The 123841-nt window shown below is 37.1% G+C and overlaps 7 protein-coding genes and 1 long non-coding RNA gene across 14 annotated transcripts; 4 read left to right on the forward strand and 4 right to left on the reverse strand.

Moving 5' to 3' along the window:
- The first annotated feature begins 14987 nt into the window (after nt 1-14987).
- Nucleotides 14988-17727, forward strand: LOC139132420 (zinc finger protein 383-like). The gene has a single exon (XM_070698776.1). It carries the CDS (start codon nt 15128-15130, stop codon nt 15935-15937), a length of 810 nt encoding a protein of 269 aa, XP_070554877.1. The 5' UTR covers nt 14988-15127; the 3' UTR covers nt 15938-17727.
- A 12875-nt stretch (nt 17728-30602) lies between these two features.
- On the forward strand, nt 30603-32534 carry LOC139132413 (zinc finger protein 235-like). Its single transcript, XM_070698767.1, has one exon. It carries the CDS (start codon nt 31325-31327, stop codon nt 32402-32404), a length of 1080 nt encoding a protein of 359 aa, XP_070554868.1. The 5' UTR covers nt 30603-31324; the 3' UTR covers nt 32405-32534.
- Nucleotides 32535-37834: 5300 nt separating this feature from the next.
- LOC139132433 (glutamine amidotransferase-like class 1 domain-containing protein 1) lies at nt 37835-48329 on the forward strand. Its single transcript, XM_070698781.1, has 8 exons — nt 37835-37906; nt 38893-38969; nt 41021-41126; nt 41637-41744; nt 42393-42490; nt 43474-43567; nt 46457-46568; nt 47262-48329. Exons 1-8 carry the CDS (start codon nt 37855-37857, stop codon nt 47284-47286), a joined length of 672 nt encoding a protein of 223 aa, XP_070554882.1. The 5' UTR covers nt 37835-37854; the 3' UTR covers nt 47287-48329.
- A 1353-nt stretch (nt 48330-49682) lies between these two features.
- On the reverse strand, nt 49683-90023 carry LOC139132475 (uncharacterized). Of its 2 annotated transcripts, none has more exons than XM_070698807.1 (7): nt 89870-90023; nt 87856-88419; nt 86835-86944; nt 86099-86258; nt 85491-85588; nt 52235-52391; nt 49683-51142 (listed from the first exon to the last, which is right to left on the reverse strand). In XM_070698807.1, the coding sequence occupies exons 2-7, from the start codon at nt 88409-88411 to the stop codon at nt 51090-51092; spliced, it is 1134 nt and encodes a 377-aa protein (XP_070554908.1). In that variant the 5' UTR covers nt 88412-88419; nt 89870-90023; the 3' UTR covers nt 49683-51089. The 2 variants fall into 2 exon arrangements, with proteins under 2 accessions (XP_070554908.1, XP_070554914.1); XM_070698813.1 differs by having other exon boundaries at nt 87862-88419; nt 89870-89982.
- LOC139132442 (uncharacterized) lies at nt 55329-60026 on the reverse strand. The gene is made up of 4 exons (XM_070698791.1): nt 59915-60026; nt 57950-58072; nt 55752-55875; nt 55329-55587 (listed from the first exon to the last, which is right to left on the reverse strand). Exons 1-4 carry the CDS (start codon nt 59969-59971, stop codon nt 55505-55507), a joined length of 387 nt encoding a protein of 128 aa, XP_070554892.1. The 5' UTR covers nt 59972-60026; the 3' UTR covers nt 55329-55504.
- Nucleotides 65444-81138, reverse strand: LOC139132454 (uncharacterized). 4 transcript variants are annotated; one of them, XR_011552308.1, is made up of 9 exons: nt 80250-81138; nt 79905-80028; nt 79717-79788; nt 73868-74053; nt 73380-73487; nt 72658-72866; nt 72120-72197; nt 70516-70581; nt 65444-66871 (listed from the first exon to the last, which is right to left on the reverse strand). It is a non-coding gene; the product is annotated as an uncharacterized lncRNA (long non-coding RNA). The 4 variants fall into 4 exon arrangements; XR_011552315.1 differs by lacking the exon at nt 79905-80028 and having other exon boundaries at nt 73856-74053; nt 80250-80378; XR_011552303.1 differs by lacking the exon at nt 79905-80028 and having other exon boundaries at nt 80250-80377.
- A 1369-nt stretch (nt 90024-91392) lies between the features above and the next one.
- Nucleotides 91393-104706, reverse strand: LOC139132494 (uncharacterized). Of its 2 annotated transcripts, none has more exons than XM_070698821.1 (5): nt 104308-104706; nt 97169-97720; nt 96113-96225; nt 94976-95144; nt 91393-94044 (listed from the first exon to the last, which is right to left on the reverse strand). In XM_070698821.1, exons 2-5 carry the CDS (start codon nt 97704-97706, stop codon nt 93989-93991), a joined length of 876 nt encoding a protein of 291 aa, XP_070554922.1. In that variant the 5' UTR covers nt 97707-97720; nt 104308-104706; the 3' UTR covers nt 91393-93988. The 2 variants fall into 2 exon arrangements, with proteins under 2 accessions (XP_070554922.1, XP_070554927.1); XM_070698826.1 differs by having other exon boundaries at nt 97181-97720; nt 104308-104705.
- A 3662-nt stretch (nt 104707-108368) lies between these two features.
- Nucleotides 108369-115836, forward strand: LOC139132515 (uncharacterized). 2 transcript variants are annotated; one of them, XM_070698836.1, is made up of 5 exons: nt 108369-108601; nt 111674-112986; nt 113966-114034; nt 114187-114276; nt 115293-115836. In XM_070698836.1, exons 2-5 carry the CDS (start codon nt 111700-111702, stop codon nt 115344-115346), a joined length of 1500 nt encoding a protein of 499 aa, XP_070554937.1. In that variant the 5' UTR covers nt 108369-108601; nt 111674-111699; the 3' UTR covers nt 115347-115836. The 2 variants fall into 2 exon arrangements, with proteins under 2 accessions (XP_070554937.1, XP_070554934.1); XM_070698833.1 differs by having other exon boundaries at nt 111679-112986.
- Nucleotides 115837-123841: the final 8005 nt, after the last annotated feature.

Below are 123841 nucleotides of genomic sequence, written 5' to 3' on the forward strand. Positions count from 1 at the left end.
AAATTTCTACTTGTTCACCCATTCTTGCAGTCATCATTGCAATAAAATGCTGTGAAAAAAATGAAACTGATGTGGCCTGCATCTGTTAACCTTGATCTTAAAAGGCAAATACAACTTTCTGTCTTGACAACCATACCATAGTTTCAATGTTTTACCTAGTGTACCTGCTTGGTTTGTACGCAGGAAACAAGTAGAAAATAGGCTCTATAATTTCATAATTTTCAAGTGATCAGAATACAAAAGTCCTGAAAAGATAAGATAATCACAACTTCCAGTATAAGGGATACAGTCACTCTAAATGTATAAATTAAAATTAAAAATGTGCCGGGAGGATGTACTAAAAAATACAGAAAGTTGCTTTCTGTCGGTAAAATCTAAAAAAAATTCAAAATTTTAAAGACTTTTGCAGATTTTTTTTTTACGCCTTTGTCTTCTTATTTATTTTTTTTTATTTTGCAGACTAGTTTGAAGATTTTTTTTTCCTAACTTTCTGCTCTGAAAATTTTTTTTTCTGTTTTTGACCACCCCCCCCCTCCCAAGATGCTAATAAGTATCTCTGGCACAGGCAGATTAATATTCATGATGACCTCGAGGTCATTGGAACGTCAATGAACTACTTTTTTACCTGCCGCGCACTGTAGCTATGGTATTGCCACAGTAACGCGCGGCAGTTTGAATTCGTTCCAGCACGCGCACAGTTATCTACAAATTCAAATAAAAACGCCATTTTCTCTTTTCAGTGTTTATTTATTGTTCTTTCTTGAGTATTCATATATACGGCCTTGGTAAATAACTTTGAGTGCAGGAGGGGTCACAATTCAAGAAAATACATCATCAGCAGACGATACAGGGGCTTCGCCCAAAGGTCAGAACAGGTCAAAGCCTTGTTTCTTCCCGAATAATTACACTTTTTAAAAGTAGTTCCAATGGTAATTATATTTTTCCAGTTCGTGTTTTGCTATAAACTTATAGTAATTAGTTTTCAAACCGATGAACATTTTTGCATGGAGGATGGACTTTGTATTTTCAGCGAGTTCGTCACAGTGTCGGTTTTCGAGCTGACTTCCGGTTTGCGGATCAGTATGTGGTGATTTACCACGTAAACAGACACCTGTGGCAGACACACTCCAAACAGTGGCGGCGCTCTCACTTCCGTTTCACTTCTGCTCCCGCTTTCACCACTGCCACCGGTGGCAAAAATGTGGTGATTTACCACATTTTTACGAAGTTCTCTTGATTGCAAATTTCAACAATGTCATGCTCTGTATGGCTATATTTAATTTCAAAGTCAAAGAATAAAGTATAAAACGATGTCTTTATGTTGGTTTTTGTCGCATATTTGCGAAAATCGTTGGACCTACTTTTCGCGGGTGAATGTGTCTGATACAATAACGTGAGTGAAGGGTGGCACCGAAGCAGACAACACTTACGGCACTTTCATTTTTAACTTACTGCATGATAACACACTTTGGAAAGTGAACATGGTACAATGAAACATGACTACATCTTGAAAACTGCTGCCAGATAATGGCCAGCATTGAAATGAACTTTACGGGTGATAACATAAAAAATTATTCTCATATAAACTTTCAAAACTAGCAGCACTCACTGATGAGGAAAAAAACTTTTGTGTCTTTTGTGTAAATACATTTTGAATGGCTGTATTTGAATTTTATTTCATTTTATTTAAATTTCTATCATCACTTTACTAAATAGCAAAAATGAAAGTCTCTATCACATGATACTCTCACATTGCCTCTGACACTCATTTAAATTACTGGTAAATAATCCTTGATATTTTGCGGCAAAACAATACATTAGACATATGGACATAGGTTTATTGCTTAAATATCACTTTCATTTCTTTTCAGTGCATCTGAACGACACGCTTTCAAAAACTTGTGGCACGCCATCTTTTATCGCCGTACACAATATGGCCAAATGATTATTTCAATTATCTTCAAGTTGTTTTAACTGGATGAATATGTATATCATTTGATCCAAACATGTCAGTTTTTAAAGGAATATAGTCGTCGCATGGGACTCACACGACCAATGTGAACATCCAAGATACGATGGTGATTGATGAAAGTTATTCACATCTGTCATAATCTACATCGTATAATTTAATGTTACAGCTATGATTATGAGGTGCACATAGATATCGTGCATGAAATACATTGTTTGTAAACAAGAAACTCGCACAGGCACAGTTACGAATACTGGTTCCTTATGTATTCGGTATTTCGGTATTTCTGTTTTCAGTCAAATACTAGATTTATCTATTGCTAGATTGTCGCATTCGATTTGGTGGGAATTTGGCCGAGGGGCGCAGAGGGCTATAAGTGATTTGCTGACATAGTGGCAACATGTAAGAATGCAAAAAAATGTCGACAAATGTCAAAGTGTTGCAACGGGGATTCATACAATCTTATGTACCTAGAGCCTTCTTGATGGCGGCATCTTATTTCGTTCGAATTCGGTCGTCATTTGCAGTTTCTCTGTGGATGGTTTTACTTCAAGCTATTTTCAAGTGTCGACCATGTAAAACTTGTTTGGAAAAGGAAATTGTGACGACTTTGAAATTTGTGATGTAAACTTGCTCAGGATAATATTTCATTAGTCATAAAATGAGGGCTACTAATTTTGTTTGCTCGAGAAATATGCCATGCGTCGCTTGCCATTTTTCCCTTCCCTCTAACTCTGAGCCTACATTGACCATTTTGCAATCACCCTTGCTCGTAAAAGTAACACAGTCTTGAGGGAACGACAGCGTGTCGATTGAGGCAAATGACATGGTAGCAGAGATGCTACGACTTGCACAAGAGGAAATAGCAAATTTCAGTGACGGCACAGTACTTTATAGGCGTATGGCTGTCGTCATCGGAATGTGATGTGGTTGACATGTGTACGATTTGTTGAGTATAAAAGGAGGGTTTCCAATACGAAAAAAATGATGACAACATCATTAATCTTTTATCAACTTAGGAGCCTTCAGTGCCGCAGTTATCATTATTACAATAATGGGGATTGGTCCAATTTCGACGGATGCGCTATTTTGCGGGTTGCGGGCTGCGGGCTGCGGGTTGCGGGTTGCGGGCATGAAAAAATGTGATTTTTGATATCATTTTCGCTAGTAGATAGAATAAATGCTAAAATAGTATCTAGATGTATTTGTTTATGGAATAAAAGCCGTGAACTTCTTGAATAATGCCATTATTAGCTTACATCTGGTAAAGCACCACCAACGTCAGAATAGTCCATTTCCCATCCAACATTCGCCGTTGCACAGCGCACTGCCGATCGAAGCTTTCGAAATGATATGACTGAACACGGATGAGTAATAATATGAACACAGACAGATTTCACAACAACTCGCTATATTAACTTTTTATGTAATGATTAGGACGGATAGTTTAAAAGTAAGTTTCGGATCGTTGACAGCACAGATGAACTGGGAGATGAACCTCGGTTCATTGAAACTCGACACGCCTAATAATTTGTTACTTTTTCATAGAATGCCATGCCCTTCTCACACTTCAGATTAGTTCAACCGCCGATAAAAGCACAATTTTCAGAATCGTTTTCAATGCCGTTTAAAATTATTTTATTGTGGTGAACACGATAATAGTCCTAGGAAACTTTTCATAGTCACGCTGGATCAAATGCATATGGAGCGACTATCATGCTGCAGGTGCAAGTCATAGAATATGTTCATGATATTAGGAGATACACAATTATTGAGAGCTGCAGAACACAAACTCATCCAAAAAATTCCTATTAGATCGATTCCTGAAAATAAGTCAACGCACCGACGTGTTTTTCCCGCTGAAATTCTCGCGTAAAATGTTAGCGGAATGTCGTTCTCTGTGGTCGTGACCTCGGTTGAACCGAAACGGCAAAGTAAGCTAAGTCCATTGTCGTACGTCTTTTTCTTTTTAAAGATTTCATGAAAAATACACGGCATTTAAATACACAACACTTCTACGCTTTTTGAAGTCAAATCTTTCCTTACACATTGCATTTAAGTAGGCATTGTTTAATTTTCTGTATGTGTTGCCCTGGAACCGAATTGTGAATAGATGCATTACAAAGAATTTACTTCCTATGGCCTGATACTAGAAATGTAACAATTTTCATTCCGCGATAAGTGGCGACATTTCCGAGGCGCGAATTTTTTTTGTCAGTCTGGTATTATTTCTCTCTCACATCCATGGCAAGAAAGAAAGTGATTTCAGATCCCAAATTATTTGTAATGGCCAGGCAGCTCGGAACAAATAAATTGGTCCTCGGAATCGCCGCTTTTAGTTTAGCAGATTTTGATTTTTTTTCAGAAACATGACGTATTTTCACCCACTTGGTATGGTCTGTTATAGCATCTTTAGTCCAAAAAATCAATTTTACAGCATATATGTTTTCAACAGCCTTCAAATGTACAGTATTATGTTAAAATACACAATATGGAATATGTTGTGTTTCATTAATTTTACCATCTTGACCTGATGTTGAAATATGGACTTGGCAGGAAAAGGGATACTGTACGATAGACCTGATCATGATTATTGATAATAGACACCTTCTAAAGGTTTATTTCTTATATACTAAATGCCATATTACATATATTAGAAATCTAGCCATAATTCTAAAAACCCGCAGCCCGCAGCCCGCAACCCGCAGCCCGCACCCGCAGCCCGCACTTTAACAGATACCCAATTGCGATATATGAGAAACTTAAAGTTAGAATTAAATATTCTCAATGCAACATGTGATAGAAAATCACATTTCCCAGATTACTTTAAATATAAATTATTAGGTTTAATGTTCCAAAACCGAATGGCCGCCAAAATCAAGATTGTCCCACATATGTAATCGTCATGCGAGATATATCAATACATCAGTATATGCAGGGATTGACCGAAAATGCAAGTGTGAAAATCAAATAGGACATTAGCTTATTGCCGAAAAAACCATATGTCAATTTACCGATTTCAACTAGATAGGCCTATATCGATTTCCCGCAAATATCACGAATTACGAATATTCCTATTTCTCATCTTTTGTGTAGACTTCATCCATCCCTGTTGGATGTGGTCTCAAGTTACAAGACAATCAGATGAAAATGATACAGAAAAGAGAGCAACAATTACTTTTGCCGCCAGATTACGTCAGATGATAGAAAACTCAGTTCTTCCATTGTAATTTTCATGAAACTTGGCACACACTATATACCCAGTCAAAACAGATCAGATTCATTATGCCAGATATTCAGATACACCCAGGCAAAGGTTTCAAAAGTTACGTGAAAATAGGCTTACTCGGCATTGTTTTACGGTATTGACACAATTAGGGACCTTAATTATATTTTTAAAACTAGAGCGGTGACCTAATTTTTACCTTGAAAATCCGCGTTCTAATGACATAGTCACTTTACTTATTGTACATTCTCAAAACAAATATTTATACATATGTATACATATTTTCTTGCCATTTCAAAGTTGCTGTCTTCAACTTCACCAACCTTAAGTATTCCACGTTCTCTGATGTCAAATTTAAATGCTGATATACCACATGATTTTAAAATGCTGATTTGATCACGTTGAATTATAGTCAACGGACATACGACTACGGTGCCGTCCCTTTAAAAGAGTCATTTTTTCGCTTCATCATCGGTGTCAAGAGAAGGGAAATGATACTTTTCCCGCAATTTGATTAAAATCAGATGTAGAGTACGGCGACGTCTTCTTATGCGTACGCGGTATTCTCTCGCTGTCGCCTCTCCCGTAGCCTGTATCGTGATACTACAATGTCTCCTTCCCAGGGTCTCCTTGTGAGTTCCAAACACTTTGTAGCACTTCTGTCCTAATTTTTACGTTTATACTTCGGTTGCGCGCGTCCAAAACTCGTGTTACCGCGTTATGATAGTTGGTCCCATAAATCTAGGTCAATGATGTCTTGATATCATTGACCTCGCCTGACATATTACAAAAGAATGGCATTGCTAATATTCATGCGCCTTTATTATGCAAAGTCACCGGTGGCAGTGGTGAAAGCGGGAGCAGAAGTGAAACGGAAGTGAGAGCGCCGCCACTGTTTGGAGTGTGCTGTGGCAGAGTCACTTATCGCCGAATCGAACACATCAGGAATTGTGGGTAATACGCGATAAGATGACTCTGCCTGGAGATTGGGCAATGATAACATGTAGCTGTGATATCGCAGCGGTACTTGTGGCCACAGGTGTCCGGAGTTGCCGGTGTACATGCATAGAGAGAGATTGGAAGGTGTGACACGGTTTTGCCCTCCGGAATGAAAATGACAATAAAAATCCATGTATATCAACACATGCAGTCAAAAAACTACCTTCCTCCGACAGATAAATACCTTTGACGTTTAATGTCCAACCCTGAGACGTGTTAATCGTTATTTAGTATCTCTTTTGGCCCTGAATTTCTGGTTTACGTACATCCTCAGGCTGTTACGTACGGCAGCCATTTGGATAACCACATTCTTTCCCATAGTGCAGTGCGGGTTCATTTGCATTCCACATGAACCCGTGACCCCGCAACCGCTAAATTTAATGAGGCGCGTTTTGCCGGTCCCTGCCTGGCCAAGAATAAAAATATTGTGGCCCTGGTCGACAGCATTGCATATTTTGGTCTCCATCGCAAGATTTCGACACATCTGCATAGACCACGACTCCTATTCCCGCGATCACGTTTGTTTTGATCGTGCAAAGGTCACGAGTTCATCACTTTTGCGCGCTGAACCATGGGTAATTTGTCTCGTTCAAAATGGCTGACGTACGTAACAGCCTGAGGATGTACGTAAACCAGGAATTCAGGGCCAAAAGAGATACTAAATAACGATTAACACGTCTCAGGGTTGGACATTAAACGTCAAAGGTATTTATCTGTCGGAGGAAGGTAGTTTTTTGACTGCATGTGTTGATATACATGGATTTTTATTGTCATTTTCATTCCGGAGGGCAAAACCGTGTCACACCTTCCAATCTCTCTCTATGCATGTACACCGGCAACTCCGGACACCTGTGCTTGTGGCGTGTATCGAACGCGCTCGGGTCATTGGGGTCATCGCCACAGTGGCGATGACCTCAATGACCCGATCGCGTTCGATACACGCCACAAGTACCGCTCCGATATCACAGCTACACGTAGGCCTATTCATTCTAAAAATCATTTGACACACATTCATTTTCCGTCTGGTGTACAGTAAGATGAAATTTGGCAATTGTCGTGGCGATATGTTTGTTTCTTGGCAACCACGGTTAAAATAATGACATAACAGCCTATTTGATGGCTATTTAAGGCCAAAAAAAAAAGAGAAATGTTTCTGGTCAGCGCGCGCGTCACTTGACTTGAACAACGGCGCGTCACCCTTTTTTTTCCTTGTTTATGGCCGGCGGCTGTGGCAAACTACATACTGATTACTATAACACCAAACAAAAACGGCTGAAGAGAAAATTCTTTGGGGCACATGATCAGTGACTGCATGAACAATTTAAATGTTACTATATTGATAACACTGTAAAACTCAGTGTTCTCCCCAGACCATAGAGGTCCCGCTACGCTTTCGCCTCTCCCCGTACGCTTTGATTCTCCCCGAACGCTTTCAAATAGTCCCGCCATCCTTTGCGTAGCTACCAGCTGATGCATGCATTGTCTACACATTAGCGCTCACTGCAACTTTCAACCTGGTGGAAGGTGTGAAGTATGGTATGCATCAGATAAGTTGTCCGTAAGTGTTGAGAGGAACGTTAAAACAATAGAAGAATCGGCTGGGTTGTTCACAGATTTTCATTCCAGAACGACTATTACGACCAGTTCAGTTCAGTTCAGTTCAGTTCAGTTCAGTTCAGTTGAGGGATTAGATATCCGGTCTGGATAATGACATCCCTTTAGGACCTTTGTGCAGACGGTCGTATTGATGTTTAAAAGCGTTCACTGACTTGGCATTAACAACAGTGGCAGGCAGGCTATTCCATTTGTCTACAATCCTGGATACAAAGAAATATTTCCTGGTGTCTAGCTTGACAGTTGGTTGCTGAGCTTGTAGTTGTGTCCGCGTGTACTGATGAGGTGGCTGGTTTAAGTGATAAATTGATACTGTCATAGTTGTTCATAATCTTGAAAGTCTCTATCATATCTCCTCTGGTTCGTCTCTCTTCTAGTGTTGTCAAGCCTAACTGGTTTAGTCTCTGTTGATAGCTCACGTTGCGCCGCAATTCTGGAATCATCTTAGTAGCACGCCGCTGTATTTTTTCTAGGTTTGCAATGTCTTTTTGAAGCCAGGGGACCATGCTTGGATGGAGTACTCTAACCGTGGCCTAACGAGATGTTTGTATAAGTGCAACATAATGTCTTTAGATTTCAGTGTCATTGTTCTCTTGATTAGCCCCAACATGCTGTTTGCTTTCTTTGCAGCTTGAATACACTGTTGTGATGGCTTTAGATTTGAGTGGATGATAACACCAAGGTCCTTTTCTTCACTGGAATGCTTGAGTGGAATATTATTCATGGTATATGTATGGGAAGGGTTATTGTAGCCAATGTGCATAGATGAACATTTAGAGACATTAAAACTCATTTGCCAGTTCTGCGACCAGGTACACAGCTTATCGAGATCACGCTGTAATTCTTCAGCATCAGAGTCGTTATATATTGGCCGGTATAACTTTGTATCATCCGCAAATTTCTTTATTGATGAATGTATTCCACAATCAATGTCGTTTATGAATATCAGGAAAAGCACAGGACCCAATACAGAGCCTTGAGGCACACCACTTGTGACATCCTTCCACTCAGACGCGTTGCCGTTGATTACTACTCGTTGCTGTCTCTCTGCAAGCCATCCCTGTATCCACTTTAGTACAGAACCATTGATGCCATGACAACGTAGTTTATTTATAAGCCTCCCATGTGGTACCTTGTCAAAAGCTTTGGCAAAGTCTAAGTAAATAACATCCACTGGTACTCCATCATCAGCATTCTGGGTAATGTCATCTAAGAATTCCAATAAATTTGACATACATGATTTCCCTTGGCGAAAACCGTGCTGCGAGTTGCTGATCAATTTATTTTGTTCCAGATGCTGAACAAGTTTATCCCTGATGATTGACTCAAGAATTTTACCACAAATTGAAGTTAAGCTGATAGGTCTGTAGTTGCCCGCGTCAGACTTTTTCCTTTTTTAAAGACAGGTGTAACATTTGCTCTTCGCCAGTCCTTTGGAACTTCACCAGTTGAAAGTGAATGATTGAAAAGCAGAGTTAGTGGTTTGGTAATTTGCTGAGCAACTGTAATTAAAATTCTTGGAGACACTTTATCTGGTCCAGGTGCTTTGCTTGGATGAAGCTGTGACAATTTCTTTGCAACATCATCTTCAGTAACATTAATTTTCACAAGTCTGTCTTGATCCTCACCGTTGAACATTATTATTGATTCAGGATATGTGAAGTGTCTTCATTAGTGAAAACGGAGACGAAGAAAGTGTTCAGGACATCAACCATTGATTCAGCTGTAGAGTGGATTTTGTTGTCATTATCAATCAGTGGGCCTATAGTTCCTTGACCTTTGCTTGGAGCGAGCGTACGCAAAGAAAGCTTTTGAGTTTTCCTTTACATGCTGGACAAGGTTTTTTTCATAAACTATCTTCGCCTTCTTTACTTCTCTGATAACTTTCTTTTGTTGATCTTTGTAGTTTGAATAACTTTGTTGGTCTCTCATTGATGAATATCTACGCCAGAGTTTTCTTTTCTTCCTTATGTCACATAGTAGATTTCTGGTCATCCAGTGGACCAACAAAGACCAACTCAGTATACATCGCGGACAAGTGTTCACAGAGGTAGGGCGGTGTAGCACTAGCCACAGGTGTACGGAACGTTTCGTAGATCGTCGTCGGTTGGGAAGTGACTGACACTGTGAGGCCGAAGGCCGAACCTAGGTACTGTATATATAATACTTGTACAGTACCCGAGGTTCGGCCTTCGGCCTCACAGTGTCAGTCACTTCCCATCCGACGACGATCTACGAAACGTTCCGTACGCCTGTGGCACTAGCAGGGCCTTTGATCACATTCCCATGCTTTGATCAACGAAATGGATCGCAAAAGAAACGAGTTGACTGGTGAGGTTGATTATGATTGTACAACGATGAGTTTTGTTCTAGTACGATCACGATCGCGATCGAGTTCACATTGCATAAATTTCAATATGGCGGCGGCCATGTTGGTCGACGGGTTATAACGTGTTGACATTGATACTGGCGTTGCGTGTGGTGCCACTCTGACACGTCCTCTGAAAGATTTTACACCTGATTTTCGAGGGATTCTAGTCGTACCTAGTTCATGTCTTGTGATCATCTTATTGGTATTTTTAAAATCAAGAATCGAACGACGATGTCCTGTGGCAGTAGAAGTTATGGGGGGGGGGCCGCTGGTTGAATCTATCCCCGTGATGAAAAATTATTCGCGGTATTTGTCGTTCAAAAATGATATAAAACTCAATTAAATTTGAATTGTGTAAAGCTTAAACTTGTGAATTTTCCTCTTTGTTGGCAAGTTTTGACAATTTATTAGCAATATTGAATATATGTATTAATGAAACTCCAATCAGACAAACCATTTCATGCTCTCAAAGTTTCAATCTGAATCTTGTTTTAATTGCAATTGTAATTACAATACTGTGATGATTTATTTAAGTGTAATAAAGAGTTTCCATGATGTTCAAACTGCACACTTGTGTGTTACCATTGCATTTTGTTGTGAGTGTACATGTATGTGTGGATGCATGTGCAAGCTTACATCCATATGCAAATATAAATTAATGATATGCAAATGATTATGCAAATTAGCCGCTACGCTTTGGCGCTTTAACTGACCCTCCTCCCTCCCTTGAGGAGGAGAAAAAAAATCCGCGTCGCCGCACCATTTTTAGCTACTATAGACTTTAGTCTATAGAAGCTATTGGGATGGGTATCCGTCCGGCGTCCGTCGTCAGTCTGTATGTATGTATGTTATGTATGTATGTAGTATGTATGTATGTCCGTTTGTGAGGCGTCCGTCCACTCAAATATCTTGAGAACCGCAGTACTTACTGATTTGATATTTGTTGTGTAGATTAAAAATATGATTTTGAGAAACTATTTTTTTAATTTTTTGATATTGTTGAAAATAGGCAAATTAATGCCAAAAAAGGTGTTTTTGGTAAAAAATCTTCTTCTTATAACCGCTGGTCAGACAGCTTTGTTATTTGGTATGCAGGTCCGTAGGGATAACCCAACTTAGATTTGTTCAAATTGTGATGAAATATGCAAATGTGTATTTCCAGGAATTTTTTTGTCATTTTTGGTCAAAGTTTTACTTACATTGTATGTAATTCTTGTACTGTATAAACCCTATCAATTCACCCAGAAAAAAATAATTGATATGATTTTAGATAATTGAATTAATTAGGAAATCATCAAAGCCAAAATAATTTAGTGTGGAATTATCAGAAAGTTCAACTTTTTTGACAGTTCATAGTGAAATGCTTACCATCTTTGAGGATGAAAACATGTAAAGGTATCTTATTTCCTGAATCCCAACTTTGATATATTCTGAACCACCATTTATGTCATCTAAAAGAAATTGCTCATAATAGTTTGTCATGATAGGGTGGTCAAATAAACAGAGGTAGAGAAAGTTCTAATTTCCATTTATGGTTGACTTGGTACTTTTTGTGGAAAAAAAAAGTGGTCAATTAAAAGAGTGGTCAAAGTGATAGGGTTTTATGGTAAATCTGGGCTGTAAGATTCCTCATGTGCTATTTATAGCACTTATGCAATCTGTGTAAACAGTGCAATGAAAGTGTAACATGATTCCTTATAATGCTTTTGATGACCTTGAACTTCTTAAGTTTCAAACATTTGTCTCTTCAGTGTGCTTTCTCTGAGTACGCACAGTCTCAACTTATTCAACAGAACTTACTTACAATGTTAATTTGAAAGTTAAAATGTGCTTGGTTAGTAGGATGAAAATACTGATATTAAAAGATAACCAGCTCAAGATTCTTTATAACCTGACAGATATGCTGTTTTTTTATGACGTAAATCTTGATTTAAGCAAGTCTTGTTTACTCTAATTAGAATGTTTATTTGCTATTATAGACTAATATAGTCTGATGAAATATGCAAATCTGTATTTTTACAGAATTTTTTTCCATTTTTGGTCAGGCCATCCTGAAATGAGCTATCAAAGATATCCACCTTCTTCATCAATACATGTGTCACAAAAGGTTATTCTCTACATAACACAGCAGAGCTCTGTCAACTGTTGAGTCGCTTGTTTTTTCAAAACCGCTGGTCAGACAGCTTTATATTTGGTTTACATGTCCCTAGGATGACCTTAGTGAGATAATTTCATACACTCAGGAAATACTTAATTTTGTATCCATGTCTATAGTAGCTTCAGGGACTTTGGCCCTATGTTTTTAAGAAAGGCCTGACCAGAAACATTTCTTTTTTTTTTGGCCTAATATTTGGGAAAAGAGTGGTGCCGAAACGATTTTTGATGGGAAACACAGGGCAGGAACGAGTTTGGCTGTAACGGTTCAGTGTTGAACGTCTATAGATATAGTTATAGCAAGGACCGTTGTTTTAGCAAGAAAAGTATGACAGTAGGCCTACTTCACCGTACTCCGTTGAGGAATTTAATGTAACTGAGTATAGTAAAAGCCTACTATCCTTGGTTTACTGTACAAATATACGGGTCGTTCTATTGTCCGTTTTATTGTAAGCAAAGTGCTGGAGAGGTTCTGAAGCGCTATGACCTAGGATATCACCACAGTCGCCACATCACATGGAGATAGAGGGTCTTGTATGTAGTGACAGACTGAAAATCGTTGAAATTTTCCACGAGACAATTTCAACCATTTTCTTTTAAAATCAAGGGGGGGGGGGGCTTCACACATCAAACTTATTGTTGTTAGTGATTCCCCAGTCCATAGAGGTCCGTGTGCTACCTCTATGGCCCGTTCAAACGGAACGATTGTGTTTTGGTGTTCTTTTCGAGGTGGCAAGTTGTCGGACATTAGGATTTTGCCGCTGCGTCTCTGTAGTTCATGATGCCACTTAACCATAGCATGGCTTGTTGTCTTTGTTTTTGTTGGCTTTTTTTGGAGGGGGGGGGGAAGTAGCATCTGGCATTCATGTCTGTGGTCTTTTGGCGTTGTGTCCGATTCTGTCTACCACATTAGCTCCACCTTTTGTCAGTCAAGGTTATCTATAGAGAGAAAACACATAAATGATGCACTGTAGGTGGTTTCCATAGTAGCACAGTCTCTCCATCAAGAACTGCACTAGCAGTTATATATAGACACGCTTATTGGCATATCACTGATATTTCCTCAAAGCTTATAGTCAGGTTCACCATCGGGGTTATGGAAACTAAAAGATCTTTCTTGGCATCTTCGCTAGTGGTTCTCTTATGCATGGAGCACAAAATGATTAGCTCCATGGTATATGTAAACTACAGATCTAGAACAACTGAATGTTGATATCAATCACTGTAATTTGTGGAGTTGTTTTTGTTTGTTTGTTTGTTTGTTTTAGCAAGCCTCTAGAATAACCTTTGTGTACAAGTTTAGCCGCAACTCTAAGCATTTGACAATTATTGTCTTGTGTTTCTGCTTCCAGTTACAAGAGAAGCTTTATCTGATGCCACAGTGGGAATTCACAGAGACACAGCTGAATGGATAGCTACGTGTCTTCCAAGTACATGTATCCAACTGCAGCAATTTAAATCTTGAGAGATTTGAAATTGGATGACCATCATCGGGTACGGTGTCAATGTATGCAGCGACAAGAAGGCAATAGATGCCACGAATAATTGCTAAGTATTGTGCTAATCATTTTGTGGCCTGCGTTGATGAGAATGGAGACAGAAAGGAACTCTTAAGATTTTTTTGTCGTATAGAAAAGTATACCAAGTATAATACATTTTCAGACCCAGGTTGCTCCAAGGTGAAATCTTTCTGAAGGTTCATTCTGCAGCCAAGTAATGGAGCGTTTACGCGTGAAGAGTTTTACTCAGAGTTCTGAACGTCGCTGAAGGATTCCTTCAAGTGAAAATACCACCATGGCATTTCTCGGACAAGTGTGCAGGGAAAGTTTTGTGGAGAATGAATGTTTTGGAGCTCACCAGAAGACTCACTCAGATGAAAAACATTTGCAATACAACATAAATGATAAAAGGTTTGAACTGAATGACAATCTAGTATGTCATGAGAGCATTTGTCATGAGGAAAGTTCATTGATGATCATAAAATGTAACAAGCGGATTGATTCAAATGAAAATCAAGTGGTTTGTAAAGTCTGTGGTAAATGTTTCAAATCGAATTCTCATTTGAAAGATCATCATAAAATTCATACAAACGAAAAGCCATTTGTTTGCAAAGACTGTGGTAAGAGTTTCATAGAGATTGGAAATCTAAATAATCACCAGAGAATACATTTAACTGAAAATCCCATCGTTTGCGAACTATGCGGTAAGAGTTTCACATGGTATGCAAGCTTAAAACGTCACCAGAGGATTCACGGAAACGAAAAGCCATTTGCTTGCCAAGTCTGTTGGTATTAGATTCAAAGAAAATCGTTGTCTAAAAAGCCACCAAAGGGTTCATTTAAATGAAAGACCGTTTGTTTGCAAGGTCTGCGGTCGGGGTTTCGCACGGAAAGACACTTTACAGCGTCACCATAGAGTTCACACAAATGAAAAGCCATTTGTTTGCAACGTTTGTGGTTGGTGTTTTAAAAACTACAGTAACTTAAAATATCACCTCAGGATCCACTCAAATGAAAAACTGTTTGTTTGCAATGTCTGTGGTAAGGGTTTCGCACGGAAAGACACTTTACAGCGTCACCATAGAGTTCACACAAACGAAAAGCCATTTGTTTGCAACGTTTGTGGTTGGAGTTTTACAAACAACAGTTACTTAACATATCACCTTAGGACCCATTCAAATGAAAACCCATATGTTTGCAATGTCTGTGGTAAGAGTTTCGCGTGGTATGCATTCTTAAAACGTCACGAGAGGACTCACAAAAATGAAAACCCATTTGCTTGCCAAGTCTGTGGTATGAGATTCAGAGAAAATGGTTCTCTAAAGCGCCATCAGAGGGTTCATTCGAATGAAAAACCGTTTGTTTGCAAAGAATGCGGTAAGACTTTCAGGTGGTATGCAAACTTAAAACGTCACGAGAGGACTCACAAAAACGAAAAAACATTTGCTTGCCAAGTCTGTGGTATGAGATTCAGAGAAAATGATTCTCTAAAAAGCCACCAGAGGGTTCATTCGAATGAAAAACCGTTTGTTTGCAAAGTCTGTGGTAAGGGTTTCAAGTGGAAGTCCGGTTTGAAAGATCACCAGACCATTCACACAAACGAAAGGCCATTTGTTTGTAAAGTCTGTGGTAAGGGTTTCATACAGAGTGGAGGTCTGACTATTCACATGAGGACTCATTCAAATGAAAAACCTTTTGTCTGCAAGGTATGTGGTAAGGGTTTCACACGGAATGACACTTTAAAGGGTCACCATAGAATTCACACAAACGAAAAGCCATTTGTTTGTAAAGTCTGTGGTAATTGTTTCAAGTGGAAGTCCGGTTTGAAAGATCACCAGACCATTCACACAAACGAAAGGCCATTTGTTTGTAAAGTCTGTGGTAAGGGTTTCATACAGAGTGGGGGTCTGACTATTCACATGAGGACTCATTCAAATGAAAAACCGTTTGTCTGCACGGTATGTGGTAAGGGTTTCACACGGAATGACACTTTAAAGGGTCACCATAGAATTCACACAAACGAAAGGCCGTTTATTTGTAAGGTATGTGGTAAGGGTTTCACACGCAATGCACGTTTAAAACATCACCAGATGATTCATAATTAAAATGAGAAACCTTTTCTTTCATGATGAGTAGAAATAGTTGAAAATGAAAGAAATACAAAGGTTGAAATACCACTACAGCATTCATACATAGGGTACAAATAAAAAACAACTTTGTTTTGAAAGTCTGTCTGTAATAAAATATTGTCCAGTATTATATATTTTTTTAAATTTGTAATATCTATGCAGACAGATGCTCTGATATAGGTTTGTCCAATTAAGTATAACATTTGAAGATGAAAAATTCTTAGAATTTCCTCCAACATCTCACATTTTCTAAACTTCAATATCCCTTTTCCTGCCAAGTCCATATTTCACCACCAGGTCAAAATGGTTAAAATTAATGAAACACAACGTATTCCATATGATGTTTTTTAACATTATACTGTACATTTGAAGGCTGTTGAAAACATAATACTGTAAAGTTGATTTTTTTTGGACAAAAGATGCTATAACATACCAAGCCAAGTGGGTGAAAATACGTCATGTTTTGGCTCAATACCGCTTTTTACTGACTTGGCTGATGGGGAAGTGATACAGTTATTACTGTCTGGCAGGAAAAGGGATATTGCACAGAGCGCTATCGTGATCAGTCACTGTGGACATCCGTTACGTACATTTATATAGCGCATGTACGTATGTATTATGTGCATGTATTTATGTAAGTGTGTGTGTGGGTGTGTGTGTGTGTGTTTATTACATACATACAAGCATGTTTGCTGTGTTGAATTTAGGACTATCAAACCGTGGCAAAAGAGAAGATACTCCTCCTATTTTTGTTTGGGCCATGATGACGAAACACCCTACTTGATTAACTCTTTCAATTTATTCCTATCTTAATGATTTTGTGCAACGTCGTAGGTCAACAAAAACATACTTTTTGGGCGTCGAAGGCCCCAATGTCACAAATGAACGATATAACTTGAATATTGCCGGGCAACATTTAATTTGTAGCACACCTCACCAAAGTTTTCCATTGAAAATTATGAAAGTTGCTCACTTGTCACTCGTCTGAGTCGTAGACGAAACAATTTAAATTTCTTAGAATTTCCCAGAATGTCACATTCTGTACACTTTATGTGCGCATGCGTCAAAGCGCTTTTGCTGTTAACATTTGTCCGAATTGTTACCAGTCTTAAAATGTTCCCATTAGGCCTACTGTTAACCTCTAAAATGTTCTTTGCTTGCATCAACGCTAAAATTATGTATACCAAGTGAACATGAATTGACAAATCATGCTAGAGATTATATGGTGTGTTGCACTTTCACTTGCCTTTTTTTAGATTTGCACATATCACTAATTTATTTTGAGTCAAGAAGTCAATTTGTCATTATTTCATGATTTTAATTCTTCTTTACGCTGTTATGTGCCTTTTTTATCAATTGCTTGTTTTTGATGTGTTGAATATATGTAAATGGATGGTTGAAACTTATGTATGCAGTCTTGAGATTGCTATGTCAACGTCCTTTTCTTTGTTTGTTTTGGTCGTAAAGTTGTGAGAAATAAAATCTGTTTCAAAATACTCTGTACAATTGCTGTTCTCTTCCATTGGTGGAGTTCATGACGAGACAATAGAGATATTGAAAAGTATCAGAACATATCTGATTCAAGCTTCCTTTGAAAACAAAAACCAGGGACTAAATAATAAATCCCGTTATGAAACATTCCTTTTTGTGACACACCAACATAATTACTTTGAACCTAACACGTAAAAGGGGACCCAGATGAATGTACCTCCGGGTTTTTATCGAGGGTCTAAACGTGGTGCAGCCTACTTCAACTCCAAAGAGAATGTTGCAATGATGAGAATTTGAATGAATTGACTTTCCCAAGTTTTGCAATTTTGAACGATGGGATATCAGTATGCACTTCACCAAGACACCATTACAAATGAACTCACCAACTTAGCCTAAATACATACGTACATACATACATACATACATACATACATACATACATACATACATACATACATAAACTCGTACGTACACACATCTCTCTCTCTATCTATCTATCTATCTATCTATCTATGTTATCTATCTATCTATTCAAGGGACAAAGTCAGCCATTTTTCATGAATTTTGTTTGATATGAGATACTACATACTTTATATTGTTTGACATGTTGAAAGAAACTGAATGAAAGGGTGACCATGCATATATTCGACCTCGGTTTTAGAAACGATACATGAAACCATCACGAAAATGAATTTATTTTCGCAATGATTTCATTGATCGTGTCTAGATCTAAAACCGGGGTCGAATATATTGGGCCTACGTGGTCAGCCCTTCATTCAGTATCTTTCAACCATTCATGAAAAATGGCCGATTTTGTCCCTTTAAATGCAAAAGTTCATTAAATATGAAAATTACAAAGTTTTCTATTGTTTAAAAATCACAAAATCTTTGAAACAAAATTGCAGTGCACGTGAGTTTGTCAGTCCGCACAATTTTTGTTTTTTGTAGGCAAGCCTTAGATCTTTGCTTTGCAGCCAATAAATTCACAAAACTGCCCAGCGTGCGAAATTAACGTCGGTCCGACAGTCCGAGACCGACAGATTTCTCGTCGGGCCGAAAGTTTTTAGCAACATGTCGGTCCTTATGACCGACTGAAATTTGGAATAAATGATGAAAATTTCTCCGTCAAGACCTGTAACAGATGCAGATGATGACTGACTCTGAATCATGTGATTCAGACTTGAATGTCATGCACCTGTCAATGTTTGCTGCGGGGCAACAGGGGATATTGATCGCACTTCGAGTCCTGGTAGTGGGGATTTCGATCTCTATGGTACGCCAGGCCGGGATGGGGGGGGGGGGGGGGTGCGGGTTGACAATGTCGCAACATAGTAATTTTTGTCTTGCGACTTTTTGCATTTACGAAGAGTCTAATCCCTCCGATCGACGCACATAGCATGGTGCAGCTGATTACATTTAGATCATTTATAAGTATGAATTACGGCCGTGCATGCAGATTCTAGCGATTTAATGGATTGATTTTGGTGCGATACGATATTATAATAATACTCATCTAGTGAATGTAACCCTGGTAATGTTAGCCTATCTGTGTCATATGACAACAACACCCAGTATCACTTCATTAGTTCCATTAGTTCGGAATTTACATGTACACAAATAAATGTACATAATACAGCCCTTCATTTTATCAAACTGACTCCGTTTTCTTTGCTTTGATTTTCCATTGAAGCGTTCAAAACATAAACGGTTCTTAGAAGAGTTTAAGACAAAAACCTACAACGAGAACAGTGTTGTTGACTAATCATATTTGGTTTTGAACATGGAGGTATTTTTTACCTCTATATATGGTTTTGAACTACGCCCGATACAAGGACTAGATGTTACACGACAGCCCAATTGTGCTACCTGCAATCGACAGTCAAGTTCACGTTTCGCTGCGTTTGTTTGTGGACCGCTAGAACATCTTGCTTGCTCGTTGGTCTTTAACCAAAGTTCACAAGGCCGACTGTTACCACGATATATCGACGTGATAATAAGTGTACATTTTATAAAACAGAGCGCGGCCTTATCATAACAGTTTTGTCGAGTTGCACGATCCGTCGTGTATACTCTGTGAGGCCGAGAGTAGGGCTTCAAATTGTTTCGATGTATACCGGTACCGTTTTACGACAGGCATGCAAAACTCACCGTCATCCTGGGCTGTAGGCCTAAATATCGCAAAAAATACGTCTTTAAAATTTTACGGTATCATTAACTGATCGTGTCGATGGTTTTCAGCAGTATCGAGTGTCTGTCAAATTTTTCAGAGTCATTTTAATAACTTTAAGCTTTCAAAGGGCGATGAGACCCAGCAATCGCTCAGGCAAAACTTTCGATCAGAAAATATGCATTCATTTCCGCGAGTGGCGACGTGTGCTATTCATGTTGTCTGCAATTTAACTATAATCGAGAAAAATTACGATACTTGTCCTTTTAATTAAAAGTATAACTTCATCTGTTTCTTCATGAATGCAACAGAGGTCACATTTAAGCATTTTTTTTAAATGTTGAAAGTAATCCATACGTCATATCAAATAAATACCAGGTATTTCTCTCTTCTGTTTTATATTGCAATAAAAAAGACATAGTGATCAATATTTGCATAAAAAAATTATTCATACAGTCCCCTTACTCATGACTGTTTTCAGGGTACTAAGCTATTCACTCACTCTTCTAACACTCGCGTTGGCTAATTTCAGAAGTGATTTTCAGCTCGCCAACCATTTTCAAATCACAATATCACACGCCCTGGTGTAGTGTACAATTGTACACAGCAATGTAGATAACATCATCCCCAATAGAAAGTCATTAGAGACAAACTGTCTCACTTTCATCAGCCACATGTAGCCAGTGCATGAGCCTGTATTCCCCGGCCCCTGGGTGTTTGACATCATTTTATAGTCCGAGAGTGGGGGATTTGACATGGCTAAAAAAATGTCAAAGTCTCAAAGTCTCCTGATAGTCCCAAATGTGTGCGCATGACAATGAGGAAGATGAGGGCTGTGATCTTTTTCAGATTCCAGATCATGTAGATGAATGATTCATGATCATTCACTTACACTATTCTGCAATCTATGTGAACAATAGTCCTTTTGAGTGAATACTTACTGACTCTATTGATAAAAGGATATGAAAAATTAAATACTACAATTCAAAAGCATAGTATTAGTGGAGAAGTTGACTTTTAATGGTAGTTAACAACTGCATTTATTGAGGACCGGCAGTTTTCTGTAAGGACCTGAAGCTTTGGCTTGGTGCAGGCCCTTATGACCTGAAGCTATTTTCTCTTAATTTCGCACACAAAACTGCCATATGTCTTTCACTACTGTTTGCATTATCGATATTTTCGCTAGTTTTATTGACTTTTGCCAAGTCTTTCTGGATAAACATAAGCTTACATCCCATCTTTTGTAAAAATTCGTTAAATATACCAATTCGCACGAGAAAGCGCATGCAACAACCGACCGTGTTGAAAACGAGGCATTTTGTTCCCATGATGCCTGATTTACATCACAGACCCTGGAACGAGAGGGTCTGTTCACATCACATGTAACCTGTCACTTATTGTCAGTGCCCTAAACATCGTGTCCCATTTTCGCATCGTCGGCACAAGAAGGTAAGCTTTGGCGAGTGATCGGTAGTAATATAAGTTTAGCTACCGTAAAACACTGTCTATCTCGTAAAATGGGGCGAATATGGGCGAAACGATCATAATGACTACTGTGTGTATACGAATCACTGGTGGTGGTCTGGTGGTTGTACACGCCACTGACTCAAGCTGCAGTACAGTAGCTCTAGGTTTTGCCTGGGTATTTTGGACGGCAACGTCCGACCCAAATACCCAGGCTTAACCTCGAGCTACTGTACTGCAACGTCCGACCTAGCGCTGCATGGCACGGCTCCGGTAACACACAGCCCTGCCATGCAGAGCTACGGCCGACCCACACACAGGTGTACGGAGTTGCCGGTGTACATGCATAGAGAGAATTCTCTCTATGCATGTACACGGCAACTCCGTACACCTGTGGACCCAACTACCCTGCAAAAACCTCGAGCTCTGTACTCACTGCAGCTACACCGACTGCAGCGCTGCTCAGAGTCAATTATGCATACTGAACGCAGACTTTCGCGGCTAATATAAGGGAGCGTTCAGTTATTATGGCCGGGGTTGGGCCGGCAAATTCTTCCTGCACATCAGTCAAAACAAGTGAACCCCCCTACTCGTTGTACCAAAAAATTGATGACCCCCTTTTAAGACGACAAAAATTTCATGACCCCCCCCCCCCATTGCTTGAGTAAAGCTGTCAGCACACACAAACACCTCTCAGGGCGGGGTATGGAGCAATAGAATAAAAAAAAAATCATAGATTTTTTCAAATGACCTTCCTTACAAACTCACAAGGTGTTAATGCTCAGATTTCCCCTTCCGACTTGCTATAATTTTGAAATTACTCCTCACAGGGGTTGGACAGAAATTACAGGTGGATCGCAATATTTTTGCGCAAGCGTGTGTGTACAAAATGTTGATATTTGGATTTAATTGAAAATCAGTTGTTGATAATGTTGATTCACTATACATGGTTATGTATGAGAAAACTATGTAATACTTTTTAATGCAAAACTATATCTATGCATTTATAGAGATTTGATAATTTACATAGATGTACTTAAAATGAAATAGGAATGTTAAAACTGGCATGTGGACAAAAAGTTTCACTTCAGAATTTCACCAAAAATGTTCATCCACTATACATGGGAGTCAACGATAAAATTGCGAATAATTTTTTTTTTTCAATGAAAAACTTGGTATACTTGTGCATATAGACGTTCAATAATTAACATAATTGTACTTGATTAGAATATGATGGTTAAAGGTGCATATTATGTGTACAAGAAATCTGATTTTGGAATTTCACTGAAAATGTCCAATTCAAAACTATCTAAATCTGTGTATTTATAGACGTTTGATAATTCATTTTAAAGTATTTAGTTAGGCTAGGATGGTTAAGGGTTGATATGTGTGCAAGAAATTGGATTTTTAGAATTTCACCGAAATGTTGATTCACCATACATGGTAGTCTATGAGGAAACTATGAATAATATTTTCACAATACAAAACTATCTAAATCTGTGTATTATGGATGTTTGATAATTCATTTTAAAGTACTTAGTTAGACAAGGATGGTTAAAGGTTGATATGTGTGCAAGGAATTGGATTTTGGAATTTCACCGAAATGTTGATTCACTATACATTGGAGTCTATGAGAAAACTAAGAATAATTTTTAGCTCATATTTGGTTTTATATATAAATACCAAAAAGAGCTTATATGATGAGTCTAAATGTCTGTATATTTGTGGGTATGTGCGGATGTATGTCCGTCACACACAAAGGCTCCCATACCGCCAAAGCTACCGTCTCAGTATTTGGTGTACAGGTAGATGTAGGGGTTGAGATGTGAATTTGTTCAAATGAACACATCAGTGTCAAAACTGTGCAAATGAGGTAAAAAAAAGCGAAATTCTGAAACAGGCTTGAAACAGGCTTACTCCACTGACTTGAGTCATTTCCTGTCATTGTCATTGAACTGTTACATATTAACAGACCTGCTCAAACCATAAACAGTAGAGGGGAGGAAGACCGTCTATGGTCAAACTAAGGCAGTAAGGGGGCTAAGCTGCCTTTCTGCTATGCATGTTGCTAAAGTACCTAAAGTTTCAGACCTTAATTACTTTTGTCATTCTTGTTTTTCTGGTTTAAATATTTCTTGTTGTTTTTCTGGTTGTACTGTGCAGAAATCATTGCCATAACATCAACGTAGAATTTTCCTGCACTGAACAGATAGAAACAACATTTATTGTTGATCTTTGGTACCCATACTGGTATGTACCAATTCTGATCAAATTTGAGCAACACCGTATAATTGCGGTATTTTTTTACAATGCTAAACTAAATTAATTTGTGCTTTTATAGGTGTTTGATAATTGATACAAATGTACTTGATTCAAATAGGGTATTTAAAGGTTCAGATGTGGACAACAATTATGATATTGGAATTTCACCTAAAAGTATTATGTAACTTTTCATGGTACTAGTAGTCTCAGTACAGGTAACTGTTAAATAATTTCTGACAAACTTGCTATATCTCTAATATGTAAGTAATAGGAATAGTTCATTGCCCTCAGTGCAGTGAGCTTGATTTACAATAAGACATGCCTCAGAGTTGTCAAGTCAAGATGTTCATGTGACAGATAATTATACTTTTGTTCAGATTTACAGTTGAATAACTTCAGAGAATGAAATCATGCAACGAATCATTTTTATCTCCTAGAATATTTCTGAACACTAAAACTGCTTTTTGACGGGACGGATACTTATTAAAATTAAGTGACCCCAGCCTTCTGAGCTGTTTGAAAACTACATGACCCCCCCTTGCAGTTTTCAAATTTGAAGTGACCCCCCCCCTAGATTTTGCCGGCCCACCCCTGGCTATGATAACTGAATGCTCCCTAAGTCACGGTTTCTCCACAAAAAGAGGGACTGCGTATATAAGTCTGTACCATAATCACTGATGATGAAGTTATACGGTGCAGCCTTTGGTTTTATGCTGTATTTGTATTTTCCTCGTCACACAAACACATGCACCAGGGAGTACACTTAGTGTGACAGTTTTCAGACGACCTCAGTTTTTGGACATTTAATAACATGTTGTTCGATAGCAGTCCGATTACTACGCACTCAACATGGGGTCAACAATTTGACAACTTTGACCCCCTAAATACCACTTCCGTCCTTTTTATAACAGTTTGAGGATAAACACAATAAAGTTTCAAAAGGTATGGTAAGAAGATTTTGTAGTGCTCGTCATTTGTGAAACAGCTCTGGGCGAAATTCACAACCCTGTACGAAAACTGTCACACTGAGAGTACGGCTGCACGTACATTGGCTACAGCATAGACTTGCTCCAAGTCTGTGGGCATACAAAATCTCAAAAGAGAATAAATTGGAGGGCTGAACTTTCTTCAGTAGACTGTGGTACTAAGTGGTAGGCTGTTGTGTTGATCGTTTGGTAAACGCCTCGCTTGGCCAGCCAGTAACACAGCTGCCGAGAAAAGCCAGGCGACTGGGGACCAGTCTAGCTTCGGCTGTAGGCCATGTGAGTTTGTTGGTGTTGTACGCGATCAAAGAAGTCTTGAAGTTGAGGGGCAAGAGTAATATATGCTCTGCAGAACTTTTGCCACTGTAGTCCGCCCTGCTTTTCTAACAGCTAATGTTAAAGCGCAGTGGTCGTCGCGCTGCGCAAGCTCCTGAGGGGGTCCCCCCTTGTTGACAACATATCCGAGAATGCCGCATGAGGTTATGGGTTGATTATTATGTTTGCGATATTGCCGCTGATATGGCGGCTGATTTGTCACAAGCATACCAACTTACCAAATCTAACACGCAATAAAAGGTCAATTAATCTAAGTTAAATATCTGCTGAATATTGAATAGTAATTACACGCTGGATTGAGATCACATTTGATCATGATTTTCTTGAATCAGTTGAATGGGGCTCGCTCGAGCCATGGAGCTAAACACTTACCCGTACGCGCGTATATGCCAACAGACTATCAATGACCGGGCTCTGGTCTACGACATCGCTAGCAAGGATGAGAACTTTCATTTCAAGTGGCCCAACAGGAGTACAATTGACAAAAACACAAGCTACAGAAATCTACAGCTCGCAGAGCAATGCCCGCTGCGGCAAGAAGCATCTGTTCCGTGGTCTGCATGAACGTCGGTGTCAAGAGAACCGGGTATATTGCGCGCTACACTCGGCTGTGGAGAATCCAACTCCACTACGAAGTTTACCCCGTTGGGGGTGCAAACGAGAATTCCGAGTACAGGTATCAAGTCAAGCGAAGGACCTTTCATAGGTCTTCTTGTTATGTGGGGGTTATCTCATTTGAAAGAGGATTCAGACCTACCCGGCAATCAAGAGGTACAACAACGAAGTTTGCGTAGCACCGGTAGGCCTACACCAGCTAGCCGTTTGATCTCTGCCATGACCGTGCACAGGATCTCTCAATACGTCCCTATGTGTAGCCGTGCAATTTTCCTGCCAAATGCCGCGAAAACCCGCTCGTTTTGTCTATTGTGTCCTGTCATTTGACTGTTTCTTGCCACGTATTACTAGAAGAAGTAAGAAATGATGATCAACAGTGGGTCGTGGGCCAAGTCGTCGCGGGGCCGGTACGTTGTGCAGCTGGTTGTGGGACCGGATTCTCTCATATATCCGTGTACGTCAACGCGGTGACCTTCTACCTTATCGAAGCAACAGCATCTCCCGTGTCCTGCTCTGGCTTGCCGATCATGGTCTTGAGTGTAATTTTTGTGTAAGGCATTGTGCTTGTTGCTGGTCTACATATATATATATATATATATATATATATATATATATATATATATATATATATATATATATATATATACAATGTTGATCATTTTAGTGATGTATTTTTACCGTGCTGTACATAGCATTGTGTACAACCAGCGTGACCGCGCGCGATCAAACCCGTTTGTTCACTGTGACTGCATGCAGTAAACTCAGCGACATAATGTGAAGAGTGTCTCAATGTTCGTAGCCTTACATGAGTTTATAGATAGAAATACACCACTGAAGTTCGTTTCCGATCTTAATATTTTACTATTGCATGATGTTGAGTCTTACAACGGCGTTAACAAAGTGAGGGACCGCTCCCATCTCACTCCGATTGAAGTTGAGAAGACTTATGTTTACAAACATTTATGTTTATCAACAAAAAAATCGCGCACGCGCAGCGCGACGACCACTGCGCTTTAAAACCCCCTCACAAGAACTCAGGCCGTCCACATTTGTTTTGTTTTAGGTGTCTCAGCCCAGTCTTTCATCCATGCATTTACTCTAACTCACTGGGCAGTCAGCATTCATGTTACAAAACCAAATGTAAGTATACAGATTTCAGAGCCTCCAAGTTCTATCGGTCACAGCGCCCTCAAGCTGGTATATATACATGTAGCCAGTAGCTGTAACTTTTGATAATTTTTACGATATTTAATTTGTTTAACCCTTTTCCTGCCAAGTCCATATTTCACCATCAAGTCAAGATGGTTAAAACTAATGAAACACAACATATATTCCAGAAGTTGTATTTAACATAATACTGTACATTTGAAGGCTGTTGAAAAGATAAATACCGTAAACTTGATATTTTTGGACTAAAGATGCTATAACAGACCAAGCCAAGTGGGTGAAAATACGTCATGGTTTGGCTCAATACCGCTGTTTTACTGATGTGACTGATGGGGAAGTGATACTGTCTGGTGGAAAAGGGTTAATATATAAATCGCTACTTCTTATTTTACTCCCCAAAGCATGTTAAAACACCAGCTGTTTATCTTGTCAACACAGCATCTATTCACACAGAATGCACTGTTTTTGTTTACGTTTGAATACTCATTCAGTCCAGAATTCACTTGTCTACAATAACAATGCATGCAGTCTGTACATGTACACACTGAGTTGACAACCGGAATACTTTGTATCTCAACATGTTTTGGAGATTAGAACAAGAAACTGTGGTTGATGTGTAAACAAAAATGTTTCGATATAATCATAAAAAAATTAAGTCTTGAAAAATTTTAATAGTCTATATGTATCTTTGAGGCGTATACTGAAAAGAGTATATATATTTCAGAATAACATTGAAGAAGGGAGGGAGGGCTTAACACATCAAACTTACTGTTGTTCATCAGGGTTTTACATCACTTTTAACTTTTGAGAGTCCCTGGGACTCCTGGTGTTAGAAAATGGGAGTCCTACATCAAAATATGGGGGTCCCAATTTATTTCACAAAAATGTTTTATAGTTTATCAATGCCATGGTCTTCACTGTGTTCAATTAGTATTAATTTGCATACACAGAGACAACAAGGTTCCATATTGTACATGGAGGGGTAACTATTGTGCAACACATGCACACAACTATAGGGCATATTCAACTGACTCTGTATAGTTTGAACCGCCTGTATAACTATAATGAAGAGTTGAAGACAAAAAACACATTTCACTAACCTTTTTATCGATTAATTTTGGTGTTTGACCCAACTTACATTAGTTTAATTCACGTACGCGTGTGTAACTATCTGTGGCTTATCGAGTCACGGACTCGTACTACCATACATACTAGTCAATCCGTTCGCCAAGTTTGATCACATTTTTTGACAAGCACGCCACAAAATCCGCCACAAAATGGAAAGAAACCACTAAGTATCGAGAAAAAAGTTTCATGTCCGGTTTATTTCAGTTAAAAAAATGCGTAACACGTAGGAAATGTCTCGCAATGTCAACAGTTCAGAACAACTACATTTCATTTACAAACCGGGTCGACTGTTATGGCCGTCTCGCTTCAGGACGGCCGGAGGTCAAATATCAACAGTTTAAAGGGGCTTTTTGGCAGTCAAACGCTTGAAAATTCACAAAATACACTTCAATTTAACCGAATCCTTACAAATTCTCAATCTTGCATGTTTTGGACTTCGAAAACCTTAACCTCGGGTTCCATGTCGAGAGTTAGGCATCACACAGTGCCGCCATCTTGGCCGCCGATACGTTCGAAGTTCACTATCGCGATCGATTTGGTCACCAAATCGCGTCATTTTTCCATAAAATATTCTCAAAAAAACTGTAAAATCTATTATTTCTATCACCCAGAGGGCAGTAGCTTGGCATAATATAGTTGTCTTCCGTGTCTACGGCATGGTAAAGCTTTCAAAACGTACGTACATGTTTCGTTCAATGCACTGTCATCCGCGTACGGGTGAAACTGCAGACCTGATTAAATATTCATGAAAACCGCTGACCTCTTTTGAAGAAAGTTCGCATAAATTACTGGAATTTTTGATTGTTAGGCTGCATGATGTCATTATTTTAGTCCTTATATGGTACTAAACTGGGTTCAAAGGGTCAGGAATACCCTCCTTCTGGCTGAGTTCGGCAATGCATAGCTAAGTTAGGCATAAGCATAGAACGCAATCACTGTCGGTTTATATACCGACGTGGCGCTGAGAGCGAGAATGCCGTGTCGGTTTATAAACCGACGCGGCACTTTAAGGGTTAAAGTACGGGGTCGGTAAGGTTACTGGGATGTGTTTTACGTGTTCAGCAGCTTCGCAAGGTGTACACCAGCAACAGATATTGCTGCGTCCCAAGGGACGCGTGGTTTAGTTTTTGAGGGGTCCTGCGTCCGGTTTTATGCGTAAAGGACGCAGAAATGCGCGTCATGTAAAACCCTGTGTTCATGGTACCTCAGTCAATGGAGATCTGTGTAGCTACCTCCTTGGCCATTATTAAAGCGATACAATATCATTTTGGTGTTCTTTTTGAGATGTCAAGTAGTCAAAGATCAGTTTTGCAATATATTTTGCAGCAGTATCAGTTTATGCAACTTTCCAATGAGCTGTTTGTTTTTTGGTATGTTCTCTTGGAAGGGGGGGGAGGGTAGTATCTGAGATATCTTATTTCATGTCTGAGGTGTTTTGTGTCTGTTGTTGGTCAAGGTTATGTTACAGAGAGAAATCAGATCAATGTTGCAAAGTAGGTGGTTTCCATAGCAGCACAGTCCCTCAATCAGGAACTGTACTAGTAGTCATGCAATGGGCATGATTATTGGACCAGTTTAATGTCATATTACAGATGTTACCTCCTTACTGATAGTCTGGGTTACCATGGGAATTAAATCGAAAGATCTTTTCCAGCATCACTACTGGTGGTCAGTATTGACTCGTAAATGTAAACTACATGTTGATCCCAAACACGGTGCTTTGCTCAAGGCATGTACCTTTTGCAACCCTCTGATAAGAATGAGTGTGCACAACTAACTTAAGCTGCAACTGTCACCATTTTACAAATGTCTTGTGTCTTCAAAAGGTTGAGAGTATGTATACTATATGCCCTTTAAAAAAGTAAACTGAGACAGATATTGTTTAGGACGCATATCTGCCTGGGATGCTTTTTTCCAGTGAACACTTTCACACGATGGTCACCGCGGTTCGAGTTCAGTCTCATTTTAAACCAATAGACAGTGGAGGGGTCTTTCTCTACTGACTATGTTTAAACAAATGCAAATCTATAATTTTGACCATTGAAGTCACTTCTGTCTCAATAATTGTACATATTTTGAAGTCAACAATGTACCAGTTTGGGCCTAAATTTAACATTTATCAATAATGTCGTTGACAATTTTAATGAATACAGTGCTCATGGACAAATGCCAGAGAGGATGTTCCCTCATCTTTAGACTATTTAATTATCGAAATGACGAAACTTCCTTATAGTAAATGCGGGTAAATGATGATAATCCATGAACGCATAACTTACTAACAGTGATTAAAAGTCAATTGGAAGTTACGAAGAATTGGAAATGCCAGGCGATGCCAACAAAATGCCACAGAAATATTGTGGCACTATTGATTCCTAAAAACTACATGCGTATTTTAACCCTTTTCCAAGTCCATTTTTCCCCATCAGGTCAAGATGGTTAAAATTAATGAAACACAACATATTCCATATGGTGTATTTTAACATAATACTATACATTTGGGTTCGAACCCGATTGAAAACTTGCCGTATTTGAAGGCTGCTGAAAACATAAATGCCTGCACTGAACAGATAAAAACAACATTTATTGTTGATCTTTGGTACCCATACTGGTATGTACCAATTCTGATCAAATGTGAGCGACACTGTATAATTGCGGTATTTTTACTGACTTGGCTGATGGGGAATTGATACTGTCTGGCAGGAAAAGGGTTTAGCTATTTTGGTGGGTCTAACATATGGTTATGACACACAACAACTGTTGGTTTCTCTTATGAACTAGAAAATACCACAGTTACAGGGGTGAGAGAATGTTAAAGGACGAATTCGACCTATAAAATCGTAAGACATAATGCACACACATAGGGATAAAGTAATGGTGATATACCGGTACCGGTATGTGAATAAACCATACAAAACTGATGAAATACAACAGCTTATAATGCAAGTGAACAAATTCTCTCCCTGGTTCAGGACAGGAAAGGGGCAACAATTCCCCTTACTTCTGAGCGACAGAAGTTAACAATGACTTCGTATAACTTTTGTCAGAAGGAACAATCTAATTGATGACCATTTTCCTCAATGTATTCCCAGACATTTGTATATCTGTACTATTCACCCAAAAATACTCTATCCTTTAGAATAAACAATCTAACAAGTACAGGGCAACAAGTAATCTTCTCCCAATAAAAGTGGCTCGTCTTAGGTCAAATCTTTATATTTGCAACTTCTTTTCTCTTTCAGTGTATCTAGGGCAGCAGATTTAACAAGTGAAATTTGAAAAAGTTATTCAAAACGACATCATCTACAGGCAATTCAAGCTTTTATCTATTGCCAGGAAAAACAAGGAAGCTTCCAGTTACAAGAGAAGCCATATCGAATGCCACTGTAGGAATTCACTGAGACTCAGATTGAATGGATCTGTGTCTTCCAAATACATGTATCCAGCTTCAGCAATTAAAATCTTTAGAGGTTTAAATCCAGCGTCCATCATCGGGTGTCAATGTGTGCAGCTATAACAAGTCAAGAGAAGCCAGGAATAATTGCAAAATATTGCGCTTTCAATTTGTGACAGGTCCTGCGTATCTGAGAGTGGGGATCGAAAGGAACTCATTAGATTTATAGAAAAGTGTACCAGCAAATGGAGATCGTATCATTTTCAGACCTGGGTACCCGGTAGCTCCAAGGCGAAATCTTCCCGAAGGTGATTGCTCATTCAGCATCTGGGTGATTTAGTTGCAGTGCCCTGCCTTTTATGAGCAACATTTGTGTGAAGAGTTCTACGCAGAGTTCTGAACATCGCAGAAGGATTTCTCTATGTGAAAATACCATTATGGCATTTCTCGGACAAGTGTGCGGGGAAAGTTGTGTGGAGAACACATTTTTTGCAGCTCACCAGAAGACTCACTCAAATGAAAAACATGTGGAATACAGCGTACATGATACAAGGATTGAACTGAATGAGAATCTAAAACGTCATGAGACAATTTGTCATCAGGAAAGCTCAATGACAAACAACATAAAATGTCACGAGAGGATTAATTCAAATGAAAAGTCATTTGCTTGTGGAGTCTGTGACAAAGGTTTCAAGTCAAATTCTAAAATGAAATCTCATCATAAAATTCACACGAATGAAAAACCGTTTGTTTGCAAAGTCTGTGGTAATGGTTTCAAGTGGAAGTCTAATTTGAAAGCTCACCAGCAGATTCACACAAACGAAAAGCCGTTTGTTTGTAAAGTCTGTGGTAAGGGTTTCAAGTGGAATTCAAGTTTGAAAAATCACCAGAGGATACACACAAACGAAAAACTATTTGTTTGTAAAGTCTGTGGTAAGGGTTTAATAAGTAGTGGAGGTCTGACTATTCACCAGAGGATTCATTCAAATGAAAAACCATTTGTTTGTAAAGTCTGTGGTAAGGGTTTTACAAATAATGGAGGTCTGACTGTTCACCAGAGGACTCATTCAAATGAAAAACCATTTGTCTGCAAGGTATGTGGTAAGGGTTTCAAACGGAAGGACACTTTAATGGATCACCATAGAATTCACTCAAATGAAAAGCCATTTGTTTGTAAAGTCTGTGGTGAGGGTTTTAAGTGGAATTACAGTTTGAAAAATCACCAAAGGATACACACAAACGAAAAGCCATTTGTTTGTAAAGTCTGTGGTAAGGGTTTCATAAAGATTGGAGGTCTGACTATTCACCAGAGGACTCATTCAAATGAAAAACCATTTGTCTGCACGGTATGTGGTAAGGGTTTCACACGGAATGACACTTTAATGGGTCACCATAGAATTCACACAAACGTAAAACCATTGTTTGTAAGTCTGTGGTGAGAGTTTCAAGTGGAATAAAAGTTTGAGAAATCACCAAAGGATACACACAAAAGAAAAGCCATTTCTTTGTAAAGTCTGTGGTAAGGGTTTCATACAGAGTGGAGGTCTGACTGTTCACCAGAGGACTCATTCAAATGAAAAACCGTTTGTCTGCAAGGTATGCGGTAAGGGTTTCACACGGAATGACACTTTAAAGTGTCACCATAGAATTCACACAAACGAAAAGCCATTTGTTTGTAAAGTCTGTGGTAAGGCTTTCAAGTGGAATTTAAGTTTGAAAAATCACCAAAGGATACACACAAAAGAAAAGCCTTTTGTTTGTAAAGTCTGTGGTAAGGGTTTCATAAAGAGTGGGAGTCTGACTATTCACCAGAGGACTCATTCAAATGAAAAACCATTTGTCTGCAAAGTATGTGGTAAGGGTTTCATACGGAATGACACTTTACAGGGTCACTATAGAATTCACACAAACGAAAAGCCATTTGTTTGCGAAGTCTGTGGTGAGGGTTTCAAGTGGAATAACAGTTTTAAAAAATCACCGAAGGATACATGCAAACGAAAAGCCATTTGTGTTTAAAGTCTCTGGTAAGGGTTCAGTAAGGAGTGGAGGTTGACTATTCACCAGAGGACTCATTTAAATGAAAAACCATTTGTCTGCACGGTATGTGGTAAGTGTTTTACGAGCAATGACATTTTAAAGGGTCACCAAAGTATTCACACAAACGAAAAGCCATTTGTTTGTAAGTCTGTGGTAACGGTTTCATAAAGAGTGGAGGTCTGACTATTCACAAGAGGACTCATTCAAATGAAAAACCGTTTGTCTGCACGGTATGTGGTAAGGGTTTCACATGGAATGAAACTTTAAAGGGTCACCATAGAATTCACACAAACGAAAAGCCATTTGTTTTTAAAGTCTGTGGTGAGGGTTTTAAGTGGAATTCAAGTTTGAAAAAATCACCATAGAATTCACACAAATGGAAAGCCATTTGTGTTTAAAGTCTGTGGTAAGGATTTTGTAAAGATTGGAGGTCTGACCATTCACAAGAGGACTCATTCAAGTGAAAAAACGTTGTCTGCACGGTGTGTGGTAAGGGTTTCACACGGAATGACACTTTAAAGGGTCACCATAGAATTCACAGAAACGAAAAGCCATTTGTTTGTAAAGTCTGTGGTAAGGGTTTTAGGTGGAATTTAAGTTTGAAAAATCACCAAAGGATGCACACAAACGAAAAGCCTTTTGTTTGTAAAGTCTGTAGTAAGGCTTTTAAGTCGAATACCAGTTTGAAAATTCACCACAGAATTCACACAAACGAAAAGCTATTTGTGTTTAAAGTCTGTGGTAAGAATTTTGTAAAGAGTGGAGGTCTGACCGTTCACCAGAGGACTCATTCAAGTGAAAAACCGTTTGTCTGCACGGTGTGTGGTAAGGGTTTCACACGGAATGACACTTTAAAGGGTCACCATAGAATTCACACAAACGAAAAACCATTTGTTTGTAGAGTCTGTGGTAAGGGTTTCAGGTGGAATATAAGTTTGAAAAATCACCAAAGGATGCACACAAACGAAAAGCCATTTGTTTGTAAAGTCTGTGGTAAGGGTTTCATACAGAGTGGAGGTCTGACTGTTCACCAGAGGACTCATTCAAATGAAAAACCATTGTTTGCACGGTATGTGGTAAGGGTTTCACACGGAATGACACTTTAAAGGGTCACCATAGAATTCACACAAACGAAAAGCCATTTGTTTGTAAAGTCTGTGGTAAGGGTTTTAGGTGGAATTTAAGTTAAAAAATCATCAAAGAATGCACACAAACGAAAAGCTTTTGTTTGTAAAGTCTGTGGTAAGGCTTTTAACTCGAATACCAGTTTGGAAATTCACCATAGAATTCACACAAACGAAAAGCCATTGTATTTAAAGTCTCTGGTAAGGGTTCAGTAAGGAGTGGAGGTTTGACTATTCACAAGAGAACTCATTTAAATGAAAAACCATTTGTCTGCACGGTATGTGGTAAGGGTTTCACACGGAATGAAACTTTAAAGGGTCACCATAGAATTCACACAAACGAAAAGCCATTTGTTTGCAAAGTCTGTGGTAAGGGGTGGGGGTCTGATTTTCACCAGAGGACTCATTCAAGTTTGAAAAACCATTTGCTCACACGGTAGTGGGTAAGGGTTCACATGGAATGACACTTTAAAGGGTCACAATAAAATTCACTCAAACGAAAAGCCATTTGTTTGTAAAGTCTGTGGTAAGGGTTTCATCAAGAGTGGAGGTCTGACTATTCACAAGAGGACTCATTCAAGTTTGAAAAACCATTTGCTTGCACGGTATGTGCTAAGGGTTTCACACGGAAGACACTTTAAAAGGTCACCATAGAATTCACACAAACGAAAGGCCATTTGTTTGCAAAGTCTGTGGCAAGGGTTCTCACTCAATACATTTATTTAAATTTAAATCTTCACCAGATGATCCATTATTAAAATGAGAAACCTAGGTTTGCAAGATGAGTCACATTTAAATAGTTGAAATACAAAGTATTAAATATCAGCACAGAATCCGTACCTAGGGTACAAATAAAAAAACTTTGTTTTGAAAAGTGTATCTGTTATACAAATGAAACATTGTCTGGCATGATAGCTTTCTAATAATTGTTATATTTATGCGGAGGGATGCTCTGATATACACCACATGACAATGAATTGACAAATCATGGAGACTTTGAATGTAGTATCAGCGTCCTTTTCTTTGTTTCTTCTTGACATTTGCGATTTAAACTATTAAACGATATCAGAAATAAAGATCTGTTTCAAAATACTTGTGAACATTTCCATTTTCTTTCGTGAGTGAAATCCTGGATTTGAATCATTCTTTTTGTGACATACAAATATTATGACTGAAGCTTACACATAAGAGTGATCTGGAATAAACATACCAGGCAGTGTTTGAAACTCATGCAAAATCGCTACTGGCCAAGCGGGCCAGTAACTTATAAAATTCACTGGCCCGAAAGGAAATCAACTGGTCCTGGGCATAATACGGAATTTTTACTTGAAGGGAAATACAGGGGCCCTGCTGTAGGTGGCTCAATATTCAAATACCTGTACATCTTTCTCGCTACTGATATTCACCCGCGAGGCGAGGTTCATCAAAACAATGCTGCCATTTTGACTAAACGAAATCTCGAGCTACTACTCCATGCTCGAACCTACCCCAACGTGACCCCAACGCGTAACAAATGGAAGATGTTGAGTAGCGCCATCAATCTCGCAAGTCGCGAGAAATGCGTAGCTGTAAAGGCTTTCGCTAAGTAATTTCACCGTTCGATCTTTGAGATTTTACCTGCCAATTTTTCCTAAATTTTGCGGTTTGATTACTTGAGAATTTAACAGAATAGGGTAAGAGTATTAAAAATTGCTGACCCTTCTTTATTTAGAGCAGGACACTCGGGTCTGCTTCTTTCACAACTTACTGGCCCGGCATGAAAACAGCTGGTCTGGGGCTAGCGGGTTAGCGTGAATTTCGAACGCTGATACCAGGTTTATCTCGAGCTTGGGTCTATGGCTAAACATGGTGCAACAGTTTAGAGAAAATGTATGTAATTCAGCTCCAAGGAAAATGTTGCAAAGATGAGAATTCAGATTTACTGACTTTCCAACTTTTGAGGGACAGCATTGCAATTTTGAAAGATGCTGATGGGTTATCAATATTTGTGCACTTCATCAAGATGTCACCCATCTATACAATGCAAGAGCCGAGGTACATGAATATTCCACATTGATTATTAAGGGCAATGCTCATTAATGTAATCTGCATATTTGAATATCATTTTACCTCGCATCTTGTACTAATAGCACCCATCAGTAAACCTGCTCACAAGTGTTATTATTTAAAGCTGTTATACTTGAAGAAAGGGCCAAATCGCCAATTTATATTATTCATACGGGGGGAATACTAACAAAGCAGTTATTAATCTTAGATACTCCAGAAAGTATTAAACAAATCAAACATATCTTCAAGTAAATTTGTAAATCGTTGAAATAACCATGTGTACGATCATGTGCAAGGGGCTAAAATCTTGAATTAAGTGTGTGCTGGATATTTTTCATAGCAAATATAGAGAATTACACACCACTGAGATCATTATTGTAGAACAAAAGATGTAGTTAAGTATATTAAATTAATTTCTTTGCTTCGATTATGTTGGTCACCATCATTTAATACAATATTGAATAATTAATGGCGATCTGGGTCGTCGGTATGTTGCTGTCAAAGTCTGTACTGTTAATAATAGTGAAGACAATGCATGACTTGTGTCAGGGGATTTTATTTGTTGGATTCCAAAGGTTACCATCATTGCTTGTGTTAGAAAATCATGAAGAAGAAAGTTAAAATAATGTTCTATATCGAGAGTAACAGTACTTCTGTTGCTGGTGTAAACTCTATTATTTTCCGACGCCAAGGGTGCTGGCTTTACCATGATACTTTACAAGATTGATTGCCTGAGCTAACAGAAAAACTCGAGAAAATCGACAAATATTACAATTAACTATGGACATAATTATGTGTGATTAACTCCTCTAAATGTAATTATGTTGATAACGATTTGATAATATAGCTGAGTATTGAAATTTAAAGTTCCATTTGTCATAATTTCCCTAAAAATCGCAGACCAGGCTACCTACTCTGACAAATGTTTACAGCTTTGCTAACGCTTTGTCTACCTCCCTCAATGTACAGGATGTTTGTCAATCTCCTTTATGTTGTACAATGCCTTCTAGAAAGCTTGAAATCCAGCAATGATATTAATTCAAATTTGTATGCGACAACTGATATCTCAACCATTTCATCACAGCAGAATTTTAAAATAATAAAACTTAAAAAAAAACCCCAAAGTTTTATCATTTTTGTGTTGGCTATAATCGAATACCAGTGCAAAGTAAAGATATTGATATACACCGAAATGAGTGAATATTTTCATATCTTTGTATCACTTTATTGTTACAAAATAAAATAAACAATGTATATGGGTATAATGTTATGTTGTCTTTTCCTTGTAGATACAATTCCTATATTCAAAACAAAAGTTACAAAATATTTGAAATGAAATTTCAATGAGTGTTGCAGTCGGTGCTGTTATAAGTAATATCATAGTATGCCAAGATCATCTGTTTTTCAGCCAGTCATAATCATCATATTCATATGTAGCTGCAGCTCACACAAAACTGCAATACGCCTCCACTACCGTCGATATCTCTATATCATCAATATATTTTTACTAATTTTATCAAATTTTGTCAAATATTTCTGGAGGTACAGCTCTCTTATTGTATTAAATTCGTTAAATATGCAAATTAACTGACCTGAAACTTTCCCCGCGGTTCGCAAAAGACGGAAGAGCATCGACCTATGTGTTGAAAACGAGGCATTGTTCCCATGATGCCCAATTCAACATGTCAGCGCCCAAGACGTCGTGTCTTATTGTCGCGTCTTCGGCACAAGAAGGTAAGTTTTAGAGGTTACTAGGCAGTATATCAGTTAATCTACCGTGTAACATTTTCATCGCTCGAAAAAGGGGACGAATTGGCGCTACTTGACTTTGGTATCATATCGATAACGATCAAATTCCGGCATCTAGATCTGGCATCATTGCACGAGTCACTATGCCAAAAGTACACGCCCCCAACTGCCCAGCGCAGATCTCGACTCCGGGCCCAGACTCTCAGGGCCAAACCATACTGGGCACCACAATCTCTGATTGCATTTCAGCTATTTGCAGTGACACGATGCAGCCTATTGCTTAGCCCTGCGTACGATGCTGTGTGTTCCGCTACAGCTAATCGCCACGTGAGCGGGGCGATTAGCTGTAGCGGAACACACAGCATCGTACGCAGGGCTACCTATTGCTATCACTGCCGCTGCATGCTGTATTTATGCGGCGGGGAGCATCGCTGGCTACATCACTGCAGCGCGGCTCTGACCAGCGGCTGGGTCGTTGTTCTGGGCGATCGAGGGCCATTCCTATACCATGATCATCGGGGAGAACTATTTCATTTGATTTCTGGGGAGGTAGGGACTTTTGGGGAGAAAAGATTGCCGGCAAGCGGAGGAGAAAAATGATTTCATCCTGTAATGACTTTAGAAAACATAGATTTACAATAACAAAGTGCTGTCACAATGATGGAAAAAAAACAGTCATACCCGTTTCCTCCACTTCCTCCCAGAGATCAAATGGTTCTTCCCTTATGTTTTGTGGCATCCAATCTATAATAAAGGGTAAAGTTATTGATGTTTGTTTAAAATAATCGATGGGTACCTTTACCTGCTCTCCTTTTCAAAATATCTTCGCTTCTGGTGCAACATTTCATTTATAGCTTGAGATTAGTAATATGATATTTGCTTTACACAATTTTTCCCCTGTAGCCCTCCCTCCTTTCCTAACAGCTAATGTTTACCCCTCACAAGGACTGTCCACATTTGTTTTGTTTTAGGTGTCTCAGCCCAGTCTTTCATCCATGCATTTACTCTAACTCACTCGGCATTCAGCGTTCAGGTTGCAACACCCAATGTAAGTATCATACAGATTTCAGCGCCCCTGAGTTCAATAGGTCACAGCGCCCTCAAGCTGACAAACCTTTGAGTCTGTGAAGGACTGTCAGGACATTTCTTTTTAACATCTCTATACCAGCACATATTATTAAATGGCAAGCCGCGATAACTGTCGACGATTTTTCACCATTTTGCTGTTTTGTATGTCAATTGCTACTTTTTTTCTACTCCCCCAAAGCATGTTGGAACACCAACTATTTGTGCATAATGCATTGTTACTATTTGCATTTGAGTTCTAGCCAGGATCAGGATTCACTTTTCAACAATACAATGCACAAGACTACAGTATTTTGTCCACTGAAGAATGTCCTGGGAACACTTGCCCCTGGCACATTCTTGACTTGGGTTAGGGTTAGAGTTTAAGGTAGAATGCGCCTCATGACATAGAGTCTCAAACTTTCATAATGCTCTTTTGATCTACCACTTGTGGGGGTTCATTTTAAAGCTCATGGAGAAAGGAAACTTTTCATAATCTTATTTTTCGAAAATTGAATATTTTTTTTTTCTTATGGAGTTAACACAGGGACAGCCATTTTGAATTTCAAATATGGTAAATTTTAGGTTATTTGTTTCTCTGGTACAAAAATTTGCATGCGGTGACCCCAGATTTTTGTTCTTGATTCAGTGAGAGAAAGGTTGAAAGTGTCATCGAGGAAAGTTTGAGCAAAAGTTTAGTCTTTCACTTTCGAGGCGCATACTACCTTGAGGATAGGGTTAAGGTTAGTGTTAGAGGTTAGAGATAAGATTTGTGGACATTCTTCTGTGGACAAAGTAGGCATGTGCCACTGTCTACACATATACAGGCTGTCAGTTGACAAGCTGAATACGAATGTTATCTTCATGCCTAAGGGAGTAGAAGAAGAATCTGTAATTCATCAAAATATACAGCTGCTGGCCTTTTAAACTTTTCTTGCATCTGAAGTTGGAACTTAGCCCAGTGACAAAGGCTGGTAATACAGGTAGCCCATGCATATTTTAGTTCAGGGATATCTGCCTGTGAAGTGAATTTTCTCGGCATTTGAAGTGAATATTGCACACCTTTAATACCCACGGAAACAGGTATAATGGACGATAGTGATACTCAAAAGTTTGGTGACCTATTGACAACCCCTTTCATTCTCAGAGTTGAATACAAATTTTGATAGTAGTCATGACAACGACACAACCTTCTCAGCACTGAGACATACTGTAGCAGGGCTAAAAATAGACCATGGGCTTTCTGTAGGGAGGTAATTTTCGTGTAATTGTGATTGATACATTATGAACAAAATCACGGTCCCTGTCAAAATGCAATGAAAATGCGATTTCATTGGCCATCATATCCTGTGCCTGTCATTCAAGTATGTCAGAGTTCAGATATTGAAACTTTGTTGCAAAGTTCCACCGCACCATGGTCTTTGTAATTTGCGAAGCAAAGTTTGTCGTCTAGCCTTTCTGTGTCAAACTTGGTTTGACTGCATTGTCCCAAAATGACGGACCAAACATGTCATGCCAATTCAGTACTTACTGAATTTCAGGTCCCAGGCTTTGGTAGGCCATGTGGGCTACCATTTCATGGATTTTGGTAGCCCCAGAGAAAAGTTGATAGTCTGTGGACTACCACTAATTTTGATCCGATTTATCAACCATGAACCCGCAATCATTTTGGAATCCAATCAGTACTATCTGTGTCAGTGTTTTTATTTGACTCAAAATGTAAGAAACACCAGGCTTTGCAATGACTGCATATTCACAGAGTTTGCCCCAAATTAAACGTAAATGACACTTAATTGCAAAAATCTAAGCCATACAGAGATATCACACAAGGAATGAGAGAATGAGCTGTGAAACAAAACTGCCCGTATTCTCCCTTCCACATCATCTTGGAAAATGGTCTGAGGACAGAGATCTAAAGCTAACAAAAAATACTCTGAGGATGTCAGCAAGCTAGCTTCAGATAAATTTTGCTGAAAGAAAGTGACCTCTTGTTCTAAAAGATAGCAGTTATTTCTTATGCTGTTCTGCAATCAGGGTAGAGCTATTGAATATGTTGGCCAGGACGATAACAGTAGGAGATGGCTGAATGAATTCAGAACCAAGCCATTTGCAAATCCAACCAGTCTTCAATCAATAGACGGTAAGTGAAATGCCAACCTGTTTTGGAGTTGATAAACAGATGCACATGCAGAGTAAACTTCAAGTTGAAGACGCATGCATTCACTCACTCACACACACACACACACACACACACACACACACACACACACACACATTATTGAGGTAGGAAGCAAGTTTGCCTCTATCAGTTGGCCATCCGTGATGTGCAAACCATACTCCAGATGTTGTTGTAAATTGCCAATCATCATGGAAATAAAATTTTTGCAACATGAAGAGTGCTGATCCACAACAAATTGACCGTTCAAGAATCTATGATGGATGGTACAGTGAACTTTCTCTGGAAAATTTACAAAGAAATGGAAAATCAAGAATTTTAAATGACTTGAAGTTTACCATCCTGCAGAGGAAACATGCAAAGTTAGAGATGTTTGTAATGTGTTTCTGAGCCTTAGTTTTCAGCTTTGGCATTGCAGTGGTGATACACAAATTTGATTGTAATTGACTTGCTGTCATTTATTTCTCTGCCAAGCTTCAAGGTACTCAGTGCTGTTGATTCCAAGTTGTCCTGGAGCACTGCATGATCTGGCATCAGACACCGTGCTGGCACAAATTCTGGACCACTTTATGGCTGAGAAAAGTAAGTGCCATGGGTAGACACAAAAATGAATGCATCACAGTTCCAGATATGGTCATCATCTAGAATACAATGCCTGTACTCAGTGTGTAGTCTTAGTGACTCAACTTTTAGCGAATGGCTACATGAATATGGGAATAATGGCATTTGTAATGTTTTGAAAATCTTACTAAATCTGAGCAAGTCCTCTGTGTGCCTTCATAGATAAACGTTTATCGCCTTAGTGATATGATGAATATTACAACAAGTGAAGAAGGTATTGACGGCCAATGTACCTGACAAATTTTACTTACCCTCTCCAATTGCTCAAAAGCAAATTTCAATCATATCACTTGCACCCCTCTTCGTGGTTTGCAACAACAATGTACCATGTATAGATTGAGTTTTACTACATCTGAAAAACAAAATGGCTGCCAGGGACTACCCTCAGTGTTCAAAGTATTCTTTCATATCATTAGAACTCACCTTGCAACCCAAAATGTCTTGTGTATTTTGATTGCCATTATTTCTCACTGAATGTTAACCTACAAAATATTTTTTAGCCCTGAAAGTTCATGTTTTTATCATGGTTTTAGCTTTATGATGTATGTCTGTTCTAAGATGTTTTGACACGCGTGTTTCTAATTGATAATGTCCATGTTCTTTGCATAGAACCGATATGTGCAGTTGGTTTTGGTGTCGGTGCTCTGTGTTGTACAAAGAGAGACCCAAGTCAGCCATGGAACTTTGCTTCATATTGCATGACCGCAGTAAGTATTGAAATGATTTCAATAAATTTACGCCTTTGAAGAGTCAAAAGAATTCTCTGCCGTATACTTTAACAGCAACATGGTTTCAATCCTGAAAATATCAGAGAGTCCTGTTATCATATCTAATTGCTTGGCAGAGAAAATAAGTTTTAAAGTTGGGCAGTTGAGAGTCTGCACAAATCCAGCACAAGTGCAAAGTTGATTGTAGTACGCACCTTGAAAGTGAAAGACTTAAACTTTTGCTCAGACTTTCCTGTAGGAAATGTTCGACCATTCTCTTTCTGATACCAAATTAAAAATGAATCAAGAATGAAAATCAAGGGTCACTGTGGAAAGATTGGAACTACAGAAACAAATTTTCCGATTACCATTACTGATATTTGAAAGTCAGAATGGCCGCCATCCCTGTGTTAGCTCTGTGGGTAAAAATACAACTTGAGATTTTCCAAAAAGTGAAAGTTTCTTAGTTAAAATGTGCTCCCTAAAGTGATAGATCGAAAAAGAATTGTAAAAATTTGACAGCCTGAATATCTGTCCCCAAGGCACATATCAGCCTTAATTGTAATGTTTGTATGAGAATTTTGAACTGTTTCTTTCTGAATGAGCATTACCATTATGGACGCAGCAGTGTTGTACGAAACACTGTTAATCTATTCTGGCTGTCTGTGTGTCCACTGGTCTCATTGGCGATGCAAACTATCAAGGCAGTAACAGATGCATTTCATCCATGTCATGATGCACCTCTGATGCAGAAGATGCTTGAGTACAGCCCTACGCAAATGGTTGACTGTAATGACACAGCGAGAAGGACTGTGCATTTGAGTCATCTATAGGAGAGGCATGCCCTGGCTCACTTTCCTTTCAATCATAACTTGAGGTCAAAGGTTATATGCAAATGTGGAAAAATCTTACATTTGTCATAGGAAAGGTTACATATCATGTATCATGGCAGACACTTTTGACATGTCAACCTTGACTTTCAGCCCTCAGTGTTCGAGCTAGCACGGGGACCAGACCTTTCCACCATGCCTATCATTTTAGAGGATTACATCAAAGATGCAGGAGCAAACTACAGTGGTAAGTTGAGTTTACATTTGTTTTCCAGGGTCTGAAGGATTTCCACTCTCCTTGGAATTTTGAGCCAAGCTTTCAAAGCTGTTTTCTACACATCAAGTTAGAATTGCGTACTCCTTCCTGAAGTTTTTCTGTCATATTGTCATTGCAACAAATTTAGTGTAACATAAATGATTTTGTTAGTCCCCACGGACACCGTCCGGGGGGACTTATAGGTTTGGTCATGTCCGTGCGTCCGTCCGTGCGTCCGTGCGTGCGTCCGTCCGTGCGTCCGTCCGTGCGTCCGTCCGTTCACGCAGATATCTCAGAGACGCCTGGAGCGATTTCGTTCAAACTTGGTACAAGGATAGTACCCTACCTCATACAGATGCACGTCGATTTGTTTCACAATGCGATCAAATTTGGCGATGTTAGAGGACTTTTTAGTTTTCACCTCCATAGACTCCCATGTATAAGGCAGTCAGTCCATAGACTCCCATGTATAAGGCCGTCCATAGACTCCCATGTATAAGGTGGTCCATAGACTCCCATGTATAAGGCAGTCCATAGACTCCCATGTATAAGGAAGTCCATAGACTCCCATGTATAAGGCAGTCCATAGACTCCCATGTATAAGGCGGTCTATAGACTCCCATGTATAAGGCAGTCCATAGACTCCCATGTATAAGGAAGTCCATAGACTCCCATGTATAAGGCAGTCCATAGACTCCCATGTATAAGGCAGTCCATAGACTCCCATGTATAAGGCCAAGAAAAATTTAGTTTCTCATAGTATTCATATTGCAAAAAGGATGCAGTGACACAGTTTTTAGTCCCCACAGATAAAGTCCAGGGGGCTCATAGATTGGGTCATGTCAGTCCGTGAGTCCATCCATGTGAGTCCATCCGTTCACGCAGATATCTTAGACACTTTGACAAATGTCACGTGACCTTGGTGACCTTTGACCTCAAATATACATATTTGTCCATAACTCAGTAACACTAATGCTACACCCTTCATATTTGGTATGATGGGACAGCTTATGACGCCACATATTGTTCCTCATTAATTATGTGCATATCTAATTTTGAGCGAGCCAATAGAGCCAGAGGTCTGATTTTTGGTTTGTAGGGATAACTTAGCAATACAATTTTTTTGACAAAATGTCACGTGACCTCAATGACCCTTGACCTCTAATATACATATTTGTGCATAACTCAGTAACCACAAGTGCTACACTCTTCATATTTGGTATGAATGGACACCTTATGACGCCACATATTGTACCTCATTAATTATGCGCATATATCTAATTTGAGCGAGCCGATAGAGCTAGAGGTCTGATTTTTGGTATATATGGATAACTTAGCAATACAATTTTTTGACAAAATGTCACGTGACCTTGGTGACCTTTGACCTCAAATATACATATTTGTCCATAACTCAGTAACCGCAAGTGCTAGACCCTTCATATTTGGTATGATGGGACAGCTTATGACGCCACATATTGTACCTCATTAATTATGCGCATATCTAACTTTGAGCGAGCCAATAGAGCTAGAGGTCTGATTTTTGGTATGTAGGGATAACTTAGCAATACAATTTTTTTGACATGTCATGTGACCTCGGTGACCTTTGACCTCAAATATACATATTTGTCCATAACTCAGGAACCATTAATGCTACACCCTTCATATTTGGTATGATGGGACACCTTATGACGCCACATATTGTACCTCATTAATTATGTGCATATCTAATTTTGAGCAAGCCAATAGAGGTAAATGTACGATTTTTAGTATATAGGGATAGACTATAGGATAGAAATTTTTTGACAAAATGTCATGTGACCTCTATAACCTTTTACCTACAATACACGATAATGTCAATAAATAAGTAACCACAAGTGCTATGTCCTTTATATTGAGTAGGATGGAAGAACTTATGACAACACATGCTTAACCTCGTTAATTATGCCCATATATAATTGTGGCCAAGCCAATAGAGCTGGAGGTCTGAATTTTGGCATATATGGATTAATTAGCAATACAATGTTTGTTTTTTCAAAATGTCACGTGACCTTGATGACCTTGACCTTCAATATGCATATATATGCATATCTCAGTAACCACAAGTTCTTTACGCTTTGATTTTGATAGGATAATAGACCTTAAGATGTCACATCTTGTACCTCATTTATTATGCACATATGTATTTCTTGGCTGGCCATACAACTAGAGGTCTGATCTTTTTTCTGATTTAGAACCATAACTTATACATGCTCTTGTTTCAAATTGGGAACAATGACATAGACCTATGTGTCCATAGATCTGAACATATACACTCCAGTGATACTCTTAATGACATCATTTCCCTGCCCCATCAAGACTAATACTCCTATTACAAGTGGGGACTATGTCATTGACAATGACTTGTTGAAAGAAGTCTGTGAAAATGTGCTTTTTAAATTTTTTTCTGTCCTTATCTGAAGCAGAAGAGAATGGTGTAAACATATCTTAATTGGATTGAATATCCAAGGTTTCTTTATTTTTACTGCTCTACATGAAATTCTGCCAAGACATGGTGACCGGGTGTTTAATGTGGCTGATTTTAGTAATACTGAGGTTACAACTTGGTTTCGGTTGAATAAATGATATAATCAAGAATTCAGATTATTTGAATTCAAATTCAAATTATTTTATGGGTTAAAAGTATTGTGATTACTTAAAATAAGCAAATCGTTGCACCACATGTAAAAGATGGTCTAAAAAGTCATGACAGTGGCAGATCTCTGCTCACCCGGCGCTTGGTGAACCTTGTTATTCTTAGTGTGTTCTCTGAATCTAAAAAACAATGGGTCATCACAATTGTGGTCTTTCACCTTTGACCTTCTCACCTTTCAACCTTCGCAGCCAGTGAGCCAGACGCCGTACACGTTGTAGTGGACAGACATCTCATCACAGGTCAAAATGAGCAATCCACTCTCACAGCTGTGCAGAATCTTATACTTCTAAGCAATGCCAGGTGAGTCTCATTTGCATTTTATCAATGCAACCATCTGCCCAGTGATGCATTCATGTGGTAATGTCAATTGGCAGAGTCATCACGGTCTAGTAGCAAGATCAATGTAGTAGTTCTGTTCAGTGTGCCATCTTACTTAAACTTCTCAGTGCTTTGAGTTGATTTAGGAATTTCTGGAAATTTCTGTGCATTGGCTGTTTACCAGTATGAAAAATTTCCGTGTCAGAGTAAACTAATGTAACACTGTGAAGAGTCAATTTAGCTCACCCTGCAGACATCATGTGGCAAAACACATTCATATAGCGATAGTACTCTGAGAAAGGCTGTACAAGTTCCAAAATTTGCCAAAATAAAGTGATTTTCCAGTTTTGTTAAGCAAAGCAAAGAAGAGAAACAGGATATACAATGCACATTGATGTACGGATAAGACAAGGTGCTTGCTAGAATATGCAGCTGCCAAAAGTAGTTTAACCTGCTTGCGTGAGTTTAGTATCCAACGACTCTCGCTCTCTCATCCTTGGTAAAGCAAGGATTCTGCCGAGACATTCCGGGTGTCTGTTGATTCTGATTCAGCCTTAGTGCCTATTCTTTGAAAAACAAATCTGTGACCAGTGATGTCCATTATAAATTGTAATGTTGCCGTCTCACTAGTCTTCTTATAGTCCACATATTTATTTATTTATTTTGTCATTTCAGGCAGAGTAAGCTGGCTGGGAAGTGATAACAGATGATCTAGATGAAAATGAAGAACTTATATACAATGTGAACGCATTCAGAAAGTTGTATTTACCTGTGTATCCCTTCAACTTTTAATATTGAGTGCCATACTGCCTTGTAATGTTGGCTGGTGTATTGTTAGTAGCAATGCAGAATATTACATGTTGTATGTGTCATATGTATGCAATAAGATGTATATGTCATGTGCATGCAACATGATGTGTATCATATGTATGCAATACGATGTATTTATCATATGTATGCAATTTGACTTGTGTGTCGTATGTATGCAATATGATGTATGTGTCTTATGTACATGTATGTAGTATGGTGCAGGAGTCATATATATATGCAATATGTATGTGTCATATGTACATGTATGCAATATGCTGTATGTATCACATGTATGCAATATGATGTATGTGTCACATGTATGCAATATGATGTATGTCATAAGTACGCAATATGATGCGAGCTTGCCAGGCTTTACGTAGTGCTCAAAACAGATCTTGAATGCTAAGTATGATTCAACATGCTGTAATAGTTGTATTTTGTCAGCAGAAATTCAGTCAGGCTCGTTATGAATATTGGAGCTCAGTACAAAGTTGCTGTCAAAATAGTTAATCAGAGACTAATTCATTTCAGGATTATCATGACAACCTTAAGGCTATTCTGTGAAAGGGTCTCTTATAGATAGCCACTTTCTTCTAATTCTTCCAGTCCCTGTGCTGTACATGTATGTAGAGTGGAAAGATCTCCTAATGAACATTTGATAGTGGAAAATGCAATGGATTGGTTTTCCCAGAACACATATGTTACAGAAGGTATCTAATGACTGAAACATTGTGTCACATCTTGTAGAGAAAAAATGATAAAGTCTTACGTTATCAATTAAAGTTTTATTGTTATGATTACAACATACAGTCAAAGTTCACTAATCATTTTTATTTTTATTTCATGTATTTTTTAACAATCAATGTTAAGCAGATTTACTGAAATATTTCAGAGATTATATATGTAAAATAAAGCATTTCAGTATAAATATAACATTTTTTTGTTTCTCCAGTAAGAAAGATTGATCTTGTAACAAACCTTTTTGCAACACTTCCCAAAGTTTCTATAATAGCATACATCTCTTACAAAAGAAACGCTGGGCTCTTTACCACAAATAACATCACAAAGAAATTCTTATGTAATAATGTTTATAGCACATGCTTGCCACTAGAATCAGTCTTAAAAAATAATTTAACTGTTCAGTACTTTCTCCAGAGTGCACAGGTACATATATCCCCCTATTTCAACATAATCTCCCTTAAAGATGAATGCAAGAGGCTATGGCGCCTCTAAAATGAGATCTTGAGATGTTAATGCACACAGAATATTGATAGTTAAATAATAACACATGAGAGCGAGGGCAATATCACGATATATTGCCTGCCCAAGGGATGGTGGTCATAATCGAAATATTGATGATGCCCGAGGCGTAGACGAGGGCATCATCAATATTTCGATCATGACCACCAGCCCTTGGGCAGGCAAAAAATCGTGATCTTGCCCTAGCTCTCATGTGTTATTATTTTTTTTACACCGAACAAACTTCTTCGAGTACAGTTCGCCTTTCTGCATGAGTCCGGACCTCAGCGTAAAATGTTGTCAGTGCCAAGTCTAGGGTTGCCGCTGAAAGTTTGCCGATCTCCTCGGTCGCGTATCCAAATTTGTTGCTTGCATAGTCGCTGAACACAGAAATTGCATTCCTTGTTGCCATTTTCGTTCGTTTGCTGTTTACTTGCATCAAAATATCGTCTAACTGTGCCGGTGACAGCTCTGCATGACGTTTCGCAGCGATAGTAGCAAGTACAAGCGAACGACAATTTGTTTTGCGCAGAAAGGATGCGCAGTAAGTAAACTGACGTCATCCATGTAATATCAAATGCAGAGGGCATCATCAAGTTCGCAGAGGGCATCATCACATTCGCAGAGGGCATTATCACGTTCTTTTACATGTCACGTGAGTCGTGTTTAACCAATGGCAGTGCACGCTGAATGAGTGAGGTGTAATAATGGCACTTTGCACCATGATTGCTGCCTATGATATAATATCACTTGGTGAATTTACCTGCTATCCCCTCACCCCCATGCCTCAGTTAAATGACAAAACAAGATTCCAAGCAGCAGAAAGATGTGCTACAACAGAAAGATGCTCATGATTTGTGCAAGCTTCTAATATATTGTTAAACTTTTAAACATTTATGAGATTGAAAAGAGTTAAAAACTGGAGACTTTCCCCATGTGAGAGCAGCCTGGAGAAAACACTAACAGTGTCTCATGCTCTTTGAATGCAAATCTGTTTCTGCTAGAGCTGTCCGTACAAATCAATGCAAGATTCAAAATGTGATGGCAATTTTTTAACATTGTGTATGCCCCTGGTTCTTGAATCTTTTAATCACATGGAGATAAAAATTCAATCGCTCAACTATGTTCTCTCCACCCAACCCCCTCCCCAGTTCACCTACCGTGGTTTAGTCCAAAACCCATTGTTGTCAATGGAAAGTGTAGACCTGTTTTCAGGGAAACTACGGTGAACAGGTTAGAATGTAGAAACTACACAGCTAAAAGTCTGCAGTGATGTAGCATATAATGACACACAAGTCATTCAGATCTTGTCTTCAAAAAGAAATCTGAGATAACTACCTATATCTGTATATATCTATACCTTAAGTACCTGAAGACCTGAAATTTGGACAAAGAAAAATTTGTAAATTTTATCCTCTCATGGAGGTTTGTTGAAAACTACACAAGTATAGATCTGCACTATCCCTTTCAAATGAAATGTATAGTTCAAATTAAATCTTGAACATGTGATAAAGATACTGTGATACCTTGATTTGCAAGTTCCTTGTGAGCCTGTCTTTTGCTGATTTGAGGGACAAAAAGACAACTTTTTTGGTGGAGCACCTAAAAGTTTGATGCTTATTTTGTAGATGAGTAACATGTCACTAACACTCATTGCGTGCATTGTGCTTTTGAACTTGATTTTGGTTTGAGCCTTGAGCTCGAGGTTGCACAAACAGCACAACAGTTGACAAAAGCGCAACAATTAAACTGACTCCGATCAACATACATGCTGGTCAAACCTACATTTCATAGCAAAGTGGAAGACTACCTTCAGAAAAGAACTCTAATTAGCTCATTTGCACAAATACGCATTAAATCTCTTAAATCTATGTTAGCTAACTGTTCAACCTTTGTATTTCATGGCAAAAGTACATTGCCCTTGTGCTTGTTGGAAGACCGCATAGCTGATAAAAACATTGAACAATGAAACTGACTGCCGTCAACATCATCATGTAAAAATTATTTCATCTTCATATGCATGTAATGATTTACAGGTAGAAAACAACAAATACGGATATGTTGAAACTGCTCTCAAGAGTAGCAATTTTAGAATTCAACCAAAGTATCAGATAACTAAGTAAATCTGACAAACCTGATTCCTTTGAAACAAATTACATGTAATTCCTTTGAGAAATGGAATGTTGGTGAATAGCAAAAATCTGCATTCTGTGAATGCTTTGTGTACAATTTTATGAGAATTACATATCACTGTCTTCCATCGCGTAGAAATATCCTGACTCAGTAGGATTCCATTGTAGAGGTTCCTGAGCTGTATTAAAGACTGACGTGCTGTGTGTCTGTCTCAGTTTGCCATAATACCTCCCCCCTCTCTCCAAAAGGTTGGCATAACCCTTACAATATTGTTTTATATGGCACAACCTGAGCTCTTCACTGGAAAATTGGGTGAAGGTGTTAAACTTGCAGAGCCTCAACCTGTTCTCTCAGTTCCTCTTCAGATGTTGAACCTGAAACAGCCACAATGAAGATTTTTGTTTCAACAGAATGATTCAGACTTAAAGGATATTCAGAATGGTCAAAACAAGGACAATTACTGTTACAACATCTTAAAAACAAATGTCAAATGAAAACTCGATTGCTTTATTGAACGTTGCACAACACAGCAGATTTCATTAGATTGAATACTTCGGAAAACTTTATGAACAGAACAGAACATACTGCACAAATTCTTTGTGCAACAATATGCATGTGGTTTGAATCATAAAAGGACTACAAGATGTTCAGCTGAACAATTTCAACAGATAATCCTGTGAAATTTATTTTGTAGCTTCAAGAAGTTCTTTCAAGAATTTGAGCTGTTGTCATAAATATGATATCATTAATTTACGGTACACATGCCTTGATTACTGGCATTACAGTATTTTCACGAAGGCAACATACTAATAATGACAATGTGTGCAGTTATGTACCGTATGTAAAATACAACAAAGATTGTACAGATATTTAAGTCCTATAGATATGCAGGGGTATATTCACATGATTGGAGTGTCACTATAAATCTCAATATAAATTTGGTGATGAGCTAGTTAATGCATAGATTAGTGTAGGTTGTGATCAAATGTATTGAAACTGCTTCAAAATATTTGTAGAGAAGTAGTTGCAGATTTTTCAAGGTAACAACAAATCTCGCACTAAATTATTTTTAGGTTTAATTAAAGATAACCACTTGATATTGGAAATGCTATACCCAACTCACATTATTGTTATATCAACTTCTGAAATTTCATTTGAGAAATTGTCACAGTGATGGACAGATACATTGTACAAAACCCCATTATAGGGACTGTATTCTCTTCATATTGTCTTCAAGAGTCTGCCGCCAGCAGGTAAAATTGAAGTAATTTCAAATGTGCAACCAAGATTAGTGACAAGGAATGGTCATTCTGAACTGAAATTTGTTGTGATGGTGACTTTAAGCACACAAAATACATTTTATGCCCATTAAGGATGCCTGACTTTCAGATGAATTTTTCAAACATTGTATTCCACTGCCAAAAAAATGTTTAAGATGGCAAAAAGTAAAAGCTCAGATATTTTACCTTCTTGGACAGGTTTGTGGAGATTTAACAGCACTTCAACAAACTTTGTAAATACTTCAAATCCCTTTGTTGAAAGTACAGCTACCAGCTGTCGACTTTTGTCAAAATCTGACAAGCTCTGCCTCCGAATGTCTGATTTTTCCCTCGGAGAGAACACCTAAAATAGACAAAAAAACTAGTACCAACATGTTGGTAGTGGCAGGGCTTGCAGTTTGACCTTAATCAATAGTAGATATGAACTGTGTATATAGATTGAGTGTTATCATGTCATAATGGTCTGTATTTTGAACAGCGAACCTAAAGCTCTGAAGTTAGTTTGTCATACTTTTACAATAAATAAAAATAAAAACACCTTAGGATACACCAGCACACCAAATCCAAAGCTCCGAGCATTCAATCTCCAAAAAGAGAACTACCAATAAACGATGAAAAAAAATATCTTGACAACACATTTCACTAAACTTGAGAATATCCTGGTCTCTTCTTGGTAAAGTTTGGTGGTTATATAACAAAAGAGTAATACTTGAAATGTACAGTAACTACATGTATATTTGAAAATTGCCATGTCAAGATTATGTTACTTTCTATACTGGTACTCTTGGTTTTGCATTGGTACTTTCTTGATACTGACTGATCCCATAAGCTCCTACTGATTACACATATGCAAAATGGCAGTTAAAAATGTTATTCTTCGAACAGTAATTAGTTTTTTATTGTTATTTGGAGACCTGTTGAGCCAATAAGGAATGCTTATACCGGATTTTCTGAGAGTACGCCCACTCGAAAAACCGCCCATGGGCGGTTATTTGGGGGGTGGGCCGTTATTAAGAATTTAAATTTCATCTCAACCTTTGTCTACGCATTTCAACTTGACTCCCCTTGAAAAGAATTACCTACGCAAAGGTCAAAAAGTTTTATATAGCGTACAAAATAAAATAAGTTACACTTCTAAGATAATTACTTCGGCGATATATGTCCGTATCCCCCTATTTATGCTACTAAAATGCAGGTGGAATGATCCAGAAGAACGCAAAGTCAACGTTAGAGTTTGGCACACAATGCCGACAATGATTGACAGATGAAGCAGGAGCCAGGAATTTTCCATTCTGCACGATGGGGATCATGAAATAAATAAAATGACTATCATAAAAAATAACTCTGTTTCATTATTTTTTTATTTAATGTACATCATTACTTTTCAGGTTTTTTCGCTTTGATACAAAAATCTGATGATTTTCTTCGCGTAAATTTGTTGCATTCACAAACGTAACAGTAGTAGTAATCCCTAGTAGAAATGGTATGATCCACAATTGTTTACGATTATTGACCTCTTTGCGTGCAACGAATGTGAAACACTGTATCTATTTTCACAAGTTCGACTACTTTGATTAACTTGTCACACTTACAAACTAGGTCAACCTCAGAACACGTGCACACGTCAAAATCTGATCGATGATTTTCTTCGCTTAAATTTGAATGCGTTCGACAAACCATGGAGGCATATATAAAAAAAAATGTCTATATAAAAATTTAAAAAGGTTTTTCCTTTTTTGTTATTGGCAAGTAAAATCTAGCGTAAAACTGTTTGTCGAGGATCCCTGCAGTACGTCACTACAGTGACGTAGTAGGCGGTGACCTCTCAACTTCTGAACACGAACCAAGAGATTACGGCCAGCATCCGCGCGCCACGAATAATCATAGATCCTAGGACTGAACTTTCCCCCACCCCCCAAGTAAAAGTTTGGTTTCAGTTTTGTGAGACTGGGATGTCCATAAGACGAACGATGGTCATCGATATCACACGAAGAATCTCTCAGTTTGTGTTTAGAAGTTGAGAGGTCACCGCTACGTCACTGTAGTGACGTACTGCAGGGATCCTCGACCGACAGTTTTACGCTAGCAAAATGGCGGTCTCCGTGTTGTCATGTCGGGCAAACTTAGGAAAAAAGGCGATATTTCAGTGAATTTGAGCGGACTTCTGGTCTGGTTAGTCCCTAATAACCAAGCTGTCGATGAGTGTTGGCAATTTGTAATTTGGATGGAAAATATTTCGAAATATCGTCGAGCAAACTTCCGCAAAGGGTGCTTGCGGCGGAACATGGACGCTACACACGGGATTGTGCAGTACCTTTGGCGAAGCTTAGCCCAATCTTAGAACAAGCTTGGCAACTCAGCTTGGCGAATGGTTTGCGTGCCAACCTTAGTCAAAGCTTAGGAGTACTGACTTTGCTGAAGGGTTGTTTCCAATCTTTGACGAAGCTTGTTTTAATTAAGTCTATTCTAAGCTTAGTAGATTACGTATTCGAGACAGGTCGGGTCATGACCTTTAGTTGACCCTTTTCCTGGTGAGCTTTGATTGGTTACTAGCCCTGAAGCTTCCTCATTTTCGTATTCATATTTGTTTCATGTTGAAGTCGTTTTTTTGATATTGTAGTAGCACTGGTTTCAGACAAAAGTAATTTTTGAAAGGGTTTGAAAGTGTACATAGATCTTTAATTTTTCCAAATTCGTATGTATGCAGAATTCCATTACTTTGAGACTTTGTCTTTTGTTACTTTCTGTATTAGAAATATTTGCCTCATTTTGTCAATTGGTGGAGATGACCCCATAACATACATTTAAATCTTTTATCCTGGTAGAGGATAATTTTTTTTCTACACTTGTACGCCTAAAAAATATGTACATGTCTTAATTATGGAATTTTCAACATATATATGCATTTGAATACATAGAAGATGGATGTACATTTTAAAACCTGAAAATTACAGGATATATTTGCTGAATTCTGTGCTATAAATATCAATGATAGCAGCGACATCCTTACAAAAACTAATGTGAATGCAAAAATGAGGAAAACTTCATCAGTTTTTAATCAGGTTCGTATCGACAAGCCACATGTGTGAAAAAAGATATAAGGTAGGTGTGATAATTGCCCAGTTTAGGGGTCAATTCTACTGTCTCTTTTAATGTAAAAAAAGTTATATAGTCAAATTGACCCCTGCACTTCTGCTTTTAGTCAGGAATCTTCATGTTTTTTTCTATTCGTATATGTCTGCATCCTGAAGCCTGGAGCAACAATGGGAATTCCTCTGAATGAACAAATGTTAAATTTCAAATCATGTTTGATGTTGGCACAAACAGGTAAGTGTTGTCAATTTGACAGATGAACATATTCATCATTGTTTTATGTTAATTTTGAATAATTTTCCTGCAGACATTAATGTTGGTGAAATAGAAAAATCAAAGCAGAAGTACATTAATAAACTGAGCTTACCTTTGTGGGTATGCTGATCTAAAGACACACAGCCATGAACTGTATTTTAAATATTTTAATAAAGTCTTTTTTTCAAAACCTGCAAAGATAACAAGTAAAAATAATTTCTATTTGCAAATAGTAAATATATAATTTAAAGAACAACAAACATTATAACTTCCCAATTCAACATACTTTTTTACTCTTCCCCCCAAAACGCTAGTCTTCTCCTCTCATCTCTCTGGAACCAAGTTTCCCATTTACCCTCTCTTCTATCCTCTATGCACCTTTGGAAGAACGAATCAAAGTTGGCCCAAAAGTTGTTCCCAGCCTGGTCTTGTCTTGATCCTCTTCGACCAAATAGGTCCTTTGAGTGAGCAAATGCTCGCTGTAATAAAAATATATGTAAATGTAAGTATGATATTGAATTTGAATTTTTTCCTAATGTTTGCCAATTGTAAAATACAGTCAGTTACTGTCTCTTGTCTATTTTCACATCATTTTTCTTTTTTTTGAATTTATAATTGACACTTTGTTTAACTTTGTACTGCGATAAAACATAACGGCACATCTAGAATTGTGTTTGTCAACATTTATTTGTTGTAGTAGTAGTCTATATGCTTGTGTTTGAAATTAGTCTACAATAGCAATGATCCTCAACATGTTTGGTTGAGTAGTTGAAGACTGAATATTTATTTTATCATACTATTGGTAACATTACAATAAGCCAGAATTACCCACAAACAAAAGTACTGTATAGTCAAAAGTGGTAATTACTTAAGATTATAAGGGTTATACTGTCCTTAGTGATATGTGAAAATATGGATGTACCTTCTGAAAGAACTCTACTCTTTTTTATTTTTAAATACTGATTATCTACAAAACTTTGGATCTTATTGAAGCTTCCATTTTGTTGCTTTACGAAACAAAATCTTGGTATCCCTTTATCAAATTGTTCTGAAAGCTGCCGGCCGGCCAGCCAGTGAAAGAACAAAAAAGTAAATGAAAAAACTTGTATTGTTATAAGCCAATATTTCAATTGTTTTTGGAAAATCCTGTTGTTCTGGTAATAATAGCATTAACATTGTGTATGTTTTCATTTTCTCTGAATACATGCCAGCAGATGGACACCAAGAATAGAATTTTATTTATTAGAAGGATACTCAAGCAATAAAGCACACCCAGCGATGGTATACCACAAGATTTTGACCAGTTTACAACATATTCACGAGCGATAGCGATTGTATATATGAAGTGAACTTGTCAAAGTCGAGTGGTGTACCGTTGCTGGGTGTGCTTTATTGGTATTATATAATAACAGTATATTGAATTTCTGGTGTGGAAAGACAACATATTGATTTTGCTCTTGCAGAGAGCTTGCGTTTGTGCCATCCTTGCTATATCGCCAATATACCAAGGTTCTTTTCTCGTCTTGACCGATCAGATCGCTTCATTGGAGCCATCAATATACTGGTATGATATAATATTATTTATGTCATACCAGTATATTGATGGAGAAAATACAGCAATCTGATTGGTCGAGACGTGAAAAGAACCTTGGTATATTGGCGATATACTACAGCTGGCATACGGGAGCAAAACTCAGTTTATGTTGTCCCACAACAGAATTTCAATATACTGTTATGATATAATAGAAATAAATCACACCCAGCGACGGTATATCACTTGATTTTGACCACTTCACTTCATATATGCATTTGCGACGCTCATGCATATATGTCGTGAGCTGGTCAAATTCTTGTGGTATACCATCGTTGGGTGTGCTCTATTGCTTAATTAGAGGATACTTATGAATAGAAATATTGATTCAGGTAAGATAATTAACCTCAAAATTTCATGTGCTCCATTTTTCATTTCAGACTTTAATGGATATATTGTGTTGTACATGCATTATTTATCTGGACCCATGAGCATGTAGAACATAAAGGCAAAAAACATTAAGGCACGTCAACCCAGCTGATGAAAAATATGACTTTAGCCTCTGAAGGAACCTTATTTTTTGTTGACATTACTATTAAGATCATCAACAAATATTTGGTTCATATTGAGGTTTTCAGTTACATACATCAATTAGAAGAAGCAGATGGGATAAATTACGTGGCACACCTTTCATTATTTTAACAAGTTTACATCTGTGTCTCAAACCATAATGTTACTTAGTCATTATCATCTATGAAATGTATTTAAAGAGGACACAACTAAATTTTAACACATCAGTAGTGTTTTTGGAGTGAAATATTGATTATTTATTTAGTTATTATTTTCTCAATATTGAGTATATCCACGTTATACTTTTTGTCTTACATAAATATATCTGCATTTGCAATTTATCATCTCGAAGTTTATATATGCCCAATGTAACAGTGCGCCATCATTTATCAAATATCATAAATCATTTTCTCAAATACAAGCCAATTTAGAAATACAAATAGGCTACTCACCATCATCAATGACTTCTTGAGAGTGATTTCAAGGTTTATACTTTCAATGGGAAAGTATGGCTTCCACAACAATTTGTTAAGCTCTTTAATTTCCAAGCCCCGGTTGGATTGGCTCCTTAGTAGCTGCATTATAATGAAATATTAAATTGTGATAAATTGAGTTGAATTAGAATAACGTACCCTGTGCATCATCAATTTAAATGGTAAATTGCAGCCATGTGACTGCCAACTTATACTCATCTTCAATCATTTTAATGTGTGTCATCCTAATATACACATGCGTTCATTGCAAACTCCACCTAAAGATAAAGTGATTAAAGGGTACTCTTAATACATGGATGCTGTGTGAGGATTGATGTATGAATGGATCGATGGATGGATGGATGGATGGATGGATGGATCGAAGGATGGATGGATGGAAAGTGAAAACTGTATTTTATACGGACACCTCTCTTATCGTTACACCATATTACTAATGTAAGATTTCTAAACCAAAATAACACTTTGATTAGAATTTTACCTGTCTATCAAGGACACTTTTATAAGAAGTACACTTTTTCAAATTCAGATTGTGTCTGTTATAGACAATTTTTTCAATATATGTATGTATGTATGTATGTATGTATGTATGTATGTATGTATGTATGTATGTATGTATGTATGTATGTATGTATGTATGTATGTATGTATGTATGTATGTATGTAGTATGTATGTATGGGTGGGTGGGTGTATGTATGTTTGTATGTATGTATGTATGTATACGTATGTATGTATGTATGTATGTATGTATGTATGTATGTATGTATGTATGTATGTATGTAGTATGTATGTATTGGTGGATGTATGTATTGGTGGATGTATGTATGTATATATGGATGTATGTATGTATGTATGTATGTATGTATGTATGTATGTATGTATGTATGTATGTATGTATGTATGTATTTATGTATGTATATGTGTGTATGTATGGGTGGGTGTATGTAGTATGTATGTATGTATGTATGTATGTATGTATGTATGTATGTATGTATGTATGCATGTAATATAATATGTATGTATGTATGTTATGTATGTATGTATGTATGTATGTATGTATGTATGTATGTATGTATTGTGTGCATGCATGTATGAATGTGTGGTATGTATTTTGTATGTGCGTGCATGTGTGCGTGTATGTGTGTGTATGTATGTGTGTATGTATGTATGTATGTATGTATGTATGTATGTATGTATGTATGTATGTATGTATGTATGTATGTATGTATGTATGTATGTATGATGTATGTATGTATGTATGTATGTATGTATGTATGTATGTATGTATGTATGTATGTATGTATGTGTGTGTGTATGTATGTATGTATGGGTGTGTGTATGTATGTATGTATGTATGTATGTATGTATGTATGTATGTATGTATGTATGTATGTATGTATGTATGTATGTATGTATGTATGTATGTATGTATGTGTGTATGTATGTATGTATGTATGTATGTATGTATGTGTGTGTGTGCATGTATGTGAGTGTATGTATTTATGTACGTTTCTATGTATGTGTGTGTATGTATGTATGTGTGAGTATGTGTGTGCATGTATGTATAGGTATGTATGTTTGTATATATGTGTGTGTATGTGTGTGTATGTATGTATGTATGTATGTGTGTATGTTATGTATTTGTGTATGTATGTATGCATGTGTATGTATGTGTGTATGTGTGTATGTATGTATGTATATTATGTATGTATTTAAGTATGTATGTATGTAGGTTTGTATATATATATATATATATATATATATATATATATATATATATATATATATATATATATAAATGTATTTTTATATATACATGTCTGTATGTATTTATGTGTGTGTATGTACCTATGTATTTGTAAACAAAGTGCATGTGTATTCTTCTGTGTGTATGATTGTATTTATGTGAGACCTAAATTGCGTACCTTAGTCCGGATATCACCTCTCCAATCGCTAAATTTCTTGAGTGCATAGCAGACCATTTTTTGTAGATTTGACGAGCTTATATCTCCCAGTTCACTTGTTAATAGAGACTTCACCTTTCCTTGAGAAAGTAATTATATGAATATGACAATGTCAAATTGGAAAAGAATCATATTTTTAATCATATATGCATGTTCATTTTAGTTCCAAGATATGATAGTTTTTTAAACGACAACTTCTATAACTGCTATAAATTTCATTATCACGATGACAAAAAGTCTGCAGGTGATAGCTGGAAAATCATACAGTGGTACTTTCATCATAGTTTGTGTGTTTTTGTAAAGTCCTTGACTTGTTGGCTTTTTTGTTGAGAAATATGACATTTGACCTGTGCTCCATGTAGTAAATGATTAAATGTTAATTGCATGCTGCATGAATATCATAAATCAATCTAATCAATAGAAACACTTTGATGATTCCGTTTGTTCGGTGAAACAGTCAGTATTTTTTGCTTCTCTTTGTCAATTCATAAAATGAACAGGTGTATTTCTAATGTCCACAGTTTCAGCTGGTGTTTTACTACTTAATGTAATATACTAGAGTGACTATGTTATGTCCATACAGTTAATATGTGTTTACTATTTCTTATTGGTAGTTACTATACTTAACCATTAAAGTAAAGTAATTAGGTACTCACAACGAACTCTCGGGGAAGGTCATCATAATATAAATAATGATGTCTTGTGAAGTATGACTTCAAGTAGCACAGATATTCATGCTGAAAAAAATTGTATGGTTTAGTATTATTTTACATCATTTCTTATCTAAAGTTTACCTTAAAATTGTTAATTGTCATCTATATGTATGCATTTTTCTATGTAAAGTTGGAAAACAAAAACAAGTATTATAAATCAAAATATTTTGTCTGAACAATAAAAATTTTAAATAACCTTATTTTGATAGACTTGTTTTATGTCTTTGTGTGTTTGTTTATTACTTGATTGGGCAGCAGCGTTCAGGAAAATCTCATGAGAGCCAAAAAAGATTGTCATTTTGGCTGCCTGGTTCAGGATATTGAAATACAAAGCACTTTGATAAAATAATTAACACAATAGAGTTTGAACTTTTCCTACAAAAATCTATTGCCTTGGTTACATCATACCTTACACTTTGCTCTTTCCACTTTCCATTCCATTTGGTTTCTTTCTTCTAATTTTTCAACTCTTCGTTTCAGTAATTTCAGTTCTTTCAAAATCTCTTTTAACATAGTGTTGTTTTCTTTTGTCAACTGACCTATTTTTTAAGAAAAAGATGTGACTGTTTCAGATGTTTTTCACATATAAAAATGCTATTAAAAGGACATACTTAATTCTATTAAATTTTACTTTACAATCTAAACAATGGATAGTTAAGTACATAAACTGTATATATATATATATATATATATATATATATATATATATATATATATATATATATATATGTGTGTGTGTGTGTGTGTGTGTGTGTGTGTGGTGTGTGTGTGTGTGTGTGTGTGTGTGTGTGTGTGTGTGTGTGTGTGTAGGTGTGAGTGTGTGTGTGTGTGTATTTGTGTTTGTATATTGTAATAACTGGAAATATGTGGCATCTACTCTGTTTGTACAATGGAATATATGTATTTTCAATTTGTAGGTAAATCTGTTTATTGTTTACAAACCTATATCGGTATCATTATCACGACTTAGTTCTTCACCTTGGTCTTCTTCAATACTTCCTTGAGAATCCTGATAATAAAAAAATACCAGAAAGCAGTCTATTGAAAACAAAAGGTAGACATGACCCATGCAGCTGAGGGTATACATACATATTCATCAGCTTAATCTCCATCCACCGAGAGTGGATTACCTCACTTCGTTCATTATTATTTTTTCTTAAATTATAACTGTATTTAATTTAAACCATGATTAGAATAATGAAATTGATTATTGTATTTACTTTGTGTCGTGTCTTGTGTATTTCATTACAGATAAACCGATACGCTCAGATCGTGTTTGCGTTCGAGGCTCATCAGTACACATCTTTTCATATGTAAATGACTATTCATGTACGGTTCATTCATAAAGAAAAGATATCAACATTGCAGCTTAACGGAGTTCACGCGCGTTTGCCTAAATCGTGTAATATCTTCTTCTAAGTTTAGAGGGATGACCAGAATCCTGAAAGGATTTCTAATCCATTAACCGAACTGAACTGAACTGAATTGAACTGAAATCATAGGTTATAGTCATCAAATGTCAGAAATGTAATGCTTCTTCAAAGCATGGCTTCTAGGTTCCTTTACTTGGAGAACCGAACCCTGCATACTCACGTAAAATAAATCGTTGTTGCTTTCTGATGTCATGGTCGGATCACAATTCCTTGGCTTTTGAAGTTTTACTGCAACGCCAAATACATGTAATCAAATCAATGGTGACTAGGTAAAAAGTAGAGCGAACTAGACTGTTCATGGTTTAATAATCTGTACAACAAATGTGTTCATGAAATCCATAGATTTTGAGTTTACGAGTATGAAGAACATCATACTGAATCAAGTATAGCGGCCACGTTTTGCTTCTTATTTCAAGAAGAGTAATTGTACTCACAGAAAAAATATTATAACCCTTGACCCTCGACCCTGTTTCACGCTATTCAAATGCTAATTGGTTTGATTCATTCATAAAATCACAACAAAGGTCAATATAATACGGTACTCGCTTTGCTCACAACAATATATCCTGGTCTAACTGAATCACCTCGATAAACTCTTTTTTATCTAACCTTGTGAATCATATATATGTAGCCATGTTATTGTTGTTTTTCTGTGCACAGTAATGATAGTTACATAAACAAGTCGTCGTTGCTACCAAGATGTGATACAGACAGTGACAGTGATGTCGTCGTATCAAATAGTACGGCTGTATCGAAACCAAACAGAAATGCCTCTGTATATTATAAAAAAAGGTTTTTATGTGAAATATGCACCATAACACACCCTTTATTGTCGTCAAATGTAGAAATAAATACATATTAAATAAATATCAAGATGATATTGCATCGACTTACTGAGTATGTCTCGCGTAAACCACAGTCCCTCCACAAAGGAGGGACTGTGCGTAAACGCACGATCTGAACCATTTTATTGAATGCACGATCAGTATATAAAACGGAATTTGTTATTTTTGAATTTTTGGCGTTTATCATATCGGTGAGTTTTGAATATGAGAGTGAATGAATAAATAAGGGATAATATTTACGACGGCGGTTTTTATCAGCGCCCGCGTGACTCGTCTTTGTTATGTTTACACAAGAGTGTAATCTATGCAATTTCATAAAAAATTCATACACTGTTGCTAATTTCGCATTTAATTTGGTATGTTACGTTTATGTAACATTATTTATAAAAAGATATGTAAAAGCGTAAATTTTAAATAACCTACCTTCAGGAATAATGGATCTGTATGGTGATGTGATGCGTGCAGATAAGAAGTGAAACTGAAAGTAATGAGATTGGCTGGTTTCGTGATTACGTTATCGTAAATGTCGTCTGCTGTGTTTTCATTGGTCGATCTGCGTATATTGAACGCTGGTTGGTTGGTATTTTAGAGAAGAGGAGATGGCGGAAAGAATGCAACCAGAACGGGTCCACAATTGTCAAAGTTGTCGTTTTTAAAACATTCAAAGAGTCGAATTTTCAGCGGCACATCCAGAGTAAGAGGCATCGAACCCTGAGTAAACTGGGTCAATGGCTAGATGCAACGGATAACAGTACAGCGACACCAGCGTCCGATTGTCGATGTTCTTCCACTCGTGAAAGTGATGATTCCAGTGTGTGTGGTTTTACAATCACAGATTCATCAGATGACGATACATCAGAAGATAATAGTTTTGATCAAACAGCAGATAACCGTTGGTATCCATTCCCAACAAAAATCTTTTTCTTACTGTATATATTATGCCACTCTGGAACACGACCGATGGTAAGCTAAATTTTGATTTTTTTCATGTTGAGTCATTTTATATCTCCGATGTCTCATAATGAGATGTTTAAACATAATTTAATGCGAAAGTTATTGTCAACTATGGACAACATTTCATCATTTCATTTGATATATATATACATATACATATATATATATGCATAAATATATATATATATATATATATATATATATATATATATATATATATATATATATATATATATATATAATTGGTACATTTGTACCTTTTATTATTATTGTTAAAATTATTATTGTTGTTACTATTGCAGTCTCGGGAGACAAGAAAATTTGTATGGTTCATACTAAATGAATTAAATATCCTGACATACCATCAATGGACTCGGTGATGAACTTCATTATACCTGGATTAGATGAAGAACTTATAGGAAATGTATGTTATCGTTATTGTTAAGATTTCATTTCTAGGAAATTGATCATGTGATGAATGTAACCATACATATTATTTATATCTCTGAATGTTATTGAATTCACTGGAAACTGTATGATTAATTTATCCCTGTAATTTATTAAATGAATATGCCATGATGTATATTGAGAGTAGGAAAAACATGTAAACATTGAGGGCGCTATATAATATTGCATTTCAATATTCATGGTGATGGGTAATCATCTTGATGTATTTTATGTTTTTTTTTCAGGCTAAATCAATGGATGGAACACCGTTTTCATTTATTAGGCCATCAATACTAATAAAACTCCTTTTGGGTAATCCTAAACTTGCATCTTGTATAAACAGGTAAGAAATACATCCTTTGCTTATCTTCTATAAATTGTACTGTCCAAAATATTTCATTTCTTACAATAGTATCTGGATTAAAGAAAATAGAAATATTGAGATGTTCTCTTTTATTCAGTCTTGACTGACATTGAAAGTTGACAACCATAGAATACATCCTTTGCTTATCTTCTATAAATTGTACTGTCCAAAATATTTCATTTCTTACAATAATATCTGGATTAAAGAAAATAGAAATATTGAGATGTTCTCTTTTATAGTCTTGACTGACATTGAAAGTTGACAACCATGGAATGTTTCATTGCATAATAATGATTTACTTTTTTAGATTTCCTGTGAAATCTGATAGAATTTTGGACCAATGCACAGGGAAAAAATGGGAATCGGAATTTCCTGCTTCATACTATAAAGGGATGTTTGCAGGTGACATGGTTTATTTACCGAATAGGAAGCCTGTTGTTATCAAGTCATTCTTGGAAAAGGTATTTTGGTTTTAAACAACTAGAAAATATTACAGCAATACGCAACTTTCACAGTCTATGAACGACCTAACATGTTTTTAACTTGATAGGTGATAATACATTTCATTTTTCATTTTTCAAAGGGTTCAATACAACAAATTTCATTAATAAGGCAATTATTGCATCTTTTAAATTCTAAATGCTAAATTCTGATTAATAGAAATCCAAGGATTTCAATACAGTTGTCATGAAAATGACACATATGGATAAAAAAAACCACATTCAAAACACAATAAATTATATATATATATATATATTCACTACATCATAAAAGTAGAAAATGAAATGTGGATATGCATATATATATATAATGATAAAGACGAATAATATCAAAACAATAAATCTAAATAATCTATACTTGAAATCATTCTCTTTATAATCTGGTAATTAACAGTGAGGAAGGAACTACAAGAAAAATGCATGCTATGGTCCAAAACGTGCTATTACCGGACGACGAGCGTCTCCAACCATTTTTGAATCTGTTACATGAAAGGTAATGTTTAAGGCTTGATATGTAATATAAAAAATAGTACATAATAGTAGAAGTAAACTATTGTTACAAAAAAATAATTGTAGAAGAGTAATGTTTCTGATATCCCATTGATTTTTATCAATTTGTTGGTCAATATGACATAAACATGCTTTAATTATACATTTCTTACACAAAGATAAACTCTTGTCTGTAGATCAATCGTCCCACTACATAATAAGATTGAACTTGTGAATTTGGATGAGATCACAACATCACATGATCACTTAGATTATAATATCACACACGTTTTGACCAACAACAATAATGAATGGTCTCTGGAACAACTAACCACAGAGGTAAGTGCATCCTATAAAATAAAACTATAAAGTATGATTGTGAATACTATACTAATATCACAAATATAGCCTTCGCTTTTGTGAAGGATGGTTCATTCTTTAATGGATCGGTCTGACCTAAAACTGAGTCGAATAATTATCACATAGACTGTATCAGTAATAACATTACTAGACACCTGTATTGGTTAAATATTCATTTCTAGTACGTTTGGCAGCTACTTCGGTGAGCAAATACCCATGTGTCAACAACGCAAATACCCAAGAATCAAACACAGCTGTTAAATAATGGTTCAAATAAATTGGCACCTGACATCTGCAAGCAAGCTATATAGAGATTCTGTCTAAAGTACAAATACAGAAAGTTCTTATGTGAGACAGACCACCATATGTTAGTAATGTCGGTGTATAAATCATTGTCGTTTTAAAACATTCAAAGAGTCGAATTTTCAGCAACACATCCAGAGTAAGAGGCATCGAACATTAAGTAAACTGGGTCAATGGCTAGATACATATAATAAAACAGTACAGCGACACCAACGTCCGATTGTTGATGTTCTTCCACTCATTAAGTTCTTAATCATAATCAAACAGATCATGCAAAAACATTTTCATACATAGATGTAATTCAACCCAATCCCATAATTTTTTTTCAAATAGTAGATTGATCTATAACGGACTTGTTTCAGGATAAACTGGAATACACTAGGAGGACACAGCGAATGCCAGAATATACCTTGCCCATAAATGTATATGCTGACGACACCAGCGGCAATAAATCGAAGCAATGGAACAGTTACCATGTTCTGTCGATGCAACTATCCGGACTTCCAGTACCTGAGAAAAATAAATTAAAGAATGTAAATTTCATTTCTACATCAAATGTGATACAGCCTAATGAGTTGTTGATGCCAATGATTGATGACATCAAATCTGCTGGAAAAGGAATATGTATATATGATGCCTTCTTGAAACAAGACATCATAATAAAGCCTGAGGTTGCCGTTGGAGTATTTGATAGTGTGATGGCTTCTAAGTTAACAAATCACCTTGGAGCATCAGCTAATCATCCATGTAGAGTGTGTGATGTAAGAATTTTTTTTCACTGTTTTCAAATATATTGCTATCATGATTACTATCACGAAAATACCTTTTATCAGTGTTTTTGTTAAGGCTGGTACCCCGGTAAATGTTACCAGGATTCCCAAGTCCTTTTACCGGGGTTCCCTTTGGTATATCAATGCAATCTGATTATGAGACACAGAATTATTGCTACCGGGGTTCCCAAATCATTTACCTCTATTCCCCAACCTTAGCAAAAACACTGTTTATGATTTATACATGATACATATATCATCAGTTTAGGATAACTGATGACAACATTCGGTTTCACATTATTTATTTTGCACACATATAAAAATGGTTTTTTTTTAAGTTTACTGATGACTGTATCTTGAGATACATGAAATTATAAGTAGTGATTGAATGTTAAAGTTATCTATGTCTCTATCAATGCAAATGAAAAAAAACACAAACAATATATATTCCAGCACAAAATCACGCATTGGGAATTACCTTGTTCAGCAGAATTAACATGCTTGCCTGCGCAGCAGTGCATACAAGCGTGTCAGATTGAGATGAGCTTGTGAACTGTTTGTCATTGGGCAATCTAGCAATTAAAAAATCCTCCCCTATCTCTTTCTTTCTCTCTTTCTTTCTCTCTTTCTCTCTCTCTCTTTTTCTCTCTCTCTCTCTCTCTCTCTATTGCATAAGTTGTTTTATATGACAATTTGTTCTCATCTGTATCATGTGTTTTTGTTTTGGGTTTGTTTCAAATTGATATAAAATTTTTACAGGCAAATAAGGCTAACTTGACAGAGGTCGGAACCTTAAGAACAAAGGACACAGTAAGCAGTATTATTGAAAGTATAAACGAGCTTGAATCTGAAAAGGCCCGCCAAAATTAAGGACACAGACTGGTATCAAAGAAACAACAAACTGCCTGCTCAATATTGAAGACTTCTGCCCCTATAGTAAGTAAATACACAAGGCCAATCCAGAATCATTTACTCAATAAGATTAAACTATTACAGTGTTGTGACAGTAAAGGAAGCTTGGGATGTTTTAGACCGGTATTATAGGATGCTAATTTCAATGTTTTGGGTTGTTGGTTTAAAGCATGACAGCAGCTCATGCGCCGTGTTGCGGGTTAAACAAGTTATGAAAAAATACCGCAATGATATGGTGTCTCTTGCATTTGATCAGAATTGGTACAATACATACCAGTATGGGTACCAAAGATTAACAATAAATGTTGTTTCTATTTGTTCAGTGCAGGAAAATTCTACGTTGATGTTATGACAATGATTTCTGCACAGTACAACCAGAAAAACAACAAGAAATATTTAAACCAGAAAAATAAGAATGACAAAAGTTGGACAAGCTGCTACAGAGAAATAGATGTTTTGATCCAAAAAGGGCAAAAATTATCCAAAAAACACAAATATTGAAATTTCACATTTTTTTGCAAACAGCTTCTCAGCTTGTGAAAAGATGATCTGCAACATTCGCGAAATCTATCAGCAATATAAATCATTAGACCATATGTATGTTGTAGTTACAAGACGCAATCTTATTTGAGCTAGTGATATAGGTGGACATTGTATCCTCAGACAGCTTCAAAAAAAAAAAAATTAGAACTCGGAAAAATAACTCAGAAAAAAGAAATTAGCACAACTTTTCTCATTTGGAAAATTTTTTTAGAAATTTACAATTGTATAAAAAATGTTCACAATTACATTGTGACCGCCCCCTCCCAAGATGTAATGGTCCGTCCCTTAGTTTGAGCAGGTCTGTTAATATGTAACAGTTCATAAACAATGATAGGAAATGACTCATGATCACTGGAGCGTTTCAGTCACTGGCATGCCACCACTCACTCCTGCACGTTTGCAGAATTTCCTTTTTGTCTTACCTGATTTGCTCATTTTTGACACTAATGTGTTTAATTGAACAAATTCACATAACAAATTCAACCCCTGCATCTACCTGTCCACCAAATACAGAGATCGTAGCTTTGGCTGTATGAGAGCCTTTGTTTGTGACGGACATACATATACCCACATACATACATACATATGACGCCACAGACTCACCATATAAGCTCTTTTTGGTATTTATAAACATTCAAAATATGAGTTAAAAATGAGGGAACTGCATAGGAATAGTTTGTTGAATTTCCAATCTTAGTGTTTGACAATGAAGTTGTTATTCTGTACCACATATGAAGTATCAGGCGGCCAGACAGTACAATATTTACCTCCGGTAGGCGATAAGACATTCAGAATAATGACAATTTCAATAAACGTGAGAAAACATCATGACATGACTTGCCATGAATGAACAGCACGCGTCCGCTGATGTGAGTCAGTTCAATTTGATAAAAACATCCTTGAGAAATAACGTAATACAGAAAACGTTGACAAACTGTTTAAAATAGCTAGTGAAGGCCCATCCATAGAGCAGTTTTATTTTGAAACTAAATGTTAGGACTACCAATAGAGACAGGAGACTGTTTACACCTAGTGTTCAAAATGTAATAACCAGTACACTTTCTCAGAGTGAGCAACTGATACAAATTATCTAGACTCTGTGATTAGAGAACGGAAAGCACTTGATGACTGAGGCAGAGAATATCTTGAGGTTACCCTGTAAATGATGCAATACCTGTGGTACAGAAGTCACATAAGTGTCAAGTACTCAGGAAATAAAGTTTTTTTGTGAATGCCACAAGTGATCCAGAAAGCAATTTGTTCCATAGAAGTTGTTCTTAACTTATTTTGCCATTTTTTGCCACTGTACTGTGGCAGTTGATATGATCCACCTGAGTATATTATTTGTGAATGTGACTGTCACTAAATATTCAACTGTCAGTTATCCAAAATCACAAATGCTGAATTGATGAAAATATGGATGGCTAGTTCTGGCTAATAAAGTTTGGTCTCAATTAGCCAGAATGGCTAACAGGTAATTTTAGGAAACAAAGTGAACACTTCTAAAGGGTAACCTTTTGACCACAACACTCCTACAAACCTCAAAAGTTACCTCACAGCTCTACTAACTCCAACCTTTCATTATTTTTTTCTGACTTTAAGAGATACTCCCCAGGACCGTTTACATGCGATTTTAATTAATCCCAACAAGAACTTGCTGGGTGAGATAATGGAGATCATGAGTGAGAATGACAAAGAAGTTTTACAACTGTCTATTGATGAGTTTGACTGGTCGTCATTTGAACGTAAATTAACATCTAAGTCAATGGTACGCTACAATAGTTTTATTGGAAGACACTATAAACTTTGGGTGAGTGACTTACCTTAAGTGGAGTAACTTACCTTGTTTATATTTGCAAGTTGCACAATATAAAAATCAAATTTCAATACTAATATCTATGAAGATGGTCATATAAAACAAATACTCACCTACAAATATGTAAATGCTGGAGACTTGTTTTGATAATCTTCCATTCATAACTGCACAACAATAGCCTAAAAATAGAGTCAATGTAAATGAGTCATAAACAAAACGGAGAACTAACAACAACAAAAATACTCTACACATACTCCAAATCTTCATCAACTCATTAGAAACATTATTGTTGTCGTAAGGTCAGAGTAGTGTATCATATAGTAAGGGTGGTGAGAGGATTCTCCTTCTTTTTCCACGTTGACATCCCCTAATAATTTTTCAAGGGGGAACTTTCCCCACATGAAATGGTGTCAGTCACACTGAGAGATACAAATTGATCACACGATGATAAAATTTCTTGTAGATGGGGAAAATCCCCCCTTTTTGATGCCATCCTGATAAAGATGGACTTTGCTCAGCAGTTTGCCATTTCCATAAGTACACAATTACTCATTTGGATGACAGATGCAACATGACAGATGATCATATAGTAACTATCTTCAAAGGGCATTTTGGGTTAGGTCTAGTAAATAAAAATCAGATATGTATATGTTTCTGTTGACAGGTACAAGTTGCTCCGTTTCACCTAGCACGATGCGAGTCAGTTAACATTGACTACATAAAGGCGTACTGCTTATTGTCGGAGGTGAGCATCATCAATGATAACATTGACCTGGAACAACCATTGACACTAAAGAACATGTTGTAAAGGCCTTTAAATGTAACTGTGAGAAAACAGGTGTTAGATAAAATAATCTAGGTTGTAGGAGCTCCTTTCCTATACATAAATCTGTCAAGCATTGTAATTACAGACTGAAATTGAACCGGAACCATTTTCAACTTGACAACATTATGATTTAAAGTATTGAAATTTCATGTTTTGCATACTAAATCCGATTTTAAGGAAAATTTTTCAGAGAAAAATTGATAAACTGCATAACAATACTTTCAATCTATACTCCATTTGATTATAAAAATAGTTCCATTTTTAACTGATTTTTGTCTAAGATTGAAGTAAAGGATTTGATTATCATTTGCCAATAAATCTAAATATTTTGAGTGAACACTTGTAAGAGAGACATGTAATATTATATATTATTACATGCATCATATATCGAATGTTGCACGCTCCATAGGATTCGATGGTAACACGTTGATGACATCACGGGCCGCAAAGTCATCACTAGACTGAAAGTGAAGCGGAACTATTTTCAACTGGAAAAGTTTTTGATGTAAAAATGTTGAAATGTCATGTTTTGCATAGGAAATCCGGTTTTTGGAAAATTTTACAGAAAAAAATTGATATTCCGCATAAAAATAATTTAAATATATCAACGCGCCATTCCATGGTGAAAATCGTTCCATTTTTAACGGTTTTTCGTCTAAGATGGAAATAAAAGCATTTTATTATCATTTACCAAGAAACTTAAATATTTTGAGAGACAAATGTGTGTAAGAGAGGCATGTAATAAAAACATTATAGCCCAAACAAGGAACTATGTACCCTTGGGGCAGGAGACAATTTGCCCTCCTTACGTCGGGCAAATGGTCACCTACCCTCGGGCACACAGTCCCATGTTTGGGCTACAATAATAAATTGACATTCACATTTACTCACCTTATATTCTATCCAAAACCATTTACAGATGACTCACCACATATACAAACAGGGATCATATACTCCTGAAGAAATAAGCTACATGGAAACAGTAACACGTCAGTTCATAATGAAACTAAGAGCGCTTGGAAGCAAAATGATAAGGTAAACAGTATTTCTGTTGTAGCTAAAAAAATAATTTGTCTGGTAACTGAGCTGTTCACATGTACTATCTATTCATCAATTAATCGTCAACATACTTTGTACATTCTGATAGACAATAACTTGGGTGACAGAGACTATCCAGAGCATATTTGTAACATAACTAACAGAGTACTGTCTCCAAAAAGATATTGAAATCTTGTTTAGATACTTCTGTCAATAAACCCAAATCATACCAACATAATTGTACCTCTGTGAGAAGTCAAAAATTTTACAACAAAGGTTTGACTGGTCAATATTCAACCTTATGAAATAAATATAGTCATAGTAACATTAAAACATATTGGATTGTTTTTTCTACATGATGCATACAAACAGGAAACAAACAACACATTACCTGCTACACATTGCTGAAGACATACAAAGACATGGCCACACTCAAGGGTACCAAGCAGAAAAATTTGAAGAGGAGAACAGTCGTGTAAGAATGGTGCAGGAGTACTCCAATAGACACAATCCAAGTTCTGATACTGTAAATCGTCTCGCCAAACAGGAAGTCCTGCGCTTCATACTAGATGGCGGACAATGGCGAAGTCAAGATAATACCTTGTGAGTGAATAGAGTGACAAACTGTTTTTAAATTTATTACGTACTCATTTAGCACATGGGTTGCACACATAAATCAATAATTAGGAGCAAAAAATTTATGCTTTATTTTTTAATAAAAACAACAAACTGAGATTATAACCATAAAGTGTGGGCAAGTGGTGATACAAAAGACCTTTCATTTATTGCACAGAGTTAAAAGGTAAAAAAAGATCATTTGACAAAATGTCAACTCTTAACGTCCATTTGTTTTATCAAGTGCTTCAGCACTGGCAAACATATCAGTAATATTAGATATCATAATTAACGTAGATGTGAAGGAGGATCGGCAGTGAAAACGCTTGGCGAGTCAGCATCGATCAACACTTCCTATTCGGCAGAGAGACAAGCATTATTAGATCAGCTGGAATGTTGATACAACCCGAAAGAAGCAAGAACAGACATAAGTTCCAACGGCCAATCTACGAACTGAAGATTTCAACACAGGAATTAACGCAATATGTTAATACTCACCTCACCGGAAACATAGTTGATGAACAGACCGTTTCAGAGGGAAGTTTCACCAGACACAAGGCAGTTGTAGCCAAATCACTCGAAACAATTGACTTGGGGTCATCTGTTCTGTATAAAGACAACGAAAGCCTGGTAAGGGTGCAGCTTCATTGACAAAAAATTTACCGAAACAAAACAGAACACTTTTGAACAAAGTGACCATACAGAGAAATTTCGAGTCGCCAGTCTGGAGATTGTTTTGAGTGTCAGAGTCGCCATTGAGTGAATCAATTGGCCATTTTGCCGTCTGGCGATCAGTAGTGCGAACACTGGATTAATGAGCATTGTTTTTGGTATTAAAATGTTATGCTTATGACCTTTATCAATCAACAATGAATAATTTTTCTTATAATCTCAACAGGTTAAACTGGGTCTTGTCACTAATATAGCTGAACTCAGGATCAACAACATTCATAATGTAGGTATGGTTTACGTACAAAAATACCAACCTCAGATGACTGAAAATCTTGTCCCTGATATAGATGAATTGTTCGGGTGTCAGATTGTCATTAAAGAAGAAACATATATACCAGTCTCCCCGCAACATATTATACAAGCGATCAGCATAGCACATGACTGTAGAGGTGGAGGATGCAACTTGAAGTTGGTGAACACTAGACAGTTGGTAGAACGATCTGTAGTGAGAAAAATAAAAAGTATATATAAATGCAATGCAAATCATAAGAAATATCTTGAAATAGATTTCGATTTACCCACCAAAATAAAACATATGGTGTGTAATTTGCATTGTTAAACTTTGGGGTATGGGTAAGTTTTGGTCATATTTCACAAAGACCATAGAAAATATTGCATAGTACAATATGTCGTTTTAAAGAGGAATAAATTGCCTTTCTAGTGATATCAAACAAGTGAGGTTATGTTAATTGAACCAGATATGAACTGAAAATGCTCACGTTTCATTATATATAGTATTTATGTGCAATTGTGAACCTTTGCTACATGTTTGCAACTTCATTGAAAGTGTTATGATCAACATAATGAATTTCACCACAGATCAATTCTAAAGGTCATTAAGTATTCAAATATGTAATTAGCTGAAATAAAAATAATTTCTTTGAGTACTGTCATTGTATCACAATATAGCATGTGTAATTGCCTTTGGTCAAGTCCTTCAGCTCTATATGCCAAACCGTGCAAGCTTATTAGCTATGCAAATTATGAATTAGCTGACATGAAAATGCAAAATGACTTTTAATACTGTTATAACCTGGTATAATGATGAATATACACAGCATATTTTGCCAACTTTTATCAAGTAAATGCCAGTATATATCCATAATTAGGAAGGTTCATTAAATATACAAACTGGGAATTGACTGAAATAGAAATGTTAAATGACTTTCAAAAATCTTCTATCATAGTATCTTTAATGTACATGGCAATTTTTGTCGACTTTGGTCAAGTCAATACAGATAAATATCCCTACATGTAATTAAGAAAGTTCATCAAATATGTAAATTAGAAATTGGCTGAAGCAAAAATTCTTAACGAATTTCAATGACATGTATTATAGTATCTGAAATATATGTAGCAAGATTCATCAACTTTGGTTGAGTCAATTCAGATATATATCCCTAATTAGAAATGTTTATTACATATGTAAATAAGGAATTGGCTGAAATAAAACTAGTTAATGACTTTCAATAACGTTATATCATAGTATCTTCAATGTAAACTATGCCATCATTTGGGCCAATCTGGTGGCCCACTTTTAGGTCCTTGGCAAACAAAAAGGCTTCCAGCAACACAGATTTCCCATAGTCAACTTTAACGCTTTGAGACGAATAATTTCATCGTTGGCCAAATTTTCCCGCATGCGGAATTTGATCTTTGAATTCTTTGCTTGCAAATGGACTGCGTGGTTTTGATTTCTACTATTGTTTTCCGGAGTTGGAAGCGATCTATAATGGGCGCAGTACAGAGAATCCTGGAAAAGCCTTTCCGATAAGCACGGACTGTGCTCTCGCTGTCGCTCGTAACGTTCGTAAATTACGAACAAAAATGAAAATTTACGAAAAAAAATACATGCCCGATCGGCCATTTACGAACAATTTTGTTATTTTTGAAGCCTGATTTTCGGTCAAGATTATGAATTCCGGGGAAATACTGTCATATCTCGTCTTTCAAAAACTACTCTGCCCTTATCATCGGCGCATCGACAATGGTAATAGCTTTGGACTTTGACCTGTGCTAACATGAGCATGCGCGAAAGGTTTCAAGATCCCCGGGTCGTGTACTCAGATACTGGTGTGCCATGCATTACGGTAGTTTCGAGATACCCAAACACTCACATGCTGTCAACTTTCCGAATGGACGGTTGAAGCGGACCGAGGGAAGCGGGCAGTTACAAATGCTTCAGATAGATAGTATCCTCAGCTGGGAAAGAAAGTTGGGCATAAATACCGCACCTGATATGAAAAAATTGGAAACAATGACACCGCCGAGAAGAGATCAAGACACTGAGTCGGCCGGAAAGACAGTCGAACTGCAGTCCGGACCGCGCATGGTTGAACGATGTACCATACCGCAAAGTGTTTGTCTGTGCATGGAGGTGGAAATGAGCCGGAAATCTTAGCCGGAAATCTTAGTTGTCATAGATTTGTCATTTGATGATCTGCAGATTGATTTTTTTTCAGTGAACATGCCAATTTTTATAGGTTTCCTTCAAAATATTTTACAAGAAACTGTCTCAGCAAATGTTATGAATACTTATAGTTTTCTTAGATGATCCAAAGACAATGCTGTGCACAGTCCTAAGACGAAAACGTTTATCCAGACAAAAAATAAATAACGATCATCTGCAGCGTTTTAAAAGTATAACTGTCTCTAAGAAAACATTAGCAGGATCACCAGTCTCAGTTTGCGTACTTAAATTTGCTGTTATAATGAGACAAAATTTGTGCGAAACCGCAGACTGCCATATGTTCTGATCAGTGGTTGTTTTAAAAGAATTTTAGAGATGAACATATCATAATGACTGCAGCTACCAAGAGGCACCACCTAACACCTATGGATGACATGCATACTTTCAAAGCAGAGATTTTCTAGCATCTAAAACTGGTGCAAACACTTATAATATTAATGACCACTTCATATATTAATATATATAATCATAAAACACTGACTACACACACAAAGGGAGTTACACTTTGTGTCACAATATACTTGACAATGTTATGTTGTGTAATAAAGATCGATTAATTGAATAACATTCATGGGCCGGTTGACCAAAATGACACACTTTTTTGAAACAAGGAAGAAATTTCAATGTTACAAGCACTCATGACCCATGATGTACTGTGTTATTTAATGGATCTTTTGAAAATGTGTATCAAATATGAGTGTTCATTGTCAAGAAAAAACTAAAAAGGAATTTTTCACTTTCCTTTGTCTATAATGAAATCATTCATCTATACCCTTAACATCATTTACTGAGTACCAGAAGCGCTTGTTGAAAATGGGCGGGCTCAGCATTACATAATTTGTGCTTACTAATTTATTTTGAACCAAATTCGTAAATTTACTAACAATTTCGAAAGGCCAGGGAGAGCACAGAGCAGTGAAGGCAACTAAAAATGACAACAGAGTTGAAATAAGGGTTTCTTGCAATCTTTCTAGTGATCTTATGCCTTATGCGGGATATCGTACCGCAGGCAGGCGAAGATTGCATTATAAGCGTGCCAACCCAAACTCGCTGCATGGACATCACATTAACGAAATTGAAGTCCAAAGTCAAGTACTTCATTGTTAGAATAAGAGAGGTTTTCCATAACACAGGAGCATATCACCACAAATTTTGCACAGATAGCGTTGCACTTGCATGGAAAAAAGGTGCATGGGAACGCGGGCAGTTTCCCTCGCTATGGATAGGAAATGCATTAAGCAAGACACATTTCCGGGATCGCAAATAACGAGGATCCCATTTACGGGGCGCTCAAATATTACTATTTGCTGTGATACATAGCAGACGCGTATATGTTTGTGATGCTGAGAATAACACCAGTAATTAAGTGAGGGGTTTTAAAAGTTGACATTTTTTGCGACAAAACTAGACTTCTGAAGGTAGCTCACTTGGGAACATGTCATCCGGATGGTGTTTCTGTGATAGAACTGTTTGCTTTGAAATGATAATTTGGCCGCCAAATGTTTGCACAATGGCCTACGGTGCCTACATGTCCGCAGAGATGATTCAACATGTTCCACAACAAAGCCAAGACAAAAATTGAAAATATCAATAAAATAACTTCAAAAGGCTGAAATATGCAATACTCGATGAAGTATGAAGTTTGTGAAATGAAATCAAAATTGTTTGTCTCGGGTAGTACTACTTGGATTATTCTACAGACTGTTTTTTCCGTAAAATTCAGTTTTTGTCAGTACCAATTAATATCGAGTTAATGTACATAAATATTCCGTTATTTACTAGGACACGTTTATTTTCTCAATCTGCAATCTGCGGACTACGTGCTGAAGTACATTGTCTGTTCATGCCAACGATCGTTTCTCCCTCTGCAGAGTTTCTGTATCCCGTTCAACAGCACTGTAGGCCTACCTCGATCGCACAATAGTGATGCTATGTAGCTTTGCAGTATTGAAAACTTATCATAAAATGGCCACCACGTCTAACCGTAACACCAATTGTCGGGATTATCATACCGAAAAAAGACTGCAAAGTAAGACTTCTGAATCTTCATCGGAATTGAACACATCATGTACTCTACATGCACTGCCGCGATGCCGATCGTATGCATACCAAAGCCTATCCCAGAATTTGTTTCACGAACAACCTCGCCTTTTTAATCTGACACAGAATTTTAAAATGCTTACAAAGGAGAGCAAACACACTTTTATGGACAATGGCGAGCACGCTTCTTGGCGAAGCAAAATCAAAACACAGCAGAAGTACATGAAGTAGGTCACGGCCTTGGACTCTGTGCACAAACCTGATTGGACACTTCAATACCTTTGACCCAAAGTTATTATTCATCAGCACTTCCATATTTAGGGATCGGGGCGAGTGATAATGCCATGCCATGAGGCTAGGTAAAGAACGTATGTAGTCATTTCGGTGATCGAGCGGCGAGAGAAACAATCAATCACCAAGGGTAAAGCTAATTTGCTAAACGATATTTTATCTTGAATAGTGAGTTGGAGTAATAAAATATCATATTTTTAACGTTCAATACAAGAATGAAACACGGAGGGACCGTGGTTGAAACCAGAGCTATCCAGCGGCAGCAAACCTGGACCATCTGATTTCACAGTGCCCTCAAACAGTCGATCGTTTTCATTTGTCATACGCGGCGTTAACAGAAAAAACTCTCTTCACTTCATTAATATCCAAGCCACATCCACCAAAACCTTTTCAGTTCTTGCCATTTAAATCCTGATGCTGAGCACCAAAATTGGTTGACATCCCTTCAGCAGTTTTGAGATATCGGGTATACAGACTACAGACATACACACACACACATATACAGACAGCGATAAACCATATGCTCATGTGTGTAAACACGTAAGCAAAAAAAAGCTCAGCAGATGACTAACAAGAAGACAAATTTGACGAAAATGCATGAGGGTTGCAAAATCGTGATTTTTAGGGGTACCCTTCAAAACATGACCATAACAGCTAATGCATCCCTTTTTTTTTCTTCTGTTAAAATTCCATTTCGTATTCTAGGGATCCCAAGACTTCTGAACAATAAAGGTTGAATGGTTATTGCCTGTTTCTAGGGATCATTTGGAATTCACTGAAAGATAGAGAAAAACGTACACGCAAGCACAAACACCATCAGCTAAATAATTCCAAATTGAGTCCTTCATGCACATGCATAGCGTGCTGACGTGGAGTCAGCTGCAAATCAACGATAATTATGACAGAGGGATTCAGAAGAGTTACCAGGGACAACTTACACACATTAAGTTAAGTATTATGCAGCAGTCAATGTAATCCCCGAGGGACCGCAACTCAAGCGATACGGGACAAATGTGGGGGATTAGACAGTGTTTGCCATTAAACTATGCCTGGGGGGATGGGGCAATTGCCTCATTTTGATCCCCCTACTCACTTGCACAAACAAGTGCAGAATTTAAGAACGTCCAAAAAATTGCAGTGGGGGATTAAATTGTTCTTGTGCCCCAGGGAGTTTGGCATTTGGCAAATTTCATAAGATTAATTTCCAAATCCCCCACTATGACCCGAGGTGGGGAGGGTGGGGGTTGACGATGACTGCCGCATTAAAGCTTGGTACTTTATCTTCATTCAAGCATACAATACCTGTAATTCCAGGTTTTCTCTCATGTGGGTCAACCAACCCACATACCCAGGCACTGTGTACAACATGGAACACTAAAAAAGAAAATCATTTATACTAGTTTAGCTTGTGTCTCTCGCATTTCATACGAACCTATTTGGAATTTGGCAGCCTATGCATGTTAGGTTTTCCTGGCGATTTAACACGTTACCTTTGAAACTGCGCAGTTGTAATTGCGAGAGCCTTCACCCCATCGTGGTCAAGTCACCACTCAAACAATCACAAACTCGAACAAAGTCCACATTGGATCGTCATAATGTAGCATTTGACATTAACTAAATAAAATAATGAAAGAAACACAGTATCGTCATTAAGCTTACAAGCGCGCAATCACAAACACCATCAGCTAAAATATACGAAAATTGAGTCCATGTGCTGAATGAGTGAACCACGTGCATGCACACTATGGCGTGTCGTCTCCTTTACCATGAAGGGATTCATAGAATAACGAACCGCTTGCACACATTACAAATAGACATACATTAGAACTTATTACCTCATCATCCAACCATGGTATGCGGGTCGTCCGCGTCCGCCCCCCCCCCTATAACCTGTGCCCTTTCCCCCTCCCCCTTCCAGACCCACGACCCACCTACTCAGACACTGAAGCGCTAGCAAGCATGCTACAAACACGTGACTCGCGCAAACAGTCTGGGTACCGGGTAACAGGTAACGGAGACCTTCAAGTAACTACACATATATACATTTACCTACAGAGGAAAAATACTTTTGATCATTTTTTGACAGTTAAATTTAATTTTGTACTCTTTGAATTTCAATTTGTATAATGTAATACTCCTTATGAGCAACAAGAGAGGGTATTGGTATATTTACATAGTGACCCAATTGACCCTACCAAAACCTGACACACGGTCCGGGAGGGACCGTTCCTGAAACATACGACCCAACGTTCATAAATTGACAAAAGATTAAAGGGAAATTTTAAAAATCTAAGTTAAAGATACATTTATAACTTTAAAAATACCCAGGAAATGTGAAATAGTAGAAAAATTCTTGGCAAGCAAAGACATAATGACAAAAACAAGCGCGTTATGTGGTCCGCAATAACGCTTATTATCCCTAAGCCAACGGAAATTAACATCGAGTTGTGAAAACGTCAGGTTGTTTTGTACGTATAATATCGCAAGGTTTATCTAAGCTTTGCAACAAAGCTTCATCGAAGCTTTGTGATAGGTAAGCTTACTTAAAGATTTGACCATAACCTTTCCCAAAGCTTTGCTCCATAACCTTGGCACAAGATTTGTAAATAAGCTTGGAGTAACCTTATCTATAGATAAGCTTGGCCAAACCTACAGACGAGTACCTTTGCACAAGCTTATAGTACGGCCAAGCTTTGGCAAAGGTACGCACAATCGCGTGTGTAGTCTATGGAATATCCCATAGCTGTGGTGGCGGGGTTAAAATCGTAAAAGTCAAAACCAGCCCGTAAAAGGCATGAATCCCGTCTGAAAACACCACAGCTATGGACCCACAGCTAAATGGGACTTTGTGTTGTCACGGTTGTGCGTTGATTATCCATGCGTTATTTTTACCTGACTCGTAATTTATTTTTCCATGTGTGATTTTATTTTCCAAAGAGATGTGTATTGCATTTTGTCTTGATTACTCCTATATAGTAAAATCTTTTGCCGGTGCACGATTGTAATCTCGTTTCTTATTTTGCCCCGTTCTCGGGCTATAGGTCGAAGAACGGCGTGATTCTGGGGCTCCAGGTTCTCTACGATTTCAGGAATATGGTGGTATACAAATTGTGTGATAAAAATCCCGAAATTTGACTAAAAATGCGATTCTTTAAACTCCCGTTTCAGTCTCGCGAGAGAGATGAAATTCTATTTATTCCGTCAGTCGTCGGCACCCCCGTTGGAGGTTCCGGTGGTAAATGGTTAATTAACGCGATTTTTGCAAAACAAAATTGGAGTCGGTAACCCTTAATTTGTATGTCATTAAATTGAGAATATTTTCATGCGTTAATTTCTTCGATTTTCGGCAGAAATTGCACTTTTCTGTATTTTTTACTCGGTCAGTCGAGCGCGTGAGTGACGCTCTTCCATTTACTGCCTGACACCATTTTCGAACGCCATTGATACGTGACCCCCTTCGCTTACCCTATGCAGTTCTGTGCTTTTATGGTGCAGAAGGACAACAAATAAATGGCGTAGAATTAGTACATCTTGATTGATTTAACCTCTAAGGTATATTGCAAATTTGTATGTTTATCAATATTTCGCAGTTTGAATGAAGAATTACCTGCGCCTAACGACGAAAAGTATAAAATTCGACATGTTACGAGTGTATCGGTGTGCGCCCCCCTGGCGTTGTATAACCATATAGGAGTCATCGAACTCTCAACATACGCGCGGAAATGTATAAATTTGCAGACGGACAAGATCGTATTCTGCGCGCCAAACATCACAAGTTTACTGACCCGGTGACCTGCTGAGGTCAGGTGTTCAACGGGGCAGCGGAGCCAGTAGGGCCGCGGTGGGGGATACATACGCAGTTCTACCATCGCGTGTGTCGGCTTTCATACGACTACTGAAGTTTTGAAATTCTGACACAAAATGCATTATTATCCAATGACGATTATATCTTTGCATTTTTCACAAATATTTTCTAACTTGCTGACTGGTCATGTACAGTACGCGTGTACCGTAGGATGTACGCGTTTCTAGAATCTAGCAGTGAAGTGAGCTGATATCGATCACAGGTGCAGGTGGTGAGCGTCACGGTTGCTTGGATAGTCGATTGAAAGTGTGAGGCCGAAGGCCGAACCTCGGTACTGCTTTACACAAGTCAGTCCCGAGGTTCGGCCTCAAACTTTGATCCAGGGCCTTCGCCAACATGAAGCAAAGCTGCACCCACGCGTAAGCTTACCTGTGGCCCGATAACATTTGATGGACGTGGACATCTTTCGTTGTCAATGAAATGAGTCCTGAGAATGGTCGGCCGATATCGTTTTTTATAGCTTTGATAAACAATCTATCAAACTTGCTTTCTGATTTAGTTCACACACTGTGCTTATCGTAAAGCATTGCATTGCACCATGGCCATGTTTGACCGTGATGAAGGAAGTCAGCATGGACCACCCGGCCCATAGTCGTCAGAGGTATTCGTAGCCGCCGTGCTGCCTGGCTAAAAAGTCGATCGAAGGCTGAGAGTTTGATGAGATCAGGAAACTAAAATATACAGTCTTACTTTTTACTTTTTAATGCATAAATCTCACAAATACGGTAAGTTTTATGTAGAATCAAAACCTGTAAAACGAGTGAAGTTTCGGGATAAGGAGTTTGGAAAATGGGTGGGTCGGATCACCCACTGAGTACGAGTAGGCTATATGTAGATTTTGTTACCATCAGTTTTTATGACAGGACAAGTCTACAAATATAAAGTCATTAAGTTAGGTTTTACTGAATTGATCCTTTTTCAACTAATTAAAGGTTATATAAATTACAACTCACAAAAAACAACATCATGATGAAGCAAAGATTGAATGGGGAAAGTTCTGACACATATCCACAAAATCCAGGATAGACCTTTGTACTAATATGGTGAGTTTTGTGTAGAATTTCAAGCAAAACATAAAATGAATGAAAGTTTCATGATAGGTTTGGAAAATTAGTAGGTTGGATTACCTACTGAGTGTACATATAGATTTTGTTACCATTAGTTTTAATGACAGGACATGCCAACAAAAATATAGGCTAATGAAAGAAAGTCGTTGTCATAAAATTAGGTTTTAATGAATTGATCAGTTGTCAACTGATCAAGTATTAGGCATAAGCTTCAGCCATACATGTATAAATATAACTCACAAAAACGAACAACAAAGAAACGATGATGAAGAAAATATTGAATGAGGGAAAGTTCTGACATATTTCCACGAAGCTATTCAGACTAGACCTTTGTACTGTCGTTTGTTGACAGTTATAATTTTCAACACTTCTGTACAGTTATAATTTTCAACACTGTGTCATTTCAGGTAATAAATTCAACACTTGACTCGTTCCTTTATCAATGACTCGCATCATCCTCTGCATAATTCATTCTTCAACACAATTTAGCTGTGGCACCTCCACTCTCTCAAAACAATTTATGGAACCTTCAAGAACCAGAAAACGCTGTAGCAAAGAGCGTTGTTTGTTATGATAAAATATCAAATACTATATTCGTGAATGAATACAACTGAATGTAGGCAAAAATAAGTAGACATCAATAATCATTGATACTAGAAATAAACCAGTGTATCCAGAAATACCAAGTGTACAAATATAATGTGAAATAAGTCTGGCATCTTCTTGAATTTTTAGGGGTGCCTAGAGATAAACATTGAATAAACATAGATCGATTATTTATTGCTTGGTATGCTTTCACAATACAGAATGAATGAATGAATGGAAGTAAGGTGACACTTTATGATTTAGTGTAGCTGCAAGTATCATGTTGTGGTTTCGGGCCACAGTTTGAAATTGATGGACCCAGGTGAAAATTGGCAAGACTCAGATCTACAACATCATGTATTTACCTTGAGATTCAAGATTCTCCCTATCTAAATCTAAACCTTCTAGTAACGAGTTACCTGAGCCCCTCCAATGGTAAAGACACATTAGATACTGACACAAGATGCCGGGGAACAAGAATTTGAGTTTTTGAGTTTTTCCCTACCTCCCCTGTAAAATATTTTCGTACAATTCATGAATTAAAGATCACCGTGGAAGGGATTGAGAGATCATTTTGAAATCCCCAACTGTTGCTGTATATCAAAAACAAAATAACTGTAAAAAAATAGCTTATCATGTCATTGTCTCCAATGAAATTCAGAAAAACATTTTACCGTATATGATTTTTTGGGAACATGCAACTTTGTAGTCAACTTGCCGTATGTTTCAGGCGAGGCAATCACTTGCAATATGTCAATGTGGGTCAAAGATCAAGCGGACAAAATCAGGAAAACGTGAACTCTGATGTGAAATTTCAATAGAAGTGCCTTGGGGGTGTGGGTGTGCTCTGGCATATCCACTTCTCAATAATTTTGGTAGCACATCAAGCTCAAACAAACCATAATCGGGAACTATTTCAGCGAAGCATCTTGTTTAAATACAAATAAAAGAAATCTTGATCGTATCTTGGGTTCAGTTTAGTTTTATGCGTGCGTGAATGAGTGCATGAGTGTCAGTTTATGTTATTGTATGATGCATCAGAAAATTGCAACATTGTGTCCTTTTTGTTGAAGATGGATCCGTTAGAATTTGTAGCCCGGGAATTTGTAGCGCACAATGACGAAAAAGAAAACAAAACTCTGGAGAAAAAAATGAGTGGATGTTTTGCAGCGTTCTACCGTCATTTATTTTTGGTTTTGTGATCAACAGTGATAAAATAACTCCTTTATTTTTTAGTTAATTGGCGGTAAATTTTTACCGAATTACGGCCCTGGGCCGTTATTTAGCTACAGGTGTGAAGCAGACAATGTAGCCATTTTCTGTTTAACGGCCCTGGGCGTACTCTCAGAAAAATCCGGTATGATGCCAATGACAACCTAAGTCATCTAAAGGCATTGGCATGGCAATAAAGACAGCATCCAAGGATTTCATAGACAATGCATGCATGTAAATTACTGGGAAGGGTCACGGAATACACTTGCCAAAAATTAATGAACACCCTCCCAATAAGGTGCTCAAAAATGGAAGAATGGAGTGATTCAGATGAGAAAATGTCTTACATCAGGCATTCTGTCAAGAACTTTTTGGTATTGAAGATCCTTAGCAAAACCATCTTTGTATTTCTGTACTAGTTCTTCATGAGAGGATCCTGTTGAATCTGGAAATAAATTTTTAAAAAAATTTCGATGAGGTGTTATTATGCAACTATTCCACACAGTAACAATGTTTTCGTGATATCAAAGACACTCTGAATAAGTTAAAAGAGTGTATATGAAAATTACTCCTTTTGGAACAAAGTCGGGCCTTTCTACAGAGATATTTTTTGAAAGCAATGGAGCAACTCTGAGGAATTTCTTAACTCACCAAGTCCACACGCGGGCAGAGCAATTTTCGCAGTGACCAGGACGATGTCACCATAGAGCACCAGAAATAGTATATTTTAACGTTGCCAAGAATCTGCTTAATGTTGGCTAAATTTGACAAAGTCTGTCATTAGTGAATGTAGCAGTAGTAGGTAGGGTAATTCTGTGCCTCATTGGCATAAAATTTCTGCCGGAATTTGTTTTGGTGGCACACCATCAACACATATTGCACTGAAATACAATTCTATGTGACTTTCAGGTTATAATACCCATGTCAGTATTTCACAATTTTGAAAGTATTGTACCTTTTTCAACATGTTTGTCCAGATATGATTTCACTGCTTTCAAAAATTTTACAAATGCTTCCGGTCTCTCTTTCAGAAGAATGGTAATCAATAGTTGTCTTTCGTTACAATCTGACAAGCCTTGCATCTGAATCCTTGACCTTTCTTCCACAGAAAACACCTAAAATGCAGAAACAATTTGAAAAATTTGAGTCTCTTTAGAAATGCAATATGGAAATATTTTGTAAAATCACTTGAAAGTAGAAAAAATTTCATTCAACATCAGTTTTTGGACAGCATTACTCTGGTATAAGCTGTTTATACAACAATAAAGTTCATTTGGCTTCAAATTTGCATTTATTAGGTATTTAAAATTTGCTTGTCAGGGGACCATTTTAATGTACTCTTGAAATGAAATTTGAGATGTGGAACACTTGTTGCAAGAATGAGAATATATGATCAACTGCAATCTACCGTACTATTTATTGCGAAACCAGCCATTATAACACCACCAGACGGATGCCCCCAGTTGAGTGGAAGTTTACCTGTGTAATTTGAACATGTTCATGAAAGAAACTTTTGTCATTCAATCATAAAGATTGTCTTAGAAAGTTTGTACTTTTAATTTTGCACCACAGCTCACTACATAAGCGTCATGAATAATTGGTGAAATATGAATTTGATAAATTACTGGAAAGCAACATTCGCAATTATTTCAGCTAATGGAAAGATGGACTGCACACAAAAATTGCCTTACTTCATTCATGCTGTTATGAATTTCTTGGAATGGAAAACCCTTCACAAAATCTTCTGTCCACTGTTGCAGTCCTTGGTGAGTGGATTCCGTGCTTGGTTCTTTTGGTGAATCTGGAAATTTTTTTTCACAAAAATATGAAATATTTTCAGAATGATAGAATTGCTTGTCACAATGATATGCAAGTACAATAGAATAATGTTTTCATGATATTACATGTTTTGAAGATGCAATTATAGTTATTAAAGTGATTAAGTTGTTCTTTTTATGAGCCGTTTTCATGAATTTTGTTTGATATGAAAAGCAGTTTGTGTCGTTTGACTGTATTGAATATGCTGAAATACTGTGTCTTAGAAAGTTTGTACTTTTAATTTTGCACCACAGCTCACCACATCAGTGTCATGAATAATTGGTGAAGTATGACTTTGATGATTTACTGGAAAGTAACATGTGTCAACTGTGCGCGGCAACCTCAACAGCTCTGCTTACAGCCAGGCAAGATTAAAAATTCAGATAAACATTTTATGGCCTGTATCAAAATATCAAATTCTGTTCACAACTCTCACCATGCATAGCTTAACATACACTATTACTATACCCTGATACAAGCTTCTGTACTGGAATATTTATTGATGGTGCCTTTCATATAGATAAGGATAGCAGCTTTTCCTTACATTGTGGCAATATTTAGTTGTCACACAAATGCAAGTAGGAATGAGAAAATTCCATTTTCTCTAGATGTCAAAAACAAAATAATCTGATTGCATTCAGCAAAGGGGTAATTTTTAACACATTTCAGTTATGTACCTTTGTCATTTTGTACACTGAGTAACTCTCATGCACTGAAGTATTCCACGCTTTCTTGATATCACAAAAAAGTAAAAAAGAGTGACTTTGTCCTTTTAATGGTAAAGTACTACTGCTTTAGTTTTCAATATGGTTTGGAATAAAAGAGTAACATAAAAGCCAGGAATAATGAATATAATGCAGGCCTGTTTGACAAGCTTAGCTGTTCTTAACTTACCGTTACCCTGTGTGGCTACCACTTGTTTCTTAGAATTCTCACTGCTTCCATCTGTACAGGGCACACTTTTGTTATATGTTTTGGGTTTTGGACACTTGGTGTGTAATTGATGTGGAGTGAAGATTACACTGTTAAACAACTGATCATAGAACTTTGGATCCTGTGCTTCCAATGCGTGCAGGTGTTGAAGAAATTCTGGAAGACAGCTGTCTGGAAATAGCTTCACTGGGATCAATCTGTTGATGTATTTTCGATCATTTCTGTAGAACATGTCCTCCAAAGTCTGCAGTGACTTGAAGTTTTCTCTTTCATCATGGGCATCAAATCCAAAGATAATCTTCTTGCTGCTTTCGATGTAGTATTGGGCAAGCATCATGACTGGCATGCCACCCAACTTATCCCGGTTTTCATTAACCCCTTGGAGTTTTCTATCAACCCCTTTGAGATGTTTAGATTCCAGGTATTCAGTTATCTCTTCTACCCAATCAGCATTGTTACAGCTACTGCTGATGAAAAAGTCAAACTCAAATTCACTTTCAGACTTTGCCGTGGCCATCCTCTACTCTGAAAATATACAAGATGAAGTTTTTGTGAATTTTGGGGGATTTAATTTCTATTTTGTCTTTTTGTGTATAATTGGTGAATTTACAGGCCAAAGGCCAACTTAGTACCCTAAAGGAAGTTGCAAAACAGTGCAAGAAGAAAACACAACAACACCAAGGCCTGTACAGAAGGAAATTTATATCATTGTCAGACATATACATGATAGTAAAACCTTACTGAGATGGTCAATTTCAAAATTATATTGTGCAATCTTCACCTAAATCTTCATAAAATATTTTTTCTTCCATGGGCATATAAAATAATATTTTGTAGTTGAGATTATTCTCTTAAAAATCACTGAAAATGTAATGTTTTCTAATAAAACAAGCAACACTGCAGCCAATGATAATGAATATTATTTTATACAATGTGATATTGTTGGCTATACCAAGTTTTTATAGTGCACAATTTAGGCAATTGAATATTTTACATTTAGTTATTTTGGTTGCATGCGTTGTCAGTGTTTTAATGATAGAGCTTGCAAACCAAAATATATTTATTCAGGAATCGAGCAATAGATATTACTTGAATAGTTGATTTGATAATTCAAAATTACAATTTTTGAAAATGGCACAGGTATATACACAACACCTAAACCGCAGACATTCTGGAACAGCTCTTCCAATGATCATAACAAATATTTGAGGTAAGATAATCCACTGCCTGAAACTTATTGACATATCTGCCATTTAAATTTTTTGTGAAATATAGTTTCTTGTTGTACTGGAAGTGATTATGTTGAAACTGCCCACTGTTCTGAACTTGTCAACACAGCCTGTGTATGTGACAGTGTTCTGTCGAATGTTATTGTTCAGTTGGTATGCGCCTCAAAAGTGAAAGACTTTCACTCAAACTTTCCTCAAGGAATCATCAGCCATTCTGTTGTGGTAGAGAAACAAATTACCAAAGATTCACTGATATTTGAAATTCAAAATGGTGGCCATCCCTGTGTTATGGGGAAAAGTTATAGTTCAAGCAAGTTAGAAAGTTAATAAAGTCATGAAATCTTTATCAGCTTCTCAGAGTCACAAAGCTTTTGGAATAATAGGAAGGTTTCACCATCTTATTTGTCAGGGCATGAGAAGATAATTGCAAGTCCAACCCTGACACTCCCAGTCAGTTATTTTGGCAACATGACATGTATGTAAAGAATTGTTGTAGTTGACAGCCAGTATGGACTATAAACTTTGAATGAGAATGCTTGCAATGCAATTTTGCTAGAAATTTAGCCGAACAATTGTATTTCAACATATTGCTCGTGAGTGATGAATAAGAAACTCTGCTTTACATGTTAGAATATCAAGAAATGCCAGTGTGATAAAATGCTGGCCGAGTCGGCATTTAGTCAGATCGACGTTGGGCATTATTGGTTTTGTTATATGGTAAAGTGTCTGTTAAAGTAAAAACGTACCTTCAAAGTGTTGTGTTGATAATGAACTTGAGAGGACAGCTGATTGTTTTCTCAATCCTTCAAAAGGAGGCGCTCATTTATAGAACTTTTTACCCTCTTTCCTGCAGGACTATGTACAGAAATGACGTATGGGTGACGCACTCTACAATGTTGTGGTGCATGCAATGTTTAATAATTAACTGTTTTATACAGTCACAGTACAGTCACAAACGTGGCGTGGGCTAACATATGTATGGTCCCCACTCAGATAACTTTTAGATCACCCAATGGATGCTAGTATGAACTAATGTTGACTTTTTATTTGATCTGATTCATAGAATTTTCCAAGCTGACAGACTATAGAGCCATGTGTATAAGCTACATTGATACGTTGTATTAATGTAATGCGTTGTAACTATACGTTGATGGTTTCTGACTGAAATCTTGTCAGGGAATATTTATTGTTTTCCTTGACATGCAGGTGACTTATGTGGTTTTAATCACTACACTGGTATGAAAACTTTGAAATGGTCCATAAATCAAAATTTTATTGTTTTCCTGGCCAACACAGTACCAGATCATGTGACTGATATCCACTGAAGCAGTTTCGTTACTTGTTGCTATGGTATTTTAGCTTAATTTGGCTATCGATAACAAAATCAGCATTCCACGTCAAAGGCACTTGACTCTACAAAATTTGTAAAGGTTAGGCCAGCAATGCAACTTGTGCACAGTTGGACTCACTCAGGATTATCAAATGAGCATCTGTGTTTCCACACAATGGATGGTTTTTAGGTATATGCAAATCAGGAGTATACTTGGACAATACATGTACTTTGTACTGGCAGCCACATTGATAGCCAACACTTTATCAACAACCTCTTTGATAAAATGTGAATTTGAGATGCAAATAAAACATGGCGGTATAGCTCTGACTGCAGTGAAGGTTTTGTGTTCTCATCAATAGAACTGACTTTTCAAGAAATGCAGAATTGACAAAGCCCTAAGACATTTACTTCATTTGAGGTAGTACATATGCACCTCGAAAGTGAAAGACTTAAATTTTTGCTCAAACTTTCCTAGAGGACACTTTCAGCCATTGTCTTTCAAAATCAAGAATATCACCTGGAGGGATACAAATTTTGATACAATGGAAACAAATTACCTAACATATACTAATATTTGATATTCAAAATGGTCTCCCTCCCGGAGATAAGACTGTGGGGGGAAAATTAAATTTTAGATTTTCACGATCATAAGAATGTGAATACGCCACTTACTCCAAGAGCTTCAGACTAGGCCCCCACAAATGGTAGATCAGAAAAGCATTGTCAAAATTTGAGTCTAAATATCTGTCCCCAAGGCACATTCTACCTTTAGAAAGTGGCAAGTAACACAATAGTTCAAAGATGACCCATATTTTGTGTTCTTTCAATGAGACATCATGTGGGAACAACAAACTAGATGGAAATAGTTGCTTATATTACTATGAGTAGAAACACTGTCCGCTGACAAAACAATGAACAAAGTTTATAAACAAAGTCTATATTAAAATTAATCTTTATTATTGAGATTTTCACAATTTGAGATGCGCTGTTTCTATGCTTATGGCGTATTTTTTCCACACAGCATAGCATCAGACGACAACGCTATTTCATTAATTTCAAGTACAATCATTTTTTAATTCAATGTGTTTTGTTATCAATAAATGTTAATTAGAATTTATGTATGTACAATCAAGTACGTCAATGCAAATCAATGCTTTAACTCTGTTCATGTGACAAAGTCGCTCTTTCGTGCTTTTTTCATGAATTTTGTTTGATATGAGAAGTAGCTTGTGTTGTTTGACGTCTTGAAACATGCTGAAATACTGGTCAGCTGTACACACCCTCAACTCTGCTTGCATCCAGACATGATTAAACATTCAATGAAACATTTTACAGTCTGCACCAAACATCATGTTCCGTGGACAGTCGTCACCATGCATGGCTAAACATACACTGTTACAAAAGTTTGGACCTTATGCAAGCATTTGTAATGAAATCTATATTGGCTATGTCTTTCATACAGAAAAGGATAGCAGCTTTCTCTTACATTGTGGCCATAGTTTATTTGTCTCAGGAACGCAAAGTTGGGATGGGAAAATCCATTATGTCTAGAATGAAATCTCTTGTTTGCATCCAGCAAAGAGATAATTTTTGACACCTTTGCAGGTATGTACCATGATCATTTTGTACATGGAGACTTTTATCCACCTATGCAATGTTTTCTTGATATTGCAAAAAAAGCAAAAACAGAACGACTTTGTCCCTTTAACAAAGATTGATTTGTAACAAACATTTCACATTGCTTCTCAAATAATGTCTACAGAGCAGCACATTGGGAAACATTAAACGAAAGTTACACAGTACATTTTTCTGTAAAAATTATTTATATCCTACCCAGACTGAAATATATACACAAACATCATCAGTGTACATGTATGGAAGGCCATTTCCATAACGCATCTGTGTTTCAACATGTACATAGTACATGCAAACAATTTAGAACAAGCCTGTAAACAAGAACAAGATGAGATAATCAATTTATTGGCAATGATGCCCCTATTCATGATTCTTGGAATCGCACGATGACAAAATACCATTTCTTAAGAAATGCATCAAGCATAACTTCCCATAATTGCAGCCTTTGTAAGCTATATGATTATCCGTCAAAAGTAACACAATCTTTTAGACAAATAAAGATTAATGAAATTTCTACACAGGGAGTAGAAATTCTCATAAAGAAAAAGTTAATCCATTGTTTTTTTATCCTCTCATGGAGTCTTATTGAAAACTATAAAATGTAAGTTTACAACCTGTCATTGCAAATACTATAGACACTTCTAATTAAAACAAAATCATCTTTTTTGATTTACAGATACCATAGCTCTCTGATCTGTAAGTTCTGAGCGAGTCTCTCTTATTTTTTATTTGAAGGTACAGAAAAATATTTGAAATTCAGCACTCAAAAGTTTTTCGAAATGTAATATGTCAGTATAACACAATTTAATGGAGACTTCTGACAGGCCTGTTAACTTAACTTTGGTTTAATTGCTATAAAAACAGCTTACTTTTGTACCTTAAGAAATAACTCAATACACAGACAAACATTACATCTACACTGAACTGTTTCAGTTTGTGAACACTCTGGATGTGATCCTTTAGAGAAAGATTCATGAATATTGTTTAGAATATAAGTTTAGAATTTATTGCATATCCATTATTATATCATACCAGTATATTGATGGTGCAAATACAGTGATCTAATAGGTCGAGACGCGAAAAGAACCTTAGTATATTGGCGATATACCACGGCTGGCGTACGCTCGAGCTCTCAGCTTGAGCTAAAATATACTGTTATGATATAATAGTAATAAATCCCAATATCTGCTTGTAAAAGGAGAACGTTTGTTACGATTTTACAGATATTGACATAATCGATTTATGCGAATGAACATTATGCGTATGGTACCTATAGTTGACAGCTGCCTCTCATCTGAACCTAATATACACGAGTAAAATAAATTTGCATATACTAAAGATAGCTAGAAAAAAATTCTTGGCGTCCCAGTACAGTAAGCTATTCAACTCTTCAGATTTGCATTTCATGGCACAAATTAAATCACTTCTACGCTCATTTCAAGACAATATAGTTTATAACAAAATGTAATAAGACTTGCGTTAAAATCAGAATAATTTATGCAAAATCATTTCTTAATATTCACAAATTAAAATTTACAAACAGAAAGCTTGTTTCGATTGCTGTCAAAAACTTGAAAGTTTGAACTTAGAATCAAGCTGTGAGGTAATTTTGTATGAAAACTGACATTATTGAAGCAAAATACACAGAGTTGATTTGATTGAAGGATGACTCTGATGTTGATTGGAAGATGGTGAAAACATGAATCTTCATAGCTGAATCTGCATTCTACAAATGCTGTGTTAGCAACCAGAGACAGCGCCACCAACGTTGATCATAAGAAAACCAACTAAATATAGTGATGATGGTTGCCATGGTTAGAACATTTCCCTGTCATGAGTTTTGCCTAAAGAGTTCTTGAAGTGGGTGGCCTTGAGCTGTGTGTTTGTTAACATTTCCTCAAGTAATTTTCATGCCTTTCATTTGTTTTGTCACTTTTTGTTCCCGTAATGATTCTGAAACCACAACAGAGAAGTTAAGTAATATTATTTGGAAAATATAATCAAGAATATACAAAATTCGAATGATGCCGACAGTGCACAAGTATACGAATACGAAAGCATCTTCAACTTCAGTTGTTTAGAAAGAAATCTTAAACACTTTTAGGATACAATCAAAGCTAAAACTTTAAAATGGATAATTATCTAGAGTCTCGACTCATAAGCATTGAGAATAGCGTAAGAACAACATACATGTATATTTGGTATAATAATATACTGTCCATCTTCAGTACAGTTTGGAATGATATTGTACCAGCATGAATAGAACAGGATACATGGCACAGATGCACCAAATGTCTGCACATGTTTGGGTCTTGACATTAGGGAAAGACTGCATTAACTTACATGGTACCTGAAACCTGGGTCCTTGCCTGACCAACTCGGGTGACAAATATAAGACTTTTAATCCCCCAAGGTGTGAATGTTCCATTGTTACGTTTATCTTATCCAGCTGGTGCCATTGTAGGAAAGGCAGGTCTGTGAAATTGATCCCCTGATAACTAAGTAGGGAAGTGGGGTATTCCAAGGTTAATGGAGCTTTCCCATAATGAAGACAACAACTCAATGCTCCATTACGCAATTTGAGCTATAATACTGGTATTAACCCTTTGAGCACCAAAGTCCAGTTTTGTCACCGTTATAAAATGTACCTAAGTCAATTTTTGTCAGATTTTTGCCAAAATTTTGATAAAAAGCTGTGGCCAATGAAATGTTGCATTCATTTGGTCCAAAATTATAAGAAAAATTACAGAAAAGTTCATGAAAATTGGTAAAATGTTGCACTGAAATTTTGGTGGGAAAAAATACAGCACTCAAAGGGATAAACCAGTCTTGATATTTGAAAAATTCTCTGAATGTCTATCAGAAGTGCATCAAAATCACCTACCTGCTTTGAGAGGCTTGGCAAGATGTGGACACTCTTTCTCCAGTACTTTGACAAATTTAGGAAATGCTTTCGGTCCTTTTGTCACAAGTATGTCAATCAATGTCCGTCTTTTGTTAAAATCTGACAAGCAGTCTTTCTTAATCTCAGATTCATCTTCCAGTGAGAACACCTGAAATTGATGAACAAATGCATTGGATAAACTGAGTCAAATGAATTAGAAGTGTTCTCGTAATATAAGAACACTGTATGTCAAAAATATATCCTTTCTACGGCTGAAGTTTTTCATCCCAAATCAAACTTTGGACTAGGTCTCTTCAGAACATAGAGCCGTCGATACAACACACTTACTAGGCATATCTTGTGAAGATATCACAATTGCATAGCAATTATGAAAATTGTCTATCAGGAAGGAACCTTTTTTTATTGCAAGAAGGAAATAAACCCTATTTCTGCCAGACAGTATCATTTCCCCATCTGCCCAGTCAGTAAAAAGCGGTATTGAGCCAAAACCATGTGTGCTTTCTGGGTATGATACAGCAGGTTTGGCCACTAAAATTCATATTTACAGTATCCAGATATTCAGGGACCTTCAAATATTCAAGTTTTTGTTTAAAATGCAACAAATGGAACCTTTGATGCCTACAGTGATTTTAACCAACTTCACCTGGTGATGAACTTGGCAGGATTTAAGTACCAATATCTGCCTGCCATATACTACAGTGTGACCACTGTGTTGCCAGTATTTCCAATTTCCTTGAGTTGGTTTAGGAATTTGCAAAATGTTTTATTTTGTTAGCCCTAACCCTTACATGCAATTTTATTTTTAGAAATTTAAGTCAAAGACATCAATGGCACATTAACACATGTGACCTTGATTGTATTGTAAGAACAGATATTTTCATCAATGCACATGACTGAGAAATATTGTGAAAGGCGTACAAAATTTCTGGAAAACACCTTTCTCAGCCTAAGCTAATGGAAAGATATACTACTGATAGACTGTAGTCTGAGATCTTTTATTGGGTCTGGTATATGCTGTGCAACCTCTACCGAAACCTAGTAAGTTTCAGTGACAGCGTTGCTTATATAGCGAACAAGGAGAGGTCCTACACCAGATAGACTGAAAATATGTCTTACTTCTGACATATGGTCCAGGACTCTCTGGTATGGAAGGTCCTTGGCAAAATATTCCTTGTGTTTCCGGAGCAGATCTTGATGATGGAGAGACATACAGGGTCCTTTCCTTGAATCTGGAAAGTCAATTCCAGAAAATATCTTGAAATATGAGCATAAATATTTATAAATATTTGCAAATGATAGGATGTATATATGAAAACTGTCGTCAAGGGAACTTTCTAGAACTTTGAAGGTCCTGACAATGACTGCAGGTTTGGAACAGATTACTGAACGCTGCCTTAAAGTAGAAGCTGTAAATGCTAGGAACTTCAAATAAATAAATAAACTTGTTCCCTTGTCTTCTTTGTCCATGCTACTGGATTTTTTTTACTGAAACATTCAGTTATGCATGGGTCTCTGCCAACTCAAACCCAAACCACTACCGAAGGTGTAGTGTTGAACATCGGTTCTTAAACAACATCTTGTTGGAACCAATATAATATTGTATAGTTGTTTATTGACATCACAATTGGGTAAGACCACTCATGTACCGGTAGTTCAAGGGGTGTGTGATAATAGTCTCCTTGTTACTATATATGTGGACCTGATAAATACGTAAATTACACTAAATTTTTATTTGCATGTTTTAGAAGCCTGCTGTTTTGTTTGTGGCAGTACTTCATTTCTCAGAGTTCGCGATCATTATCACGGTGACTTACACTGCGCCTTCTGAAAACTGATGTTTTGCAGGAGCTTCATGAATGAAGCATCGTGACTCTTAGCTCTAGTAACAATTGATTGTAGCTATAATACCAGGCACACGTTTCCTTCGAGACCAACCTATCATGCATGTGCACCTGATGGCGCTCTTGATCATGGAGTCCTGGGTTTATATTTTCAGGTTTATCGGTTGGCGACATTTTAGGCCAAAGTAGGGATGTTTTCAAGGTGAAATGGCTTTGGGAAAAGTGAATCCTGGTGCGAAGAGCTTTTGATACATTGGGATGTTTTGGTGTGAAGTGTCTGGCGACTGCTTGTTCCACAATTGTGTTGATCAAGTTCATAGATGTAACTTACCAGTACCCTCACCTTGTGTGGCTGCCCCCTGTGTCCTGGAGTTCTCTTTCCGTCTGCCTGGACCTTCTGTACAATTCACACCATATGCAAGGGAAGCAGCACCGCCAGTATGACGCTGTTTTTTAGTGAACCGCACACTTCTCAACAGCTGTTCATTAAATCCCGGATCCCATGCTTCCAGTGCTACCAACTGACTAAGGCATTCTGGCACATAACAATCCTTTGACAGCTTCACAGGGATCAGTCGATAGCTATCATCCCGATCATTCTTACAGAAGATGTCCTGCAGCGTGTCCAGTGATTTGTATTTCTCTCTTTCGTCATGGCCACCAAATCCAATAATTACCTTGTGGCTTGTTTTAATGAAATGTTGGGCAAGCTCTGTTTCTGGAACACCTCCGACTTTATCCCTTTCTTCATATACCCCTTTGAGATGTTTAGATTCAAGGTATTCGGTTGTCTTCTCTACCCATGGCAAGTTGTCACGGCTACTGCTGATGTAAAAGTCATTTTCATAACCATTTTGAGCCGTTGCCATGGTGAACTTTTACTCTGAGAAAATATGAGATGAAATGGTAGTATACGGTATATTTCCCAGTTTTTGATTTTATCTTTGCTGATAGACTAAGAGGACAAAGATCCATACTATGGCAACTACAGAAAAATAGTAGCATAAAGTGGACAAACCTGTGAGGAGAAAACAACATGATTGGCAGATAACAATGTGAAAAATAATAAGATTTACCATACAAATATTTTGTTTGATAACAAATCGTTCAAGTTCAACAAGATAAAGCACCAGTCAATGAGATCCTCAATGGAGAACACCTTTGGTTATGCAATTTACAAATGTGGAGGATTGCAATGAAACTGGGCATGAGGGGGTGGGGCTGCATCAGTATGACCTTGTTTTTATATGTATCCCTGGTCTGTTTCGCATCACTATGGAGAGTCGAGCAGACCCATGGTGGTTGTGCGAAGAGAACTACAGTTTGTTTATGGTAGACGTTTTCTTGATTGTCTTGCCCAGAAGAGAGGTATTTGGCAAATTTCATATAACTGATTTCATATGACTGATTTCCAAATCATCAATTTTATACTGGTACATATATATGTAATTCTCACAGGGGCTCCGACCTCAGGCAATACAGGAAAAAAATGTGTTGAATTAGACAGGATCTAAAAAAAACTGAGCCCAGAAGATTAGGTTATCAATCTGTTTTCTGTCCCTGGTCCATCCCCTTTATCTCCGTTTTATGGACCCACGGTGTTGGAGTAGGTGACAATGTTCGGAGACTTTCTTGGTTGTCTTGCCCCAGGGGGGTGGGGCACTTGGTAAATGTCAAAAATAATTTGCAAAACAAATGTATGCCCGAGTTTGGGGTGGGGTCACATTTACTGCTGCATAACCCGGAGGTGGAGGGGATGACCATTGACTACTGCATGTCCAAATTCCATTTTTCGGGTAGAATGACCAAAGGGTTCTGTCTGAGAGTAATCTGAAAACGTCACGTTTGCAACTAGCTGTGATATCGCAGCGGTACTTGTGGCGTGTATCGAACGCGCTCGGGTCATTGGGGTCATCGCCACAGTCCCTGTTTGATATGGGGTGAGAACACCGCCAAAATTATCTTGAAAACTTTATTTAAACTTTATTTAAACTTATCTCATTATTATTATTCCATTGTTTGGTGATTTAATGATATTAGATATTTATATCAGTATTTGGCCATTATTTTGCAATTATTTGATCATTATATGGATATTATTTTGACATGATTATGAACTTATTTGGTAATTCGGTTGTTTTGACATTATTCAGCATTGATGTCTTGATTTGGAACTTATTTCATCATTATTATGCCATTATTTGGTGATTTGGTCATTTTTATGTCATTATTTGGTCTTTCTTATGCAATTATTTGGTCATGATTACGACATTGTCTTGACATTCTCTTGATATTGTCTTGACATTATTATGTTAATTCGGTTCTTTTGCCATTATTCGGCATTGATGTCTTGATTTAGAACTTATCTTATCATTATTATTCCATTATTTGGTGATTTGGTCATTTTTATGTCATTATTTGGTCTTTCTTATGCAATTATTTGGTCATGATTACGACATTGTCTTGACATTCTCTTGATATTGTCTTGACATTATTATGTTAATTCGGTTCTTTTGCCATTATTCGGCATTGATGTCTTGATTTAGAACTTATCTTATCAAATTATTCCATTATTTGGTGATTTGGTCATTTTATGTCATTATTTGGTCTTTATTATGCGATTATTTGGTCATGATTACGACATTGTCTTGACATTCTCTTGATATTGTCTTGACATTATTATGTTAATTCGGTTCTTTTGCCATTATTCGGCATTGATGTCTTGATTTAGAACTTATCTTATCATTATTATTCCATTATTTGGTGATTTGGTCATTTTTATGTCATTATTTGGTCTTTCTTATGCGATTATTTGGTCATGATTACGACATTGTCTTGACATTCTCTTGGCTTTCAATTATCTGACCTCCTTTATTATCTGAACTCATTATTTGACCTGCATTTGAACCCTACCCAGAATCATTGCACATTCACGATGGCGCAGTTGATACGGTCTGTTCCCTCGCATAGGGATAGAAAAGCGGGCTTTGCGTAAATTTTAAAGCGCAGCTCAGCACATCACGTATCTAGAATAGTTGGGCGTGCTCGAAAACTGAGATCGACAACAATTTTGGATAAAAAATCGATTATTTCGGCGGCGGAACTTGGCTGTGTTGGGTAGCCGATGGTGGCCTGTAGTATTAGCTATTACACCTAGCCTAGCCCTGCGTACGATGCTGTGTGTTCCTCTACAGCTTATCGCCCCGCTCACCACGTTATGACTTTTCTGCCTTAAAGAAGTATTTTGATTCATTGCGGTTTCATACCAACAAAGCAATAAAAAGTCGTTAGGTTAGCGACCGTGCCCCTATGAGTTTACAATAAAAAAAAAACCATGCTCGAGAATAGCTTCCCGACCAACCAAAAATATTATGTGGCATACCTACGATAAAACATCTTCGTTGAACGAATATTTCCTTGATACTTATTAGTACCGGCTTTTCAGTCTGTAGCTTACAGGTGCAACTCTAACTGGCCGTAAAATAAGATACAAGATAAAAGTATTGCTTTCTCATTTTTTCATAATTCCCATCTGGACTCATCTGGATAAGAAAGCTTCAATAATGGCACGAGTATGTTGAGATGATTTTGATTCTAATAATACAATCAAATGCAGTGTGGTCTATATTTGGCAAATAAATACGACAATGTAATCGCTTTGTCAAGGTCAAACATATTTAAGGCTGCGTTCAAAAAAAAATGGTGAGGGGGGCTGGAGGAATCGCGATTGAAATCTTATTTTTTTTCAGATCCCCCCCTCAATACCCTCAAAAATTTTCAAGTCTCCCCCTCAATACCCGCAAAAATTTTCAAGTCCCCCCCAAAAAAATTACCATATAGCCGCATATTTATTAGGAATGCACACAGAGTAAAAAAAAACATGTAATGTGTCGTTCTGCACGCAAATCTTTAACACTACCTCTTATCAGCAGGTTGTGGAGCCATATACCTAGGGCAAGTTCTAAAATTGATTCATTTTTAAATGCATCAGTGAACTTTTTGGATTTCTCAGTCTAAGCCGACTTGAGTTTATCCAACTCTGGCCAGTTCAATGGCACCAGCAAAATGACACAAAATGACAATCATGAGAGAGTATGAAAATTGTGTATCCCTAGCTACGTTTAACCAAATTGTGAAAAAATGAGCACAGTGACCTACCGAAATTTTTTTTTCAAAAGTACAAGACATGTACAACTTAGATGCCACTTATAAAATGTTTTACAAAATTGACAATACTGGAAGGTTAAAATGTTCCATGAAATTAATGTTTTAATCTCAGAAATTTTGGGTCTAATAATGGCAAATTTAATAACAAATAAAAGTTTCCATTTAGTCACACATTTTTCCATTTAAATTAGAGTCTTTACTGTTCAGAGTTTAACTTTGTGTTATTGGTACAATGAGATGTGAAAATTTAATTTACTGCATGAACTTGAAATGAATGGTTTTATATATTGATTTTAAGTGATTTTAGAAAAACTGACTTTTCATCGTACACTTGCATAAGATCAAGTATGGTGACCCCATCTTTTTTCTCTAATATTTGATTGTTCTCATATGCCAGAATTCAAAAATCCATGGTAACTGTTAGTCCCCTAGTCTTCTATGTGTTGCGATTTTTTTTAAGACAGTGCGGCGATTGTCGTTTTCGTCCACGGTATCGATACCTTTACTGATCTCTGTGTGGCAGGCTGGGTGTAACCTAGCCGTGCGTACGTACAGGTCTTGTGTGTTTCCGGTGTTATACGGCCTCCACCATATAACATAGCAGGCCCACGGAACGTTTCGTAGATCGTCGTCGGATGGGAAGTGACTGACACTGTGAGGCCGAAGACCGAACCTCGGTCTTAGTCACTTCCCATCCGACGACGATCTACGAAACGTGCCGTGGGCCTGTACCATATAACGCCGAGAACACACGGTACACAGACCTGTACGCTCGGCTAGGTGTAATAGCTAATACTACAGGCCACCAAAGGCTACCCAACACAGCCCAGTTCCGCCGCCGAAAATAATCGATTTTTAATCCAAAATTGTGGTCGATCTCAGTTTTCGAGCACGCCCAACTATTCTAGATACGCGATGTGCTGAGCTGCGCTTTAAAACTTACGCAAAGCCCGTTTTTCTATCTCTATGCGAGGGAACAGACCGTATCATCTGCGCCATTGTGAATGTGCAATGATTTCTGGGTAGGGTTCAAATGCAGGTCAATAATGAGTTCAGATAATAAAGGAGGTCAGATAATTGAAATCCAAGAGAATGTCAAGACAATATCGTAATCATGACCAAATAATCGCATAAGAAAGACCAAATAATGACATAAAATGACCAAATCACCAAATAATGGAATAATAATGATAAGATAAGTTCTAAATCAAGACATCAATGCCGAATAATGGCAAAAGAACCGAATTAACATAATAATGTCAAGACAATATCAAGAGAATGTCAAGACAATGTCGTAATCATGACCAAATAATTGCATAAGAAAGACCAAATAATGACATAAAAATGACCAAATCACCAAATAATGGAATAATAATGATAAGATAAGTTCTAAATCAAGACATCAATGCCGAATAATGGCAAAAGAACCGAATTAACATAATAATGTCAAGACAATATCAAGAGAATGTCAAGACAATGTCGTAATCATGACCAAATAATTGCATAAGAAAGACCAAATAATGACATAAAAATGACCAAATCACCAAATAATGGAATAATAATGATAAGATAAGTTCTAAATCAAGACATCAATGCCGAATAATGGCAAAAGAACCGAATTAACATAATAATGTCAAGACAATATCAAGACAATGTCAAGACAATGTCGTAATCATGACCAAATAATCGCATAAGAAAGACCAAATAATGACATAAAAATGACCAAATCACCAAATAATGGAATAATAATGATAAGATAAGTTCTAAATCAAGACATCAATGCCGAATAATGGCAAAAGAACCGAATTAACATAATAATGTCAAGACAATATCAAGAGAATGTCAAGACAATGTTGTAATCATGACCAAATAATTGCATAAGAAAGACCAAATAATGACATAAAAATGACCAAATCACCAAATAATGGAATAATAATGATAAGATAAGTTCCAAATCAAGACATCAATGCCGAATAATGACAAAGAACCGAATTAACATAATAATGTCAAGACAATATCAAGATAATATCAAGACAATGTCGTAATCATGACCAAATAATCGCATAATAAAGACCAAATAATGACATAAAAATGACCAAATCACCAAATAATGGCATAATAATGATGAAATAAGTTCCAAATCAAGACATCAATGCTGAATAATGTCAAAACAACCGAATTACCAAATAAGTTCATAATCATGTCAAAATAATATCCATATAATGATCAAATAATTGCAAAATAATGGCCAAATACTGATATAATTATCATTAAATCACCAAACAATGGAATAATAATAATGAGATAAGTTTAAATAAAGTTTTCAAGATAATTTTGGCGGTGTTCTCACCCCATAGTTTGATAGTGACATGAGTCACAGCGCAACATGCATATGTATTTCCCGATTCCTAATGATGCATATAATCGTGTAGGTGGCAAACAGAGTGTTATCTCAATGATACGATATACCTGCATGGAGCATGCATGGACGAACCATTGTGAATGGAGCTAAAACGAGATTTGTTTCATGTTCCATGACAACTGCCACACGAGACCAGTAACTGGTGAACAAGTTTTCAGGATGTGCGCATGATGATGCATATCGCGGTCCTACTAATTACTGCCCGTCACTGCCCGTCAGGAAATTAGCCTTCCAATTACTGTAATCAGTCGATATATCAATACCAAAGACCACTTATATAATAGAAAGCTACAAATAAGAGTCTGTTTTACTCCAAATGCCCGAGTCCTGTCTCAGAACTAACGTGAATATTGGAGCGCTAAGTTCTCTACTCGACGGGCAGTGATGATACTGATAGGCAGTGTTCGGACATCGATTACGATCAGCGTTGCCACTCGTTCGCAAATCAACGTTGTCGGGGTCTGGGACGACAATTTTGTTTGGTTGTATAGTAAGTAATGTTTTGATATGAGATATCAACTGATTACAGTCGTTGAAAGGTAAATTTCCCGACGGCAGTGACGGGCAGTGGTCGGAACGTCGACGGGCAGTATGTATGGCCAATGGTGATGCATGTACGATCACATGATTAGCGTTGCTACTCGTTCGAAAATCAACATTTTTCGGATCTTGGAATATTATTTCGTTCGTTTTTACAAAGAATAGTGGTCTTTGGCATTGAAATATCGACTGATTACAGTAATTGGAAGGCTAATTTCCTGACGGGCAGTGACGGGCAGTGACGGGCAGTAATTAGTAGGACCGCGATATGCATCGTCATGCTCATATGGCATGTTTTAGGCACAATACAAAACCCAAACACAATCTAAGGAAAAGCCTACCTGACAATCGTTGTACTATTTAATTGGACTTCCCCGTCGATGCTTCTCTTTGCATCTTCGAAACGGCACTCGTTCATGAAGTTGTTCGTTTGGTGTCCCTTCTATCAGACTGCAGGAAGTTGACTGTTCCACTTTGCTCGGCGGCCCGTCCGGTGACTCAGTCACGTCACTATCCGATGACGCGATTTAAGAAATGAAGATACGGGACTTTTACCATAACATCTTTGACAAGACCTAAGGTCCCCGTAAGGAGCAGCTGTTGTATAACTTTCCCCTTTAAAATATGAGGCTTGAAGGTAAATGTCGGCCGGGTATGTTGTCCCACGGATGGCAATCCAGAGAAGCAGGTTATCTGCTGACACCCGGGACCCAGCTGACAACGATGCTGAAGTTAGACTCAGTTTCGGATTCTACTTCGGGTTCGGTTTCGGGTTCGAGTGACTCAAGGAAGTTTTATATTTTCTAGCTGATTTTGATATACTGATGTATGCGAAGATAAATTGTCTTCAAGAACATGTTTTACTGGATTGCCTGTCTGCATATGTACTATATATTTACGATACGATAACTTTATTGCCATAATGTACATGATGCATTAGGATATTGACTTGCTGTTGTCACATAAAAAGTCTACATCAAATATAACTCAAAATACTTAAAATATAAACGTACAAAATATCTCATGGCTACAAGTGGTCCGAAATAAAATACAATGCAATAAAATAAAATAAAAATATTTCACCAAACAAATTGTGTGCTTTATATTCACGATTAAAATTGTTAAAAATAGCTTTTGCAAGAACCAATTTGCGCTACCTATTAGAGGGCAGTATACCAATTGCAACAGGGCATAAGTTTTATAAGTTTTTACAACTTTTATGTTTTTCTGTCAGAGAAACAGGTTTTAGTAATACAAAGCTGCTGTAAAATTTGCAGGCATTTCTGATTTTGGGGTTTATGGTACAATAGAAACTCTGAGGCAACAGTTTGTCAAGCTCTGAGAACTTTTGCTGCAGGGTTGTAATATTTGGACCCGCCAAATTGCACCGATCTGTGATGAAGTACACTTATTTGCACTTGAAGTTGAATGTGTAATGTATAGAAATAACAGAAAACTGCTAAGCACTTTAATTTGAAATTGAAAGGAAGTGTCAAGCAAGAATTTCGACATTTACAAAAAAATGTTTACACCTTGAATTTGTTTATATGTCACAATGTGTGTCACATGGTGTATTGGTAATATATTGTAATACTTTGTGGTCTTGATTGATGTTGTTCTAATTCATAAATTTCAGTTTGAATGTACCATACTAAAGTATATGTTGTGAAATAAAGATTGAATTGGGTGCGTTTCTATGTATCCTGTGCAATACCATCGTGCGAAAACATTATGTCATGAAATGCATGCTACATGTGCAGTCAGGCGATCTAATTAAGATTTCTTCTAGTGTATCAATAGTTAGCATATCCTTAGAAAAAATGATAATATAAACAAGAAATATTACACTACTCTCAGTTAATCGAGTTCGAAACCGAATCCGAAACCGAGTCTAACTTCAGCATCGTCAGCGACAGAGCGCCTCCATTCAATATTTTGAGAGACACTTTTGTTTTCATACTACTGACTATTTCAGATCCAGACAATCACAAGACATGACCATTGAGCCTCAAACAATTTAGGCCGCGTTCAAAAAAGTGGTGGGGGGGGGGCTGGAGGAATTCAGGGGGGGATTCGAAAATTTTTGGGGTAGTCGAGGGGGGGGACTTGAAAGTTTTGCTCTGCCTATAGGGGGGGAACCTGAAAATATTGTGACTCCCAACATTTTGATGTCGTCCAATGGTTCTAACGTTTGTAATAATTAAACAAAATCTAGAACCGTTTTGTCATATTTTATGTCTTTAATCTCAAAAATTCTAAAACTGTATGAATGCCATTAAATTTTCGTAGAACAAGTTTGCCTTGTAATGGGGCAGGAGCTACAATGTTTATAATTTTTCAATATTTCTATGCAATGTATCAAACACAGTTTCTTGGTGTCTCTCTACAGCATGCTGAAAAACACAATATTCAGTTTGTCAACAAAGCCCGTTTGTCTAAATATTGGTGATAATTGAATGATATGATGCAAATGCACGGTACACGTAGCTGTGTTGGCAAGCTGAATACTGGATAGCTCAACATTCTGTAGGGAATAGAACAAGAACATAATTGTATAAACTGAACAAAAATGTTGTCACAATAAAAAGTAATACAACTACAGTATATGTCTTGTACTTTTGAAAAAAAAATTTTGGTAGGTCACTGTGCTCATTTTTTCACAACTTGGTTAAACGTAGCTAGGAATACATAATTTTTCATACTCTCTCATGATTGTCATTTTGTGTGCTTTCAGCTGGTGCCATTGAACTGGCCAGAGTTGGATAAACTGAAGTGGGCTTAGACTGAGAAATTCAAAAAGTTCACTGATGCATTTAAAAATGAATCAATTTAAGAACTTGCCCTAGGTATATGGCTCTACAACCTGCTGATAAGAGATAGTGTTGAACATTTGCGTGCAGAACGACACATTACATGTTTTTTTACTCTGCGTGCATTCCTAATAAATATGCGGCTATATGGTAATTTGGGGGGGGGACTTGAAAATTTTTGAGGGTATTGAGGGGGGACTTGAAAATTTTGAGGGTATTGAGGGGAGGATCTGAAAAAAATAAGATTTCAATCGCGATTCCTCCACCCCCCCCCTCACCATTTTTTTTGAACGCGCCTTACGTGAAAGTCAGTATTGAGGCGTGGCTATTAATTCAAACGATGAACTTTCACTGAACCGATTGAAAGTATTGAAGGCCATTTTTACAGAAAAATTTCCAGGGAATGTTTTTTATAATCTTACATAGATATTTATTTTTCCATATTTATTTATCCTGCCACATGAATTTGTTTGCACATTATACACTTAAGAAGTAAGAGCAATGTCAGAGCTTTAAAATGATAGCTATGTCGTGGTTGTCTGTGCCAGACTAAAAATGGTACGCGATTTTGAAAATGTTTGTTGACAGAGTGGCCACACAACTGTTCGACATTATGACAGAATACGACGCGATTGTTATTTCACCACAGTCCCCTGTGGTCTATTCCGCTCTGTGTCTATGCACCCCATAGACGTGTGTACATATCTTTTTCTCAGACATATGTACACACGTCTATGGGGCGCATAGACACAGAGCGGAATAGATCACAGGGGACTGTGGAGTATACAGCAAGACAGCGTTCAACGCAGTATGGCATACGTAACCATGGACGCATGCAGGGCTTGCCAGGAAATACAATTTTTACCGATGGCGCGCTGGCCGCTGATTGGCCACTGTTCCTCGTGAGCTATTCAGCTCTGGGACTATTCGCCCCATAGACGTATATACATAAGCGAGAAACAACCTGCTTATGTACACACGTCTATGGGGCGAATAGTCCCAGAGCTGAATAGCTCACCAGGGACTGTGGATTGGCTAATGATACGAAAAAAAATTATGGTATAGCGTCGCCAATTTTGGAAATGACCCGGACTGAACAATGCAAATCACTTTTCGCATCAAACAATATTCGTGAAAAAAGCTCAAAACAGAGTGACTTTGTCCCGTTAGGGATTTACTGTACCTCTTTTTTTTGGAGGAAACAGCTGTGCACAATTCTTTTTGTTCAGAAGTGTTTATTTACTTCAGTTAACTTATATTACTTGTAAGTAACTAGGCAACCTGCGAGCCATCGGAAACGTCCATTTTCTGCAAGGTAGAGTAAGCATCAGATATATTAAACTTCACTTATATAATCATAGGTTTTTACGCTTTGCCTCTGCTCTCTAACTATTTCTTTGATTATTTCCTTCGATGTGTCGTAAGAGAAGGTGAATACTGGAAAAGAAGACCGCATACCTAAACCGACATTTGAAGGACACGGTAAGTAACACCTGTACTTTACGCATTGCCTTATTCACATGGTCTCACCCGTTCAGTAAAAACTTACGTAATCTTCGGTGATCAAGTCTTAAAAGATAATTTGGCGGACAATAAGGAAGTTGTCTAGAGTCCATTGTTTGCCCCGTTACTCACTAATGTCGTTTTTGCGATCGTGTCTAAAAGGCACTGCTTTGACTGTTACTGGGTCCATTTCTTTACGCCCGCCGCACAGATCAACGCCCTTCAAACGCACATAATAGACTTCCTGTAGGATTGCGTTGTCCCATGTGAGCAAATTTTAAACGTAGCAAAAAGAGAAGAGACGAAATAACACGAAGACACAGTGAGTACACTTTGTTTTGTTGGTACAATTTAAATCAGTACAAATGAGCAGTCTTTCAGTGATGGTTGAATACGATATTTACCATGGAACGACCCTGGAAAGCGAATTTTCAGTTCCTGTTAATGTACGCCATACTTGCACTTTATGAATCTCATCATTAACTGTTTGACTTAGTGTCAAACCTCGTCCCAATAAACTTCAGTAAAAGATTGTATCCCGGGAAAACTTCCCAATACTTGTACATTAGTATTTGTTAATCGCGTGTGTATTGTCTGTCTCTCCGACTGCCGCAGAGAATAAGCAAACAGAGCAAACCATGTCCACAGTTATAAGCTTACGTATTGAAGCGTAAAATGGTATGCATCGTATTCACACATACTCGTTTTACATCGCTCTAAACACTGTATTTTGGATGTTTTGTTATTCGCTCACTGATAGTCTACCTCCAGAGGATTACAACTATATTTTATAAAAGATCTCCGGAACTTTTCAATCAGAAAGAGAGAGCCTCGGGAATTTCACATGAACAAGGTTATGCTTGTCTTCACATTTACTCGAGTGTCATGACGTACCGAACCGAAACATCATGGCCAAACTAAATTTTAGATAATCTCATCGCTAAGATCAATAGACGGAGACAAAAGAAATTGATCATTCACCGTTACGTCAAATCCCACAGACCGATACCACATGTTGACTCCCAGACTACGTGATTGTATCAACATTCTGACACAAACCATGCACTGCAGAAATACTACTTTTATTCCCTGTATTGTATCACTAAACTCAAGAAGATTAAATTTATTCCAACTACATTTAATTTGAAAAATTATGTCATCTTTCATGAAATTCTGCGGCAAGAATTGATTTACTCTAAGGAGCTTATGAAATGTGGTTCTTATTAAAATGTTGGCATGAAGGATCTAGAGGAAAATGATTTGGAATGCAACTTCCAGCAAGGATTACTAATTAAACGAAGAGTTAAAAGGGAAAAAATTGACCTTTAAGCGCAATATCATCGTTTCCGACTGTATTCTTCGCAAACCTAGTCAATATCATACTCAGCTACAAAGCACTACACTCTTTGGCCCGACATAGGACTTTGAGCACATAGCAGGGTATTGTGTCAACCGTGGTGACATTGAAAAAAGGAATAGTTTGTGAAGCAAGAATTCAAAATAGTACAGAAAGATCCGTCTTGACAAATGATCTATTTATCATGTATTAGAGTATGGATGCTATCAACAAGTTCTCTTTACGGTACTAATCGTTCACGCTGTGTATGTTATGTTACTTCTCGTAATAACAGATCAGACCATTTAGGCTGCATTCACAAATACTGGGGGTGGGGCCTGGAGGAATTCATTGGGAAGGATTTATTAATTTTGCGGGTAATGGAATGGGGATTTGAAAGTTTTGCTCTCAGTATAACGGGGGACCTGAAGATGTTTTGGTTCCCTATTTTTTGCATTTTCAGATTCCATATTTCGGTAAGTAACTCATTACTTTCATTTCGAAAAAAAAATCTGAAAATTTAAAATCGAAAAATTCTAAAAATGAAAAACAACAAGCAGGCCTCGTAACAGGGCAGATACATTTCAATATTTCTAATGTTAGGTTACAATGCTAGATAAAATCTTGAACCTTTCTGTCACCATTTTGTATCAAATACACTTTCTTGCTGTCGTCCTACAGTATGCTTAGGGATTTGCATTAGGGATTTTTGAATTCTATCAGAATGATCATAAATTAAGGGGAAAATGGGGTTACCATGCTTAATTTTCTACCAACGTACGATGAAAGTCACAGTTTTATACCAAATCAACTTAATTTGAATATGTAAAGACCTTCATTTCAAGTTCATGCCGTGAATAAAATATTCACATTCTCATCGTACAATAACACAAAAGTAAACTTTGAACTGTAAAGATTCTAATGTAAATGGAAAAAAATGTGCGAATAAATGGAGTTTTTATTTTTCACCAAATTTGCCATTATTGCATCATGATCCAAAATTTCAAAGATTAAAAGTTTTCTTTGATGGAATATTTCAACCTTCTTGTATTGTCAATTTTGTAAAGTTTTTATAAGTAGCATGTAGGTCATATATGTCTTGTACTTTTTATAAATAATTTTTGGGGGATAGGTCAACGTTCTCAGTTTTTCACCGCAGCCAAAGTGTATATAAAGTCAGTAATTCATAATTTGCATTCTCTCTTATTATCGTCATGTTGGTCGTTCTTCCGGTCAGATTTTGTTTAACTCAAGATGGCTTAGATTGATAAATGTAAAAGTCAACCAGTGCATTTAGAATGAATCAATTGAAGAACTTGCCTAAGGAATATGGCTCTACAACCTGCCGACAACATTTCTATAATCACTACAGAATATTCATCCATGCGTCAAAACAAAGGAAGTCTCGAATTTCTGCAAGCAGAACTGTACAATACATGTGTATTTTCCCAGTATATCCGTATATCCCCAGTATGCTATGTGATAGTTGGAAGTACTTGAAAAATTTTTATCATGTAGATGGCCAGATCTGAATTTTTATGTATTGAGGAGGATCTGAATAAAAAGCTTTCAGTTCCTCCAAAACCCCACCACCATTATTTGTGAAGCACCCTTAATTCCTTGTCATTTCACTATTGTTCAACTCTTTGCATGCTCCAAATTCAATACGATTGATTCTCCAGGCATAACAATTGTATCTGTCGATATATCCTCGGGGCTATGCTAATCTGCGAAGCAGAAGTACATAACAGGTATTGCAGTGCATAGTACCTCTCGCTGTGAAGACACAATTTCGTACAACGTAGTTTGTCAAACACAACACAAACTAACAACAGTCCTGTAATTCTGTGCTACGAACTCCAAAGCAGCAATACCGATTATTTTGTGTTATCGAGGGTGATCTGAAAAGAAATAAGATTTTCAATCGCATTCCTCCAACCCCCACCACCGCCATTATAAGCTTTTGACGAACCAAAAGAGACTGTCACAGCAAAATGCTTTACATATAAAACCCTTACTACTCCTGAGTTACATTTTTTCTTGCCCTGCTTTCTTCAGAACAGGAACTCTTGAACAGCGAAGACATGACTGATGTAAAGATTCGTCGAGGAAATGCAGTGACTCCAATCAATGGTATTGATAATTCATTGGCCACTGCTGACAAGAACACTACATTAGAAATGGATTTTGAAGTAGTAGAATTCAGAAACAACACTTGTCAAAAGACAAGCAATGTTGACAAGATGGAACTCACCAATAATCAGGATGATCAGACATTGGTCAATGATACACAGAGCATGCAAAATAAATGTTCCTATGGCAACGAATCGGAGGACTGCAAGGTGGAAAAACTTCTCCACTATTCGATTCCAGAAAAACTAACTTTTTACGACTCGATGAGACCAATGATAAAAGCGATGTCAATCTTTGGGTTGTGGCATTCACATCAGCTTGATCCAAGATATTACAAAGGAAACATTCGACAAATGGGAAGTCAATCGAAGTCAAAACTACAGAAAATATTCAACGCCAGGAATTATTGCATATTGGTAAACGTCTTATTATGGTTCAATTTTCTTCGTTTCGTGCCGGCATTTTGGACTGGTCCCGAACAAGCTATGTTGGAGGAACGACTGTTCTTTAAAGTTATTTTCTGTTTGTTTACCTTTCAATGTGCGTGCAATGCTACAGCGTTTTTCTTTGCATCAGAAAGAATGCACAGAATGCCAAGATTTTTCCATCACTGGGAAGACCGCATACAGAGTTCAAGCGAAACAGGAGCTAACCTCAAACATATCAAACGTTGGTCTATAATATTTACCGTACAAGCTATACTTTTTGTCACTTTTCATTTTTTAAACCAATCCTTTGGTGTGTTCGGCACTATCGAGTTAGTCAGGAATGCGTCGGCTGTATTTGTCGCGCCATTTCCAGATCACCCAGCTCTTCATGTGCTCTTCATTATCATCAACATTTTTGACTTTGCCGCTTGGATTTTCCCCATTTTCTTCTTCATTCACATCTGTATGATTCTTTGTGACCGATTCGGCAACTTTGCGAAACGACTACGCCTTGACATTTTACGCGGATACAAAAAGGGAGGAGTACCATCAAATGTTGAAAGTCTACGATATCAACACCAGGAACTGTGTCTGGCCGTGGAACATTCAAACAATGGTTTGTTCACATACATTAACGCCATATCATACGGTACAATGTTACCACTGGCCTGCTTTCTGCTATACCAGTTGCTGTTTTCAAGCAGTTACAAAGGAAACGTCTCTGCCATTCTGATGTATGTGGTTTGGCTTACTTCCATCTTCGTAAACGTACCTGTGGTATCGTGGATAGCAGCAATAGTGAATACCAGGGTAAGTGAACAAGCATCGAAGATATGCGCCCCTGTTAGTCACGGAATTGGGAATTCTATGCACCTGTGTGTAATTGTCTACCATATATATTGCAATTCACATACATTTTTAGCTCATATTTGGTTTTGTATATAAATACCAAAAAGAGCTTATATGATGAGTCGGTGGCGTCTGTATGTCTGTATATTTGTGGGTATGTATGTGCGGATGTATGTCCGTCACACGCACAAAGGCTCCCATACCGCCAGAGCTACCATCTCAGTATTTGGTGTACAGGTAGATGCAGGGGTTGAGATGTGAATTTGTTTAAATGAACACATCAGTGTCAAAAATGTGCAAATGAGGTAAGAAAAAGTGAAATCCTGCAAATGTGCAGGAGTGATGGCATGCCAGTAAGAAACAGGCCAACTCCACTGATCTTGAGTCATTTCCTGTCATTGTTTATGAACTGTTACATATTAACAGACCTGCTTAAACCATAGACAGTAGAGGGGGAAGACCGTCTATGCTTAAACTAAGAGGGGCTTGTTTCTGCTATGCATGTTGCTAAAGTTGACCTCCAGTACCTAAAGTTTCAGACCTTATTTACTTTTGTCATTCTTGTTTTTCTGGTTTAAATATTTCTTGTTGTTTTTCTGGTTGTACTATGCAGAAATCATTGTCATAACATCAACGTAGAATTTTCCTTCACTGAACAGATAGAAACAACATTTATTGTTGATCTTTGGTAACCCATACTTGTATATACCAATTCTGATCAAATTTGAGCGACACCGTGTAATTGCGGTATTTTTATTAGTTTCCGTGATGTCTGAGTGTCAGCACTAATTCACCTCTTTGTTTTATCACTTTAGATAGTTGAAATTTCCAAAAGTCTGAGATTCCTTCAAATTATCCCGCACTTTGTACACAGTTTTGTTTGAACGATCTGACTTTATCCTGTGTACTGATTCTTATTCCTTGTTCTTCCTACTCACAGGCCCACGAACCAATCAACATGACTTATAATATCCGAGTAGAACATGTAAAGAATGACGATTTGATGGTGGTAAGTGTCAATCAACAAAAGGCGTCGATAACATCACATTTTCTATTGTAACTTTGTTTTGCTTTAATATGCCAAACTGAGTACATATGCAGTGAGAGTTTAGCTTAAAGGACATTATCACACTCTTTGACCTATTACGATTTTCATTCCAGATTAGCATGTTTCTATCGAGGTTGAATGGACACGCTATTGGGTACACCGTATTTGATCTGGTCACTCTCACAAAACCATTTATATTGACGGTAAGAATTCAATCCGTTTTGATTGTAATACTTAAATGGTCCACTCGCCGCGAAGAAACACGATCTATAGCATCGAACTCAAAAGCTTTATTGCGAATTTTCGATCAACTGTAACGTGCTCGTTTCCATCGCAATTCGAATACAATTTTTCATCTCCATGATGTCATTGTTGGAAACCAGACCGAGAAAAGGTCTACGTGAGGCAACATGATCGGTCACTATGTTACAGTTTATATATCACAAATTTACATGGAAAGATATAAAGATTAAGATTCAAAGAAATCTATCTCCGCTAAACTGCGCATGCTCTTTGAACGATTACAACATGCAACTGGTCGTCCACGTTTTGCAAACAATCATGCAAGCTACTAAATCTTGTCAACTCACTATCAATACCAAATAACAACAACTCGTAGGAACTGGCAGTTTCCTTAAGGTAGAACGTGCCTCGGGGACAGATAGTCGGACTCTCAAATTTCTACAATTCTTTTCTGATTTACCGCCTGTGGGGGCTCATTTTAAAGCTCTTGGAGAAAGAAAAACTTTGAACGGCTTAGTTTTTCGAAAATCCAAAATTTTATTTTTCCCCTAGGAATGTCGGCCATTTTGAATTTCAAATATCGGACAATGTTGGGCAATTTTTTTCCCTAGTTCCAGATTTTGCACGGTGACCCCCCCCCCCCCCCCCGATTTTATTGTTGATTTGGTAAGAGAAAGGTTGAAAGTTTCATTCAGGAAAGATTGAGAACAAGTTCAATTCTTTCACTTTCGAGGCGCATACTACCTTAAGCTAAGTATGATTTAAATATGGTAGCTTACATGTGTTTAACCTTGGAATTTTTAATATTCAAGTTAAAGAGTTGTCCCCGACAAGACACAAAATGAAAGTCAAATTTGTTCATAACTATTTGCAACCATGAAAAGTGTACCACATCATCTAAGATTCTAGAATTTAGGCCCCTATGACAAAGTCTGAATCAGACACATGACAGTTATTTTCTATCTTTCATTCACAGATGGGTGGTTTAGGAGTGACATACTTCGCACTGCTTGCAGAATTTGAAAGATAAAAAAGCTGTACAGGTGCATACGATGACTATACAATCTCTGCCTGTGTGTACTCATCGTACATCATCATTATCCTTGCTTGTATGTGCAAGATAGTTATTGAAGCAAAGTATTCATTTAAAAAATGCTAATGGTGTTTTGTGATCAAATATTAAATATTATTCTTCTGAATCCAAATGTCAATCACAATAAAACTAACAACCTGGTTAAAATGTCTTGATGTTGACTTTAAACATGAATTTCCATTGTTGTTGCTTATTTAGTAATCTGAAAAGGAATAAGTCTGTAATGCCTTGTAAAATGTATGTCTATTGTCATCACTTCTGGACATTCTAATAACTTAAAGGGACAAAGTCGGCAATTTTTCATGAATTTGTTTGATGCGAGCTACTACTTATATTGTTTGACATGTTGAAAGATACTGAATGAATGGGTGACGATGCATACATTCGACCCCGGTTTTAGACACGATACATGAAACCATCGCGACAATTAATTCATTTTCGCGATGGTTTCATTTAATTTGTCTAAAACCGGGGTCGAATGTATGCATGGTCACCCATTCATTCAGTATCTTTCAACATGCAAACAATATAAGTGGTAGCTCGTATCAACGAAATTCACGAAAAATGGCCGACTTTGTCCTTTAAAGTGTATGTCGGTACTATTGCCATATTACTTGACAACCGCTATAACAGCCCTTGTTGATGGGAAATGCATGGTTATGAACATGTGGTATTGCCAGCAATATTCGTCTAGAAGTTATAAATATGATCAATAAATGTCATTTATTAAACTTTTTTTCATTATACAAGCCTTACCTGTGTCTAGTGTGTGCCTATTACTTTACCCTAGCTATCTCTGTATAGTATTTCAAAGAAAACAGTCCATATCTGTTAATTGCCCTCCCTAATCCCCTTCATTAATTTGTTCTGCCGATCACCAACGTTGGGGCTTATCGCCCTGACCAAATGACTCGTTAGCAGCTCATAAGAAGTCTCCTACCTTATGAGATGCTATGATCACATTCACAACTTCTAGACGGATATTGCTCGCGATACCCTGTGGTGTGAAGTGACAGTACCCATGACAACCAACTATCGGCCAACTTCAATAAATAGACTTTAATTAGGGTAAATTGAATTTCATAGATTAGCTGACAAAGATCACCTGTGGTCAAGTGTAACAAAGGATGCTGTTTTAATGTCATGAAAAAAGTCCATTTGATAATAATCAATTAACCATTACTAATTAATGAGACTGACTGTTCAATACTGTGATTGCAATTGTTTACTTGCTACATTTGAAGCTCTTCAAGTTAGTGAAATAATGTAGGTCGGTAGATTTTAAGAATCTCTCTGAGGATGGTGTAATTTTGTAGTTTGTTGTTTTTATGATTAAATTCAAGACTCTTTGCAAGATTGATTCAATGAAACAGTTGGGTAATTGGTTTTCATAATTATGGCTTATGTACAGTTACCGAGCACTTGCAGTCAAACCTGTGTATAGTTGTCAAACAAGGGACGGGGAAAATGACCACGGATAGCAAATACATGCAGTCACACCTGTGTATATGTATAGTGGTCAAACATGGGAGAGAAATGACAATGGATAGCAAGCGCATGCAATAAAACCTGTGTATAGTGGTCAAACAAGGAGCGAGAAAAATGACTTGGATAGCAAACACATGCAGCCAAACATGTGTATAGTGGTCAAACAAGGGATGGGGAAAACTGACCATGGATGTGGCTTTTTTATGGCAAGTGGGTGTGCCATTTCGTTTGGAATAGGTGCTGTGCTGAGAAATGAAATTTAGGACAACAGTAATCACATTCATTATAATTACTTTCTTTAATTATGAGACTGTACATGCATTCAATGCCACAAGCAATTGTGATGGATACTCATTAATTTGAGTCTGATTATTTTATAAAGTGACCAATTCGTAGTGACCAATAAGCATAGACCCTCGCGCCAGGGTCCCATGGTATAAGCATTTTGCACCTGGGGTCATTCGGAACCAATTATGATAACCTGAATACACAAGTTTTTTTACCAAATTGGAGCAATTTTATGCAGCCACTGACCACATAAGAGAGGGAGCTGCTCTGTAAAGAGGCTTCAACATGTAAAATGTCAGGGGACTGCTACAAGGTGACCACTATAAAAAGGTGACTGCTCTGTAAGGGTGACCATTAATACAAGTTTGACTGTACTTTACTGTGTTATACTGAACAGATATTTTTTGGCCATGGACATCTACCAAGTAAGTTTCTACACAATGCCAGTTTTGCCTATTTCCTTTGTTAAATCTTTATTGTGAATAATATGTAAACTGATTTTTAATATGACATTATATGCAAATGATTTACAAAAGGTCAATAAACTAAGCAATAAACACTTTTGTTGTTTTTATGTTTCTTATTTTAACTTTAATATGTGGTATTTTTACACTCATATAGAGAGATATTGAATCCATCCTGACTTTCTTGTAGCATTTGAAAATCACACCTGTGTATAAGGGTTGAGGCCTGAGAGAGGTGATATGGGCATTAATTTGCTTACACTCTTCACAATAGCACTATTGTCAGTAAACAACACTTTTGATTAAAATGGAAATGCTTTAGTAATACTTATTTTAATGTTCAAGATAAAGAAATCCTGAAAGGTTCTAACTACAAAAACTAACAAATTAACAGATGAAAGTAATCGATTTAGTTAATAACTTGTCAACATTTGTGTTTTGATGATCATGAATCAAATACATGTAAAAGTAACATGGTAACATTTTCTTGTGAATTTGTACCACTTGCTGCACTTGTATCAAAAAGTACATAATTGAATCAAACAATAGCTGAAGTAAAGGCTTATCAAACTCTTTTTTCTCCTACTTAGATATTTTCCTTTCTTGTTGGAAGAGTCTTGACGTAAAGGAGGTGGCCTTTTTTACATTCAAGACTAACTGTCAAGGTAGTCATTTCACATTATCTGTAAAATAGTGACTGTAATGTCACTGTTTGCTCCCATATAGTTATCAAAACAAGCCAACAATTGTATGAAACATGGACATTTACCGGTACATACAGACAGACTGACATACACAGACTGGCACAGAGTGATGACATTGGCCCTCGACAAGTGTGCCTTGGCCCATGGAGAGTGATAAAGATATAACAAACAGCTAAATGTAATGATAAAATAGTTAAATATAGCCTACAGGCACTCAGGGTGAATATGTTACAGCAATTTGATTGGTTTCTTTTCCTTTTCTACTTCTGTGATAATATTTAAGACAATCAATCTGCAAGGCAGTATATGTGTTGACAAATATGTTATCTTTTACAAGCACACAGCAAACTGTTCTTGATTTTTCATTTTAGGGGAGCTAAAAACTTTACCAAAACACAACATTTTAGACATTTCTCTGAAAATTTAAAATAAGCAACCTAGCAGTTGATAGAGCTTGGTTTATGTTATGTAGAGAATAACTTTTGTGACGCATGTGTTGAATCTTTGCAAGTCCACTTAAGGTCGGCCTGACCAAAATGGCAAAAATAGCTGCAAAAATACCTATGGTAATTAAAGATTTTATCATAATTTGAGCATATTTAATTAACATCATCTGTAAGAACATGTCTACTTAACATCAAAGCTATCAGACCAGTGGTTTTTGAGAAGCAAATTTTTGACCAAATATGGCAAAAATGGCCCCGAAATTCGAAATTCCAGATTTCAACCTAATTTCAAAATATCTATAAAAACCCTAGGAACCTTTTTACTAAATATCAACGCAATTAGACTGGTAAATTTTGAGAAACAAATTTTTTGACCAAAAATGAGAAAAATTGCCCAACAAATACAAAATTGCAGATTTCATCCTAATTTCAATATACCGGTATCTTATTAACATAAACCTTAGAAGCCTGTACACCAAATATCAAAGCTACCAGATCAGTAGTTTAAGGTAAAAAAATTATTGGACCAAAAACGGCAAAAATTGCCCCCAGAATAAAAAAAAATTGCCGGTTTCAACCTAATTTCAATACATTATATCAACATAAATCTTAGATACCTGTATATCAAATATCAAAGCTATCAGATCAGTAGTTTTTGAATAAAAAAAGTTTTTGACCAAAAATTGGGAAATTGTCCCAAAATTACAAATATGATAATATCAATACAATTTGTACAAACTTAACAGAGGTCATCCCAAGGAACATCTATACCAACTTCCAAAGTGATCAGACGAGCAATTTCAGAGAACAAGATTTTTTGACTGAAAACGGAATACCCTAAAAATACAAACATGCAAATTTCACCCAAATTTGTGCACACATAATTTAGAATACCAAAAGGAATCTGCATAACCCAATCTGACCAATGCTTACTGTGTTTTAGCCATTTGCATGATTTTTCCTTTTTCCCCTCATTTGCATATTTTTGGCACTGACATGTTCATTTGAACAAATTCACATCTCCACCCCCAGGTGCACCTGTACTCCTAATACTAAGACAGCTGCCGTTGTGGTTTAGGAGATTTTGATCTGGACGAACTAACAGACATACATACATACTTACATACATACACACAGGCGCCATTTTGCCACCTTGTAAGAATACCTCCATTTGCATATATACATATACATATATGGGAGCTAAAAACTGTTCAGGCAATGCTGGAATTGATACAACATTTTCACCGAACATCACAAAACATATGTATTCACTGAAATCAGAGATAAAAAGTAATGTGTATGAAGTATATTTGACTTTACACATGTGAGTTGGCATCACAGTCGCTTGTGAACCGATATACGACGGCTGATGCGTGGTATGCATTAAAAAAGTAAGTGCATACTATACAGCAGCTGTCGTGTATGGTTCACATGCGACTGTGGTTGGCATTCACTTTGTTTTGCAATTGTCAGTAATAAAGTTGTACGCTGTAAATGTACATTTGTGCACTCATGTCTTTACACTTTACTGTTAACCTCGAAATAGTTTAGCTTGATAGCGTACTAACCCCGTCACATATGCCCGACTTAAAAACAAAACAACAGTCTGTTTCGGTAGTTGTGCATTTCTACCAGTCTGTCAATAAGAGGAGACAAAAATTCCCAACGGGGTTTTCTGCTTGTTATCATTATGAACAGACGTCTGAAAGCTTGGTCATAGACGATGGAAGATAATTGTACCGGTAGGGCACAGTGGCAGAAAACTTCATGCCCAATTTAATCATGCTACTACTTCAACCTGCTGAAGCCCCACTTCATAGAACAGAGAGTATGGAGTGCATCACAGCAAAGTTTTCCATCCCTGACAAAAATAATTTTGTACTCAAACTGGTAGAATAATTTTTTTAACATGTGACAATTTTTTTATAAATCCTCAACCCTATCTCTCCCCCCCCCCCCCCCACACACACATATCAAATGTCGTATCGCTGGGGAAGCAGGAAGGGGCATTGCTCATCTCTAGCTAGATTCAATATCAGTATTTGAAATGAAATTAGCATGCACTTCAGCTTGCTGTTTACAGCAGTCAGCCTTGGTCATGTGAAAGCCAGGAATCGAATGGTTTTACTTTGTATATAATTTTGTACTCAGAGCTACTTGTTTATATTACAGAGCAAGGTGTAAACAACCAAATATATGCAGAGATGAGCTTGTTAATCTGTCATTACTGCCACATAATCTGTCATTGGTCAAAACAATATTGTTTGATGTGTTATGTGTTATTTAAAGAGAGACATAAATGTAGCGGTAAATGTTCTGCCAAACTGGTTCACACACACACACACACACACACACACACAAAGGACCCAAATGGCTTTTCTGTACAATATATTTCATCCTTTTTTATTTAAAAACTTTACATAATTATTTGCAAGGCACAATACACATTTTGCATTTGAAAAGTTGCCTCCCCTCTGCTTCTCACAAGAGCACAGAGAAATGAATTTCTGGAAGCCAATCAGATTTGGAACCAGAGGTCACATGCTATGCAAATTTGAACATCAGACGATGACACAACATCACCTGGCTGTCCAAGAAAAGTTTAAATCAATCCACAAATTCATAAAAAATGCAGTTTTTAACCATTAAAGAAATAAAACTTTCCGCGGACTGAAAAATTGGTGACATAAATGATTTACAACAACAGACAGCATATATATAAAGAAAATTTCAGTAAATTTACATTTTGGAGTTGTTCACATGCAAACACAACAGATTACAGTACAGTATTTGATGACACACAGAGCTGAGCAAAACTCATTAGTATTTTTGGTGGCCGGACAATTTGAAGGCACATTCATGTGTCCTCCAGTCTTATTTGGTAATCCTATGTATAGTTTTATCACATTTTTTAAATCTGTATTCACTAGTCCATAGGACCAAACAAACGGAAAATTAGCTGTTCTTAATGAAATTTGTTGGCCCCTCACCACAGACCACTAGATTTGCTCACCCTTTATAACACAAAATAGGGTACACACAGACAAAAAATATTGCAATTGTGACAGTATATCCATAAGTTTTAAATAATTTATGGTCCAGTCCACAATACGAATAGATAATGTCATATTTTTTATTGTTGTCTCCTTGTTATGAACAGAAAGTATCATCTATATAGCACAATACAATATTCTTAAAATTTCCACATGCCTTCCCTACTTGACAATGGAATGACCCTGTCATGCACCAAAAGTCAGATGAAAACGGGCAAATCCACTGAGAAAAGGGGCAGCTGAACGAGCTAACATGGTTAGGATTTAAGGAGTGATACCTACAAAAACAGGTCTGAAATATTTCTCATGTCTTCTGGACAGTTAAGAAAAATTGCAAGGATCAAATTTTAATGTTTTGAAATCTTCAAGGGTCAGCCTCCATTAAATTCTTGTAAAGGTAAACTATCTTTTCATTGATCAATGTCTGTGATGAAAACACATTTGAGTATGGCTTGTACTTTTCATTGATCAATGTCTGTGATGAAAACACATTTGAGTATGGCTTGTATATAAAATTATAAAGTTGGCATCCCTGTCAAATCCAAATCCAAAGACCCTTTGAAATCAAAATGCTTCTTGACTGTGGGATCCATGACAAAGCATCACATATACTGGCAAAAAGTGCAGTTCATTGTTCAGTTCGTTGACTCCAGCAGCGTACTTTGACTTCTATTGATATGCTAATAAGGACGTCGCACTTACGAATGTGAATAGCATAACAGCCGGTCAGAATGAAATTCTTGAATACTCCTTGGAAAATCAGCCGAATTACGTAAATGAACCAGAGATTTTGTTCACAAAAGGAGTTAGGGAATGAGCAATCAATAATCAGAGTTCAGGCAGGTATAGGTCATTTTATTGAATTACGCTCACTTTGGTTTATTTTGCCGTTCAGAGTTCCGACACAAGTGGTGTCGTCGTAATGGACCAACTTTCGCTGCAAGTTGGCCCGCAGCTATCCGTGGCGGAGTTGACCTTTGACCCACATAGCGATGCACACTACCCCGCCAACAGATAGCTCCGTTTCCACAGCTTTCCTGCAGGATAATTTTTGTAATGAAACAGTTTAAACATTCCCTTTACCCTGTGAAGAGTCTTAGGAATCCAAGTTATTATTTTACAAAATTAATTTGGTGGGGTGATATATTTTGTGAAAAATTCTGTTGGAGGGAGGAAAAACAGTATAAGTTTGAATATGTATATCTTTGAAGACACAAATCCTACAGGGTTTTCATATCAAAGAACTATTATGGAGCTTAGCTTCCTGGACAGTTTGCAGAAAACAAAATAAGAATGTGATAATTGCACACAAAATAAAATCAAAGCTCTTTTGTCATTCTTTGGCAAAGAAATATTATGAAATATCAAAAATTTAAAAGTATGAGATTTTGTGTGTAAAATGCAAATTTATTCTCGCCAATAGTATGGCAAGTGATTTAAATAGGCCTTGTCATAAAAGTTATGTATTCAGTCCCTCAGCTAAGAAATACAAAAGAGCTTGTCTTAATTATCTTAAAAGTTTATAAAAAATATACACTTGGATAAGGTAGACTGTTGATAGTCACTTGTGCTTGTTGTAGAGCAGTGTGATTTTTAAAGAGAGTGCTAGTAAAGCCCTGTACCAAAGGCACAGGGCAGTTAGCATCCATCATGAACAGCACTCCCATATTACAGAACTGTACATACTGCATAAGTACAAGGGACTTCCAACAGTCTAGGATCAGACACAATGATACCTTGTAAATAAGTGAAATAGCAAGGCATGATTTAATCAGCCAAACTCTGTACGACCTTGTCTGATTTACATATCTTTTAGACTGCAATCATTATATTACAGATCAGTAATGACATGGTGCATCACTCTTGTCTATGTCACACCATCTTGTTCATAAATTTTTAGTGGGATTTCCCTACATTTTGAAAGACGGCCCTGTAGTGCAGTCTGGGTAACCAGGGACAATGTATAACCAGATTGTAGCATCAATGGTT

This window comes from Ptychodera flava, chromosome 1, assembly GCF_041260155.1.
Source record: "Ptychodera flava strain L36383 chromosome 1, AS_Pfla_20210202, whole genome shotgun sequence".
In the NCBI taxonomy this organism is placed as follows: domain Eukaryota; kingdom Metazoa; phylum Hemichordata; class Enteropneusta; family Ptychoderidae; genus Ptychodera; species Ptychodera flava.

Excerpts from the sequence above, each read along its gene's own strand:
- LOC139132420 (XM_070698776.1), top strand. The coding sequence starts at position 15,128 with ATGAGATTCAGAGAAAATGGTTCTCTAAAGCGCCATCAGAGGGTTCAT.
- LOC139132413 (XM_070698767.1), top strand. The coding sequence starts at position 31,325 with ATGAGCAACATTTGTGTGAAGAGTTCTACGCAGAGTTCTGAACATCGC.
- LOC139132433 (XM_070698781.1), top strand. The coding sequence starts at position 37,855 with ATGTCAGCGCCCAAGACGTCGTGTCTTATTGTCGCGTCTTCGGCACAA. Across the intron at positions 41,127-41,636 it reads CAGTCTTCAATCAATAGACG|CTTCAAGGTACTCAGTGCTG; the intron begins GTAAGTGAAATG and ends TTCTCTGCCAAG. Across the intron at positions 46,569-47,261 it reads ATACTTCTAAGCAATGCCAG|GCAGAGTAAGCTGGCTGGGA; the intron begins GTGAGTCTCATT and ends TTGTCATTTCAG.
- LOC139132442 (XM_070698791.1), bottom strand. The coding sequence starts at position 59,971 with ATGGTCTGCTATGCACTCAAGAAATTTAGCGATTGGAGAGGTGATATC. Across the intron at positions 58,073-59,914 it reads GAGGTGATATCCGGACTAAG|CTACTAAGGAGCCAATCCAA; the intron begins GTACGCAATTTA and ends ATTATAATGCAG. Across the intron at positions 55,588-55,751 it reads CATAGAGGATAGAAGAGAGG|GTTTTGAAAAAAAGACTTTA; the intron begins GTAAATGGGAAA and ends TTATCTTTGCAG.
- LOC139132475 (XM_070698807.1), bottom strand. The coding sequence starts at position 88,411 with ATGGCCACGGCAAAGTCTGAAAGTGAATTTGAGTTTGACTTTTTCATC. Across the intron at positions 86,259-86,834 it reads TTCATAACAGCATGAATGAA|GTGTTTTCTGTGGAAGAAAG; the intron begins GTAAGGCAATTT and ends TCTGCATTTTAG. Across the intron at positions 51,143-52,234 it reads CCACAAACCTGTCCAAGAAG|GTTCAACATCTGAAGAGGAA; the intron begins GTAAAATATCTG and ends TGGCTGTTTCAG.
- LOC139132494 (XM_070698821.1), bottom strand. The coding sequence starts at position 97,706 with ATGGCAACGGCTCAAAATGGTTATGAAAATGACTTTTACATCAGCAGT. Across the intron at positions 96,226-97,168 it reads CACACAAGGTGAGGGTACTG|ATTCAAGGAAAGGACCCTGT; the intron begins GTAAGTTACATC and ends TTGACTTTCCAG. Across the intron at positions 94,045-94,975 it reads TGCCAAGCCTCTCAAAGCAG|AATCATTACGGGAACAAAAA; the intron begins GTAGGTGATTTT and ends TTGTGGTTTCAG.
- LOC139132515 (XM_070698836.1), top strand. The coding sequence starts at position 111,700 with ATGACTGATGTAAAGATTCGTCGAGGAAATGCAGTGACTCCAATCAAT. Across the intron at positions 112,987-113,965 it reads CAGCAATAGTGAATACCAGG|GCCCACGAACCAATCAACAT; the intron begins GTAAGTGAACAA and ends TCCTACTCACAG. Across the intron at positions 114,035-114,186 it reads AGAATGACGATTTGATGGTG|ATTAGCATGTTTCTATCGAG; the intron begins GTAAGTGTCAAT and ends TTTTCATTCCAG.